Raw genomic sequence first — 137,438 nt, 5'->3', positions numbered from 1 at the left:
GTTTCGAAGAATTTTTTTTTTTTTTTTTTTTCATTTCATATGGTGTGGATGTGTCTTTTTATAATGTAGAGTATGAGATAATGAATAATAACTGATAAGAATCATTTTTATTTGTCTATATTAATGTCACACATATTTTGTAATGTGAATTAATTATTTATGGTGCTTAGGAAAAAAAAAATGATGAAATTCATGCTAAATCAGCCTCAACAGTAATAACGAATAATTATTATTTGTTTATTAAAACGGGACAACGTCTAGGGATTGCAGATGAATGAGAATCTATAAATATAAAATATACAAAGAGGAGCATATGACCGAAAATCTGCATCCAATTCAACCATGCATGTGATGCAGATCACTATCATCACGAGGAAATGGAAAACAACATGTGACGGTGATTGATTATCATTTTTGTCCTTTTTTTAGGAGAAAAAAAAATAAACAAGCCCTCCCTTTCAAGGTGTCGAGATAATAAAGGAAGATGACAAATTTATTTTTTGTTTTATTCTAGTTAAATAAATTTTTTTATTCATTATCTATACGCTATATATTTAATAAAAAAATATATATATATGATTTATATATAGTGTATGAATATTGATGAGTATACTTTTTTTTTCAAAAATTTTATGTGTAGTTATTTTTACGTATTTTTTATACATTTTATTAATGTAATTAACTGTATTATTTTTTTAATATTACATCAATGAAATGTGTAAAGAATACCAAAAAATGATTTATGTAACAGAAATATTTTTCTTGTCAATCGGTACAAAAATTTGGATCTTTGAAGGGAGATTTGCGCCCTAGAGAGAGAAGAAAAACTAGGATGAAACTAACAATATTAATTTAGACGGCTTAGCTTGCTAGTTGAGGCAGGCAAAATGTTAATTTCAATCAAATCCGGAATATGATATCAAGGAAATTAAGTTGATATTTATGAAATTATTAATGATCCAAATCAGATATGTGACAATAATTCAAAGTCACATGTGTAACAGATCGAGTCTAGCTAGATATATATATATATATATATATATATATATATATTAGCGGTGAAGTTATGTGCGATGTATGTTTGTCCTGTATTAAATTATTCTAAAAGATAAACATTTAGTATAGAATAAGAGAATTTAATGATAAGGTCTGTGAGGATAATATAGATTATTCTAATTAGAAACTACTAATTCAAATAATAATAAGTTTAAACAAACTATAAGTTCAAACAAGTTTGGAAAGTAAAAGATTATGTTTAGAATTCATATTACAGTTTGTTTTTGAAACTACTAAATATTACATAATTATTTTTTTCGTTATTCACAGCATTTATATATTGAGAGAATATTGAAATTTTTGTGGCGTTGTTTTTGGAGTTGATCTAAATCTGTATCCAATTATATGATCTATTTTTTACAATATTTTAAATATACGGTAAATGTTCCTGCATGAAATGAATTTAGAGTTTAAGCATGGTTATCAAAGATTTAGAAACATGTTAATATAAAATATATAAAATATGGTAAATAAATATATATGTAGTGTTTGTATCTAATAATAATCTTGCTAATATATAAAATGGACCAATTTATAATTTGAAAGAGTAATAGTTTACGTAAAACACATTATTATGAGTATATAATTTTAAATTTCTAATTGATCAGATAAATGTAATATCAAAACCAGAAGTTATTAACATATTAAAATTAGCACTCGTTACATATATACGGAGACAATTTGCATATATATATATATATATATATATATACTAGCAGTGAATTCACGTGCGATGCACGTTTGCCCTGTATTAGATTATTCTAAAATATAAACATCTAGTGTAAAAGAAGAGAATTTAATGATGAGGTCTATGAAGATAATATAACTAATTGTTTAAGCAAACTATAATTGTTTAAGGTCTCTGATAATAAATTTAAACAAACTATACGTTTAAACAAGTCTAGAAAGTAAATATTACATAATTGTTTCTTTCGTTACTGAAAGTAAAGTCTGAAACGACTAAATATTACATAAGTGTTTATTTTGTTACTGAAAGTAAAGTTTGCAGGTTATCGATTCAAAGTGGTGTGTTCTCCTCATTCACAGCATTTATGGAGAGAACATTTAAGTTTTTGTGACGTTGTTTTTTGAGTTGATTTAAATCTGCACCCAATTGTATGATCCATTTTTTAGTTAAACATAATTTTACAATATTTTGGATATACGATAAATGTTCCTGTATGGTAAATAAATATAATGTAAAAGATATTTTTAATAACTTCCTATTTGAATATCTAAGATTTAAATGTTTTTAAAATTCAACATATAAATAATTTTTTGTATTATTAATTGATGATATATATGTCATATAATTTGATTCATAAGATTTAAATTTTAAAAATTTATTTTTTAAATTAAATTATGTCACGTAAATAATATATAGTGTAAAGACCTTCAAATAAAATTATTCAAATTTTTTATAAAAGAAGCAAACTTATAGTTTAAAGTCAATTAAGATAGGTGGAAGTAATTGAATAAAATATTATTAGTGAATGTTTTAAACAATTTTATTTCATTAAATAAAATATAGTATTATTTTTATATGATTTATTTTAGCATATGTTTGGATGTAAATATGAGATGAGATCTTTTTTTTTTTTTGGGAAGATAAATGTAGTAGATTCTCTTTTATATAAAAGTTGCTACATTTGCAAAAGATTCTAGATGATCTACAGTGGAAGATTTCAGGAAAAATCTTCTTAAAACGTAGTATTATTTTTAAACTAATTCGAAATTATAATTTAAACCAGCTCAAAGTCCATGTAGAATAATTATTGAATAAATGACATTAAATAATTGACTTAAAAAATTCTAAAATCAGAGAAGCAAAATAAATTATTTCAGTTATTAATTCACAGTATGAAACTAAAAAGTTAAAGGATCCATACTTTTGATACTTTTATAAGTAGCTAGTTGTTGGGATATCTTGTTTCCACTTTCAACTTCACGGAGCTCAACCTATGTAAAAAATTCAACAATGTAATATTCTAGTAAGGACAAAAGTAAAGTTGTAAAGAAAAAAAAAATTTACTATTATTTAATATTTTCAGATGGGAAATTGTAGAATAATGGAACATATAAATATTTTTTTAAGTGATTTTGTAGGAAAAAAATTTTCTTCCTAAACTTTCTCTCTCTCCTAAGCGATTCGGGAGCACAGCTAGTTCTCCTCCAGCGTAGCCCGGCGCCGCCGAGCCCCGGCCATGATCACCGCCACCACCGGCATGTTCCCCTCACGCCGACGAGCATCCCTGGCACCACCAATATTCCCCACGCGCAGCCATGGCTCTCCTCCGTGAAAAGAGAACCGAAATGGGTTTCTCCCATTTATGTGATTTTGCGCCGCCGTACGCGGCCACCGAAGGTCACGACCACCACTGAGGAGTCCCCCTCAAGGCGGCGACCATCCCACCCACCTTCGAAGTCCCCCACGCGCAACGCTCCATCTCCCCCACGGACACCGAACCGAAATGGGTTTCACCCATTTGTGGCATGTTACGCCGCCGTACGCGGCCACCGAACCTCACGACCACCACCGAGGAGTCCCCCTCAAGGCGGCGACCATCGCACCCACGTTCGAAGTCCCCCACGCGCAGCCCTCCGTCTCCCCCACGGAAACCGAACGGAAATGGGTTTCACCCATTTGTTTCACCGAATATGCGGCCGTAGGCAGCCCCCCAAGCCACCACACCTCCACCAGTTGACACCGACGACAACCTCTAGGAGACCCAGCCACCACGAGGTTCCGTTTGCCTCTCCGTCGCACACGGAGAAACAGAAAAAAAAAAAAACAAGATGCAGAAGTTAGAGGTGAAATTAGAAGAGAACTGCGTACCAACGGCGAGAAGAAATCTCAAGAGCACGGGAAATTTTTTTCTTCCTTGAGTTGAGTTTGAGAATTGTTCTTTAAATCTGAATTTTGAGTGTGTAGATCAGATATTTCATCTGTTGTATGTAAAGATCAGATATTTTACATGCATCTGTTGTATGTAAAGATTAGATATTTTAAGTGTGTAAATCATGCTAACTGAACGAAGAAGAAGAGTAAAATTGTAACTGAATTTCAGAAGGCAATGAGAAAAAGCAACGAGAAAAAAAAAAGGTGCTGGACGAAAGTACTATTCACTACTATTGATCTTATACATGCTTTTAAGTATTAGGAAGATATATCTTCCTATATGCATGGTGCGTGCGTCATATGCATGCATGAGTTTATATCCTAAATATTCTTAGCTATATATATAAGAAGATATTCAAATTTACCAAAAAAAAAAAAGAATTTACTATTATTTTTTTTCAATATATAATATTTTTTTTAGTGATTATATATTGATTTTATTAAAAAAAAAAAGTTCTTCATTTTGTCTCTCTCCTTTGGCCTGATTTATCACCACGGCCCGTTCTCCTTCCGCCCAGCCCGATGCTGCCGTGCACCGGACAGCCTTACCATCACCATCGGCGAGTCTCCCTCACACCGACGACCAATTGAGGCACCACCGATGCCCCCTACGCACAGCCTTATCTCTACCCCGTAGAAATCCATCCAAAATGGGTTTCTCCCATTTCTCTCAAATCGCGCCGCCGTACGCGGCCACCTACTGTCACGACCACCAAAGGTGACTCCCCCTCACGCTGGTAATCAAGCCAGCCACCACTGATGTCTTCCACGTGCAGCCCTATCTCTCTCCTGCGGAAATCCATCTGAAATGAGTTTCTCCCGTTTCTCTCAACCCGCGCAGCCGTACGTGGCCACTCAAGCCACCGCACCTCTACCACTTCACACCGGCAACAACCTCTACCAAACCCAACCACCACGAACCTCCTTTTTCCTCTTCGTCACACATTGTCACTCGCACACACGATAACTTTCTCTCTTCCTCTCTTCAAATAAAAAAAAAACGAAGTATAAAGATAACAAAAATATCAAAATAAATTTGAAATGAAGAGAAATTATACGGATATTAGTCATTGTTTTACTGTTTATTACTATTGATGTTACAGAGACTTTTAGATATTGGAAGATATTAATAATTAATCAGGATTAGAGGTAAATAAAGGGCGAGCTAAGGAGGATCAGGAAATCTTTGAATTTGTTACGCACGAAGCGACAAACCTGGCCTGATCTAATTAATTTCCTGAAGCTGACCTCATCAAAATGATAAAGGGTTTTGTCTCTTAATTAAATTAACGATATATCATATATAGCGTGGGTGCATGAACGTACGTAGCTAGCTAGATAGCTAGCCCCGGCCTGATGGTCAGTCATGATCAGTGGATCAGTAGCACTGCAAAGAACATGGCGTGATCAGTGTAACTTTGCAATCACGGATATATATATATACACGAGTCCTCTATTTTCAAACATTGCGTCTAATTCAGTTCTCTATTTTCAGCAATATTGCATGCACGTGATTAATTAATTAATATATCAGGTCATGGCTGCACAGTACCAATAAAACTCGATCATTTAGAAAAATAATGTCCCAGCTTGTGCACAGGAGTACACATGACATGATGATATATAGATATTATATAATTACATATATATATATATAATATATAGTGGAATTAATTTCACTGGAACTTTGAACACCTGATCTCTCTCTGATCTCTCAATCTAATATATAGAAATTTGCCGTGAAAGGTGAGTGAATTGAAAACCCCAAAAAAAAAGTGATCTTTGCACGTACGTACACGACAAGATAAGGTTAGAGAAAAGAAAAAGAAGCAAAGAATTATTGCATGCATTTTGTATTAATACTACTGTATGGAGGCCAATCCCTGAAGGCATGGCACGATATTGGGGCAACCGATTTAACGGTTTTCTTTTATAAATTAGAATGAATGATAAGATCAGGCCGTTCACATGCAACTGTCACTTTCACAAATTCGTCAATTTTCTATATACTAAGCATCCCCACCTTCTAGATCGTTAATTACTTTTATTTTATGTCCACACACATATATATATATTAAAAAAAAAACATGTTTATTTATAGTAAGTTATTTTCTATAAAAATAATTATTTTTTATAAAAATAAATATATATTCATCACAAATAATCCGTCACATTTTTATTTTATTTTATAGTACTGTATCATGTGTGTCATGTATTGGTTATCTAGCTTGTTTCTAATTTGCCGGTTTTAATGGCTTTTCAAGCATACTTTTGATCAATTTATTGGGACATTCGTAGGTATACTTTTTGTTTCTTCCATTTTCTTTATTCTTCTCGTAGGCCATGATCATGATCATGAGAACATTTGAGATCAGTCGACGCAATGACCTAGAAAGATGGCCGTTGTCAATTCAGCAATGTTGGGCTGCATGATTTTAGGATTATTTGTCGAGCTTTAATTTAGGACCTATCCGGAGATAGATGGATGACTCATGGTTGTGTATGCATGACGTGGTAATTAGAACACTACTTAATTGGTTAAATTAATAATTAATGGCTCAACAATCATTAATTAATTAAGCAAGCAAGTTGCAGCCAACCCGAATCTATCATGCATAAAGTAGTACTGCATGTATGATCATGATACGAACAAGCGGGTCATGCATTATATTTCAAGTCAAATTTATTGTATAAAAAAATAAAGAATAACCTTTTTAATATATTTATATTTAAATGATTATTTATTTTCAAAATTAGGTTAATTAATTAGGAATTATCAATTTTCTCAATATTATACGTACGCATTTAATTTTTTTAATCTATGTAATATACAACATTAATTAATAGATCAATCAGTCGTGCTAATATATATACATATGGTCACTTTTTTTACTCAATTATATGTACTCATATTTTGAATGCAACAAGATGGTACACATGATTATGTGTTATGAAAATGATACATGATATTATAATAGATCATGCATACACCCTCATGATGCGATATTTGATGCATGGGGGCCTGCAAAGTCAAATTCAGTGCGGATGAGATGTTCTCGTGACAATACGAGCAATCATACAAACACTAATGCATCAGATCTTCATGTGATCAAGATTTTCTAATTAAAACGTCGTGTTTAGACTTCAATATTATTAGTAATTAACCTTAAAACAAACACACATGATCAACAGTGAGTGCCACGATGATAGATTATTGATCATAAGAATGTTTTATATATTTTTTAAGTGCAATGTTAAATCCACATGATATCATGAGTACGTACTGTTCTAACTTGTAATTTGCCGTTTACAAGTTATATTTATTTATATTTTCGACATAATGTATCAACCGCGTGTACGTGGGCTAATAAATAAAAGAATATATATAGGAGAAATCAGAATGATTGTGCTTTCAACTTGTATTGTCAACTTGTATGTGCAGTAGTATGCATACATACATATATATATATATATATATAGTACTGCATGTCATGTGCATAGTGCATGCCACAAGCATTCTACCTATAAGTACAGCCCCAACTTAATTGTCAAACTACTTCATTAACCATATAAACTTTATTCAAGTATTTGCATCCCCTGATCCCTCTCTCTCTCTCTCTCTCTCTCTGGAAAATGATCATGAGTAGTTTGAATCTAAAAGATCTTACATTGATAATTTTTATTGCCTTTTGTGTCTGGTCTTCAAGCCATGAAACTTGCTGCGCCAGAGAAGGCAAGCAATGGAGGCGAAGCAAAACAGTCCCAGCCACTGTGCTTGTAAAGAAACCAAAATTAGGTCATGGCCGCAACCAGCACGGCGCAGCTGGTCGTAGTCTCTTGAGCTCTGCCATCTTCAATGTCTTGGACTATGGTGCTAAAGGCGATGGACGTGTCGATGACACAAAGGTGACCTTATCTTATAATAATTAATAACGCTTTCTCATTTTGCTTCATGCATGGTTCAATATTAACAATAATAATATCGTATATATTGCTAATTATTTCTTATAATGTTAACGTACTGAGGCAGGCATTTGGAGAAGCGTGGGCAGCAGCTTGCAAGGTGGAGGCATCAACACTGGTTGTTCCAGCTGGGTCTGTTTTCCTCGTTGCACCAATCTCTTTTTCTGGAGCTACTTGTCAATCAAACATTGTATTTCAGGTGAATTGCATATTATCAACCCCACGTTAAATTAATTTCACATGAGATATTGGATCATATGACTCTTCTAAGCGTAATGCTATATAGTCATAGTTATAGTTAGAGTGTGCAAACGTCGTATAATCATTTTGAAAAAAAATAATATCTATTATTAAAAATAATTTTTTTCATGTAATTGTTATATCTATTCAATTTTTTTTAAAAAATTATGCATTCTACGACTATAAATTTCATTACTCATTTTCTCATTACACTCCAACGAATAATATAAACAGTATGGATCCCACATATATGTTATAAGTCGCCTGCAAAGCGCAAAGGTCGCAACCAAAAGTCAGTGCATGCACATAATAATTAATTAAATAATAATAATTAAAAAGACAAAAAATCCACCTAGAAAGTTACTTTAATTAGCAGCCTCTACAATGCCGGAGGGTGTAGTCCCGAAAATATGCGCAAACATTTGTTGACACGTTCATATATATATATATATATATATTATATTATATTATATTATATTATATTATATTGTGCGTACGTGTGCCAGCTAGCTAGGCTGATTTATCAAATATATACAAATATTTATCATGCAGTTGGATGGAAAAATCATAGCCCCCACAAGCTCTAAACATTGGGGATCAGGTCTCCTACAATGGCTAGAATTTACAAAGCTGAAAGGGATTACCATCAAAGGTAAAGGTATCATTGACGGACAAGGTTCAGTCTGGTGGGATGACTCGGTAAGTCCATCGCTCGTAACTTTATGTCAAGTCAAACAATTAAGGCCATTGGCTTTTTCCAAGTTATAAGAAGTCATAATTGCCACTTGATCTAAATTCTAATATTCCATGCATTCAAATCTTGTGTAGGGGAAAATGCCTAGCACCAAGCCCACGGTAATTAATATTAATCTTGTATATAAATATATATATATATATATATATATATATGACAACGATTTCTCATGAAATGATCGAAGAATCTTTATAATTTGTTTTGGTATTTTGGTATATAATATATACGCAGGCCCTGAGGTTTTATGGAAGCACCGGAGTTACGGTCACCGGCATAACAATTCAAAACAGTCCTCAGACCCACCTCAAATTCGACAGCTGCACGACCGTTCAGGTTTCCGACATAAATGTGTCATCGCCCGGTGACAGCCCCAATACAGATGGAATCCACCTGCAAAACTCCCAAGATGTGGTCATTTACAGCACCAATCTTGCATGCGGTAATTCCAAAAATCCATGTAGCTCTAGGCCTACCAAGTTTTATCTTTTCTCAATGTCATGGACACTATAAATGCGCAGATTCTGGCTCTACAATGATCGGGCCGGAACAACAAGGCTTGGTTAGGAACCAAAAGAAAGTTCTGCATTCAAACAGGAGATTAAACTTGACCTAGTCCAGCTCTGACCTAATTAATTATAAAGAAGGAAACAAGAGAGAGAACTTGAATTCATATAAAGTAATTAATTAAGAGCCATATCATGTCAAAGTACAGTACGTATCAGACTTGGATATGATATATAATTATGTGTTTGCATGAGTCGGACCTAGCTATATACTAAGGCCATGGCCATGGCGTTATCCGTGTGACGGTGAGATCAGTTTTACAAAAACGAGCTTGAAACTCGATCGTATATCATGCATGTTATTTGAGACTCATGTAAAAGCTAGCTAGACTTGTTAATGATCGATCATATTCTATTACAGGAGATGACTGTGTGTCCATCCAAACTGGATGCTCAAATGTATACATACACAATGTCAATTGTGGACCAGGACATGGAATCAGCCTAGGAGGGCTTGGAAAGGACAATACTAAAGCTTGTGTGTCAAATGTCACTGTTCGAGACGTCAAAATACATGATACGTTGACCGGGGTTAGAATAAAGACTTGGCAGGTATATATTATATATATATATATAATATTCATGCGCTGCATCATGTCTAGCTATATGTATAGTGGGTTAAACACCCTTTTTCCATACATTGCAAAAGCTAAAACTAGCTAGATCTGGTACGTATGTACGTAGCACTAGGCTAAGAGTCATCATAATTTTGCCAATAATGATATCGCAGGGAGGATCGGGCTCAGTACGAGGAATCATGTTCTCCAACATTCAAGTTTCTGAAGTCAAAACTCCTATAATGATTGACCAGTTTTACTGTGATAAGGGCAAATGCAAGAACGAGACATCGGCTGTGGCAGTATCGGGCATTGACTACGTAAATATAAGAGGAACCTTCACCGCAAAACCGGTGCATTTTGCATGCAGTGACAGCGTGCCGTGCACTGGAGTCTCTCTCACTACCATTGAGCTCGAAGCTGCCCAAGGAAGCGGTTTTTATGAACCTTTCTGCTGGGAAACATATGGAGAGCTAAAAACTGCAACTGTTCCTCCAATTGACTGTTTGCGGTCAGGCAAGCCATCGAGCAAGAGTGTTCAGTCTAACCATGATTCTTGCTGAGATTAGCCTAATAATTATTATTATTATAAGGACAGACTCTGTAATATATATTATCTTCTCTAGTGATAATGCATGCATGGTGGTTTCTGATCATGATACCTCATTATGTACACTTTTTCTTTTCTTTTTTTAATTTTCCCCCAAATCATCAAAAGGGTATAATAGTAGGCCAGCCACTACAGAGCGATGGGACGTGGGTCATGGTGATCCACTCCGCCCAATTAAGAGCAAGCTATGAAAATATATATGAATGAGACATTGAGAATACGACAAAGTTATTGTCATCAATTACCAATTACTTCTTGAATGATTAGATCGAGTGCAAAATCACATAATTAAGAACTGAATGACTATGACTGCACTGCTTTTTTTTTTTCTTTTTTTAAATGTATCAATGTGGAGGATTTGACCCTTTCCTCCCGGAAACTGATGCATCCACCGATCGAGATGCATTCCGATAAAATCATTCATTCTTCTTTTATTTTTTTATTTAATTATTAAAAAAGTATTTTTAAATGAGTTTATAATTTTTTTTTTAAAAAATATTTAGAATAATTTAAAAAATACTTGAAAAAAAAACACAAACTGTTGAGACCTAATATCGATGGCCCCAGTAGTACCCTTTCCTCCCTCGCAAAGTTTTATGGGCAGTGCTAGGTCGACATGTCCCGAGACTGCCCACCAATAAGTATATTTTGTACTTTTTTTTTTTTTTTTAATTTTGCTTATTTTTTTCAAATATTTTTTAAATCACTTTAATCATTTTTAAAAATTAAAAAAATTCATAAATTCATTTAAATAAATATATATATATATATATATAAAGTCAGAATTGATAGAAATCATCGTGAGAATGTTTAGATAAGTTTAGAGTTCGTTTATTTTCAGAGATGAGATGAGATGAGATTAAAGTTAAAAAGTTGAATAAAATATTGTTAGAATATATTTTTTAATATTATTTTTATTTTAAAATTTAAAAAAGTTGAATTGTTTATTTTATTTTGTGTGGGGATTTGAAAAAGTTGTAATAATAAAGTGAGATGAAATAAGATGTTTCCTGAAAATAAACGAGGCCGTGTTTTCCAAGTTTTATTGGCTATCTTGATCTCTGTAATCAACGAGTGCAAATCAACAGTTTGCAGGACGCTGATAGAGGAACCGATGAGGGACATATTTAAACCTGACCGATAAGTGTAAATTTTTTTTTCTCTTTTATTTTAATAATTTTTATATATATTTAAATATTTTTAAAAAATAAAAAAAATCAATTCATTAATAATCACTTACTTAATCATTAGATAAAAAAATAAATCAATTACTTTTATCGATCAAATTATCATTTCAAATATTATTTTCCTTATTTGTATATATGCTCTTATATGAAATAGTGTCTGTCCTATAATATATATTTAAAGATCGATGATTCTTATAGCTAGGCTGAACCATAAAGTGGAAAATCTTATATAAATGTTAATTTTCATACAGCTTCCCAAGTCACAAAGACTTGGTCGTTCTTGATCGTTCATTAACCAATTACGTACCACAACATGGTCATGATCGTGAGATGTTCTATTATATATAGGCCAAAATTGACGCCACAAATAATCATGCTCGGAAATTCAACTGAATAAAGTAAATCAGTTGGGCCGTGCGTGCTCAAAAGTGCTCTCCTGACAAGAGTCGGCAGATTATAAGGTTGGTAGCTAGCGAGGTCCCCATGATTTAATTAATTAAAAAAAATACGAGCAAGAACAAATGATAAAGATATTGAACGTACAGACTCGGTAAATTCGAAGATGAGGAACACAGAGCCAGTAATTTCTCACTTGCAGGTCTAGAGCCCAGATGGGGATCGTTAAGATATATAGTTAACAGTCGAGCGAGAGATAACGGGTTCAAGTTCAACCAAAATCTTCATTTGCAATAAGGTCACATCCAAAATAATATTTGACCCAAAACATTGTAACGAACACTTTTTTTTAGTCGGGCTTGCCCGCTCAATTTTTTAGATTTTTTTTTCATTTTTCATTTTTAATATATTTAAATATTTAAAAAAAATAAAAAAAATCTAATACATTTAAAATCACTTTTTTAATCATTAAGTAAAAAAAATATATATATTGTTAAGCGATCAAATTGAATATTACAACTTAGGAGGCAAAATAATTTTTTCCTTTTTTTTCCTTTTTTTTTTAAAAATTTTTTTACCTCTTGTTCCTTTTCCTTTCTCTTTCATGGTATCTTCTCTCTCTAAATCCTAAAACAGTGAAGGGGATGAAATAGCAATTGAATTGTTGAAGAAATAAGAAAATCCTAAAATTTGAAACATACATCTTTGGAGGACTCGGAACATAGGAACCCCAAGAATTAATTTTACAAGAAAATTACTTATTTATAATCAGTTTTTTTCTAAAGAAAATAATTATTTCTTATCAAAATGAGTCTATTTTTATTACAAATAGTCGTTATCGTCACAAATACTTATTTTTCTTATAACGAAATCATGAATGTCTATTTATCCATATGCAATGCGAACCGCATTATGTAGGAGATCTCGTTTATCCATACAAACTGGATGCTCCCAACATAAATATACATGCATAACGTCAGTTGTGCATCTGGGCATGGGAGCAGCATCAACGATTCAGCTCGCTGGGAATGGATAACACCAGAGCTTGTGTTTCAAGTGTCAGTCTGATTCAGAATCAAATATGAAACTATTTGTATAATTACACAACCATTTACTTATAAATCAAAAATGAAACTACTTTTTGAATTTTATCATTTTTACTCACATAAATTAATATGAAATATTTTAAGTCGCTCAACACATTAGTTGATGTGATCGGGGACAGCAAAATTCAGAATAAAGAACAGCATTTGTTTAAATGTCATAGTTTCCCACTGCAGGGAGGCTCAGGTTCAGTAGGAATCATGATCTCAAACATTCAAGTTTCTGAAGTTGATGATCCAATCATAATCAACCAATTCTACAGTACTATATTAAAAACATACGAGGAACATATTAGAGCAAACAAACTTGTATATTTTTGCATGCAGCGACAGCCTGCCCTGCACTGGTTTATCTCTCGCTAACTTGTGTATAATTCATCCACCATCATGACTAATACACAGCTATCCTAAATGAAAAACAAGTAAAATAACAATAAAATGAACTAAAACAGAAGGAAAAAAAAAACCAAGTTATCAGTTTCCGTTGTAACTACGCAAACCTGAAGTAATCTGGCATGTTCATGATTTTCCAAAACCAGCAGCAACCTTCTTCCTTTTGTAGGTTTCAATTTTTTCAGGGCTTGCCAATCCTGTCCTACCCTCATACTTCTTTTCTAGGGCCTGTCATTACCACATGAACCAATTAACATAAGAAATCAAATTTCATTAAAAAGTGTAAAGACACAACCCAAGTACATATATATATATATATATATTTTTTTTTTACAAGTAATAAGAGATTTTATTCCCAAGAAAAGGCACAAGTCCAAATACACAGGACGTATAGAAAAAAAATACCTACTACTTTCTAATACCAAAAGGAAATCTAAAACAAATTCTGGAAATTATCAACCATTACAAAATTTTTAGCACACAAACTCAAAGTACTGAAGACAAAATCCCTAAGGTCTCCTGATGAACGCTCTCTCTTCGAAGCATCTTTCATTCCTTTCAAGCCATAGACACCACATGAGATATGAAGGAATCATCTTCCAAATATCAACAGCATTCTTGCTACCCTTTAATCCCTTCCACCCTACCAATAAATCCACCACTTCCTTAGGCATTACCCAAAGAAGACCAAACCGATTCAAAACCTCATTCCACAAGAACCTGGCCACTTCACAATGAAGAAAGAGGTGATAAACAAATTTCTCATTCTTCTTGCACATGACATACCAATCAGCAATGTATATACCTCTCCTTCTAAGATTTCCAGTTGTCAACAGTTTGCCCAGGGATACCACCCAACAAAAAAAAAAATGACCTTGGAATGAACTTTCACTTTCCATATGTTTTTTCAAGAGAATTCACAACTCCTGTGACCAGTTAATATGATGTAAAAAGAGGAAACTGAGAACTTAGAATTTCCTGTAGGAACCCATAGCATGCTGTCCTCCCTACCTAGCATCAACTAGGGGGTGTAAGGAGTTCGGTCTGGATTGGAAAAACTGACCAGACCGAACCGAACTGCAAACCGGTCGGTCTCGGTCCCATAAATTATGGACTGAAAAATTCAATCCGGTCCCGGGGTCTATAAATTTTGGACCAGACCGGACCGAACTCCTTTATATATTTCAAAAATATTTTAAAAAATTTAATATATTATTTTTATATAGTAATTATATAAGTTAATGATATAATTTTCATCTACTTTATTATTATTGACCATATAAAATATTTTTTTAATGAGTTAATTACATAATACACATTAATAATTCATTTAATTTTAATTTCATAATTTTAATTTTTTTTTGCTAATTTATTTGAAAAAAAAAGAAGAAAAAAAATAAAAAATAATTGGGCCGGACCGAGCGGACCCATAGCTACTAGTCCGGTCCAGTCCCGTCCCTATAGATGTTTGGTCTGGTCCGATCCGGGAAAAATGATTGATCAAAAATTTCGGTCCATCACCCCCCCGAACTGTACCGACTAATTTACACCCCTAGCATAAACTTTGAACTGTAAAGTCTTTCCAGAAAAGCCTTAACATCATCCACTTTCCAGTCATTAACATCCCTAAAAAAGTTAACATTCCACTTAATATTATTGTCAATGCAAAAGAAAGAATATCCCATAGCTGCATTTTGATCCCTTGCAATTTTGAAAAGAGACAGAAAATCCAATTTAAGTGTAGACTCCCCACACCACAAGTCATGCCAGAAAAGTATAATCTTCCCTCCCATCTTCCCACCTTTAATCTAATATGATTAGAAAATTCCCCCATCCTTTCCTAATGAACTTCCACAAACTCACCCCATATGCACCTCTTGCATTTTTTGAGCACCAACCTCCCCACAAACTACCATATTTTACATCAATAACATTTCTCCATAAGGCATTTCTTTCCAAGTGGTATCTCCAAAGCCATTTCCCAAGTAATGCTGCTCTATTAAACAATCTCAAATTTTTTATCCCCAACCCACCACAATCAATTGGTTGACATACCTCTTCCAACTAACCAAATGAAACCTTTTTTCTTCTCCTTTACCAACCCATAAAAAATTCCGAAATAAACTCTCAATTCTTCTTTCTACCCTGTCGGCAACGGAAAAGGAGATAAGAAATAAGTGGGAAGATTAGACAAAGTATTTTTATTAGAGTTAATCTTCCCCCTTTAGACAAGTTGATCATCTTCCAACCAGCTAACCTCCTTCAATTTTTTCAATCACCCCATCCCAAATATTAATAGATTTATAAGAAGCCCCCAAAGGAAGCCCAAGGTACCTCAAAGGGAGTGAAGAAATTCTGCACCCCAGAATACTTGCCAAGTCTAAAATAATCTAAACAGAACCCATAGGAACGACTTCAGATTTTGATAAGTTAACTCTTAACCCCGATACGGCTTCAAAACACAACAAAAGTGCTCTTAAAGCATGAAGATTGTCAGAATTTGGGTTCACTAAAAATCAATATATCATCAGCAAACAATAAGTGTGAAACACTTAAACACTCCGGTCCTCATCACCCACCACAAAGCTGGACAGAAACTTACCATCCACCGCCTTCTCAATCATTCTACTCAAGTCATCCATGATCATAACAAAAAGAAAGGGAGAGATGTGATCACCTTGCCTCAAACCACCCGAGCTACTAAAGAATCCTACTGGTTCTCTCCATTCACCAAAATTGAAAATCTCGAAGTTGACACACAATGCTTTATCCACCAATACCATTTATCTCCAAAACCATATCTCCTCAGCATATAAACAAGAAAATCCTAGCACACATTGTCATAAGCCTTTTCCATGTCCAATTTGATAATAATACCAACTTTCTTCATTTTAATTCTACTCTCCAAACATTCATTAGCAATTAAAATAGTCTAAAATTTGACTTACCCTTACAAAAACATTTTGCGATTTTAAAATAATCATCTCCATCACCCTGCTCAAACGGTTGGCCAGCACATTAGAAATGATTTTATACACTACATTCACCAAACTAGCCCCTACCTTTTTCGGAATAAGTGCAATGAAAGTCGCATTAAAACTCTTCTCAAACCTCAAATACGAATGAAATTCAGCGAACCTTCATAATATCTTCTCTAACAATGTCCCATGATGCTTGATAAAACGCCAAAGAGAATCCATCCGGATCCGGAGCTTTATCCCTATCCATACCCTTAACCACATTAAGTACTTCATCTTCTTCAAACTCTCTCTCTAGCCAATCAGCTTCGACCTGATCTATAGAATCGAAACAAAGTCTATCCAGTTTTGGTCTCCAAGAAAAATCTTCTGAAAAGTTCGATTTAAACCCTAGCTAGGTGTTGTCTCATGTATACTACTTGTGTACCTGGGCTTTGCCTTTTTCTATTAATAAAACATCTATGATTACCTATAAAAAAAATCTTCTGAAAACAATTGCTCATAAAAATTCACTATGTGAGCCTTAATATCTTCTTGATCTGTAATAAGTCTGTCCCCATCTCGAAGAACCTTAATCACATTATTTCTTCTATGAGAGTTCACCATTTGATGAAAGAATTTAGTGCACCTATCTCCTTCCTTCAACCATAGCACCCTAGATTTTTGCCTCCACAAAATTTCTTCCATTAACGCTTTATTTTCCAGTTCAAAAGCCAACCCTAATTTTCTTTTCCTGTCCTCCCCCGAAATAACCCTTTGCACCTCCTTCTCATCCAAACCTCCCAACTCTTCCATAAGAAGCTTCCTCTTGCGTCCAAATTCCCAAACTCCTATTTATTCCATCTCTTTATATCTTTCTTAAGAGATTTCAATTTTCCAGCCAGAACAAAACTAGGAGTAGCTGAAAAATTATAAGAATTCCACCAACTTCCGACCCTGTCCACAAAGCCCCCATCCTTCAGCCACATGTTTTCAAATTTAAAATACCTTCTCCCACCCTCAATTCCACCACAATCTAACATGATACGATAATGATCAAAACACAATCTCGGCAAAATTTCTGACTCAAACCAGAAACCTATCCAGCCTTGAATATGTCCTACCATTTCTCCAAGTATAGTCTCCTCCCACCAAAGGTAAATCAATCAGATTTAATTCAAAAATTAAAAATCTGAAAAAGTAGACATTGCATGTGAAAAATATGATTCCCCCAATCTCTCACTAGGGAAACGGGTGAGATTAAAATCCCCATTAAAACACCAAGGTAAATTCCACCAACCACATACGCCTGACATTTCATCCCATATGAAACTCCTTCTACTATCCACATTAGAGCCATACACACCAGCAAATGCCCATTCAAACCCATCCTCAATACTCTTAAAATGACACGCCACCAAGAATTCGCCCACAAAACGATCCCTCAAATCCACCACCCTCCTATTCCACATTACAATAATACCACCCAAAGCCCCATTTGACACCAACTCAACCCAACCCACACTACTACAATTCCACAAACTCTAAACAATAGCTTGATTCACATATTTCAGTTTTGTTTCTTTAAGGCAAATCACATCCACCCTCCATTTTCTAAACCAATTTTTCACCCGAAGATGCTTACGAAGGTCATTAAGACCCCTTACATTTCAAGAAATAATATTTGGCTTCATCTGGAATCTATCACAGCCCTTTCCTTTCCCTTATTTCTAACTACACTTCCTCCCTTCCCATCATAGTTTACCAAGCACGACAACCTCTTCAATTCTCTCTCCTTCTTTAATACAGATCTGGCCAACAAACGCTAACCAACCTCAATAGCAATTAAAAGAGCTCTAAATTGTTCCTCAAATTCATCACAAGACCCACCCACACAATCCTTAATCTCATCTACCTTTCTCATCACCCAATCAGAGGATTTACAATTCCACTCAATACCAGGGAAAATAGAACAAAGGAACAGGAGAAAAATCCTCTGCTGGTTCACATGATCTCCAATTTCACCATCCCCTTCCTTTGTACAAACAAATAGGACCCATTTGCAACTCAAAAATATTATTTTTAGAAGAAATAGCTCCATTCTCCAGCATCCCAACTACATCAAAAACCTGATTCTCCACCCCCTCATTCTCAACTACCTCATCCACCATCTTTACACATTCCTCCCTTACTTCCCCTTCCTTACTCACCTGATAATGATGAACAGACAGAACTTCTTCATTCCTGCCCTACTCCTTACTCAACCCTTCCTGATCCCTATCTAAGATTGAGGATGAATGCACAATCTTAGTCTCCAAATGGCTTCCCACTCTCAAAGGCCCACCAAAACACGTTTCCTCCACCATCGAACCACTTTGTGATAAAGAAACCACACAGATCATCGATTTCATTCTTTCTTGCAAACTGTCGGAATCCAAACTCTTCAATATACCCGGGGAACACCCATACTGCTCGCCTCCCACCGTCGCTCCATTTTGTGCAGACAAATCCACCAATGGCGCCGTCGAGCAGCTGGATCAAGCTTCCTTCTCCTCTATTGGGCCAATAGATCTCGGTAACACCCTTTCCTCCGAGCCCAACCTTGGACATACCACTATCAGCATGATATGTCGCAGTGAAAGAGGACACAACCATTTCTCGTAAGAATCTCACAAAACTAGCCCATCCACATCCACTCCTCCTTTCAAGGATGACTGAAATTCCTTTACCCGAACCTATGCCATGTTCTAACATCTTCAGAAACCTACCAGACTGATTATGGCCCCCCTGCAACACAAAAACTTTGTCTCCCCTCCCTTCTAGTCTAATAATCAACCATCTTACCAAGATTCTTCCAACAAACCTCTATCTCCTTAGCAAACCAAACCACCATTCCGCCATATAGATATAAAGACATAGTATGTTTCCTTCCCTTTTCTATAATACATAACACATCACCTCCTTTTCTCCTAAATTCAAATACCTTGGATTCTATACGCAAACTCCCATCCATCTCTAAAATAACAACTGACAAACAACAGAATACAACCAAACTAAAGAAGATGATAAACAACAGAACGATTAGACATCATTACCAGTGAATACCTCTACAAAGAGAGGTTACTAAGGGAAGAGAGTGAGAGGGGAGGGGGGGGACACTAAAGCTGCGTTTGGAAGTTAAGCTGAGCTTAATTATTTATGAATAGTAGTAAGTTGAATAATGTAGGGAGTTATGTGGGGCCCATCTAAATTGAATTTAAAGTGTATTTGTATGTTAAGATGAGTTTAATATTTTTTATGAGAATTTGAAAAAGGTTATGGGTTCCACGTATAAAGATGTGTTAAATTGAAAAAAGTTGTGGGTTCCATGTGTAAGGAGGTTTTGAGTTGAGATGAGTTTAGTAATTTGAGAGTTGAGTGTTTAGATGTTAGACTCAGTTTAAAATTAGACTGAGTTCAGCTGAGTCTTACAACCAAACGCAGCCTAAAACTAAGACAAACATCAAAATTAACTGGTGAGAATACAAAGAGTTCAAAGTAGAATAAAAGATTTTATTAAAAACACAAATGTTGGAAGAAAGCCCAAACCACATCTAGGTCTATACTCATAAAAGACTATATCTAGGTCCCTTAACTTCATATCTTGTATGCATATGAAGTATACAAGATAGACACCTATGTGGGACACCATTCTGTTAAGACTCATGTCACTGATTAACTTTTTTTTATTATTGGTAACTCATGTTACTCACTATTATCAATCAGAAATGAGCATGCCGCCCAAAAAAAAAAAAAACCTTCTGTATTTTTCCTTACACAATTAATCACCATAAAGAATGGCTGATAATGCCCAGGGTGCTTGAGATCCAAAAATATATTGTTTTTGTCTAAATAGAAGGATGGTATATGAGATTGAGATGAAAAATTTACAACTAGCAGTAGCCATTGCTTATTGCTTGTTCGCTTTTATCAATAAATAGACTTCCCAATGAAAACAAAAGTTCCAGGTATCATCATGTTCTACAATTTTTAGGGGAGCAGGTAAATTATTCTTGTGACTTCAGGAAACATGAGAAAGTTGAGCATGCTTGCTCACCTGTAACTCTGCCCGAATGCTCTCGAGAACTTCATCAGTCATTCTATCAAAGAATAGAACACCCTACAGAGTCCACAGTTATCTTAGAAGAATGACTTACAAGTGAACAAAAAACCTGAGGACCAAAAAAATCAAACAGTATTCAAATGCATTAACATAAACGAATGATCCAATGGAAGCTTCAGCCGAACATGTTTCACTGTATGCAGCACACAGTATTGCTCCATAAAGAATGGGGATACAAGGAAATGTGTTTGTAAATGCATAAACCTAGATAAAACTGCTTTTCCGCATGGACATCTGCTCTTTTACATTGCATTACCTTGAATTTTTTAGAGCCTTAACCAAAGCATCTGCTTCAAGATCAGGTGAACCATAATATTCCTTCTCTTGTCATATTCACGGTGACAGATCAAAGCCTAAAAAGTATGAAGTTTTTTTGGCAAAAACATTGGAATTACAATTTCAGAAATGAGACCGAATCAATAGTTCCATGCCCTCTTCTTTTTATTCATATTACTCAAAAAGGGGAAGAATATTCCCACTTCCACGCATTATTTTTTTCTCTCTCTCTCTTGCATTAATTTGCACTTTATCACATTCTAACTTCTAATTGAATAAATTCAAACATAGGCAAATCCAATTCTTTTTAAGTTCTAGGGTAGGTCCCGAATGGAAAATTATAAAACCAACTTACTCTAGATACCCCAACAATCCACATTCCATGTTGATGTTTAATTATCAAGACCATAACGTTTTAGTTTCTTCGATGGTTAATTACGTCAAACTAAAAAGGACAGGAATTTTTTTTTTTGTATTAAGAGATACTAAATTTGAATTAGAATGAAAGATGGACCTGCAAATGGTCATACTCATGCTGGAAAACCCGTGCAGGAAGACCCGACAAGTTGACTGAAAACTTTGCACCTTTAATGTTCTGTGCATCAATCTTTACAGATTCTGGTCTCTGCATGTACAAACATGATGCAAATTGTAACATCGGAAACAAACGAGCCGTAGAAGACCAAATACATAATTAGATAACAATACTTGTGATAAATATTCATAAGATGCATATATTTTTCTTTTTATACTTTTTTTAGCAGTGTAAAAAACTTGTATAAGGAGCCTTAACGACATATTCTCTTTTGATCCAAGCTCACGACAAGATCAAGTGTTACTGATGACCTCAAGAAAATAAAACAGAAACTTTAAGCAGGCATCAAGAGGAAACATAAACAATATCAGAAGGTCCAGCTTGCCTTTAATGGAGGAAAGCCCAATGATATTTATATATTTTACAGTCAGCAACAATGTTAAGATTAATGGGAAGATCATGAATGCATCATCAATGAATTCGGAACAAAGTATTGGTGTGCGCTAAAGAAAATTGCAAACTCAAGGCAGCCATGTCCTAAAGACTATTTGGAATAGAAAAGAAACCAAAGAGGAGATCATGTAAAGAACAACTCAGCTTATTCGAATACCTTGACATCAGCAAAAATCCCTGGGAAGGATAGGCAAGCTTCATTAAAAAGCACCACTTTCTTTGAATATTTATTTACTCTTGGATTTACAAGAACAATTTCCTCCCCCTCACCACGTTCCCCGACAGGATTAAACACCATGAGTCGAACATTAATTCCTACTTGGGGCGCTGCGAGCCCAATACCATCAGTTCTGCAGAAAAGGAAGCCAACAAGTATTGTTCACACTCTTGTAAATAGCAAGGATTTTCAATAAGCATCTAAATCTAAAACATCTAATCATAGAAAGCATTCAATTTGAAAACAGGAAACATAAGTAAATGAGTTTAGAGAAACTCATAACCTGCATGGCAAGACCAGAATAAATCTCGTTCTCTTCCTGGTTTGGTTACACAAACCAAATCATCTCATCTCATATAATCATTACAACTTTCTCAAATACCCACACAAAATATAATAAACAATTCAATTTTTTCAAATTCTAAAATAAAAATAATATTAAAAAATAATATTCTAACAATATTTTGCTCAATTTTTAATTTTATCTCATCTCGTCTCATCTCATATGTGTAACCAAATGAGGCCTGGTCTCTCTCTCTCTCTCTCACACACACACACATCTATAATCAAAACTCCCAAATAAGGGTTAAATTCAAAGCTCTAAGTTAAATATTATTCTGTAACTCATTTTCTTAATACAGAAAATGTTTGTAACACACACATATCTATAATCAAAACTCCCAGAGAAGAGTTAAATTCAAAAGCTTAAGGAACTGTATTTGGACCAATAATATCATGACAACTCACTCTTATCATCATTAGTCCAGGTTGGATTCCATCTCACGCTAAGCCTCCAAACAGTACAAATAACTAAGAGCCCGTTTGTTTTTAGAGATGAGATGAGATGAGTTGAGATTAAAGTTAAAAAGTTGAATAAAATATTATTAAAATATATTTTTTAATATTATTGTTGTTTTGAGATTTGAAAAATTTGAATTGTTTATTTTATTTTGTGTGGAGATTTGAGAAAGTTGTAATGATGATGTGAGATGAGATGAGATGTTTTTAGAAAACAAACAAGGCCTAAATAACACGTAATGAGAGTAAACGGGTGAGGAAGACTTACTTGTACATTACGTCGAACATTTCGTCGACAAGCTTCTTCAAATTATCATCGAAAGAATCGATTCGCTTGTTCTTCGCTCTCAGTACAGGGTCTGGATATTCCACTATTTTGAGCGGCGCTTCAAAGCGAAGATTATCGCCTAAAAACAACAAGCAGAGAGTATCGCAAAATTAGAGCTCTCAGTTCTTTCGCTCAAAATATCGAGCCAAGTTCAAAAACTCGAGATTAAAAAGGTACGCGAAGGTTGAGAGAAGCGCTGAGGCGTGTGCTTACTAGAAGCTACGTCCTCGTCTTTCAATGCAGAGCCTCGCTTGGCTTGCACGTGGACCGGACCTAGTGGACGCAAGGAGGATCCGTACGCGTAGGAGAACGTGGATCGGGGACGGAGAGCGTGACGTAAAGAAAATGTGTGGAGCCACGTCGCACTAGCCATGGCCAGAAACAGCGGGGTTGAGCCTACTGGAATGTCGAATGTGTGAGGTTGCGCCGCAGAGGCCCAATTTTATTTGTTTATTCGGATTTTCTTCCGATCGACGGAGGCAAAATCATACCAATCGCACGGTAAATTAATCTCTTCTCGTATAATCATTGTATTTTTTTTAATTTTTTGCATAAGGTAAAATAAATTTTTTAAAATTTTAAAATAAAAATAATATCAAAAAATCTATTTTAACAATATTTTATTCAACTTTTAATTTTAATTCTCATTTATTTTCACAATCATTCTTATATTATTTCATCTAATCATTACAATTTTATTAAATTTTCACACAAAATAAGATAAACAGTTCAATTTTTTCAAATCTCAAAACAAAAATAATATTAAAAAATATATTTTAACAATATTTTATTTAATTTTTAACTTTTATCTCATTTCATCTTATCTCATTTGCAAAAACAAATGAGACTTATATTTACAAATTAATTTATGTCATTTGGATAATAAATTTGTTTTATCTCATCTCATTTTATAATTATAACTTTTTCAAATTCTCGTATTTAATATTATAAACAATTTAATTTTTTTAAATTTCAAAATAATAATAATATTAAAAAATATTATTATTTTATTCAACTTCTAACTTTTATTTAAAACAATCTCATCTTATCTCATATCTAAACTGTACATTAGAGATGATTTTACACTGTTATATCATATAATTGAAATAATTACATTTGTTAAATTTTTTTTTATCTCATTTTATAATTAACTAATATAATCATATAATCATACACTTCAATAAAAAAATGTTAATTAATTAATGTGTATATATTAAGGTCTCATTTAGAATTGAGTTCAGTTTAATTTTAAGCTGAATCTAATATCTAAACATCTAATTTTTAAATTATTAAACTCATATTAACTCAAATTTTTTTTACACGTGAGACTTATAATTTTTTTTAACTCAACACCTATTTATAAAAAATTTAATTCATCTCAATTCAACTCAACCCAATATCCAAACGTACTCTGAAACTTGAAAAAAAGGCTTACGAAAACTTACTATGCTAAATAAAATTGTTTTTAAACTGTTTATAATCTTAAATATAACACAATTTATTCTGTTCATAACAAAAATTAAAATATCAGAATTTTTTTAATATATAAGATAATGTCATAGTGTTTCCAACTAATAATATGTTTGGTCATTGGTGTGCAGTGAAAATGCTTATAAATAAATTTATTGAAGGAAAAATAAAGTTCTATTTTTTTTCTAAATATTAATTAATGCCGCAAGTTTATGCATATAGGACGTGTGTAGCCATTGTAGTGGATTACCAGAGGTCCAGAGATGCGATTCATATCATAATTTATTAATTTTTTCCCACAAACCCCAAGCGACTCAACAAACGACGCCGTCCACGTTTCACAGTTTACCATGGTAATTCACCGAGTACTTAAATAGCGAAGAGAGAGAATCCATTCAGTCTCTCAAAAAATCGCGGCTTGCCAATCGTCTCCGCTCCGCTCATCCCTTTAGATCCTTCGTCGAAAGGTCAGTCTCTCTCTCTCTCTCTCTCTCATACCATATTTCCCCCTCTACATCTGTTGCAGATCTTTGCTTATCTTGACCGGCAGATCCCTCGATTCAAGTTCATTGATTCTATGTAAAAGATTCGCAACGATTTATCCATTATTTTCATTTGACGATCTGTTGGCGAGATCTTGTTTACTTGTTTCATAGACTTTCCTTTCAATTTGGGGTTCATTTCCATGATTTGGGATTCTGGCCGTGAATTTAAAATTCGATGGATCTATTTGAATTTTTAGGAATTCGTGATCAGGAACACGCTTTACCGTACTTTGATTCAGCACGTTGTTTAATCGGTCTATTTTTTGGATCCGAAATTATTAGGGCTTCATATTTGTTTTCCTCCTGATAATTATGCCTCTTTATTATGGATTTATTTGGTTTGCTGCCTAAGGTTTCCTTATTCTTTCACTTAGATTTATTGTGCCTTTAAATGCTTTGGAAATCTTTTTTTGTTTTTTCAACTTTGATGATTTCTCTCATTTTTTTTTTCTCTCATAAATAAATTAGAGCCGACTGATCGATAGGCAGCTAGGACTAGAACTAGAAGTAAGAATGGGGCTTACATTCGCGAAGTTGTTCAGCAAGCTTTTTGCCAAGAGAGAAATGCGTATTTTGATGGTAGGTCTTGATGCGGCCGGTAAGACCACTATCTTGTACAAGCTCAAGCTCGGTGAAATTGTCACCACGATCCCTACTATCGGTGAGTGCCCATCTTCGGTACTAACTACATTCCGGTTCATACTTCCAAGTCGTTGGGTTTTATTTACTCTGACTGATTACTTTATTCACGTCATCTTGAATGTCTTACTGGCTAAAGAAGATTAAAAAAAAAAAGTAAAATGGAAAAAAAGTTTGCCTTATTTCGTTTTTCAAATATTGCTGTTTGCTTGCAAGGTTTTTGTGATCTCGTCCTCATCATGATAGGTAAAATAATTGGCCTCTAGGGTTATGGATAAAATATTGTGTCAGATAGAAGGAATACTGCTTGTTTGATGATGCATGGGACTAGTACTATCATCGAGTTTACTGAAGCTTTTGAATATATTGATCATATATATTTCTCATGGATACTTTGAGCACAATCCAATTTTATTTGATGTGTTGTGACTTGGAATCTGTTTATGTGTTTTTCTTCTGATGAGTTATTGTCACTTGGTAATCTTATTTTGGTTGATTGGGTGTTCCTTGTTTAGCTTCATGAATTAGCATCGAAGTGGTATTAGTTACTAATGAATAATGGAGTGAGTTGTATTTGCAGGGTTTAATGTGGAGACGGTGGAGTATAAAAACATCAGCTTCACTGTTTGGGATGTTGGTGGTCAGGACAAGGTACAACCCTTCTAAGTCAAGTGTGTGTGGAAAAGGCACCATGTGCCTGTGTGTGTGTTTGGTTATTAAACTGTATGCATATCTTTGATATTTTGAGTTGTATTTATGTTTTCGATTATTTTTCTATTAATAATGCAGGACAAGTTCCGAATGTATCTGCTTGATAACCAAAAAAAAAGGTTGATTATTGTCTGAAATTTGGTAGTTATTCAGGTATTTTACAATGTGTGAACTACAGAACATAATAAGTCACTTGAATTGAGACATTGGGGCGCATACATTTTGAATTTTACAACATGAGCTTTAGCACCTGTATGCAATAGTGTCATTAAACAAAGGAGCAACATCGTAAATGTGTCCTTTGATGTTGCATAAATGGGTCATGTGTCATGTCAGCAAGTTTGCCACACAATACGTTAGAGGGGGAGTGTTATTATAGCAGTGCATCTTAATTTTTTAGGGAAATTATTTAGTTGGATATGTTACACAACTCTCTGAAGATATTTATTTTTCCGTAATGAAATGGTTGATTAACTGATATAATTTCTTAAAACAGATCCGTCCACTGTGGAGGCACTACTTCCAAAACACTCAGGGTCTAATTTTTGTGGTTGATAGTAATGACAGGGATCGAGTTGTTGAGGCTAGGGATGAGTTGCACAGGATGTTAAACGAGGTATATGCCACTTTTCCTGTCTCTGTCTTGTTCCTGCTTCTTGTGCTATGGTATTTGGATTTCTTTTCATTCATACAGCATCCAAATTAGATTTATATAGCTGAGGTTGCATGCCTTCTTAAATCTGTATTGATTTTTTAATTGTATTTTATACACATTTGGGAAATTTGAAATATGTTTTCTTGCATTTTAATTGTTATTTAACTGGGTTCCACTTTTTATAATTTCGTATGCAACATATTTTGTGATTGGAGAACTATCAATGTTCCATCTTTTATATACCAATTTTCCTTTACATGAATCTGTTAAGTTTTTTGAATGCTAACTTATGTGGTTTCCTTACTTCTATACATGCTTTGTTGAAGTTACACAAAATCTTTATGCAGTCATCAGAATAATCTTAATTAGGACTCTCACTAAGTTCTAAGTTCTGTGGTAATAGTGGGAGACTTGTAAGTTAAATATGGGGTTAGTGATTGCTTTAATTGCTTGTATTTGCAAGTCAACTAGGGCTGTGGCAGCTGTTTGATGATGACCTATTTATTGATTCTTGCATCAGTAGGATAGGATCAGTGTTTATCTGTCTATCCTGTTACTGGCTCCTATTGGTTGCTTGGCCAAATATCGGGTTTATGCTGTACAGTTTATTTAAGCTTGCAATTCTGATAAAGCTACATCTATTTTCTGTTTGATATGGGCACCAAGTTTTTTAATACAAAATATTTTTTCTTGGTTTCAGGATGAACTGAGGGAGGCTGTTCTTCTTGTATTTGCCAACAAACAAGATCTTCCAAATGCGATGAATGCTGCGGAGATAACTGACAAGCTTGGTCTCCATTCTCTACGCCAACGCCACTGGTACTATTTTTCCCCTCATTTCTGCCTCAAGTTGTGTCAGTTCAACTTGTTGGTCAGCCAAGTTGGATATGGTTGAAACTGAAATTAAAGATTTGAAACCCCACCCCCCCCCTAAAAAAAAAATAAATAAATAAATAAAAACCATGTTGCAGTAGGGACCATCATGTCATTCTTTTTTTCTTCTTATATTTGAATCGTGCTACTCATAAAAAAATGAATGAAGCTAAAGGAGCGGGCTTCAGCATTCCTCTGTTAAGGCAAACTAAGAACAATAAAACATGTTTTTGTTGAATTCATATCAACGCTCAGGGACAAAAAAGAGAAAAAGATCAACTCTTGCTGATGCAGTATGTCAATTAATTTCAGGTACATCCAGAGCACGTGTGCCACTTCTGGTGAGGGCCTGTACGAGGGGTTGGATTGGCTTTCCAACAACATTGCTAGCAAGGCAAGTACATGAACAAAGCTTAAAAGCTAACACAAAATTTATACGTAGGACAGACGGGAATGATACCATAAAATTATAAAAGGTCTAAGCTTCCATCTGATTCGGCTAATACATTGTGAATTCTAACTTTGAAAGATCATTCTGAAAGCACGTTCATCATATCACTTCATTGTAGGGGTTCCACGTTTGCTATATCTGCACTATTCCGTTCATTATACTTTAGTTACAATCCTATTCCCCTTCTTTTCAGGCATGAGACATCAAAGAAATCTGGTTTCTGGCGATCTGGGAGTATGAATGCACTTTTCCCGTGGCTGTTGTAATGGCTGAATGTTTGTCTAGGCCGTTTATATATATGGGTTTGTGTGGTTGCTACTTTAGCTAAATACTTTTAGCTTCTAAACAAAGCTTTTATGTTGTTACCATCTTTTTTGGTCACGACCGCACTTAATGGTAATGCTTGTTCGCCTTATTATTGACGGTCGGAATTTTACATTGGATGAAAGAATGAAGGCAATGTCACTGTCATGGCCATTTTGTAGTTTCAGAAAAGTAAAAAAAAAAAAAAACGGGGATCCTGGTGTGTGGCTTGCAGAAGGTTCTCTCTGGCCGTCTTTGACCCCTTGCTGTACTAAGATCTTTGAATCTTCGAGACGGGGTGTAACTTCCCTTGTGCCTAGGCATGCCATTTAAGTGAACTTACAGCGGTCTAAAACAATTATTTCTCCATTGTTCTAACTTACCCCCCAGAATAAAAATAAAATCAAAATCTACAGTGGCCTCTTGATCCGTTATCGGTTTTTTTTTTTTGGGGTCAGAGATCGTGGGGGTAATTATAATTTCAGATGCAGTTATGCTCGTGTTTGTAAATCAAGATGTGGTTCCTAATTTACGGTTCAAACTGACGAGCGAAAATTCATGTGATTAGACATGGTTTGGGTAAAATGTTAAGTATGCGTGCGTACTAATAAAGATGTCCTTTTCGCCACACGACGTGCTGAATGATCATTTATTTTTCTCGCAAAATGTTGCATGCAGTACTGCCTAGCCCTAGTACTAGTGGATCCAAATTGAGGTTGCATGTTGACTGTGCTCACATGCCAACATAGCTTAATATCTCTCGATAATGCTATAGCCACTAATCCCCGGCTACCACTAGTTGCGCGCTTGCAAGAAGTAGTAGTTGCTTTCCCATTTTCTCCAATTCAGAAAGATAACAAAGATGTTTCTCACTAAGGTAAGGCCTCTCGCTCTATACATGTATTTGGACCTAATGGCTCCATCATACACAGACATACACACCATATATAGGAAGAGTTGCATGGGGCGGGCGGCAGTACTTATCGAATATAAGCTGGGAAGAGAATGAGATGGTACTTTATATTCGGTAAGTAACCCCCCAACAAATTTGCAACAATAGACTAGCATGCAATAGATAATCAAAAGCCAAAATGAATAGGAATTGGGAAAAAGGATGATCGATATTCAACATGATTACGTATGCACCGCTTGCATGCGCCATTCAATGAGAGCCACAAAGCTAGCTAGCTAGCTGCCTGCATGAGGTAGGTCTCTTGGATTGGTACTGCATTCATTCAACTTTTGCACAGGTGTAAAATATGACTACTGTTATGGGAAAGCTTTTCGATCGGGTCTAACCGGTGCATGATGACAGATTTTTTTTTTTTTTAAATAACGGTGATGACAGATCATACTTACACTAAAAGGAGAATAAAAAACCATATATATAAATATATATATATATATATATATATATTCTACTCATGAGCAACACCCTACACTACCACACACCTGCTAAGTAAAATAATTCCTTTTTTTTTTTTTTCTCAATAGTTGCTTTATGTAGGCAGTTGAGTAGAGTTTTTCATATATATAATTAAATTTAATTAATTAAATATATGTGGCTCACGCTTATAATTAATTTTTCATTTGCCATGCTAGCTATAGCCAGCAAGCTAGGACCCTTGTTAATTAGTCTCTCCTTTTTTTTTAGCAAGAGTTATAAGGCAGATTAATCCAAGCTGCCAATTGAATTGGGATCTATTTATATATAATTTTATTAATTCGTCTTTTCTTGTCTATCCCAGCTTGTGTGGACCAGAACCCTTCAGACCTAACTCTATCCTCCATCTCTCAAAAAATTATTTTCTAATGTTGCATGGATCGTTGAATAACAGTAGTAGTACGTACTACTGATCTATAGAGGACCGTCATGATCAGTCAATTATATATAATTAACTCTTGGACCCACATTTTTTACTATTTTAGAAACTCCAAAAAAAAAAAAAATGTTTTCTAGTTTTTTTGCTTTGAAATAGCTTTAATTAAGCGCTCATCAAAATTATAGGCAGCTCACGTAGTTGTTAACTTACACTGTTACACAGAGTACCAATATCGATAAGAATTCATGACTCGATCGATCAAAACCCAATAACATGTACAAAACCCCGTCCCTATTCATTTCCTTTCTCGGAAAGGAACTATTCATGGATTTTATATATATATGTTCATTTCCTCAGTTTGTTAGCTTCTAAAAAAGTACTGTGTATTTTTCAAAGTTATTGGCCGAGGCTATAATTATTTAAGTACCTACTTATATATATATATATATATATATATATATATGTTTGTGTGTGTGTGTTTGACAGAAGATAAGTCTTTTTGTTCTACATTAATTTGCTAATTATGGAGTTAAATGGCTTTTGGTTCAACCGTTCAAGTGACACCCACATGCATCCACCATCCATGCATGAATGTTGCCTAGCTAAGAGCATCACAATTGCAATCATTTGATCTCATTTGGCTATGTATATATGCAAATCTAACTTTAAATTCATATATATATATGTTGCATGGAGAATCATTTTCTATACTTCCTCTTGGATCGATAAGTGTGGAAGATAACAAATGGATGGTAGCATATTTTTTCGAATGCAAGAGTTATTGTTTAAGAGGGAAGATTCCAATGAGTCTGACGAAGAACTGGTACTCCAGACCTACACCTCCTGATTTACAGTTTGAAGAAAAAGTTTTCAAAACCAATCTTCTTACTCTGCTGACAAAGTTTACGAATGGAATATTGATGGATTCTCTGAACAAGAAATCATCAATACCATGAGTAAAATGTCAATGGTTGCTAATGCTTATATCAACAATAACATTAGACAACCAGATATTGTTATAATTTTAACACAAGGTTTTACTGGTGTTTTAAGGAATTGGTGGGATAAGTACCTAACCAATGATACTAGGGAAACCATCCAACATGCAGTAAAATGCAATAAGGAAGGTTTACCTATTTTTGATGAATCTATTGGGATGGCAAATCCTGATGGTATTAATACTTTGATTTATACTATTTTGAAACACTTTATTGGTACACCATCTAATATAACCAGCCGTGTAAGCGACCAGTTGAATAATCTCAGATGTCATCAGATGTCAGATTATAGATGGTATCAAGATGTTTTTATTTTTCGAGTAATGCTTCGTGACGACAGTCAAAAGCCTTACTGGAAGGAGAAAAATTGGAGCGAAAACATCTTTGTAAGATTTCTACTTAGTAAGCTCTCTGCCTATTTCTCTTACTACCAAAGAGCAAATACTGCTCTACCTTGTGCCATAAACTTTGTAACCTTTGTAAAGTTTATGAATATGTTTATACTATCTGTTTTATTTTGCATCGCATATATGCATATGGTCGGTTCTACAGCCTGCCTTTAATTGTGCATATTTATCTGCTTTGCTTTATTTTTCATGTTGACATCATCCAGCAATATCTCAATGGAGATGTTAAAATTTCTTTTGATAAATCTGAAACCTCAAGTAGTAAAAGAAGAAATTCTTTTGCAGGTTCCAGATCTAGTTTAGTTGATCCTGTTCAGAACAATCCCAAAAAGGATATTAATTTCCATAAATTTCTTGAGGATTCAGTAAGAACAGCTCAGCCTGTTAAACCTATTTATTTATCTGATTACTGATAATATTGTACGTTCACATGTTGCTCCAATAAATGATTTTGTTTTCTTCTTTGGGGGCTTTCTTTTTCATGAAGAATACAATATATAGCGAGTACTAGATCTACATGATCGGTCTTACCATGCACGTGATTTTGTAATGCTCATTATATCCATTTCATTTTTTCATATATATATATATATATATATTATGCATGCTTACTCTCGATCGAGTGCATTTTTTCCTAATTTATTTATATGGACACACAGATTAAAATATATTATGAGCTAGGAAGTATAAATAAATAATAGACTAATTAATTACCCTAGCTAGCTAGCTTGGAAATTAATAAGATGTAGTCATGCATGTGCCGGGTTTGATCATTGATCAGTACGGATATATGTAATTCGAATTCATTATCATATTAGGTTAAAATTAAGCTCTCCTCTAAATAACTGATTAATGGCTGAATTACCGATAAAAAGCCTCTCGTACGCACGCCTCCTCTATAAAAACCTGGCAAGCTACATACCTAGGTATATCATCTGATCAGTAGTTATCTAGCTTTCTACACAAATCTCTCTATCTCTATCTCTTTCTCTCTTCTCTTCTCTGATCTCTGATCCACAAAAATGGATAAGAAACCATGCAACTCATCCCAAGATGCTGAAGTGAGAAAAGGGCCATGGACCATGGAAGAAGACATGATTCTGGTCAATTATATTGCAAATCACGGTGAAGGAGTATGGAACACCCTAGCCAAATCTGCCGGTAATTAAACCTCTAGCTAATTGATCACTATATACAAATATCTTTGGGAATTTGAAATTAATTTCGTTTTAGCAGCAGTATTAACCCAGCTAGCTAGTGATCCTTACTATGGAGTAAGAGTTTGATTTTAGCAATTATCCTGCATGCTGATCATCTAGGTCTCAAACGTACCGGAAAGAGTTGCCGGCTCCGTTGGCTAAACTATCTTCGACCTGACGTTCGAAGAGGTAATATTACACCCGAAGAAGAGCTCTTGATTGTGGAGCTGCACGCTAAGTGGGGAAACAGGTGCGTTCTGTTGCAAATAATCACAAGTATGTATTTGGTCTGTTATATTTATATATATATATATATATATATATATATATATATATGTATGTATGTATGTATATATGTATCTATGCATGTTAAATTTTACAACAGTAAGCCTCCAACCCTAGCTAGCTAGCTTTCTTTATTATTTCTGAACTACAAAGGTCAAAGCTGGAGATCAACTTCGATCGATTTCTTCTACAGTACTTGTTTTGACTAATCATACGTACAACTCGGTGGCCAAGATAGAGAGAGACCAGGTACTGTCCGTCAGATCAGAGAGATTTTTGCAGTGCCTTTGCAAGATCTTTTCCTAAATTTCCTATATGCCAAGTATCTGGTTTTCTTGATTTTAGTATCTTAATAATTATATACTATATTTTATTACCAAGCTAAGTAAGCTTACGATTTAATCCGTATGGAAGCTAGCTGGACACGATCGAGAGGTTTTTTCTTAAAATAGTTTGTGCCTTTCCCTTCGATCGATCTGCAATTTTCACTTTAGGTGTTATAATATCATGTATATGATGGAGTAATTGAGGCATATCATCTGATCAAGTATATATGCAGTAGCTAGACATGCATATATATAAGAGATTCTCCTTAATTAGATCTATCAGTACCTTTTGTTTTCTTCACTTTTAGAGTCTTTTTTTCTTAATTAATTATCGGCCGGCCAATCTTTTTCTTAAAAAAACCCTATATCTACAATATCTAAGACGACATCTTTTTAAAGAAAAATTATATTCTTAAAAGTTAAAAGTTTATATTATATAATTTGATTTGAAAGATAAATTTTAAATTTGAATCTTATAAATCAAATCAGCTTGCCATTTAGGTGATGATATGGATGTGCTCTACACACTGGTTTAAAAATAGAATAATATAAATCAAGCATGCGCGCAGTTGACAATTAGTACTATATATTTAACTAATTATATATAGATTAATTAATTAGGGTGCATAGAGGATATATATATATAGATATATAGATATCTCCATCCCCATTCCATTCCAAAAGTTTACAAATTCTTGAAAAATATAAAAGACAAAATTAACCAAATGTGTACAACCTAAAAAGCTAATAAATGATTAGTTTAGTTATCTAAAATTATATACTAAAAGGTAATCAAAGATATGGAAATACTTGCAATATTACAGGTGTGAATCAGTAATTATATATATATAGGATGTTGATCAGAACCCAGGCCAAATAGATTGATCAGCAATATAATTTGTTTCCTCTTTAAGCCGAACCCATATCAATTGGTCCCATGTTACCGACGGTCGCTTTCAGAAGAAAAAGAAATTCTCTGAGGTAGACAGCCATGACATATTCTTAATTTTCTATTCTTCCTCATGACTACGTATAATATTGGCATGCATGGGCCCCAGTGATTCAAGGCGAAAGGATGTGATCTTCGACGCTCTCATAACTCAGTGGATGGGTAAAGAGATCTAGAAGAGAACTTGCTGTTCTATAATTACCACATGCAGCCATGCTTCCCCAAAAAGTGCTAGAGATCTGGTTCAAAGAAAAAGATATATATACATATATATATAGATATATTCCCTAGAACTGTTTTCCTTGTTTTATGATATTTCACCAAAATCTTTTCATTAATTTGTTCAAATTTTCCTGACCCAACCATGCACATGCACACCCGATCGAAAATGACGAAAAAAATTCATTTTTTTCTAAACTGTTTTGGAGAAAATGAAGATCGCTATATACGTACCTTAAAGAAGTAATATTCTAGCTTTGATACATGTCCTGCATCCTTAATGTCTGTATACTGGACAGATCAGGTGGTGCATAATCAAGATCATAGGCATGAACAGTTTCATAACTAAATACTAAAACTTCAAAAGAAAAACAGGGAGAACAAATAAAAGGGAAGAAGAAGAAGAACAACAACAACAAGAGAAAGAAGTTGGACATAGTTTCTCTATCGTGCACGAGCCATTCAGAAATTACTCGGTTCATGAGTGGTGAGCCCTAGCTGCAAAGCAAGGGCCGGGACAGCTCCATCCGATAGAGCTGGAAATTAATTCTAGTTTTCCTTATATAAAGTCTAACAAATGCACGAATGAATTAGGTTCTGAACCGTACAAATATATATGAATCGGAACATATGGTTTGGAATAAGTCTCTTTAATAAATCAGTAGGTTGCATTGCTATCTATAACATTTGTTTCTAGAATCAACAAGAGGATCATTTTTGTTTGCTCGATTATGTATATTCGTACATGTTAATTATGGAGTTATAATTTCTATAAGTCCCGCATGCATTATCACCAAAATCAAGTGATCATGATCTGATGAATCTTGGATCACATTATCTCCAAAAAGCTATATATAATATTATAGCCAGCAACTTTCTCATGATCATCGAGTACCATACTTTCGGCAGCTTTCTAGCTATTACATGCATGCATGATGATTTTGCTAATTCAAGATTTTAAGATGTTTTTGTCGAATCATATATATATGCTAGCTAACTGCATGCTTTTCTGTACTGAAATCCTGACAGATTAATCTCATGATTAGATAATTAATTAAGATAATCATCAAATGGCTGTATAACTATTATATATGTCCCTTATAAGTTATAGCTGTCTTTTGCGAGTTACTTGCTAAATTAAAGCAGGTGGTCAAAAATTGCAAAGCATCTTCCTGGAAGAACTGACAATGAAATAAAGAATTACTGGAGGACCAGAATCCAAAAGCATATCAAGCAAGCGGAGAATTTATATGGGCAGAGTAGTTCTTCTGTAGTCATGAATGACCAAACTGGAAGCTCAATTAGCCAAGTGTCTGCAATAGGCCGCATGGACGTTGACCCGCTGGAAACCTACTCTGCGCCATCATTCCAAACAAATATGGATCAGGCTATTCCAGCACCTCATTTACCCGCTCCTGAATCCATTAATGACAACTACTATTGGAGCATGGAGGACATCTGGTCCATGCAACTATTTGGTGGGGATTAAATAGTACAAGTATAACATATTTATTATACATTGTGACCCAAATTCTTATTTAAACTTCGATCAATCGGTATTTTACGTACGTACGTATATGCAAATATATATATATATATATATATATTATGGTTTGTAATATATATAGGATCCTATATATACTTCTCGATCCTCTCTTATGACATGAGTATCTTGCTCTGATCGTAATCTCTTTATAAACATAGGTGAAGGATCACAGTCGATCGACCAATGACAATGACTTGATCTTTTTGTGTTTACTTTTTGAGGTAACACAGACAAAGAGTACTTGATTCCCATATCTTAGTAGACATCGATGTGATGTCCCTTTCGCAAATCTTCTCTCCATGAGGTTATACCCTAGAAAGTCATATATACCTAACCATAATATTATGTGTGTAATTACGTATATACCACCTTGTATTAGTCTATGATCGATCGGTTCATTATCAACGACCCCTTGTATTTACATAACTAATCTATATTTTTCTGGCCTAGCTAGATAGTACGTAGTAGTACTATAAGATCACCGTATGTAATTTCTTACTGATGAGTTTAAATTATATATATTGATCAGCTATATATATATATATATGTACATATATAATTGCTTATAAAGTTCATGATCAGACACACAGATCAATCGACATGCATAAACACTTCACAAACTATATATCTAGCTTATTTGGGTTTGAATAGGAAGTACTAGATATATAATATATGACATGATTTCACTGTTTAATTAATATTTGGAAATTAACATTAAAGTACTCCAAAATCTAATTGATGAACTACATATAAACTGGTGGAGTAATGGCTAGTGGAGTAGGCGGTGTAATATCGATCGATCTTATTGCTTCAGACATCGTATCAAAACAGAAGTGATTTTTCATGCAAGTAGTACTAGGATATATGATCATGATCTGCAGTACTTTGCTTGCCACGTACGTAGACATGAACACATGCAAAAAAAATATATATATCGATATATATATATATATATATATAGTAGTACTTAATATATACTGAAGCCATAGGGAATTTGACACGTAAGAAAGCTAGAAAACTATGCTTGGACGTACGTCATATTATATATTCCGTCTATTCTTTCCATGAATATCCATTTTTGTGCATAGCCATCCATATATGATGTGTGTATATGCAAAATATATGAAGGCCTAACACTAACCAAAGTCTAGCTAGCGAAAGCAGTGATCGAGCAAGTAGTGCTACCACTGATCTCGAATCTCGATCCCGTGCTCGCTCATATCTATGTAATTCGCACATTGATCGATACAGCATGCATTACTCCTCCGATTACATGCATGCAGGCTGTCAACGACTCGTTTATTTTGAGAAGAGTAATCTTATTACCACGATACAATTCATAACACATATTTTAAAATAAGAGTATTTTTAGAAAGTAATGTTATTTTTATAAAGTATTTTAATAAAATATCATTCATTTTAAAATATAATTGTATAATATATTATAAAAAGTAATGTGTTTATTATTTTTTTTAAAAATATATCTCATTTCATTTAATTATTATAAATTTTTTAAAATTTTAGATAAAATAAAATAAATAATTCAATTTTTTTAAATTTAAAATAATAATAATATTAAAAAAATTATTTTAATAATATTTTGTTTAATTTTTAATTTTTATTCCATCCAAAATATAGGAAATATTGATTACTAAATTTGACCATAACGCTAGCTAGCCTAGCTAGGGTGCCCCTTCAACATGCATGCAGCTACATGCATTTAATATTAAAGTACTGGCTAGCTTGCTAGCTTTGACCTCGTATATACGTACCGACAGCCTCAAGTACTTTTGTTCCAAAATTAATTACCTTACTCTCGAAGTTTGAAACAAATATTTAAGAGTTTGCGATCGTGCTAGCTAGCTAGGATCCTCGATCAAGCTGATCCACTTCCTCGGATTCTGTGGTACCGCTAATTTTGTATGGAAAAAAGTACACGATCATGGACAAAGTCTCAAGTCTTTCATTAATGTCATATGTTTTCAGCCACATGTTTCGCGAAACAAAAAAAAAAAAAAAGTCATTTCAATAGATATAACCTCCATGTGCAATATAAGGAAAACACATGACGGGTCGGCCAATATTGAGTACTCATGGAAGCGTGCATGAAAATCAGTGCCAATTTTCAGATAATTTTCTGCTATGATCGATCAGAGATACTTAGGCCGCACGCAATATATGGTTGGTTGAAAAATGTAATTAATTAATTTCTACCTATAATATTTAATTTTAAGAGAAAAAAATGTATTTATATATAAAAAATTAATTATAAGCGATTATACGTATTAATATATATATTTATTCAATATGTATGATTAATTAAAAAATAAATTTTATTAAAAATAATACTAATTTAAATTTAAAATATAAAGATATAATATTAATATATAAATTGATACGCAAATTTATTTATATATAACAAAACTATATATATATGATATTACGGATTGAAGTTACCAATTATTGTGATATGTCCACTTCGATGTTGATACATACAACGTTGCTTATGGGTATCGAAGAGTAGTGTTAATTTTAGCTTCTAGTCATGATCATGACAAGCCAGCCAGCCAGCTCTCTCTCCATCTCATGAGTTCCGTGCCAAGATATATCGACTTTGAGCAGCAATATTTGTGATCGATGACCGTCCACTTTTTTGGATGCTGAGTTATTACCTAAATCATATACACGCAAATGTACTGAGATCGAAGTGATGAAGGAAACTTTGAGACTACGATATCTACCTAATCTATTTGGTCCAAACGTAAAACATCTTCCGAAATATTATATCCCTTTCTATATTAATTAGTTCTCCTGTGCTTATTTGGTATATATATGTATGATAAAATATATTATTAATAGAAAAAAAAAAATTGCTCTACATATATTGCTAAAGCTTAAGTAAATTTTCAAATAAAGCCAATGCATGCCCCCTCTCCCTTCTTTTTCCTTCCCCCACTCTTTTGTGTTGCCAATATTTTTGGAGGGAATATTTGGATCCTCTTGCTGCCAAGCCCAAGGCTGATAGGCAGGCCCAGCTCACCATTTTGACCTACTAGGCTCGCAGCCTAAGGGCCCATGGGAGCATGATATCAACAAGGGAGCAACACTATTTGCAAGGAGACAACGCCTTGAGATGAAGACAGTTATCCTGATATGGATAATCCCTATAAATTAGAATTGTTATCTCCTCCTCCTTTGTTAAGGGATAATTAGAGATAAATGTAGGGACCGGATGGTTATTGACTCCCTTGACACGTTCCTGTGTCTCTACAAATGGTACTTAATGTAACAAATGTTTTACTGAACTTCTTGACATATTATATATTGAGACCACTTCTCTAACTTAGACATCGAAAGTTATCTTGGGTACCCAGTGTCGTCGGGTTGTTCATTGCAAGTCATTCAAGTGGCTGGTAGTATGAAATACGTCCTTTACAACTACGCCTAAAGTTTTCCACAAAAAGAAAAGGCGCTTTCTCTCTCTCTCTCTCTCTCACACACACACACACACTAGATTTTGGTCTCTTCTTTATAGGTTATCAGCAATAAATCCAACAAAAAAACTTATAGTTCCAGCAAAATAATTTCTCCTTTCATTACTTACTAGAGATTGATTAAAACTAATTTTAATAGTACCGTTCAAATATTGTTGAATATAATCAAGGTTAAGTTTATCATAAATAACCTTAGCAGGAGGAACTTTATATTCCAAAGTCCATTCATCAGGAAGAGTAATATATTTTCGATGAATCATTTTTGGAACTTGAATATTAGCATCAGGAGTATAACTCTGAATTAAGAAAATTTCATTTCCTGAAGTTTTTAAAATAACTTTAGAATTTAAATTAGTTTTTAATGTCCGATAATAATACGGTAACCTATGGCAAGAGGCTTACTACCTTCTTCCATATCATACCCATATGTCAAAATATTTAAAGTCAAAACTTTAAAAATGTTAGGATCATCTAAAACAAGAGTTAAATCAAGAAAACAATCAAAGTGGACAGAATCACTAAACAAAGAAGATTGAATCGTACCAGGTATGTTGGTTTCAAATTTCTTGAACTTAAACATCGCTCAAATAAATAAGTACTGAAACATTGACGCCTTTCCTTGTGAGAGGTTTAATAGCAATTTGAACATAACCAATATGTAGAAATTTGTAACCTTTTACCATAAAATCTTGAATCGATTTTTTGTTAAACAGACAACATTTCTCATGGGTTTTAGAAATAACATAGGTTTTTTCAACATTTTTAATTAACATTGAACTCAGTCTTAAAAACAGACTGAACTCAACTGGTTTTGTAAATAGATTTAGCATCAATCTTTGAGATACTCCATTTATTAAAATCAACATTATCCATTATCAGTTATATATGTGTGTGTCTCTATATATATATATATATATATAATATGATGCCACCTCCCTCGATCAGCATTGTCCACCATGATGATAGGCAAACCAGTAGCATTACTCTCAGAAATTATTTTTATAAGCTCTTACTCAAACAATGGAGATCGTTAATTACTTTAAAAAAAATTGTAGTGAAAATACTAATTGTTTGATAGAAACATTTTACGCGGAAACTAATAAATTGAAGAATGTAATATTTATATATATATATATATATATATATATATATGTATATATACGGCCAGTTGTAGTTGGCCTAGCAATTAATTAATTGTCTTGCATGTACTTATAAGTTCTACATGCATATGAAAATCCATTATTAATGTTCCCTTTGCTTCATAAATATCTTTGATTTTCCCAACTCTTTTGTACGTACGTACGTACGTGAAGGATGGTAAGATATATAGAACCTTCATTAACCCATCATGTATTTACGAAAATTAAATAATCACTAGATCAGACTAGGCTTAATTAAACCATGCATAATTTAAATAGTCATTGATTTGAAATGAGCTTGTGTTTGAACATTATAATAATTAAAATCATTAATGTTAATTCAAAATATTAAAGCTCTCCATGCCTAAACCCTGTAGTACGTAGTAGTAGTAATACTGCTACTATTAATTTGAGATACCATGAATGCAAATTAAGTAGCTAGATCTTCGATCCGATCATGCATGCACGCGTTGACATGCACGAATAGATCATGGCATCTAATTAGCCTTTTATCTGATCATTGATTCATTGGTCTTCCAAATGACTTTTGTAACACACGAAATTCGTGTGTGGCAGGCACTTCTAATTGGCAGACCTGGCCGGCCCAGGAAGAAAGAAGAAGACGACGCAGGAGAAGAAGACCAGGAAGAGGAGGAGGGGATTAATGGGCTCTGGATCAGTAATACTTTTACTACTTCTTTAACCCAACTAAAACTCCGTGCTATTTTATGGTACTGTGTACTGAGCCCAACTTTTCACGTTTTGGGGTATCATACTGGACCCAGATCGATCATTGGGACTCAATAACTACGAAGGGGATGAAAGAATTATACCAATTAAATTAAATTATAATTAAATTAATTAGTGATCAAAATAGATGATTATCGATTGATTTTTTTTTTTAATATCAGAAACCTCTATAAGGCAGGGGCTCTTCGGACCCACCTCTGAAGAGTAAATCCTGATCTCGTACATTGCATTCTCAAAATTTTTTTTATATAAAACTGGTTAAATCGTTGATTTTTTTATTAAGAATATGACTTTAAAGGATTGTTTGCACTTATGAAGTGTTGAATATTAGACTTTGAAATTGAAACATAAGTTAAAATAAAATAAATACTTCCTTAAATTATTATTATTTCTTATTTTTTAATTACTTGTTAATTGTAGTGGAAAAATGCACAATGGGAAAATAAGATGAATACGTAATATATGATATTTTAAAAAAGCAAAATAAAAGATAAATAGAAAAAGATAAGGAAAAGGAGGAGTGGTTTGTAGCAAAGGTGGAAACCGTAAGCCTCATCCACATTTTCAGTTGCACGAGGAGAAGGTATAGCTTTGATGATCACATCATCTATCACAGTTTCCAACCATATCCGCCCTCTCACTATCCACCGCTCACATACCATATTTCTCTTAAACGTGGCAGCGTATGACTGGCTGCATCCTCATCTTCATTTACTTCCACATAATAGGATTTTAGGATGATAAATGATATTTGTAATTGAGTATAAATTTAAAAAAATAATAATAAGAAATATGAAATTTATATAAAAAAAATGAATTTATTTTAACAGTTCATTTTACTTTTTTTAAAAAAGAGTACACCACATAACAGGGTATTTAAATTGAGGGAAAAAAAAAAAGTCATAAGGGTATTACGGTAACTACGAGATTGCCACAATCGACAACACCAGTCACCACGTTTCATCGGATGGGGCCGTGGAATATCGGATTTAAAATTAATGACGTTCATTTTTCTCTCCGTGAGTATTATTTTAATATTTTATGTGTATCTGTGTTCAAACTTCAAAGCAAGCGCTTGCCCATAAGAAATTGTTAGAAATTTCAATCCCACCCGAACGCATAAGAAACTGCGAGAGTGAGAGATGGGAAGGGCGTTTGTCTATGTGATTCTTGGAGGAGGGGTGGCAGCTGGGTATGCAGCTCTTGAATTCACAAGGAGGGGGGTCTCTCATGGTGAACTCTGCATAATCTCCGAAGAATCAGTAACCTCTCTCTTTCTCTCTCTAATATTTTTCCTCTTTGAAAGTTCACTTCTGTAATGGGTATGATATACAGTTGGGTAATCATTCTATTTTTTGTAATTTAATTAGTAAAATTCTTTAACGTATTCTTATCTAGGTCCGGAATCTGGTTTATAATTTGCATCTTCCAAACTTGGTTTGCGTGTGATATGAATGCGGCTGATTGATAAATCTAGCTTATGAATTTAAGAAAGGGCGTTGGTTCTCACTTCTCTCCGTCTAAAGATTGTTTAGTATTCTGAACTGTGTTACAAGTCCAACACATGCTTGAACACGCACAGGCCTTTATATTTGTAGTTAAGTATAGATTCTTCCTTTCTTTGTTTCTTCGACCAAGAGTGCTAATATTTCGATTAAATCTCAAGTTTCTTGTTGAGAATGGTGTAGTATAATTAACCCAATAATGATCAGTTCCGTCTAATTTTATATGCTACACTATCATCTCATTTTCAACCTGGGTATATTAACCTTTGAATTTCTTTTTTGGAAAAGCAAGAACTGATCTAATAGATGATAAGCAATGCCATGGTGGGATAAGAGGAATAGGGGTGCAACATATAGCATAACTCGTATGATAACTGTTAGGTAATGACTCCACAGACATGAACCGGAGACCTCATTCATGGGTGCAGGGGTGGAATCACACGTGTTGAGCCCCCTCACCCCAAAAAAAAAAAAAAAATTTTAGTTTTTATGTGAGAAATTATATATATTTTTTATAAGTAAGAATAATTTACTAATCCACATAATTAGGTATGGCTAGGTACACAGGAAGTATACAAGAGATGAATCTAATTACAAGCTAAGCACTGTGAAAATCAGCATAAAAGTCATGAAAACTAATCTCATTCAATACAATCGCCGAAGCCCAAAGTAACAATGTATGAAAGAAAAAGTCCTTGAACCTTCCCATCGAATGTTCCCTATTATCAAAACAGCGACCATTCATTTCGTTCCAAGTACACCACAATAAGCAGGGAGGCACCATCTTCCAAACAGCAGCGATTTGAAGATTGCCCTGAATTCCTCTCCAATATGACAGTAAGTTGACCACCCTCCTAGGCATGACCCAGGCAATACCAAGCCTAGTAAAGATTTCATCCCATAAAGCCTTAACCACCTCACAGTGAAGAAGAAGATGATCTGCTATTTCTCCATTTCTTTCACATAAAGCACCAATTCATTATAAAAAAACCACTTTCTCGGCTTATCAATAGTCAAATTTTTCCCATGAGAGTCCAGCCAACCAAAGAAAGCAACCTTAAGCGGAACATTACTCCTCCAAATGCCCTTCCAAATATGGCTTGTTCAAACTTTTTGATTCCGTTACACATTCTGATTCCACTTCTACATAGGGGTGGAAGTGCCATTTGACCCAAAGGCCATTGAACACTTGCTCAAGTGTGCGTGCACATATATATTATGTGGCTGACAGCTGTCATGAGATGGGCCAGCAATGATAATAAAATATATGACTCTCTCATTGGTAAACATGCTCTTAAATTACCACTCTCTGTTTCCCTGTTGGAAGGCCATTGAGTTCTAGATAATGGGCAACTCAGTCTAACTGAAGGTACAGAGTTTTGCACACACAAAGATTAGTTAAAAGTTCTTGTGGCAAGACCATTTATGTTGTGTATTTTAACATCACCGAAAAATTTAGCAGGTTATTTGATCCTACATTGCACCATCATATATTACTTTGCAGTGATGTGGGTTTAATGTGATTGGATTGAGAGATTGTTGAGAACGATATTTATGCCCTACAAACTGGGGCGGAAGTGTATTTTGGGATTGCTAGAGACTGAGCATGATTTGGAACCTTAGAAGCCCTTCATACTCTTTAAAATGATTCTTAAATAATACAAAGATTGGATTTATCATGTATTGCATTTCTTTTGATTTGTTCTAAGATATGAGTTAAGTTTGTTAAGAAGAGCATGCCTATTTATATGAAAGAACTTAATTTTATGCCACATTTATTTCAGGTTGCACCTTATGAGAGACCTGCATTAAGCAAAGGTTTTTTACTTCCTGAAGGTATGCATTCTCATCATAAATATTTGTGAAGTGACTCTTATTAAGCATTTTGAGTGGGTGTTGTGTCAGGGTTTAGAGATTCATGATCTTTGTCCCTTTGAATTTCTGTATCCATTTTGCTCATGAAACTGAAAGATTATGTCAAGCAAAGAAAAATATTTTGCGTAATCCACATGTGAAATGTTATTAATTACGTAAGGGAATCATTCAAGAATCTATGAAAACCCTGAGGCATCCTCGATCTCTGAACTGTTTGTTATTGTGTATGCCACACATAAGTTCTTGAAAAGGTCTTCAATTGTGTGTTAATTATCCTTGTATAATCTTTAAAATGGTTTATAGATGAAATGGAAAGCAAAGATCTTTATTCCTTATTTTTTAATTTTGGGTTGTATGTCGGTTTCTTATTAAGAAATCACAGAACTTCATAGCTACAGTTCTGTTCATGAAGGTTTTCCCAGAAAAAAAAAAAATTCTTATAAAGAAAAGGAAGGTTTTTTGGAAAAATGAAAAGACAATGGCATGCTGTGGTGCTTATTCAATTATATCATGGAATCTAAATCACCAAAAACAGAGTGGGATTAACCTAGCGAATAAGCTGATCATTTAAATGGAAGCTCTTGCTTCATTGGTATCTAGACTCTGCTATGACAACCTCAAGGGTGATGATCCTGGAGTTTTAGGCTAGCACTTTTGGGTGAAGTGGGATTAAATTTTTTCCTGATGTTCTTAATTGATAGGCAAATGCTGATTAGTTTTTCATTTTGTTCTTTCGTTCATCTTTCTTGCTCAGGTTATATCTGAATTGGTTACTGAAATAAGTGCTAACATGCAGATCGTGCAAGCCTTCCATCATTTCATACATGTGTTGGTGCTAATGAGGAAAGGCTAACCCCAAAGTGGTATAAGGAACATGGTAATCACATTCTCTCGCTATTATATTTTTAATTAAATAGGCTAATAAGAAATTTACTCAGCAGAATACCTTTCTGTTGATACATGTTCTTGATATGTGTTGTCTGTTGATTGGAGCCATGTAAATATTGGTGCATGTTTCTCTCAATGTGGGTATTTATTTTGGGATCTCGGTCTCTGTAGGGATTGAATTGGTTCTTGGAACTCGAGTCAAGTCAGCTGATGTAAGGCGGAAGACATTATTGACAGCAGCTGGGGAGACTATTAGTTACAAGATTCTCATTGTTGCTACAGGTGCTCGGGTATTGGAACTAATCTTTCATTGGCTAATACATATTTTGCTTTTAGTAGTAAGCTCATCTTATTAACAATGGCCAGATGCATGCTATGTATAAAAAGAGGAAGCATTCTGCCTTTCGAGTGACAGATTTACCAAGCATGTTTTTTCCCCATTTTATTTGGTGACTGTTGCATTGGCAAAGCCACTTCCTTGGAAATGTAAGAATTGGAATTAGAAGATAGGGTAAAGGCCAAGACCTTAACAAACACGAACTTGAGTTGTTTGTTTGATTTGTTATGTTAGTTTTTGCTCTGTATTACCTATAAAGAATGTTTTTAGTTCTCTGGTGTGCTTTTGACTTTATTTTTTATTTTGGTCCTTATTATAAATAAGAAAAAAAAATAATGTTGAAAGAACACTAATGAACTTACCAAAATAGCAAATGTTGTGTAAATATGTTTGGCATATCAAAATCGTCTGAGTTTTCTCAATATAAAAATAGGAGTGGCTCTTTGGCTTTAATTGATTTACCTGGGTCAAATGTAGGCTTTGAAGCTTGAAGAATTTGGAGTGAGTGGATCAGATGCTGAAAATGTGTGCTATTTGCGAGATTTGGCCGATGCAAATAGGCTTGTTGATGTCATGCAATCCTGTCCTGGTGGTGATGCGGTTGTCATTGGTGGTGGCTACATTGGAATGGAGTGTGCCGCATCTTTGGTGATCAATAAAATAAATGTGACCATGGTTTTTCCGGAAGAACATTGCAGTAAGTACTGTACTGATTTTTTTTTTCTAGTTTAGATCTGCCCATTGTACTCACACACACGCACAGTAGCCCGTTAAATGCATGGACAGTATATAGGCAGATATATCTATGGATCCATACTATTATACTGTTCCTTTTTATTGGGTGATGCAGTGGCTCGTTTATTTACTCCCAAGATTGCAAGTTATTATGAAGATTATTATCAGTCCAAAGGAGTAAAGTTCATTAAAGGGACTGTTTTGTCATCATTCAATATTGACTCCAGTGGGAAGGTATAGCTTACATTAATTTGAGAGGATATTTTCTGGATTCTTTAGTTGTATGGAAAGGTGGACCAGAACTCCCTATGAATGGAATGTGAGAAGATTGATGGATTTGATGAGATTATCTCTTTTTTATGGGTTTCTTTTTTTCTTTAATGAGCATGAGGTTTTTTATCTCAAATCTTGGAAAATTGTCTAAATTTATCAGATAATAGTCTATGGCCATTTCTTAAAAAAATGATGATGATGATAAAATAATAATACTATTTTCCTTTTAAGACATTGTTATTCTTGCAAATTTATATTCTGCCCCCCTCCCCCCGCAGTTTGATCTCTAAAGTTGCCTATCAACCTCTTTTTCAGGTAACTGCTGTTAATCTTAGAGATGGAAGTGAGCTGCCTGCTGACATGGTGGTTGTGGGAATAGGTATCCGTCCAAACACGAGCTTGTTTGAAGGCCAACTAACTTTGGAGAAGGGTGGGATCAAAGTGAATGGAAAGTTACAGTCAAGCAACAGCTATGTCTATGCAGTTGGTGATGTTGCAGCATTTCCAGTTAAACTATTTGGTGAAACTCGCAGGCTTGAGCACGTGGACTCAGCTCGAAAATCTGCAAGACATGCTGTTGATGCTATAATGGAACCAGAAAAAACTGGCGAATTTGACTACTTACCTTTCTTTTACTCCAGAGTCTTCACAATGTCTTGGCAGTTTTATGGGGATGCTGCGGGGGAAGTAGTCCACTATGGGGATTTCTCAGGAGGTAGGTTTGGGGCTTACTGGGTAAGCAAGGGTCACCTAATCGGATCATTCCTTGAAGGTGGAACCAAAGAAGAGTACGAAGCTATAGCCAAGGCTACTAGACTCAAGCCAGCAATTGAAGACGTGGGTGAGTTGGAAAGACAGGGTTTGAGCTTTGCATTGACAGTTAGTCAGAAACCGCCACCATCATCGCCTGTCATTGTTAGTGGTTCTAGTCTTATTGTGGAAAAACCACTTTATGCTTTTCATGCAATTGCTGGTGTTCTTGTGGCTTCTTCAATAGCTGCATTTGCATACTGGTATGGGAGGAGGCGCAGAAGGTGGTAAGACACCGTTTTGGTGGTGGGCCAGTGGCGGCAGCTGAAGACTATTGTTGTTGCTGATTTAAATGTGTAACCATGCTGTGGCATTGATAGGGATAGGAGATTTTGAATACTTGATCATAGGATCATTCTTGTTCCATGTAAGAATAGATTCAAGATATTATATCTTTATACAAAAATTTGTAACTTCTCTCTTGTCTTTGCCTTCTCTATTAGTTTTGGGAATTTAGTGTGTCCAAAGAATCATCTATTGATCCAACCATTTCCACCTGTTATTAATTTTTTTTTGTTTTTGTTTTTTTGTTATCTTTTCCCGAGCACACCACTTACTGGATGAGCCGAAGAGAACATTCAGATACCTGGATAATTTAATAAACTTAATTTATCAAAGAAGCACGGATCAATATGAAAAAAAATTGTTTTTTTCATTCTGGATTATGTCATATCTAATAACACTAGCTGATATGTTTTATCTTAAATGGTTGAGAATGATAAAAGATAGATCGAACGATATTATTGTTTGGCAATAATATTGTTTTGTATTAATATATTTATTATCAGTAAATAAACTTTATAAGAGGGCATTTGGTCTAGTGGTATGATTCTCGCTTTGGGTGCGAGAGGTCCCGAGTTCGATTCTCGGAATGCCCCTCTATTTTTACCTTTTTCCCATAATGACAAGCTCTCCCGTACCTGGTATTTTACGTTTTTAGAAGGGCAGTATTGCCAAAGAAAAAGAAGAACACAAGTTCTAGCCTTATATATGTATTATCCAGGCCCGCATCTTCCCCTATCCTATCCTCTTTTTTCCTCTCTACTCCCACTCTCTCTTTCTGAGACAGGAAATGGCGAGTACTCTCTCCACATTCACGCTCCGGTGCCCCTCTTATTCTACCACCTCGCCATCTCCTTATCCTACACACAACCCCAAGCCCAACCTCCTCCACTTCCCCTCTACCTCTACTTCTAGCCTCACCCACCGTTGCACCCATGTTCGTCCTGTCTCCGCCGTGTCCGCCCCCGAGAAGATTGAGAAGCTCGGCGCCGACATTTCCAGCCTCACCCTTGAAGAGGCCAGAACCCTAGTCGACTACCTCCAGGACAAGCTCGGCGTCTCCGCCGCTTCCTTCGCCCCAGTCGCCGGCGTCGCAGCCGCACCAGGAGTTGCTGCCGGAGATGCCCCAGCGGCCGTAGAGGAGAAGACCGAGTTCGACGTGGTGATCGAGGAAGTACCCAGCAACGCCAGGATTGCGGTGATCAAGGCTGTGAGGGCACTGACTAGCCTGGCGTTGAAAGAGGCTAAGGAGCTCATCGAGGGTTTGCCCAAGAAGTTCAAGGAGGGAGTGTCCAAGGACGAGGCAGATGAGGCCAAGAAGCAGCTTGAGGAGGCTGGGGCTAAGATAGCCATTGTTTAAAGTTTACTTTTGTTTTTCGACTGGTAATTCGAGGTTAGTTGGTAGACATGTTGTTCATTGGGCAGTATAGTGAAATGTGATTGATTTTGTTCTCAACTGAATGGGTATTTGACACTGTAATGAAACTGGGTTCCGCTTCTTGAATGGCAGTGTTTTCCCAACTCTCTACGTCTTGTCGATCTTTCTATGTTTGTTGAATTGCACAAGAGAAAGAAGCTGAGAAACTTGTGACATAAACCGTATTTCATGAGTATGCCTGTTTTTGCTGCAATTCTTTCAACTGGATAAGATCCGAAAAAAAATAACTATGCATGAAACATGGGTAAGATTCACGATTTGCTCTGTATTGTAACTTGCAGCTGGAATTAAATTTCGGGTATTATGTGGTTTTTGAGGGCCTTTATTGTTTAAGGAAAAATGTAACCGCGATCAATCCTTTTGAATGCTTGATGATTAACGAGTTAACTGGTGATGATGAGTTTATAGCAATATAAGCAAATTGTTCATCGTCTTAAGTCGTGAAAAGAGGATAAGTCAGTCCTTGATTTTGTGCCCTACTGAACCCCCCCTCCCTAGTAAAAATTGTGCTGTCGATTCTTTTGGGATCAAATTGATTGTATTGATCAAGGATTTGATGTTGGGAGCCAACAGCCATGTAAATTCCAATGTAGTGGAGAGTTTAAGGTGGTTTTATCTCGTTAGCAGCATGTCTGACACACATGCATACACTTGGAATGGCACAACCACAGAGTTCTGAACGGATTTGCAGCAGCCCACCCACCTAATTGGATTCGGCCTATGTATATGTGTGCGTAGAGAATAGATATTAAGCTTTTGAACGGCATCCATGGAGTAGGCTCAAATGTTGGGTTTCCTTTTCCCCCAGCAAAATGAAGATAGGGTGATGTCAAACCGAGTTACCTCGGAAACCAACGGATCCACTATTTAGCAATGCTTCGCTTTCCAGAGGAAGAAAATCAATGTTCAAGCCGAGTGGTTATTATGAGTTGGGCTTATAAGAGTAATCAATTTCTTTAAAAATGCAAAGGTTTTCTTTTTTTTAATTATTCTTAAATCTCGAAAGGCAAAAGCATTCACCCAACACCGTGAATCCAAAACCTAATCCTGGAAATTTTGACAAGGGTCTCTTCCCTTTTATTCTTGCCGAACCTCCCCACAAAAAAATTTAATCAACATTTTCCTCTCCCCCTTCCCCGATGCTTTTAAATTCTCATGTTTGTTTTTATTTTTATTAATATATTCTTCTTCAACTGTGGCCTAATCTTCTTCCTTTGGACAGCCCTATACTCACACGAGTCACTCCATGCCACTTCCCATGTTTGTTTCTATGCGATTAAAATTGAAAATTAAATAAAATATTATTAAAATATGTATTTATAATTTTTTTTTAATTTAAAAAAAAATTAAATACACAAATGATCAAAATGAGTGGACAAAATAAATAGGCAAACTAACATTTTCCTTATACAATATTTGCCATTGAAGGTAGCTGAACGGATGGAAAATATTTTATTGGTCCCATATTTTTTAGTTTTTATTTTTTTAATTTCCAAGCTTTATTAGGTGATTATTAGTTTTTTTCACCCCCTAGTATATGTCTTACATCCAGTAATTAGGAGAGTTTGGATACTGAATTGAAATGAAATGAGTTGAGATGAAAGTTAAAAATTAAATAAAATATTATTATAGTATTATTTTTTAATATTATTATTATTTTGAAATTTGAAAAAGTTTGATTGTTTATTATATTTTGTGTGAAAATTTAAAAAATTATAATGATTATGTGAGATAAATTGAGATAAGTTGGGAGCCTTTTCAAGCCTGAGCTCAGTTTGGATTAAGAAATACTCTCAACCCATCTTATATTATCTAATCTCATCGTTACAATTGTTACAAATTTTTATATAAAATATAATAAAAAATTTAATTTTTTCAAATTCTAAATTAATAATAATATTAAAAAATAATTTCTTACCAATATTTTATTTAATTTTTATCTTTTATATCAACTTACCTCGTCTCAACTCATTTAGCCAAACCTAATCTTAATGTAATGCTTTTGCTCGGTAAATAATCCATTCTTTTCATTTTTTTAGAGACGAAAGGATTGTTTTCATTTTCGTTTAGGCCGACGGTGGCTGAGATTTGCCGTGAAACAGTAACCAATATTGTTTTGTACTGGATAAAATTTCAGCTGTTCCTAGAGGTGTAATTTTAAATTGGGAAATCAGACCGAATTGGACAAGTTGGCCCGGTTTTGAAATGGTTTGGTCTGGGACCGGTTTTTGTATTATGCAAACAGGCTGGAACCAGTCTAGTTCCCATTCTACGATTTTCCGAACCGGACCAGTTGAAAAAATAATATATACAAATTAATATTTGATATATATTATACAAAATTAATATTACACAACATTTTTTTTATATATAAGTTTTATATATAATATATAATTATATGTGAAATTTTTATATATAATTATATATCATATGTAAAATAATTTCATATTATAATTTATAAATTATAACATAAAATATTAATCTTTATGTAATTTGTTTGATCATATGTTATTAATATAATTATATATAAGATATTATTATTATAATTTATAAAATAAGAGTTTAATCTTAAAGATGAAAATTTAATTGATAATAATATAATTTATATATTAGTTATACTTATACTAATATAGTTATACTAAATCACTATAACTTTATAACTAATACTAATATATAGCTCTACTAATAGTCTAATATTAATACTATTATATAGTCTAATATATTATATAGCTATACTAATATATGACTAATACTAATAGTCTAATATACACTATAGTTATATTTATAGTTATATTTATACTAATATAGTTATACTAAATCACTATAACTAATATTAGAGTTATAGCATAATATATGTATAATAGACTAATAGTATTAAGTTCACTACAAGTTCACTATATATAATATGGATGTCACTATTAATATTGGTATAGTCTATAGTTATTTAGTATAAAGCAATTACAAATATTAATGTAATTAACTAAATGTAATCATATACAAAATGTGGAAACTAAAAAGCTTAATATATTGACAATTAATATAGATTCATAATATTAATACATTGACATACTCTAACTCTAAGTTAATAACAAATTAAAATTTAACATCGTAAATATAATTATAATTAATTATTTTTTAATTTCTTAATTAAATAATTCACATTGAATAGTTTACTTAATTTTAATTTTAGTAATTTAAAAAAAATTTTGATTTTTTTTATTAAATTATGTGCCAAAAAGATAAAAGAATAACACTATACGGCGCCATTTCAACGTTAGTTTTCAGCCCCAAAAGGCTAAACCTTAGCCTCCTTCCCTCCCAGCCGTATCCCCCCCCCCCTCCTCCAACCTCCCTCTGACGCCTCCTCGCGGATTCCATCGTTCTTCTCTTCATCCCCCCGCCAAGGTTTTTTCGCTTACTCTTTCGCGGCCTCTCCCCTGAAGCGAAAATCCCAGCTCCTCTCTCCGATGATCCTCTCTCCAGCTCTCCGATGTTCGCGGATCATTAAAGTTCTTTCATCCCTCCGCCGTGATATTTTCGGCCGATTCGACAGGCTTCTATCTCTCTCTCTGGTTTTTAGTCTTTTGATAGTGTTGATTCTGGTTTTGAATCGCTGTTGTTTGTTGGTCCTTTTGTGGTTACTGATTTATTTTGGAATTGGGATGTTGGTATGCTCCTGCCTCCTATAGATTTAATTGATTTTCTTGATTTTATTGATCAGAAATTTCGTGTGTATCCCGCACAAAGTTTGTACTATCATTGATTTTATTGATCTGTAATGCTCCTGTAAATGAATGTATGTACTGCCATCTTTTGTTAATCTCACAAGGAACCTATCATGTGTCCAAATTCATCATCAGGCTGCACAAAGTATTGGGGTAAAATACCCATATACATCTATCGGCACATAGTACAATTACAAAATTGCATAAAGGGGAAATAAATAGCCTTACAAGTGAAGAGTACTAGAAAGTTAGACAAATCCAAATGTATTTTCACTGCAACCAAACAAAAGTATTCCATGTCTTGCATGCATGATGTCACTTGTTTTCTGTGCTTGCAAAAAATATAGACGTTAGCCTTGAAAACATCTTAGATGATTGAGGAACAAAAAATCCATATGAGACCTAATTTATCACCTGTTAGACTGTTATTGTGAAGCTCTTACTCTCTAATACATATAATCTCTGTTATTGCAAAGGTGTTAGATTTTTAGAACATATAAGAAGATCAATAGTCTATTGTAGACTTGGGGCATTATTTTCCACTTATAGAATTTGTTGGTCATCTAAGCCATTATATGACATCTTACTTGACTTATAGAATCTGTTAGGGCATGCACTAACATCTTCCATTTTGTTCTATTTTTTATAAAACAGATTTTTTATCGCAGATTTTTTTTTAATAAAAAAAATATTTTTGTAAATAGTAACTGATTTTTAATAAAACAGTAAATCAGTAACTGGTACATACCAATTCAGTCTTAAATTTTGTCCAAAGCCGGATTGGACCAGACCGGTTACACCCTTAGTTGTTCCGGTTTGTTGTGTCCATTCTGGTATTCAGGCATGGCATTTTCGTAAATGTTTTGAACAAAGAGGGACACATTCGTAATTCACCCGTTTCCTTCTTCCCATTCCTGCGAAATCAGAAATCCCTAGTTCTAAAACCCTCTTCGCATTTTGCTCTATCTCCACTCTCTCCACTCTGACGATCAACGCCGACGCCACCTCCACGCCGTCGTAGATCGTGTTCATCCGCCGCAGGTAGACGTCCACCTCCACACTCACCGCCCACTCCACGCCGCAGGTATAAGCACACTCCACCCTTGTGTTGCTTGTCTGCTCGTATTGCTCGATCAGAGCTGCGACAGAGCAAAACTTCAAAGCTTTTGCAGCTTATTTATCTGCAACAGAGCAAAGCTTCAAGGCTTTTGCCGCTTATTTATCTACGACAGAGTTGGTCTGTTTCCTGCTTTAAAAATGTTTTTAACATGGAAGGGTTTTCAAATCAGAAAATGAAGGAAAGGAAATAATAGGACAGCAAGCTTTAACCATGTTGAAAACATTGTTAAAGCAGAGAAATAATAGGACATCGTTGAGATTTGACAACGCGAAGATGATCTTTTAACATTAAGGAATGATGAGATTTTTATTTTTATTTTAAAAAAACTAGGTTGGCGTTTTTCTTGCTCTGTTTGAATGTTGGCTTGCATTTTGTTCTGTATGGCTTTCAATTTTGCTCTGTTTGGCTTGCATTTTGTTTTATTCAACTTGCTCTATCCGCAACTGAATTTGATAATTTGATCTTCATATCTTGATTGTTGGCTAATGGAAAGTTGGAAACAGCAATTTGAATTACCATTGACCATCGAGATTTTAGATGTATGAAAGTTCCAGTACCTCAACTTGACCCAACTTTTTCTTTGACTTTATGTTTTGGAATTCCTAATTCTGCAGTCAAAAATCGAGATTTTGATGAATTGGGTTGAAATAGGCACTAAGGAGCTGCTGTTCCATTCCTAACAATAGCTTCTGCAAGATCTGTAGGGCTTGCTTCACATAATGATGCTATTGTTTTTCGTGCGACCAGCCTTTCATTTTGTACAAATGCCTTTAATTTGTTCACCATATTGTATGATCGATGAAGTACCATTAACTCTTCAAGAAATTAGCAATTCCAAAAATAAAATTATCCATCGGATTTTGGTGTATTGAGTATTAACAGATGAAAACACTGGAAGATTTTCAACCAATCATTTAAGTAGATTGGTGCCTTGAACTCGTTAGTTGACAACTTGGCAATACACTGGTATTCCAGCGGCGGGTGCATTCCACAAGTTTATTTAGACTTGTGAAGTGTTTTATCTTGAAGGTACTTATCTAGTTATTCATTACTTTTAAATAGATTTGAGATATTGACTTTCAGTTCCATAACCTAACTGGTTGGCTATTAAATTTTGTCTGAATTACAAGCTTAGTCATAGTGGTGCACAAAACTGTTTGAGTAACTTTCCTTCAGATTAAAGGATTCACATACTGTATTGGAATATTATTCAATTACTATAACATTTAAGTCTTTTTTAAATTAGACTACTTAAACCCTATCAATTCGTTTGAACACAAGTGCATAGTACACTCATTCTCTTTGATTATGCGGCGCAGAGAGATGTCAAATGGTCTTATATGGGCAACAGCTGAGGATATGGCGAGGAATAGAGGACGAGTTCTTTCTCTTTATCGCCAGATATTGCGGAGCCTCAACTCCCCGAGTTTGCCAATCAATTTAGCAGCAAGACTGGCTAAGAAGGCACAGGTTCGTGCTATTTTCTTGTTGGGTTCTGAGGAGAGATCCCTGCACAACATTGATGACCTTATTGACACTGCTGAGTACTCTCTTTCCCTTCTACGAAAAGGTGAAATTCCCAAATACATACAATGAGTAAGTTATCTCCCTCTGGACATTTCGTGCTTGGGAATCTATCTTTGTTATGCACACACGGAACAAACTCACGTTGGTGAACCAATTCGAGCGGGTGACTGAAAGATTTGGTCCAATGTTTGTGATGCATGAATCTGTTGTTTTTCTTATGCACCCACCTACAATCATAATTAGCTAAATAATCCTCAAGACCTTTACTTTAAATTTATAATTATTAGGGTGTATTCATTATATATCTTTAGAAATACAATAATTTTGTACTTCTCTTTAGAGTCTATCTGCGTGTGGGGAACATTGTTTATATAATTTGTAATATGTTGACCGTTTGTTTGGGATAATAAATTACCATGGGGAAAGTTGATCACCATTACTTATAGGTTGTTTGTGGGGGACAATGAATACAGAGAAGGAATCAATGCATTGCACAGTTAAGATCCTTGCCTTTTTAGTAATGCTAACATATGTGCATATCAATGCACAATGAAGCGTGTGAGTGACAACATCATGCAGAACTTTTAATATAAGAGTGGGAATGCGATAGGAAAAAATATTAAGGAATTATCTTCTCCATTCCAGGTTTTCATCTTTTTTTATCTGGAGGCAACTAGAATTAGTTTGAGACGTGAGTAGGAATACACATATACGATATTAGGCCAGCCAAACAACTTGTGATGATGAAATCTCCAAAATAGTCACTTTCCAATTTTTCCATGCTTGTTACTTTAGGAAGATTTGATCGATAATGAATAACCTCTTGCAGTCATTAGGATGCTAGTGTCGCAGTCATTAGGATGCTAGTGACACTCTGAATTCATACCAAACATTCTGCATGCAATCCTTGGTTTCCCCATTTTTCCACATCATTTGGAATAAGTAATCAGATTGGAAGGTTTACCTTTTACTGTTTAGTATCACTTATGTTTAATTTATGGTCAAGATAATTGAGATCTCCTTTTCTTTCCAATCCTCAAGTTCTTTTTAATCTTTCCTACAGATAATCTTTCTTTGTGACTTGTTGCTGAGTGCTCCCTGAGGAGCAGGAGCTTCTGGTTTGTTTCGTTGGAGTCAGATCATACCTCGAGAAGTGATGGTTGAGCAAAACTTGCTTCGTAAGGTGTGAAGACAATATAAGGGAGCTGGTACTTTAACTAGAAACTAGTAAGGCAAGCGAAGACATAGATGCAAGTAAAGAACAAATTTAAAAAAAAAGAGAGATATTGTTAGTAATAAGTCTGGTCATTGGACGAATTGGATGGAATCGGGCTGCATGTCTTCATGCTGTGATTAGAATGCAGGCCTAAGCTTGGGTTGAACTGTCGTAGCAATTTCTTTCGCAACTAGTCGAAGTACAGAGGTCCATTTTCTACTGAACCTTTAGGACCTATGGCTCTTCCACATTCTTTTCCTGCAATTGGAGGAAGGCAACAAAGGTTTATTGAAAAAAAAAAAACTTCAAATGGGTTTGTCTTTACATACTCTGCACCAATAAAAATTCTCTTTTTTATTACGAGGCAAAAGCAGCATCGCATGTTAGTCCCAAGTTTGGGTCGGTAGGTAAATACATAAACGCGATTTTTTATAAAAAGATTCAATTAATCTTTGGATCAGCTACTGTTTGGCAGCAGCAGGAGCACACCAGAAATTTATTTTTCCCCCTCTTATATATGTAGACAACCCATTTCAAATTCTTTTTTTATTCTCTTGCCTTTAACAAAACTTGAGGAGAGAGAGACCGAGGAGTGCTTGAGGAGAGAGAGAGAGAGAGAGAGGGGCCAAGGAGAGCTTGAGAGAGAGAGGCCGAGGAGACTTGAGGAGAGAGAGAGAGGCCGGGGATACTTGAGGGGAGAGAGAGTTGAAGGTGATTGTGATGTTGATGGGTCTGACATAAAGTTGAAAAAGACAAAAAGTGTGGAGTGTGTGGTAAAACAGTGACTGATCTATAGCAGGACTCAAAAAGATTTTAGCTACTACATAAAACATGATTATCAAAGTATAACCTACTAGTCCCTGGAGAGACTCCTTAAAGAGAGTATTGGCGGACCGCAAGGGGCCCTAGTGAATAGGATTATAGGTTCTTCATATGTAAATGATTGTGTTGATGGTGAGATTCAAGATGGAGTACGACCGATGGCAGGGCGGGATGAAGCAAGCAGTAAGGGATTGGCTGAATAGAACATATGCGACGAGAATGTGATATTGAATGGAAAGAACGAGAGCGCTATAGATTGGTGAATGGTCGGATGGTGGTGCCGCTGGATGACTTCCATTTGGTTGAAGTAGTTAATACTCGGGTGGCTAAGAGTGAGGGATTGTTTGGGAATATGTTTCATCTCAACTCATTTCCTTCCCAAACATTATTTAAAGATAAATACTTTTCAATTTTTAATTTTTAACTTTTTCATCTAATAATTACAACATTTTCAAACTTTAAAATAAAACACAAAATAATTCAACTTTTTTAAAACTCAAATAAAAATTATTTTATAACAATAATAAGAATCACTCATGGTGATTGGGGTGCTCCATAGATCTTTTGGATGCTTCGAATTATGCAGCTAAGTTAAAAGTAGAAGACCGGCTACTTGTGGTATACTTTGCAGATGGCACCTTTGCTTGGTGCTAACCCTCTCAGTTGAAGCCCTTTGAGGAGAATTTCGAAGAGATGTTGAGTAGAGTAACTCGAAGAGCTTTGTTTATGCTTTGCAGAGGGCTACGGAAATTGCTAGGCTTTTAGAGGTAGAGATGACTTGTTATTGTGTGACAAAATAGAATCGATATGGACTTGATAGACCATTGGTAGCGATTGCTAGAATCCAGAATGGAGTTCTTGTACCTAAATGCATAATTGGGAAGCCATTATCAAGTTTCGAAAATGATGGCAGTGAGAGCAAGAAAGAAACTAGGAAGAGCCCCTCTTTTGGAAGGAAGAAAAGTGAAGGCGTCACCATTGAAGTTGATTGTAGTCGAAGTAAAGAACTAACTGACGATAAACCTGTGTCAACAAAAAGGGTTGGTAAAGTTCGGAGAGGTGATGGCGAGGCCAAATGACAAAGTGAAAAGCTCGCTTTATCAAGGGAAATGAAGAACAACAAGTACTTGTCCGGGTTGTCCCCTCCCTTCTCTAGTCTAAGTTGGGGACACAAAAAGAAAGCAATAGCATAGTGTCCCTTGAAGTTCCTAGTGAAGCTTGATTAAGGGAGCGGCTGATCGGGGCTGCAGGCCAACTTGCTAGGTCCCCTCCAATTCGGAAGTGCGATGATAAGACATTTTGTAAGAAACTCCCCCAAGAACTTGATTTGGGGCGAGAGCCATTTGATATCTCCAGTCCTGAAACGCCAAAACAAGAGCGGATCCCAATCATTGATCCCTTGAAAAGTTCAATCTATCGCGATGGACCGCGTACAAAAAGTATCAACCTGGTAGAAAGAGAGAGAATCTAGACTATCATTGAGTAAAGACCAAAATAATACTAACCACAAAAAAACTGGACATGGATCAAGACAGAGTATATGGAACATGATAAAAGAAGTAGATTCACATGAAGTTAAGACGAAGAGAATTGCTGAGAAAGAAAGGACGGGGAAAAAGAATAAAGAAGTAGAGACACATGAAACCAAACCTAGAGGGTTGCTGGAAAACCAGATGCGAGGAAAAAGAACAAAGTAGGGTTTCACAAAGCTAAACCCAAGAGAACTGCCGAAAAACCAGACGTAAAGTTAGATAAATCAAAACAAGCTGCTGGAACACACATGATAACACTGAGGGAAAAGGTTCTCCCACAGTGCTATTGGTGGCATTTGGCCGGATCCTCTTTGCCCTCTAAAGCTGATATTATCAAAATTTATTGCAAGTTTGGGGTGTTGAACGAAGCGGAAACATATATTTTCTCTAATAATTTATGTGCTAGGGTTGCCCTTATAAGGAGCTCTGATGCAGAGGAAGCCTTCAATCACTCACTACAAACCAGTCCTTTTGAAGCGGCCAGTGTCACCTGCTTCACAGCAATCACAAGTTGACTTCATAAGGCAGAAACTTGAAATGAACTCAATGATGGGGAACGCAGATGGGAAAATGTCACTGGAGTTGAAATGCAAATTAGAGAGTGAGATGATGAAAGGTCTTGTGGACAGTGCGAGCACCATTGTTGGATCTTCATCGTCATAGATGAGACAACAATGCGAGAAACTGAACATTTTGGTTCTGACACCGGCACACTTTACTGCAGTGATCGATGGTAGTTAATTCTCGCACTTGTTTCTTGTGGGAAGGTAGGTATTCCGTCACTTGTTATAGATGGGTCATTTTGGTTGGTCTTGTTCCAGACCTATGTGAACTGTTGCATATACCCTTATCCTATCACTATATGGTTTATTCTCACTTGTCAGGGCCTAGAGTTGGCCAGTTCTGGGGAAACTACTACTTCAGAGGCTACAAGCAGCCATTTTCACCTCCTACCAAAAAGGTGTTTTTTTTTAGCGTAATTAACCTATCCAGATCACAAAGAACAAAGCTTCTCCATATGACTATTTTGGAAAAAACAACTCATACAAGTATTTAACAAGAGATGCTCATGCAGCCATGCTAGTGTCACAAGCCTATTAACAGAATGAAACAAAATCAAAAACATTTCAGAGGGCAATCAGTCATCAACAGGGTCCTGAGGAGCCTCATCTGCACTGCGTTTGATTGTGAGCACCGGGCATTCAGCATGCTTCACGCAAAATTCGCTCACAGTTCCCACAAAAACCCTGCAAAGCAGTGCAGAAATTATTTTAATTTTCAAAATATCATTTAGTATGTCAAGATATAGCAGGAAACCCTTCCAAGACGACAAACATATCCAGGACTAGAGAGTATGTACTACAGTGTCATGTTTTCATGAATTTGGTAGGGGGGGAACTTGGGTCTCCAACCAGCCACTAAAAGTATACCTCTGGAACGGGCCAAGACCGCGGCTTCCCACAACCAGAAAATCGGGCTGGACTCGCTTCACCTCATGGCAGATTACTTCCTTTGGATCACCTTGCTTGATCCATGCCTCACATGAAACCTACAAGTATGTCAATATAAACATTGTTAATAGGACAATGATTTATACAGTGCTGGAGTGAGTAACACACTCATTTCAAAAAAAAAAAAAAAAAAAAGGAAAAACCTGGGCCTGCATAAAAAACTAACTTTTTTTTAGTGGATCACACTTTTTAAAAAATGGGTGTGTGTGAGAGAGAGAGAGAGATCCAAAACAGAAGTACATCAGTACCCCAATTTCATGACATCTAGTGACAAAGTACTCCAGTAGATGAAGCCCTCTTGCCCTGTCCTTGCGCTCCATGATTTTAAAATCATCAGGTGAGGCATAAATGCTATCAGTGTCATCAAAACCTAGCAGAAACAAGTTATAACATACCATCATTACCTGGTAATTTTGTTCACACAAGATGCAGTAGAGATTTGCAGACATGGATCAGCACATGGAATAAAATAAGCAGGATTTGCATGCCAGGCAAAAACGTTAGACAAGAAAACAGTATTGAATAATTGATTTCGTATTATACAAGTTGACCGTGGAAGCTATTTTGTCACTGAGGCTTTTAAAGAAGAAATGCAGAGAAACGAGTAAAGATCTACATTGGTCTCTACCGACTTACATAAAGCATATGATCGGTACTTAAAGAGATGATGAGGAAGATTTTGGGATAGAAAGGAATTCCTCTAAATTATATTAATATGATTAAGAATAGGTACAATAAAGTCGTAACTGGTAGAGGTTTTGCGAGTGAGTTTCCTATAACAATAGGTTTATATTAAGTCCTTTTATCTTTTCATTGGCAATGGATGAGCTTCCCAGATCAATTTAGGATAAGCTCCTATAGCTTAACTGATGAAAATCCATAATCAATCATGGGCGTAACACTACTGCAGCTCAAGTTTCTTGACTCACCCTGCGTCTCTGATATGGGCACCTCCAAATTCAGTTAAATGAACCCTCAACTATGGTGCATTCACCATTGATCACGACCAAACCATCAGTCTACCCAGTTTACGCACCTTCCCTCCACACCTTCCCCAATTAGAGGCACCTTTGTTATCTCTAATAGAAATTCGGTTACTTTAACTGAATTTCCAAATCATCCCAAAGCAATTTCTTCAGTATGTACATATATATATATGTATATATATTATAGATACGCAAATTGATAAGCTGGCGCGTTTCCTTCATCACGTATATAAATAAATAATTCAGCAGAATGGCGAATTTTCCTCACTTCTTCCAAACAAAACAGAAAATCAACATTTATGAATGCAAAGGTTAGAAAATGATCGAATTAGTGTATAGAAATACCACAACAAGTTCATCGACACTATCAAAACACGAATTAGATGCAGAAGACCTTAATACCGCTGGAAATAGTTTGGTTTCAAATTTTAGAGATTTCAAACAAAATACAAATCCTTTTGTCGGCGTTTAGGAGAATAATTAGGTTTCAATTTCCCCTTTCCTTTAACATTTATCCGGTTTCTCGGCAACCAAACAGAGTATATAAAGCAAACAATCAGAGAGAGAGAGAGAACCGTCTTCGTCAGGGACTTGGACGTGAAGGAAGATCAGCTTGAAGCCAGAAGTATTGGAGCGAACGATCTTCTGGAGAGTCCACTCGAATGCTCCTCTGCTGCTTATCGACGCGTTTGGATATCCTTTGATCGTCGACTCGTTCACTGCAACCATTATCCGAGTTGGCTCGCGCTCCATCTTCTTCTTGTTCCACCAACTCAACGAGTCACTCACTCAGCCGAACTCGCTCTTCTCCGCTTCCCGAAGTCTCTGGTGGAAAAGCTGCACGGTCTCACTCGTTTTGGAAAGGACGGGGGGCCCTTCTGTGCGCCTTAAGGGCGCATTGTGCACCACGGCTCAAGTTATTGCCAACAAATATCTAATTGCTAAAATGTACCTCGCTTTGTTTATCTGCCACCCGGCAACTTTATTTAAATGAGGTGTCCTTGTTTGCCAGCGGAAATGGCGGGACGTCTGTCATTTTCTGTCCGATTGTGAGCCGTGAAATAATTTTAATTATATAATATATTATAAAAAATAATTATATATATCAATTATTATTTATTCTTATATTTTATATTTATAATTTTTTCATAAAATTTGAGATATTTTTTATAGATATTTTTTTATAAAATATAAAATGATAAATAATAATTAATGAATTTTTTTTTTCTATTATAAAAACGTCATACTATCATCCCATTCATAGAGAATATTTAATAATTTTTTATATAATTACAATTTTAACTTTTATATTAATACAAACAAAATGAAACTTAAATAATCAAGTTTTAATTTTTCTTTTTATGAGGTGATTGTTAAATGCCAAATGGACATTCGATTTCCGACATCTAAAACAATAAATATTTACAATTTTTTAACACTCCATTTTTCATATTATTTTTAATTTTTATTATTTTTTTATCAAATATTTATTATATAAATGATGAATAAAAAATTTGAAATAATTTAAAAAAATAAACCAAAAGAAATATAAAAAAAAATTAAAAACTTTAAAAATTAAAAAAATATGGAGTGTGAAATGTGATAGAAGTTGTATAACAAAACTCCATCTAAAGTAGCATAACCTCTTGTTTTCTTTTTCATTTTTTTAAAAGAAAATAATAAGGATTTCGGGGTTCCGCTTATGCTCTCGTTTATATATATATATATATATATATTATTTAATAATTAAAAAAATATTGTTTAATAATATTATAATTTTTTTAAATATTTAAAAATGTTAAAAAAATGATGTGAAAAAAGAAGTTTTAAATATTTTTTGTTTTTTTTCACATCATTTTTTAATACTTTTAAATATTTAAAAAAATTCACAATATTATTAAAAAATATTTTTTTAATCACTAAATAAAAAAAACTTAAAAAAAAAAAAAAATTTTGAGAACGGGAGCATGAACGTTACCCTTTTTTAAAAGGAAATGGCCAAGTTTTGTTTAGCTTTATAAGTTCTATTAAAATTGGAGAAGTTACACTTACAAATAGATCTCTTAAAATTAAACTTACGAATTAATTAACACGATTTCATATGATATATTATATTTAATATTTTAATAAAAATAATTTTAGAATTTAATATAACACATCAAATTACGTCGGTTTGTAAATTTATTTTTATAGAATCATTTTGTAGTGAAAGCATTTCTCTTAAAATTGACTCCTTAAAAATGAGATCGACATTGAAAAATAAATTTTCTTTTAAGTGGATCTTACTTATTTGTACACCCTTATGTTATACAAATAATTTTTATGTTGAATCCCCACGTCATAAACCAACTAAATTCTTGATCTCTTATTTGTTCAATCTACCCGAGCAATATCTAAATGCCAAAACCTGTGTTGGCAAATGATCTCAATAAGACCCTACTTTGTTTGGACTGTATTTTATATGGTTTTGATTTGATTAAAAATAAAAGATAATACGAGGTTAATTAGATCATGATGAGATGGCTTTTCTTTTTGATCTTCCGTTCCTCTAAATTGAATTCAACCCTTAAATCATCTTTGAGTCAAATGTAAGACCCTATTATATGAGAAGAAACACCTCACAACGGGACATGATTAAGATGATCTGCATTCTTTCTTTTCGCCCTCATTGTTTGAGAGAGGGCGAAAAGAAACTGAAAAAATATTTGAACTTTTCATCACACACTCTCCAACTCTTATCCATTAAGGTTAATGGAGTTGTTCTTTTACTCTCCAAACTTTTTTCCCAACCAAACAAAGAAAAAGAAACTAAATAGCAAAGCAACCACTTGCCCCAACTCTCGATCTTGGCAGCCTGCATGCTGCCTGCTGTTATATTGGTTATAATGGATTGTCCTCCTGCATTTGTAATCTTGAATCTTGCTATATTGCCCCTGTGACTCGTTAAAAGAAAAAAGGCCAACAAATTGGGTTTTGCACCCACGAAATAATCACACGGATATATACTACCTAATACAATGCTACCTTTGTCTAAAGTTTTTGTTTTCTGGTGCATGCTTATAGTTTTGTTGACTTAAGAAAAACATACGGGAGGTTGGGTTTTTGTTTTCATGTCTGAAGGACAACTAAAACTTCACTGTTCTAAACAAATTGGGATTAGTGATCAAAGGAGAAAAGGAGATCAAAACACTAATAAAGTTTTCTGAGCCAACAAATACTTGCAGAATCATAGAAAATCACTTCATTTTCATTAGCAAGGCCAAGCTTAATCTTGAGCTCATGTAACACTTATAATAACCCCAAAGTCGTGGGGGTAATGCTTCAAAGACTTATAAATAATAATGTATTTACCATGCATATTGGTTTCCTTCCCTTATTGCCTTACCCAGAGATTTGAATGCCGGTGAAGGAAACTCTCCCAAAACCCAAATGACCAACCTGGTACAGCTCCAGCCAAACCCTCTCAGCTTCAAACCTGGCACTACCACTGTCCATTCTCTCTTCTTCATCAAACCCAGATGCAATTTCTGGCATTCCCTCCACTTCCCTCCTCTTTCTCACATTCCCATCCCTCTCCACCACGCAGTCACCCTCACTTCTCCTGCATTTCCTCTTCATCTCCGGCCTCTGACCCTTCTTCCTCCCCAATCCCAGGCATCTCCTCCCCACCATCCACGGGACTTTCACAAGCGCAAGAGCAAGAAATTCCACCACGGCGAACGGGCAGCAACAGAGGGCCACGCAGTCTGCTACCAACCCGGCAGTGCATGCTCTGCAATGCTTGCCAGAACACTTGATCTGATCTCCATCATCATCGGTGGTGTACCTGCCCTTCCTCGTGGGTCCGGCCCTGGGGGCCTCGTGGGTCCCATTTTTACGTGAAACTGGAGGTGGGTTCTCATCGTCCATTTGATTTTCTTGATCAAGTTTCAAGCCTGCAAAAGATGAAAAAGACTCTGAATTCTCTCTCTCTTCCCTCCTTGTTTCTCTCGTTCTCCGTAGCTGCTAGCCTGTAAGCTGTAACCTTACTACCTTAGCACTATAAAGAATTCCAAGGAGCTTCTGCTTTTGATGTCATACGTACAAGAAATCAAATACTTCTTCATGCATTTTTATCCGAGTAATTCTGAAAAGGGTAAAAGGGTCAATGTAATTTTAGAGAGAGAGAGAGAGAGAGAGAGAGAGAGATGTAATTTTCTGGGACTGGGTCACTGACTCGCTTAAAGCGATTTTGGCACTTGTAGTTGAGTGTAGTTACCTTGAGAGGCATTCTACTTTTACAGCTTTGGGACTCGGTGATTGACCATAAACAGGCTCCAAGATTCCCACACTCCATTATAGAAAAAAAGCATTATTTTAAACTCTGGGAGAGAGAGATTCACTAAAACCATGCTGCTTTGGCGGATAAACAACCAATTAAAGGGGGCTTTATGCTGATATAAACGCCTTTGTCAGCTCCACCTCTGAATGATGGACAAGTTGGGGCTTAGGAATTGGTGTGAGTGAAGGGGCAAAATGGTAACATAAACTGCTATAAAAGATTTTAATTGTGGTGACAAGTGTGTTTGTATGTATGCATGTTTTTCCTAGAATTAAAAAAAAAAAAAAAAGAAAACAAGAAGAAGGTAAGATTGATAAGTGGAATGTGAATGAGACGACAACACCAAGCAGAGGCCAAGTTGGTGAAAAACTTTCCCTCACTCATAAGCTGAATGATCATTTCGTGCTTCATGCCTAATTTAGCTTTGCAACAATGCTTGGCCTGTCTTTATGTGCATGTTCTTCCATCTTCACCACTGAATTGTCAAAGAACAACATCAACCTTTTTTTTTTTTTTTTTTTGTTTCCCTCAACTGTTGTCAAAGAACATCAATCTTATATTCTCAACCACCCTTTTTTTTTTGATAAAACAGATGTTACCCTTCATTAAGAGAGGACTTACAAAATTGACTTGAAAAACAAGTCAATTATAATCGTTAGTATCTTTCCAGTACACTTTCGTAACTGACATGGTCTAGTCCAGATTGTAAATCTCTAAAAACCTAGATCTTAAAGAAAATATCACCTCTATTTACGACAGAGATTATAAAGTCCCATACTCCGACTAAACGGGATAGGGTATATCAAACCCCACCAAACCCTGTCAACTCAACGCACGGGGGACTCACCCAACCACCCTTTTAAAAAGTTGTTTTTGTGGGTCTTTAACTTAGGTAATGAATTGAAAATTGCAATACCTGTTCTAATTGTCATAGTCTCCAGAGTACTTTTCATTCCTATAGGGTTAATTGGTTTATTATTAGCCAGTCAATCAATATTTAACTGTCCAACGTTTATTCTTGGTATGGCATTTTTTTCTATGATTTTTTTCACTTTATTTTCATATAATTGTTAGTGTCATCTCAATTTCAGTGCATCTTTATTAATTATTCTTTCAAATCTAAATCATAATGGTACACTCAATTGTACCTCTATATAATAATAACAATTTTCTTTTTCTTTTGTTCGTGAGAGTGAAGATAAATGACCCCATTTAGGGTGTGAAAAAGTAAAAGTCAGGACCCTATCAATTTCCTAAGTTTCTGAAATATCTAGAGTTTTGTTTCCATTAAAAAAATCAAAAAGTACTCTTGAATGTGCTGTCAAAATCAAAGTGAGATCCAAATCCGGAAAAAATATTAAAATAACTTCACCATACAATTTCGAAGATCAGAGTAGGGATGCTATTAAATATTATAACTAGATTTAATAATAAAATAAAATGAGATAGTTTTAAATAAATTAAATAAAATATTATTAAAATATTATTTTATATTATTATTAATATTTTAAAATTTTAAAAAATTGAATAATTTATTATATTTTATATAAAAATTTTAAAAAATTATAATAATGTGAAGTGATGAGATGAGATAAAATAAAATGATTTAAATATTCAAATGAGATCTCAAAATATTCGTCATCGATGATGAAGCCCATTGGGCTGCCTAGTAAAATGGTAGAAACTATTGAAAATGATATTGGTGCACATGGGACACGAAATTAGCCCAATAGAATGGGTCAACTTAGAAGGAAGGATCGAAAACAATCCACTTAAAAATAAAAAAATATATTCATCATTCACACACATTATATATATATATATATATATATATTTTTTTTTTTTTAATTTTAATAAATGTGTAATATATGAATGATGAGTAAAAAAAATTAATAAATTTAAGATGAATAAAATTAAAAAAAAAATGATGTGTTGAGATGATGAATAATAAATATGATTTTAATGCAGTAGTGGGTGGCAATGTTTTGAATACCGTACTAGACGTCGTACCGGTCAAGGCACTGGAACGAAATATTTCCGTACCGGTACCATTTCGGGATAGCGTTTCGGGATAATATTTCGGGATAATAGATATATAAATAAATTATATATATAAATATATATAAATTATATTCTAAAATAATAGTCTATATATAAATAAATTATATATAAATACATATATATAAAAATTATAAATAGTCTAGTCTGAATTAGGGGTTAAAAAATAAGTTTGTAGTTTGAAAAAACGAAAAAAAAAAAAAAAACACCTAGGCCGAAATATCGGCCGGTACCGGCCGAAATATAGGCCGGTACAGGCCCAAATTTAGTCCGGTATGGCCAGTATTTTAGCCGGTACGGGACAGATATAGTACCTGTACCGGCCGGACGGCCGAAACGAAAAATTTCGGCCGTACCGGCCGGTACGGTACGAAATTTAAAACACTGGTGGGTGGACCCACAAAAAGAAAGCAGGGTATAAAACAACTTAATTGATCTATCAAAGTTGACTTGATTTTACTGCCACCTCTAGCTAGGATGATGCTTATGCCAAAACCCCAGACCCCTTGGGAACTTTGCCAGCCACTCGATCAAAAAGGTGGCTAGTTCCAAGACCAAGATTTTTATAAGGAAGACTAAAAAACAATTGGTTTTAGTTTAACTCATATATTAGAATACACACAACATTATTATGGTCTGTAAAATAGTCATGGAATCTGACTCTATCATCATCAAATTAGCTAGAGATTATGAGTTCATAATAATCTTAGACCATTCCCATTTTGGTTGGAACAGATGGGCTAGCTCGGTCACAATCCCAAAGTTAAACTGCGAAGGGTCAACTTAAAAAGTTTTCTGGTAGTATCAGTTCAGTTCAACCAAAAAATTAAGATATTCTTCATCTAAAGACAGTCTTAGTTTCCTATATTAATTCCTTGTAAGCTGGTTTCGATTCATTCTTGGCTTGAAATATTATGCCTACTACAAGCACCTGACATGGATTTAATCAAAGTGAACATAGGTCACTTGCATATATACAAGGTAACTGATCAATGAGTACCAGAAAACAACGAATTGAGAATATCAGGCAGATCCATGCTCAAATATTGGGTCATTTTTCATTGAAATGAACGTGACAGTTAGAGGAAAAGAGGGAGAGTTTCACTTTGAAGAAGCTGACAGTACTGAACCTCCTTATACACAAGCCCGCAATAGTACTACCACTTGTAAGCATTAGTTAGATCCAGCAGCAGTTAATGCAGCAATCATGGTAAAGATGTAGTTTCAGAAGTCAATTAACGTGCTCAAACCGATGCTTCCCACCAGTGAAAATGGTTTAGAACTTTATAGTTAATTGCATGCAAATGGATAGAGAACTGCCTAGCTAGATAGCATTTCAAGCAGAGATCACAAAGTTGCATGTAAATGTCAACAATGAATATAATGATTCATCCGTAATGAAGAATTTAATTACCTGGGCACAAGGTTAATTGGTGGAGAGGCCAATGCAGATGGTCACTGCCTCTAGTTGTCTTTGCCCAGCGAGACTCTGCTAGCTAGAAATATTTATTACATGTGATCAAGGACGACTTCACAATCGATTTTGGTGAGTGGTCTCTGATCTATATAGGAGTAACAGAACTTCGATCTGATCTGAAGTGCCTAGATGATTTAACTCTTGTTTATCCAGCATTTCTGCAATCGGAATCTCTCTCTCTCTCTCTCTCTCTCTGATCTATGTGTGAGTGTGTGTGTGTTTGTGAATATATATTATATCCATGTACGGTTTTTAACCTATTTTAGTTACTTCCAAACCTTTCTTAATTAAAGCAAAAGATTTTCTTATATAATACTCAGGGGAATCAAAATATAAAAATAGAGAGAGAGAGAGAGAGAGAGAGAGAGAGAGAGAGAGAGAGGACATCTAAGTAGTAAGTACTGTATCAGATGGGCATTGGTTTCATGAGTACCGATGACAGGGAATATAGGGAAGTGTTCCTCTTCTACCATGCTCTTTTTCCACTTCCTGCTGTTTGGTTTGTTGCGCGATCTGCAAGAGTCATTCACGTGCATCCACATTCAACTTCATCTAAACTAATCAGAAATCACCGAGACAATGCGGTCATGGTTCCACCAGATCATCTTGGCCGGTGACATTGTAGATTGTAATAACTTTGTATGCAATCTTATCTGTTAATTCATATCCTGACTACTACGTACAAGACTGATGTAGCCTTAAAAAATAGCAGACGGGAAACAGTAACTAATAGAATTATAGAAGCCATCAACATATATAAATCCAATTAGCAAAAATTTCTACCAACATGTAGTTCCAAATTAGGAGATGAAAAAAAATGAAGATATACAACTTCAAGAATCATAATAACATTTATAAGAGTGTTCATCAAGGAGCTCTCCGACTGATTTAGCAGCCCCGGCCTCAGCCTTGAGGAAATCTCTACATGCCATAGGTGTTTGCGTATTTCCCCCATTTCAAGCAGAGAGCCTTTGAATGATGTGGTAGATCCAATCCAGAGAAGTTCCTGTCATTATTATCAAATTCATTCCCTTTCCTAGAGTGGATTGCTAGAGCTGTCATTGCTCACGTTTGGTCTTTAATAGTTCTAACTATCGTATCTATGTTTCTCTCCTGAATATAAGACTTTATTCAAGCCAATGCAATTACCCCGAAGGAGGAAAGCTGCCGAGACAAAGAAACTAAAAGGCAAGAAAGGGGGAGGGGAGGATGGACAGTATCACCGTTCTATGACAGATTGAGCAACAGAAGAAAGGTAATAGACGGTCAAATTTGTGTAAAACATCAAAGTCTTGTCAGTCATGACCCATGTGTTGGTGTGAGAAGGCATATTCTGCAAATTTAAGTTTTTTCCCCTCAAACTATAACCTATTTTGTAATATACCCACTAGATTATCAAAGTTGTCATTTCATCTCCCAATTTAAATTATAAGTTATCATTTATCCCCTCTTTTAAGACCAACTGTTGAATAATATTATATTATATTATCTATTTTTCATTCATATTAACTATCAAAACTTAAAATGAGTATTGATTTATAAATTATGTTTTAAATTCAGTGGTTAAATTAATATTTAGATAATTTGATAGTCAAATTGGCCATAATAGTTAATAAGATACTAAGAGTCTAGGATCGGAAGGTGCTTTGAAATTATTAAAGGAATTATGGTAATTGATAATACCCAAAAATTGCACAATAGGCTGGAATTGAAGAAAGAGTCATTCCTGACCCACTAAAGCTCTTATCACTAGGTTGAAGAAGCTAAAAGAGAAGTCGAGGTAGCAGTCTAAATTTGATCTCTCTAAAGTCGTCTCGTCCTTTCCCTTTATCCTCTATTCCTTTTTTTCTTTACGTCATATCTCATTTCCTTTATGTCACATCTCCTCTTTTCTTCCCGACATCCTTTCTTTTTCTTAGCCTTTTGTCCTCTCCTTTACTCCTTTCTTCATTTTACCAGGAACCCTACCCTTGAGCTGGGGTTGGAATGTCATATTGGGCTTGGAATATTTTATTCCCTCTAATATTAGAAGTTTAATTATAAAAAGGAAAGACAATTTTTCATGCCTCATTTTATTTTATTTTGTGTACATGTTTAATTTTGGTTCTTTTTAATTGGGGCCATTGGGCTTTTATCAAATTACGGTGCCCTCGGAATCTACTTCGGTCTGGGCTCGATAGAGATTGATTGGTTTTAAATGCCAGAAAAGCCCAAAAACAATCTATAAATTCTACAAGCATCCTCTCTCCCGTACACATTCGAAACCCTAGGTCGCTAGTCGTCTCTCTGTCTGTGGTTTTCTTCTTCATCTTCTCTTACCAGTCTCAGATTTAACTTTTGATCGAATTTTAAAAACTTTTTCTCTGTAACGGGGCAAAGATGAAGAGTGCATAGATTTCTGACACCTCTTGTATGAGAAGAGCCTTCAACAAGCTCTTCCTTGAGCAGAGACAGCAACTCTCTGAGCCCCGAAGCATCTTTTTTCAACTTCTTTCTCTGCTATTTGTTTTTATCGATTCATTTTCTCGTGCCCGCGTTTTTTTTATTTCCTCGTAAGGATCTTGTATGAGTGGAACTGGTTTTGGTTAGAGCTATAAAGCAAATGTTCACTTGATTCTTGTTGGCTAATCATTGCTTTGGTAGCTCACAGTAGATTAATGCTTTCCTCTTCCCAATTTGTTTTAATATCTCATGTGAGTTTTGGGTTTCTTGCAATGAAAATAAACGCTTATTCTTGTGTTGGAAGCATCATTAGTATGTTGTAGTTTCGTCAGTTTTGGGGACAAAACTTAGGCACGGTTTGCATAAAAAAATTTTTGATTGAGAAATGATAGATATAGTCTATAAGCGTCTCGTAATTATTTAAAAAATAAATAAATAAGAGATTTATATGATAATAAATAAATTTTTTAATAGTAAATTTTATTTGTTTTTAGTGATTGCATCGTATCTGTGTACTTTATGATTATATGTAATATTATTCGTTTAAATTTATCTATGAATTGAATAAAATATTGTTAGAATATTATTTTTTAATATTATTATTCTTTTAAGATTTAAAAAAATTGAATTGTTTATTATATTTAGTGTGAGAATTTTAAAAAAATTATAATAAGTAGATGAAATGGTATGATTTAACTCTTTTTATCATATTTATGGGTGCTATCAACCTCCTACAGGACGGGGGTGGAGTTTTTACCCTCGCCCCCAGGATGCATCTCGGGGCAGGATGGATTCTCAATCTATCTTGTGTCTATTTATTTAAAAAAATAATATTACATTTTATTTGGTTTAAAAATTATTTTTAAGTATAAAAGTAATTAAAAATATATTTTTACATCTAAATTAAAAATTTAAATTTTGTTAATATGATTATAATTTAATATTTTTTAAATCTGTTAGTGTATATTTTGTACAAATTATAGTGTATTAACTTTTAACTTATGTAATTTTTAAATTTTTTATTATATATTTTGTGAATAAGTCTAATAAATTATAATATATATTTATTTATTTATAATTTATAAAATATAAATATATACATATATAAATGTAAGCTAAGAAATGCATGACAAGGTTAGACTCTCCCTGCCACCCGCCCCCACTAGAGGCCCTAGATGGATGCGGAGTGGGGCGGACAGGGCGGATCAGCCCGCACCCGCTGCCCACCCCTGAGAATTCATAATCGGTGAAAACTACTGAAAAACAACTTTTTACTTGGAAAGAGAATAGTTGAGAGCAACTGCAAATGTGCGAAAAACTATGTTGGACTGTCATTCTCTCCCAAAGATGTGCCCGTCTAATTAATTTGTATAAAGTGAGTAAGCGGGTGACTTGAAAAGGGACGTAATTCGATCTCTTAGCATTCACCATAACAGCATCGGAGTGTTCTTGACATGAGAGTAGAAAGCTTCTCATTCGACAACCGAAACCGAGCCTGAACATCTTCGGAATCTGAATTCCCGCAGATCTTGTTTGTTGGCACCCCCGCTTCCCGTGCTAACTTTTCTGCTGTGTCTCTGTCAACAACATCATCGAAGCAAATGTATCTGCCGCCTGCATTCTTGTCCATTGCCTCATAAACGCATGCTTCTGCTGCTGCCAATTTGCTTACACCCACAGTTGCCAGCGTGCCGTTTGCGTACATCTCTTGTGCGCCTACATTTTTATACAACCTTTGTTTATTTATTTGATTAGATTTAAATATGTTTCCAGCAGTCTCCATAAAAAACTCAATCTTCAACCAGGCAAATTCTTCATTTTTTTTGGGACAAAAAGTGGTCTTGAGGATAAAGACGATACCTTTAAGATAAGCAATTGTTGCCGTTGGATTTCTAGGACAAAATTCGGGACCAGTAACGAGAGCTGGGCATATGGTGGCCAGTTTTAGCCCGGTTTCCTTGGCTACTCTCCATGCAGCCTTCTCTGCCCTCAGCTTACCCAAGGAATACCACAGCTGCCATGTTTTAGAAAATCAAAATCAAGGATACAAACACCTTTTGGGTTAAGCGAGTTTTGCTTCGATCACCAATAAATCATGGCTTGGATGCGCGAACGTAGTACCTTTTTTTCTGTGCAGAATGATACATCACTCCAGCAGTCATCGTTAACCACAGGGGAGAGATCACACTGGTTGTTTCCCCGCCAGACGCAAGCTAAGAGCGAGGATGTCAGAACGCACTTTCTTACCGATGGTGTTCTTGCGCATGCTCTCATCACATTCTCGCAGGCCTTTACTTCTATCTCGGCCATTGATTTCTGCATTTCATAAGTAAATAATTTCATAAGCTGATCAAATTACTTATTTTAGTTTTATAACAAGTGGGAATGGTTAATTCTCGTATTGGACCGTAACATACTTGGACTCAAATTTAAAGGATTAGTGAGAGATTTGAACAAAATTAGTGAGAGATATGTCATTGTCTCAACAGACTTTGAACAAAATCAATTGAAAGTTCTAGGTTGACCCGCTTGTGCAACCTCCAACTTGTGCTTATGATTTATCTTTTTTATTCCGTAGAGACCGGTCAGCAGAGTCTGCTCTGGCACTCTTTGAGTTGGCTTTGTCGCCAGTGTAATAATGGAAATTTTATGTCGATGACGTTGACTGAATTGGGCACCATTTGTTTTTCGTGTTGCCATCTGTTTGCGAGCTAGCTATGAAAACTGGTCGATGATTCCAAAGAATGTAGTACAACTCAAGAGAGAAAAGCAAAGAGAGATCACGAGGGGGAGTTGGAAAATTTGGTTGGTACCGGAGGCTGTTGGCAAGTTGAGTCAGGTGGACCAATTTTTATTCAACTTTTGCCATCTGCATACATCTATGCATTTATACAAAGGGACCAAAAAGACATGATCAATATTTAGAAAATTCTATGTAATGTGTGAGGTAGGTGCCGACGTTTAGAGACCAAGACATTAAAGTTGTTTAGTTGACAACTTGGTATAGGTAGGTAGGATCTGCGTGAACTTTGAATTGTGAAATGGCAGACTAAAAGGGCAAGAAAAAAAAAAAAAAAAAAGGTGTTAAAGAGAAAGCTCACTGTATAGCCGGAAAGTCCAGCAGGGTCGGTGAATGCAGAGGTGTGAAGGACGCCACGACACCCCTGGAATGCTTCTGTTAAGCTTTCAATCTCAGTTAACTTCGCCATAACTGCTGATAGGTTATTGTTACCTGTCATCATCTCTCCTGAGCTTTCCATCTCCCTCAACTTATTTATGTCCTCTGCATGTTCATGAACGAAAATTATACACGTAATTTAATTTCTTTGCTAATCTGGGAAAAAAAAAGGTAATGATAGTGCATATCAAATTATTACTTCGGAAAAGAGCAACTAAAAACACCTAAAAAAATAACACAGTCGACTAAATAGATTAAACAGGACACCTGCTAAATGCAAGTGATTGGAAATCCAATGATTAAGTCGAACTTTCATTGGATTGTTAGATTAAACAGGACACGAGCTGAAACAAGAATGAAGCAAATTTGAACCTCATCGGGGGTTTTCTTTGATTTGTCATCAAATTTTGCAAAAAAAAAATAATAATAATAACCAAGCAGTGCTCAAAGAAACCAGAACCTTGAAACTGAACTGAACTCAGTACATGCTGTATCATTGTGCTGGGACTGGGATAGTTCCGATCGATCTAACAATCAAACATAGTATTATCAGAAAATTACCTTGATTTTCAACAATAATCCGGACGGAGTAGCCACCAACCAAAAGCTTGTTTACAATAGCGAGACCTAAATAAGAGACGCCACTGGTGACACAGACCAACTTGTCTGCATCATCGATGCCCATACCCATGGAGGAAACACGTACTCCTTTGAATTGTTCCTCATCTTTCCTCCTTTGCAGGCCTGCACAAGCCACCAACATCCGCCGGAGTTCCTCCAACTCCACCCTCATGCTCTCCTCTGACCCCAAAATCCCCATATCTTAATGAAAGATGCAATCAGTAAGTATCTGCTCCAAACAATATGACAAGCTTTATGGGATAGACTCGAGAGGTTACAGCAACAACAGAGAATGAGAGAATCTACCCAGAGTCATGCAAACGGCACCGTTATTAATAACTCAGCTTGATCTATATTTTCAAGAGCGTGGAATTGGCTGGGGTTAGCTGCTCAATCTTGGCTAGCTTAGCCAGCCAAATTACTATTTCTCTCTCTTATATTCATACTTCTTATAAATAAAAATGAAGAGGCCAGGAATTCCAACTTCCAGAAGCTATCCCGATCGTGCTTATAGAACTTTGACTATCAACAGTGAAAGATATCGTAATAAAGAAGTGATTGACAGATACGTGCTGTCTAGAACTTCATTTTTGCAGTGGTTGGTTTGTCCTACACATCGCGCAATTAGGAAACGTCCCAGATCACCAGATCAAGGAGCCTTTTTTTTTTTTTTTTTTTTTTTTTTCCTTTCCTGGCGCAGAAGAAAATCCGAAGCAATATGTTGACTACTCTCCCCCTTTAGTAGTGGTAGGTTAATGCAATACGCCAGTTCAAAATTAATGGAGGGGCATTCGCTATCAGTACCTATAATATATGTACCATTATCTGAGGAAAGATGTTGGTAGTTCAATCTAAGTCAAAAGTGGTGGTTAATTAGTTGGTTGTGTTCTATTGATTTTTAACAAATGAAAAGTGTTGTACCCACAAAATGATTTTATAAAAGTAAATATATAAATTAATATAATTTTATATAATATATATTAAATTTCTTTTATAATAAAAATAATTTTATAATTTAATATATCACGTCAAATCATATTAATTTATAAATTTATTTTTATTATATTCTTTCCATGGGTAAAACATTCCTCTTGACAGATTTTATTGTTTCGTGTTTAGAGAAGTGAATAATGTATAGTTGACTCTTGGGTTATAAAGTGAAAAATGTTGGATGGGCAGCTCGGCTCGGCTCGGCTAGAAAGAACGGCTAAGTGGGTAAGTGGGTAAGTAGGGCCCGTCACGTGTTGAATGGCCAGTATGCACGGGATGGCTTGCTGTGTTTGTTGAGAGAAGGATGTCCACTGGGAACTTACCCCAAAACTATGCTCCCCATCCACATTCCATTGTCAACTAACGAACCACCTTTCGCCTTCTTTTTATTTTTCTATTTTTTCTTCTCATTTTCTGTATTTTCCATTTAGTTCCTAATCTTTTCTTAAAAATTAAATTTTTTTTTTTTTTTTTGTTAATATATTTAGAGAAGTAGTCAGATTTTTAGACAGGATGTCGGGAGCTACCCATAATAAGTAATGGACCGTTCTTGGCACACCCATAAAGGGTTTTTATTGGATCTGACACAACTGGGCTCGGCCCTGTTTTTACTTCTCTAAGCAAATGGGCTGGGCTTTTGTAAATTTAGTTGCGTGGTCTTAATTGCATGGCCCAGACTTACCCGTGGAATGGCTCTCAGTTCGCTAAATCTCTTTTTTGTTCCTCAAACCTTCTCTCTCTCTCTCTCTCTCTCTCTCTCCGTCCTTTCGTGTGTTGGTGTTATGGGCAGCTCGGTCCCGCGCTTTCCGGTCACCTGCAAGAACCTCTCGTTGGATATCAAGGTAAAAGTCTTCACCTTTTTTATTTTTTGAACTAAGAGGGCCTGAAAACTAAAGCAACCTTATTGCCCATCGCCTGTTTGCTTCAGCGCCCAAATGTGGATTCTAGTTTCATTGTCATGCGTCCCTGCTACCAATTGGCTATTCATATTCCTCGTAATTCTCTTTTTGGACAATAAGCTTAGGTGATTTGAAGTATGGGGGTTACCGGTTATGGAATTTAAGACGCGATTAAGGGGGCCGATAAGCTTAGGTGATTTGAAGTACGGGGCTATGGAATTTAAGACACGATTATGGAGTGAAATGCCCGTTATGGTACTTAATACCTCGGTTGTTTTTTAAAATATTTGGCTAAGAATTCCTTGATGTAGTGACAGTTATGTGTGATTTCAACCATAATAAAGGAGAACTTTGTTTTGACTTGATTGCTTATCTTGAAATATTGCCTCCCATATGTCATGGCATCTAATGTCGTTCTTTTTTATATAAGCATGTATTTTTGGAGCATGGGAGGGGAAAAAAAAAAAAAACACGCGAGACTTCATTTTGTTAAATTTCCACTCTTATTGTCTTGATGATGATGATGTTTTTGTTCAAGGTATTGTCTGTATGCGTATGTATATTAGGAAAAAGAAATACAATAAAACTGCAAATGTATAGTCCTTGCTATGCATGATTGGGGATCTTTTTGTGATTCATGAAGGTAACTAAATCCAAAGGTTAGCCTTGCTAAAGTAAGCGAGACAGGTAATGATAGGTGCTTTGAAGACTGGGAGCGTTCCTTGGACGAGCTGAAGAGATTTTTCTGTAACACACCATTTTCCTGGACTTCGGTCATTGCTTGTAATGGAGACAACTTTCATAATTTGCTTGTATCCATCACTAGTGCTTAGTGGATATTAGGTGTATTCTGTGTATACATCCTGTGCTTGGGCTATGCCTTTTACTTTCAATTAAGTTTTACTTTTACTTATCAAAAGAAAATGTAGGCGAGACAGGTGGCATTTAACCTTCCTGATCTAACAAAGAGTGTGCGACATTATATAAGCTTCTTTCACATATATAAAGGTTCTCTATATTGTTATGTGTTTCGGTTTCAACTACCCAAATCTATTTCCCAACAGAAAGTATGGTAATTTTGTTTATCATTAATTATCCCAGTTGCCTGCTTGCTTTCTTGCAGGGGAACAAAACAGACGTTGTCCTTTGCAGTTACGATGACCATTTTCTTGTAAGTTTGAGGTTCATTTTCCCATTGGAATTTTTTCCTAGAAAAGAAGAAAAGGAGGAGGGGTTTGATGCCTTCATGTATGTGTTCAAAACTTCAATCCTAATGCTCGAAAAACTTTTAGGTCATTGCAACTCAAATAGGAGCTATGGGAACAATACTGCATGCCAGGTGTGCTTATTCTTTTCATTTATGTTCTAGAGCAATCGTGTGAAGTGGAGTTTCCTTTTGATTTAGATTTGCATTCATCATGCTAGTAATTCGTACATTCCATTATTGCTGGGTCCAAGACCTTGCCAGTTATTGACTCCGAGGCTCACAATGGAAACTCTTGTTATTTATACTATAAAATAGAAATTTCCTGTATAATGGAGAAGTACATCGAACATACATTATATCTATATCATGTCCTCCAGTTATTGGCCTAGAAGAAGTGACAGAAACAAGTTCTTTTACATTAGATATGTGCTTGTTCACCTAAGGAATTCTCTCTCCTAAAATTCTCTCCGTACACTTTTCATTCTTTGGTTTTCATATTCTTGTTTCTGGAGTTCTTTGGGCTGTTTATGGTGGTTTTCCTTGTGGTGATTTGTATGTAGTCCAGTTTAGAGTGCCATGATAACTGGTTTTTGAGTTATTGGGGTGTTTTAAAGATGGTTTATCCTGTAGAGGTGGTGATCGAATCTAAATGTTTTATCTTGTCTAAGACTGGGGGTGGCATGCTGAGGGTCATCGAAAGAAACTGGAAGTCAGAACATGTGGTTCTGTTTGGCCCATCTTCAGTGCAGTGGCTTGGGAAGGTGTTTGAGGAGAGTTTGGAAGGTGGAAGAAAGGAGGTTTATTCAGCAACTAGAGAAGGATACTGTAGTTTAACTGCCCAGCGATGCTCTAATCATCGAGGCAGATATATTGAAGTTGCTGAGTATAACCAGGGGGGGAGAAGAAATGTCTTGTGCATTCCAGAAGGGGAGAATGGTTGGGGGTGGAGGAAGATGCGAGAGATGCTACTTGAGCCGAGAATGGTGCTTCGGGGTGGAGGACAGTGGGATGCTGTCAAGGGGGGGATGAGACACCAAGCTAGGACGTACAAGGAGGTGCTGGCTTCAACGTTGCCGAAAGGGGGGAGGAAGGGAGACGGTGATGGGAGGGGTTCTGTCAGGGTAGGTGGGCGACGTGAAGCTCTGTCGAAGCAGTATGGCGTGATGAGCAACTCACATGGCAGTAGTTGTGCGACATGTCAGGAGGTAAGGGATGTACGTAGGACGTTGCAGGAGGTGCAAGGACAGCTACGCATGCTGCAGAAGGACATGTCCGACGTTCTAGAGGCTGTCGTTCTGTTTAAGGAAAGGGATGAAATGGTGAATTTAAAAGGCAAAGGGAAGGTTTCGGGTGATGGTTTTCAAGTGGGTAAGGGCCGGGGCTTGTGGAGGCAGAAGGGTGGGTTTCCTAAGGCAAGTCCTAAGGTTTTGTCGGGCTTCATACCTGATGGGGCTGGGTCATCTAAGGCCAAGGAGAAGGCCTCGTCGTGTTCGCGCCCAAGTGATGGGGTTGGGCCTGGGCCGGTAGGCCCATGTGTTGGATCTGGGTTCGGGGCGAACCCAAAGTCCACGGAAGGTTCACGAGTCTTCGGGAGCCCCAAACCCGTAAGCTCCAAACCCGTCGAGCTCCAGAGTCTTGGTTTCGTGCCGGAAAGTGTGCCGGCGACGGAAGATCAGGTGGAGGTGACACAGACGGCGTCGACAGAGGAGACGGGGGTCGCCGGTGATGGGCCACCGTCGTGTTGTGCGCAAAATGCGCTGGTGAAGTTCGGATCGAGTTTCTCTCCCCTAAAGGAAGCTCAGACGACGCCGATGGTTGGAGGGGATGAAGGCCTTGCTCCGGCGAACGTTTCTGTCAAAGGGTATGATGATTTTGAGGTGGCTGAGGAGGAGGATGACTCGGTTGATCTCATGCACTCGGTGGAGAACGAGCTGTTTCTCCCTGAGTCGTGCGACCAGATTCTGAGTTCGGTGGAGGATGATTTTTTCTTCTCTCAGGTGTGTGATCAGGTGGCGTTGGAAGGGATTCCGGTGGGTGAAGAGTTCCAGAATTTTCAGATTGAAAGGAGGGGCATTCCTACGCCATTAAACTACTGCTATCCAACCCAAGCCTCAGATTGGGTCATTAATAAGGTGAAAGAGATTCAACATTACGTGGGGATTAATTGTGAAGGGTATGAAGAGCAGTTCATAGCATTGTTAGCGGCTTTGGAAGCGGGACATCAACAAAAAAGGAAAGGGGATTCGAAGAAGAATCGGGAACTGAAAAAATTGGCGTGGTCGATGAATTCAGAGGGAAGTTCCAGTAGGAATAGGGTAAAAGGGAAGGGGCTGGCTGTTCCCAAATGAAGCCTAAGATTGTGTCTTGGAATGTGCGTGGGCTTAACGAGGTAGATAAGCGCCACCGGGTTCGACACTTGCTTCGTGAGTGGAAAGCAGACATTGTGTGTTTACAGGAGACGAAGCTAAAAATGATTGATAGAAAGATGGTGCGAAGTTTATGGAGTGGGGCTCATGTGGATTGGGTTTACTTGGCCTCTATAGGGGCATCTGGAGGAATTGTAGTAATGTGGGATAGGAGGGTGGTGGAAAAAGTGGAGGAATATATAGGGATTTATACGGTAGCGTGCTCCTTTAAAAGTGTGTTCGATAATTTCTTATGGGCTTTTGCAGGTGTCTATGGTCCAAATCTAGATGCTGACAGAGGTTTTTTGTAGGATGAACTAGTAGGGGTACATAGTTGGTGGGATCTTCCGTGGTGTATTGGGGGAGATTTCAATGTTGTGAGATTTCCAAGTGAAAGCTTCAGAAGAAGAAGAGTGAGGCCTGCAAGTGTGGAGTTCTTAGAGTGTATTTTTTATTTGAATTTGATAGACCTTCCTCTCGCAGGGGGCCATGCCACATGGTCAAACAACCGGACTTGGTCTAGCTTGGATCGCTTTCTTATTTCCCCTGAGTGGGAAAGTCATTTTCCTGAGGTGTGTCAAAAGCGGTTGGTACGTTTAAATTCTGATCATTGGCCTATTTTGCTAGACTGTGGTGGTATTCATAGTGGGAGACGATACTTCAAGTTCGAGAACATGTGGTTGAAATCAGAGGGTTTTGTGGAGAGGGTTAAACAATGGTGGATTTCTTATCAGTTCAATGGAACGCCTAGTTTCATTTTTGCGAACAAGCTGAAGGCATTAAAGAGAGACCTGAAGGAGTGGAATAAACAATCGTTTGGAGACATAAGGGAGAACAAGAATATCAAGTGGTTGGAGATTCAGGAGTTAGATAGACTTCAAGAGGTGAGGCCACTTTCTGAGGAGGAACAATTACAAAAAACTGTGTTGGTCGCAGATCTTGAGAGAATTATTTTGCAAGAAGAAATGTCTTGGCGTCAAAAGTCAAGAGCATTATGGTTAAGGGAAGGGGATCGGAGTACGAAGTTTTTCCATAGCATTGCAAACTCACATAGAAGAAACAATAATATAGAGGTTTTGAAAATTGAGGGGATGGAGTGTAGGGATGAGGAAGTTATCAAAGAACATGTTACTGATGTCTTTGAGAAGCTCCTTACCGAGCCAGTGGGATGGAGGCCTACTCTTGATGGGTTGGTTTTTGACACCATTGAGAGGGGGGATGTAGCTAGGATGGAGAGGGTTTTTGAAGAGGTTGAGGTGTTTGAGGTGGTAAGGATGATGGTGAAAGACAAGGCCCCCGGACCAGATGGTTTCTCTATGGGGTTTTTTTCAAGATTGTTGGGAGGTGATAAAAGATGATCTTATGAAGGTGTTTCAGGAGTTGTACTCGGTTGGAAAATTTGAGAAAAGCCTTAACACCACTCTCCTTGCTTTAATACCTAAAAAGGTGGGGGCAAGTGAGATTGCAGATTATCGACCTATTAGTCTAGTGAATGGAGTTTATAAGATTATTTCTAAAGTACTAGCTAATCGGTTGAGTGTGGTGTTGGGGAAGATTGTTACCAAGCCTCAAAATGCTTTTGTAAAGGGTAGACAGATTCTGGATGCAGTTCTTATTGCTAATGAATGTTTAGACAGTAAATTGAAGGATAGTATTTCAGGGATTCTGTGTAAGTTAGATATGGAGAAGGCGTATGATCATGTTAATTGGGATTTTCTTCTATATCTACTGGATAGGTGTGGTTTTGGGGAGAGGTGGAGGTCATGGATTAGTTGGTGTATTTCCACAGCAAGATTCTCTGTATTGATCAATGGCAGCCCAGAAGGTTTTTTTGCGAGCTCTCGGGGCTTGAGACAAGGGGATCCACTTTCTCCCCTACTTTTTGTCCTTGTGATGGAGGCACTAAGCAGGATGATCTCGGCTTTGGTAAATAACGGTTTTGTAAGTGGTTTTCAGGTTGGATCCTTGAGTAGGGGTATTACTACTATCTCTCATTTATTGTTTGCAGACGATACGCTTATTATGTGTGACGTCAATTCTGACCAGTTGAGGGCTGTGAAGGCGTTGCTTCTTTGTTTCGAAGCAGTATCTGGCTTAAAAGTGAACTATGATAAATCCGAGGTGGTGCCGATTGGGGAAGTCCAGAATGTCCAAGAGTTAGCAGGGATATTGGGTTGTAAGATAGCGTCTCTTCCTATGATGTACTTGGGGCTACCGTTGGGTATAAACTCGAGGTCTTGTTCGATATGGGATACGGTGATTGAAAAAATAGAAAGGAGATTGGCAGGTTGGAAGAGAATGTACTTGTCAAAAGGGGGCCGGATCACGTTGATTAAGAGTACACTTTCTAACCTACCCACATACTTCTTATCCTTATTCCCTATACCGGCTAGTGTGGCTAGTAGAATTGAGAAGCTACAAAGAGATTTTCTGTGGGGTGGTTTAGGAGAGGAATTTAAATTTTATTTAGTCAAGTGGGAAAAAGTCTGCCGTCCTATTTCTAGTGGCGGATTGGGTATCAGAAACTTGAGATTGTTCAATCGGGCGCTGCTTGGGAAATGGTTGTGGCGTTATACTAAAGAACCGGATGCCTTATGGAAAGTAGTGATTGAGATGAAGTATGGTGGATTAGGGGAGGGTTGGTGTACTAGAGAAGTTAGAGGCACCTATGGAGTGGGGCTATGGAAACATATAAGAAGAGGGAGGGAGGCATTTCATCATCACACTCGGCTTCAGCTGGGTACGGGGTCCAGGATCAGATTTTGGAAGGATGTTTGGTGTGGTAACAACGCCCTTCAAGATTTGTTTCCTCTACTTTTCCTAATTGCAAGTGATAAAGATGCTACAGTGGCAGAGCTTATGGGAAGGGTGGATAGGAGTACACACTGGAATATCAACTTCATCCGGGCGGCACAAGACTGGGAGGTGGAGAGTTTTGTAGACTTGTATAGTCTGTTGTATTCTTGTCGTCCGAATATCCAGCAGGAAGATGGGTTGTGGTGGACTCCAGTGGGGAGAGGGGTATTCACAGTTAGATTCTTTTATAAGGTTCTCACACAAGAACCCGAGTCACAATTTCCTTGGAGAAGGCTTTGGAAGAACAAGACTCCACCCAAAGCTTCCTTTTTTGTATGGACAGCATCCTTAGGTAAGATTCTCACTACAGATAATCTGAGAAAGAGGAGGATAATCATTATAGATTGGTGCTGCATGTGTAAAAGCGAGGGTGAGTCGGTGAATCATTTACTCTTACATTGTGAGGTTGCTAGGTCTCTCTGGTATGAGGTGCTGAATAGAATGGATCTAGCGTGGGTGATTCCAGAATCTGTGGCGGAAATGTTGGCAAGCTGGACCTCTATTAGAGGTGGGCAACAGATCAAAGCGGTTTGGAAAATGATTCCGAATTGTATCATGTGGTGCTTGTGGAAGGAACGCAATGAGCGGACATTTGAAGACAAAGAGAGATCTTTGGCGGAGCTTAAAAGTTTTCTTTTTTAGGACTCTTTGTACTTGGGCTATTGCTGTAGACTTCAATGGCATGAACTTTCATGATTTCTTAGTTTCTAACATGCCTTCGTAGATAAGGCTTATAGGCATTTGTAACTGGCACTTTGTGGCCTTTAATGAAATAATAATTCTTGTTTACTTATCAAAAAAAAAGATATGTGCTTGTTGACCTGGGAGCATTTCGTAGTTTTCACTCCAAAGAACTCTGCTTCTCTATCTTTCATCTTTGTGAAGTAGAATAAGGATATGATCTTATCTACACCTTTTTAATGAAATATAAATTCGAAAAATAACAAGTGGAGAGGGGAAAAAAATTGTCAGTTGAAAACTTGGCCATTCCAGAAGTTCTACAGTATAGTATGGCCCAAGGTCAACAAGGCTGAGGAGGGGACAGCTTAATTCTTTTAAGATTCTGGATTTAACAAGTGAAAAATGCGAGAGATTGATCAACAGCTCAGTAACTTCCTTTGCTCATCTGTGGCTACCAGAGTCACATTAAACTATTAAAATGATTGCTCTTGCCAAAGGAGCTTCTGAGATCTATTTCTTCATTCCTAGGAAGGAGGAAGGAGTGTCAATCGAGCCAACATTCAACGTGTCTTCAATATTTGGAAAACGAGATGAGGTGAGATAACCTGCATTCTAGCCTGTGTTTGATAACTTGTTGCCAACTTTTTCTGATTTTGATCCGCCGCGATAAATGCAGCCAATGCTACTGGCATGTGCTCGTCAATTAATTGAACACATCAGGTATGTTTTAGTTCACCATGTTAGATAAGTTCATTCGGGTAAAATTCTCATAGCTAAAATCTACAACAAACCAGACTTTCCTTTGAGGACGCTTTTTAAAAAAAAAAAAAACAATCCTTTTGAGGACTTCCCGCAAAAAGTTGTAAAACTATGTTTGTGAATCTCTATAATAAGGTATACATCTCTCTTTTCACCTACAAGGAGCACTGGTGGCATTAATAGAATCTCAATAGGCTGGCTGTAAGTGACATCCAAATGTAATATTAATTTGTGGCCTGGATGCTTGTTTCCTTAGAATCTTACCTGAATCATTAATAAATGGATTGCGTCCTGTTCTGTGTGCAGCACCTCTGGCTCCTCCAAATCGTTGGTGCTTTCTCTTGGACTCAAGGACCATTCTGTGGTACCATTCAAAGACATATTTACATCTTCTTCTGGATAAATGATATGGTATATAACTCATTATTCCACGATTTTATGCAGGAGACACTCAGAGGAATTGTTTCTGCTGTGATTGACAACTGCCTCTGGTAGCATATCGTAGCTGAACTCAAAACTATTTTGCTTAAACCCTTAGATTTTGTTTTTATGATCCAGGAGTGAAACTTCCAGCATTTTGCAGATTGATGATTGCTCTTTTGTTACATTTTAATTCTGAATTAGCAACGTACAACTGCCCAATGTGTAACTTAACAGTTACTCGTAATTTCGATTATTGTTTAATGAGTTTTTTTTTTTTAAATTTTTGGATCGGTTATTGTTTAATGAGTTGGACTTTGACCCCTTAGGCTACATTTGGATGCTGAGAACATCTTAGATGATTTGAGGCGATATGTAAATAGTAATATTTTATAGATCCCATTGAGATGTGTTTGAATGTAAATATGTTGAGATATGTGTTTAAATGTATGAAGTAGGTTGAGATAAGTTTAATTTTTTTATGGAAAATTGAAAAAGTAATTGGTTCTATCAATGATTGGTCTGAGATGGTTGATATGAGTTTGTGTTTCAAACAAAGCCTTACTCTTGAAAACAATTATCGATTTGGGAAACACGCTTGTCCCCAAACTCAGTGCGATTTTTAGGTCTCTCTCTCTGAGGTTCATTGGACTTCAATTTTATACGGATTTGACCAGCCGAGCTAAATAACTGTGTTGATACATCATTTTTTTATTGGCACCAAGTGTTTGAGAATTAAGTTTACAAGCTTTTGACGCCAAATAACTTTAGGTAATTCAAAGAGAAGTTTTTTCAATTCGATGTCCCTAAAAATTGTTTGCACCCAAGGGTCAACATGGTTCAAACCTTAGATTTTTAACTCGTTTGTTTTTACAACTTTTCTTTTCTCTTCTCTTCTCTTCTCAACTCATCTAATTTAATTATTACAATTTTCTTAAATTTACAGAAAATAAAATAAATAATTTAATTTTTTAAAATTTCAAAACAAAAATAATATTTAAAAAATATATTCTATCAATATTTTATTCCACTTTTAATTTTAATTTCAACTCATCTCATTTGTAAAAATAAATGAGGCCTTAAAAGAGAGCATACCACCAAGACTAAGACCTTTTACCACTTAAGACGACTCGGTTACTGTGTTGATACAACATTGAGACAACTCGATTACTGTGTTGATACAACATTGAGCTCAATAAGTTTAGCATTTAAGGCTCATGTTATAAGCAAAGTTTTAAATACTGTTTCGGTTAAGACACTGAAACTAAATATTTTGGTACCGGTACCGTTTTGGAATAGTCTATATATAGATAAATTAATTATATATGTATAAATTATATTTCAAAATAATATCATTGCAAGTCTTAAAAAATTAAGACATATTTATAAACTCAATAATACTTATAAGTTCTCAATCTAACTATTAAAAAAAATAATCACTCATTCACCATGAAAATGAGAGTATGAATTTGATTTTCAGTTCTCGTGCAAAGGAGATTAAAAAAAGTTAAAAAAAATAACCTTCAAATGTGAGAATTGAAGTGAAAATTATGAAAATACACTGAAAATATAAAAATATAAAATTTCGGCTGGCGCACTAAAAACTAGTCGATATTGATCGAAACGCACCGATATGATCAGTATTTGACCCGATACGAAACACATACCTTCCCTATACCGGTCACTATTCTGGCACAATAAATACCGACCGTACCAGCCGATACGGTATTTAAAACTTTGGATATAAGCTCGATTTAGCTTATAAAAAGAAGTAGATGAACAAATAAATAGACTGGTTTACAACTTGCACGGGCTGCCCTATCGTAATTGAACCCGAACTTGAATAGATTTGGATGCTGGTTCGGCAGCAGATATTGATAAGAAACGAAAGCATCCTAGTGAGAAAATGACAATGCTGCTATCCTTAACGATAAGATGACATGGGAACTAGGAAGCTTTACACGCCTATGCCAAAAATATAAAAAATCTTGCTGGCCGATAAACCTTGGCTCCCATAATATTCATGAAGAATCCAGCAAACTCATCCAAACAAAGCTCTATTGTGGGATACATGGAGTTGATGCGTTAGGAAAGGATTGACCCAACCCATCGAATTGGAGAGAGAGAGAGAGAGAGAGAGAGAGAGAGAGAATGAAACTGTAATATAATTACATTATGCAGTAAATAGATTTTACATGTTACACAGTTTGAATCGAGAAGCAAGATTTCAAAATTGCGTCTCTGGCTTAACACATCTTCACACGTATGATACACTAGAATACAATAAAAAAATGCCCTATACCTCTCTCAGAAGTATCTTAGAGACCCTCACTAGCCATTGAAGAAAATAATCAGGTGTTGGAAATTATGCCTTCTCATCACTCACCTACTCATAAGTTTGTGCTTCTTTTTGGTCACAAGGTGGCGGTGATATGAAAAACATCATTCCGCTTCTTTCTGGGCACAAGGTGGCGGTGATTTGAAAAACAACGCTGCGCTTCATCCACTTTTCAAAACTTTTCTTCTTTGTTGACCAATGCATTTAATTGTCTTTCTAACTGCACACCCCCCCATTAGAAAACGGACTGATCAGTGGAAAATTGAAGACCAAGTCAAATTCAGTCCACCATTCCCATAGCATGGTGACAAATTGGGATGAGAGGCACGTTACAAGAGACAACACAATATCAACAATAAATTAGATAATTAAAGCATCAAGACACGCAGGGGCATACATGTAATCATGGCATTATTTAGAATTCAGAAGTAGGGAAGTAAAGCGAAAATAACTTCTTTTTTTTTAATTTTTTTATATGTGAGTAAAGCGTAAATAACTGCCACCAGGTAAGAACATTTGCCTCCTGTTGAACATTCCATCATGTCTCGACTATCAAAAACCAACTTCGGCAGCCATGCTGCTTTTTATGTCAAATGAAAAAAACTGTGTGCTTGTTGCATGCATTACCTGTGATAGAGTGGCTTTTAGGGTGCAAGTGTAGGTTGGTTACTTTGTTATAATGGTTTGCACAGGAAGAAATGTCTGTAGTGGCTTCTAGGCACTATTATTTTATAAAACATCGTTTCAACGCATTGTTCTGAAACAGTTGAGTGAAATTCAAATGCAACATTGGCAAAATTTGGCAGGAATGAGTGAAACTACTATTTCTTTTTGTTAAAATAAAATTTTGGTCACTGAAGTGCTTATCAAATTTCAATTTCATATTTGAACTAATGCTTGTTTATGATTGATCGTGTTTTAAGAACATCTCAACATCAACCTTGTTCTACCTTACGGTCATAGTACAAATAACTGTGACATGACTAGTGTTTTTATACATGTCTGTTCTAGTGCAGATGTATCACATTTAGCCACATGCAGATCTCACAAGATCAGAACAAAGAGACATGTCGGCAGCAAACACAAAAATGGGTACAAGTATGTCATAGGTCTCAATTTGTTCTGATATTTTGATGCCTGCATGTGGCCTAATGTGTTCCGACAATGATACAAGGTGTGAAGAAGAGGAGAAAAATCACAGCAGTTATTGTCATTCGCAATTGATAACTTCATGATAAAATTGGAGTCTGACGGACCAACAAAGCAAACTTAATCCAGCTTATGCATACATACCTGGTCATTTTTCATCTTATGTCTCCGCAATTCCTCAACAAGGTTCTCAAGACTGACATTGAAGATGAGATTGAGTCAGAGTTAAGAGATTACATAGTGAAAATATGTAGTTAGAAGTCATTAGAGATTCATCTAGTACCTTTGTTGCAGATGATTCACTTGATATTGCAGCTCTTTCTCCCTAGAGGTGGCAGGGGACATCTGCATGGTGCTCAAATTTAAGATCAATTAACCAAACGGCATGCAACTGTTGTCTAAAATACTGGCTACTTTTTAACAAGTAAAATACTGGACTACGTCTTCCCTCATAATAAGTTAAATGATGAAACCATTTTACAAGAGAAATTATATGTGCATAAGCGAATCATCCTATTAGTCCCACCTATTCTCGAATCCTAGGATAGAGATAATCAAGAAGTTTTATTCATAAAAGTGGGCAAAGGCCAAGTACACAGGAAGTATACATGAGAAGTACCCAACTGGGTTTACCACCGAAAGTAAAAAGTCATGGACATTTAGCCCATTAAAAACAAGAACCCCATTAATTTAATCTCCCACTAAAAGAACGATCAGTATGAGGCCATGAGGATGCCAGCTGGCCACATCTAAACCAAATTCTCAATCTCATTTCGACTAGATAGTTTCAGGTGATAACATATATTCTCGCTCTATATATGCCATTGGTGATAATTTCATCTAAACCAAATTCTTGGACATTTTATTGCATTTAGCAAGAGATCATGTTCCATCAAAAGAAAATACCTGCAGCAGGTCACTTGTGACAGCAACTAGTGGCTCTGGTTCTGGTTGCTTGCCTGTATCAAGCAAAAGGGGTTAAATCCAACAAATTCAGTGCTCGTAGGATAAAGCAGAAAAGATGTGAATGATCAAGGTGAGAGACATACCAGAGGTTTGTTCCACATACTTGATCAATTTAATAAGTTCTTCCTGTCAAGATTTAAAAAGAAAATAATGGACTATTTTCAGACATAGTATCTCTACAATGTAGGGAAGTTTATATATAGATATAAACATACCCTTTGCATGGTGTTCTGCTGCAGAATACATTGCAGAGATGGGAGAAATGAGGCAGATTTAAGGTTAATCTTTGTTGGACTGGTTGAACCTCCAGAAACTGGGCAATTTATGCAGTTTGTAGGACCCTGCATGCAGAAAAAATGGCAATGGTTATAAAGCCATTGCCTAAAGGATAAAAATTCAAGCATCATGACAATTTAATCAAAATAGTCACAATTATATATCATTCGCAAAGTTCATAAGGAAAGTTTTTGAGAAAATTCACAATGATAGACGTTAAAACCTCAAGGATGCTAAGCAAGAAAGAGATGGTCAATAAATTCAAACCAAAAGAAAAACCTTGCATCCGAAGCAGTGCTTCACATTGAGATGAGCGTGTAAGTTGCACCCAAAATATAACACAAGCTTAAAACTGAGACAGCCACCAAAAAAATAGACACCATATGCTGATGCCTATCCACAAGATGACGATACACTAAGTAGCAGTGCCACTGAAAACAATAATCATACAATGTAACGATCTCTGCTATGCAGACTATATATGCTAATTTCACTCGTATTCCTTTCAGATCTCAGCATAGTTTCACATAAAGGCCAGTCCCAACCCAAAGCTCCCCAAGTGACAACTATGATCAATTTGTTTTCTGCATATGGATAAAGATAATTTCAAAAGTGTGAAAAGATAAGCAACCCAAGTGTAAGGGAATAGATCAATTACATATGACCAGTCCGAGAAGGTCAAAGAGTTCCAAAAGCCATTCCCACACATACTCATCAGTCCACAGATTAAAAACTTAAATACAATAGGCTGCTTTTGAGATATGATATTAGATTGATGGAATCCATATGCTGACCAGAGGCTGAGTTGGGTTGATTCGTGATGTAGCCTATGAATGCATATATACCTTTGGGCTGAGGTCAGCTGAAGTGACTTTAAAGCGCCCTCTACGCTGTACAACCGATCCTTCTGATGTATCCTCAACTGCATAAGCATATGCAGTAAGACCGGATGAGTAATGGAGTATTGAAAGCTTGATAGCATCTTTGATTGCATATAGGACTGAGTTAAAAGCAAGAAAATTGCAATAGACATACCAGATGAAATCTTATTGGCATCTTTTTTCTGACGATACAATATCGAACCACTGTAGTTTTGCTCGGCTTGAAATTTTGTTTGTAGATAATCCCTTTATAACAGTTTCAAGACAGGAGTCATTTACACTGAACAGAATCCAAAGCTTTTAACTCGCATGCATAAGAATGGTTAATCCCTTTATAACAGTTTCAAGACAGGAGTCATTTACACTGAACGAAATCCAAAGCTTTTAACTCGCATGCATAAGAATGGTTAAAAAAAGTATAGGATCGACAACAGATATTTTTTTTTAATAAACTACAAGATGACATAATGTTGCACATCCAAACAGCAAGCACACTTTTAATGAAAAGATAATGCTGACAATGTAAAATTCCTGTCACAACAGCGCCTCCAACCAGTTAAGTTCCAATCAAGTCAAGACTTAATTCACCATGGTTTCTCGGTTACCACCCAGTGGGTGTCCAAACAGACACTTCAAGATGAGGCCTCAAGAGTTCTAGCAAAATGAGTGAAGGGTGTAGGTGTATTTGCAATCGCTGCTAATGTTATAACCATTTTTCAATGTGCTTAAAAAAGTCTTGACATAAACTGCAATAGTAGTTTATGATTATAATTTTTACACCACCCTCGGATTAGTCGGGACTTTGTCCCGGACACCCGGTGCCAATAAAGAAATATTATTATAGTTTTTACACAGTTGTGGTATATTGTAGGACCAAGCAACCCCACCGCATACTTTTTATTGGGCTAGCTTTAACGCAAATGATCACTTCATTATTTACAGCTTATGCTCACCTACGCTACAATGCCACATGAATGTTGCAATGCAGTTTCTAAAAATACATATTCACTAAGGATATATCACGTGTTTGACATGTCACATCACACACAGAACTGAAAAAGAGCTACGTCCAAAGGAGGACATTTATATGTAACAATTGGTTAAGGCAATACATACTGAGTGCATGTTACCACGAAATTCACAACTTATGTTTCATGACCTAGCATTTCAGTAAGACAAAGCTCCAAGCAAGAAACCATATTTCTGAATTAGTACTTTCAACTTTGAACGGAACCCTATAAATACTAGAGTAATTGAAAACATATACAGCTCCATACAACCCATCTATCAAGTAAGAGTTTGACAAAAAACGTAATTCATATAGCAACAATACAAAACCATACACAGAAAGATTGTAGTACCACTGCAGGTATATATTATGAGCATCAACAGAAGAAGAAGAAGAAGAAGAAGAAGAAGAGCAACAACAATAATATCAAAGTTCAAATATTTAAAAGTGGCTCACCTGTCCCCGTCACCAGCAAACTTTTTAGGAGAGACAGCATTCTCTGCTAGTACTGAACTGCTCATAACTTTTTTATGCTCAGAAATTACATGCTGTGGTAAAATACAACTCTGTCCTGAACTCTCACCCTCATTTCTTCCATTTTCTTGATCCACAGCTCTTGGACTACTCACAATAACATCATCCTCACAAACATCAAAACAACCTCTGCATTAAAAGAAACAGTTGCTTCAATGAAGTATGAATTGCAGCACTGACAAAAATCAGACTGCTAAATTTATTATCCTCTAATTTAGTGCAAATGATGCAAAAAATAAAATAAAAATAGAGGCAGATAATATCTGGAAATATTAAAAAACATTTTATGCAACGAACTATTTGTTAGCATAATAAAGCACTTCTCTATCACCAAGTGCAAATAAGATATTTTTAATATGCTTTGTTCCAGGAGAAGATTATTTAGTTGGCCAAGAGATCAACTTTGAATAGTCAGGACTGTGACTTCTGAGGGCACAAGTAGAAGACTGCCATGCATTGTTTTCTTGACCAGATGCTAGGGTGGCTTGGAAAAAATTTAGCCCCTAAAATGATTTTGATTCTCATTGTCATTCAAGTTTCAGTGTGTTAGTATGGCAACTGCATAAAAACAATCTGCAGGGGGAATGGCTGTGTTTCTTACTGCTGCTTTGGGAACTGGCAGCCCCCACCAAAAGCAGTGTTAAAGTTAAATGTGGATGGTGCAACCTTTTCTAACATCTAAAAATCAGTGGGAAAATTTCAAGAGATGAGAAGCTTAGTGTGGTTATGGCTTTAAGTAAGATCAAGTATGGGATGGATGAAGTTAAAGATATTGAAACTGTAGCAATTTTGAGGGGCTTGTTTTTTTTTTTTTTTTTTGATAAGTAATCAAGAAGTTTTATTCATAATAATAGGCAGTTTTATTCATAATAATAGGCAAAGCCCAAGTACACAGGAAGTGAGGGGCTTGTAGTCCATTTATCATCATGGTATACCCTTATTCTTATTGAGAGAAATTCTTTATTAACTATTGAAGTCCTGAAATCTTCTTCCACAAATCTTTCTCGTCAGGGACCCCTAATTGAAGACATTAAGGGGCGGCTCAAGGTTTTTAACAGTTTTGAAGCCGTCCATGTATGCAGAGAAGCAACTGATGTCGCCCATAAGCTTGCCCAATGTGCTAAATGTGTAAAGGATATGGTGATATGGTGGCAAGATGTCCCTGAGGTAGTAAGACAACAAGTACTGGTTGAATCCAGATTGTAGTGATTTCATTAATGGTAATATAATTAAATTTTCCAAAAGAAATACGACACAATAGGCGGGCCAAAAAGAAGTCATACTTAAGTGCTTGCAGAGGTTTCACAGGAAAGGAAGGGAGTGAACTGTTCAAATCACGAATATCATTGAACCCATCCTGAAAAAGGTATATGTCAAAACATTTGTAAGAATGAACTATAATTCAAATATTCAAGGGAATTTTGGAACTTAAATGCAATTAACTGAGAGAAAAATGAGTGTATTTCAGCAATGGTCATAATACCTCATCATTATGGTGAGCATTTGGATGGTTGACCCTTTCCTGGGACAGTCTCTCAGCTGGGAACCCAACACCATCATACCCATCTTTCAGCTTCTTACTAGCATCCAGATCTTCAGAATTTGGCATGCCATCATCCCGAATCTGTGAGCAATAAAGTGCTAAAATAAGGTAAAATATAGCCCCAGTATACTTTTCACCAAAGAAACCCTTTTCAAAGGAATCATGAAATTACATGATTAAATAAAACAGTCATTGACACTACTTACAAGGGCAGCCTGAGATTTTAAATCTTCAAGGTTGAAATTCCAGGCACTTATGCCTCGAATGTACTCTTGCTGCAAAGTAACAAGTATTTACATTTATGGTGTCACTCAAATTTTTTCTACAAATAATCAAATATTAAAAAGCACAGAGAACGTAGACCAAGTACACAAGATGTATACAAGAGGAACACCTTATTAGAAATAGGAAAATATACAAGAAAATCATGAAAGCTCAGGATAAATAAGCTTCTATATTTGAAAAAACCTTCTTTATGATAGTAATTATGAATATAAACATCAGTTCTCAAAGCAATCAGTAAAGAATGAGGGAACACAATAAACACAATAAATGAGGTAGGTAGAACAAATTCTAGGATAAGTACAATCATCCAGTAAACCTAAGCTTGACCCGGTGTTGTCAAAGGCGAAAAGTAACCTTAAGGCACAAGGCGCTCACCCAAGTGAAGGGGCCAATCCCTAAACATAGTTAAAATACATGTTATGAACTCAAATAGTTACCTAAAGTAAAAAAGTCCGATTTGATTCAGTTTTTCCTCCAACTGATATTTAATAATAACATAAAAAATATTTTATCAAATGAAATTAAGATAAGATTGAGTATTTGTTCCAAAGAAAAATATAGATCTCAAGAAATGTATATTTTTCTTTTATAGGGAAGAAATGAGCTTTTAAAAATAAATAAAATAATAAACAAAACTTGATCAAGCTAAACTAATTTATAATCTATGTGAGTTTTATAGAGTGGGAATGTATTCTATGACCTATGCTAAGCTAATTTCTGACATTTACAATAGAGTCTCCAAACATTTTCTTTCAAATATGCAAAAGTGCAGAATTTTGTGTTTTTGCCTCAAGTTATCCTCAAGATCACATCTTGTTTACTATCCTCTTTTGGAGGTCCTCCCACGAGCTCATAAAGTGGGTAAGCAGAGAGAGAGAGAGAGAGAGAGAGCAATCGGGAAAACAACATGGAGAATTCTACTATGACTTCGTCAGGTTTTCTTTCCTTCGTAATGATTTGAACCCCTAGTTTGTTGAGGGCAGGAGATGCCACTAGGTCCAAAGACTACCGTCCAAAGAAGAAGCTCATTTTAGAAAGGATGAATTACATGCCCATTCCACATCATAAAGCCTCAAATAATGGGAAAGAGAAGAAAGGAAGGAATATGTGAGAGTTGAATGAAATGCTATTTGTTGTGGACAATGATTTTGAAGAATTTTCACCTGTGATAACTGCTCCTTATCCCCATATAGAGCTTTGTTCTGCACAAGAAGATCAGCCTCTTTTGCCTGAAACAGAAATTCCAATTCAAGCAATTATATCAAAGGTAATGCCGCGCCTGCGACAGCTTACATAAGAGAGTGGTTTGGCAAGATACCTTCAGCATTCTAAAACGATCACCTAAAAGAGCAAGGCCATCAAGAATTCCACGAGCAAGATATTCATTTGCGCGTGCATGTTTAAAGAAAGGGTGCTTTAATAGCTTTTCTGCAGTTGGACGTTTCTTTGGATCCTTCACTAAGCAAGTGGCTACCATCTCTTTGAAAGACTGGAAAAATTAAAACCCTTCAATAACAATATTCAAGAGCACTAGCTGTCAGAAAGATTCTAGTAAAAAGTACATACCTTAGAAAATCTCTTGTCTCTTTCATAGTCCAAACCTGGAGGTGCATTTTGTAAAGTCATCAGCAAAACCTGCAATAATAAATAAAGAAGACCAAAAGATTAAATTGTGAACTTATCCAGCAAAAATACGCAAAATATATGCAGTATACAAAAGCATTGTAAGTCGGAAGAACTCAGAAATATACTTTCATTGGTGGGTACTTGGAAAATGGGGCATGGCCATGAGCAAGCTCAAGTGCTGTTATTCCAAATGACCATATATCCGCTCTATTTACAAAGATTGAAACAAAAATAAGATTGAGCAACTGGGAAAAAAGGGACGAAAAACATAGATCAGAGAAGCAAACCACTGACTTGAAGTCATAACCATGCAATTGCTGCATAACTTCAGGAGCCATCCTGACCAAGGAAAACAAAACAAAAACAGTTTCAAACCATGATATAAAAATTCAACCAACTCTGGTGGGATCTCAAAAAGTGGAAAATCATGGAAGGCCCAAGGGCAGCAAAATCAAAAGAAATCTACCAGCATGGAGTCCCAACAAAAGTATTTCTGGAACGTTGCCTATCTCCAGTATCAAACATGCCAGCTGATACCCCAAAATCACCTAACTTGATTGCACCATTAGAATCAAGTAAGATATTCCCAGCCTGCAAACCAGAGTTAAGGATATTAATAAGAAAAACACATAGGAATCTATGGGAAAATATAAAAAAGAGTTTTTTTATCAGAAAAAAATGGAAGTAAATATGATATATATATATATCAACTGTCATACAGACGATAAAACAGATATCTCGATTTTCATCTACTGCATACTGCACCACAGAGATTTAACACAATACCAAGAAGTATAGCTCACCTCGTCTCAAAAGGAAGTCTCCTGAGTATCACATGATGTCAAGAACTCTTGGCTTTAGGAAAGTATTTTCATATATTTGTTACAAGACATGGCATTAACAGTCAACTACTTGTAGTGGAAACAACAAGATATTAAGGTGTTGTACTGCATAAATAAGGCACAAACATTATTGATTATTAGGAGGAGAATGACAGAACCAGGTGCAGTGTTAACTTCACATCTCTTTTCAAAGAAAAGACAATTCTCCCAAGCATTAATGACAGAACCAGGTGCAGTGTTAACTTCACATCTCTTCTGAAAGAGAAAAGACAATTCTCCCAAGCATTATATGATGTCATGAACTCTAGTTGTTAGGACACTACTTTTGTATCTTTTTTTCTTGTAAGACACGGCATTTGTTGATTACTACTTGTAGTGGAAACAATAGCATACTAAATTGTGCTGTGCTGCAGAAATAAGGCAAAAACATTTCTTGGCATAAGAATGATATAAGCGGATGCGGTTCGTTACCTTCACATCTCTATGGATGTAACCATGGGCATGAAGATAAACAAGAGCTTTCAGAACCTCGCGCAATAAAGTAGCTATAACAGGCTCCTCAAAACCTTCAGGAAAAGCAGATTTCATTATATGAAGGCAGGACCCACCAGCCATGTATGGCATCACAACCCAAAGGCTGTGGGCAGAAGTGAAAGAGCAATGTGCCCGTAGCACATTTGGATGATCAATCAAGGTCATTGTCTGTACCTCTCGCCGGATACCATCCTGCATAATTAAAAAAATATAAGTAAAATACATCTCAATGTGACAGTAACTTTCAAATAATTATTGATCAGGTTAAGCAGTTAAAAATTTTAAGATAAGAATCAGTATAGAAAGCGTGACTTAAAAAGAGATGTTAAAAGAAGTTCCATTAATAATGTTTCCACCTATCAGATAGGCCTTTCAAACATGAGCAACTGATTCAACAATGTTTCAGTCAATTCTCTAAGAAAAGTCTAAACTAGACATAGATGTGCTCATGTATATGTCCTGTATACTTGGGCTCTTTTTGTCTCCCTTTTGATCAATAAAATTTTTTTACCGATCAAAAAAAAAAAAAATCTCTAAGAAAATGCTCCAAAATGTAAGCGCTCTACAAGATATTTGCTACATCACATCACATTGCAAGCATAACAAGTGCAAACCAAATACAAATGTGTGCCAAATATCAGATATCAACTAAATATAAAGACAATTTATATGATAACGTACATAAATAGGCACATACCATGTCATTACTGCACTTTTCCAGATCAAGAACCTTGATTGCAACTATCTGATTGCGTGGAATACAGAGAGCCCTGTACACAGTGGCACTGACTCCTTCACCAACTTCTTCATATAACTTATAATCCTTTGCATTGACAGGAAATCTTTTCTCCGATACATGCTCCATGGTTTCTTCTTACATGGAACCATTAACACCCTCTTTAATCCTAAATGTTCCAGAGAACATGAATAAAATGTACGCCGAGGAGGTAGGTGTCGTCAACTCGATGTGGGGTTTCTTCCAATTTGGCAGCATTTTCCCTTTATTCAACACAAAATAGTAAGTGTATCCAGTGATTTCATCAAAAATTTTGTATACAAGATCTCCCAAAGTCAGAATGGCCAATATTTACAACAACTCTCACGCAACACTGACTAATAACAGTGCATACAGGATTTGATGATTCAAATATGTCAAAGACAACACACTGCAGTCTATTTAATGATTAGTCAACCCCATCCCTAATGTCCTCAGCAGAACAGCATGCTAATACTATCCAATCCTGAACTATAAACAATGCTCCCAACACTAACTCAAACGTTAGTGTACAATTTCCAAGAAGAATATGACAAATTAATATTTCTAACTCCTACAAAATTATAAAGGCAGTCACTAGAGTGGTACAGAAGTACTTATGGGAAAAAAATGGTATGGAAGCTGAAGCAGAAACAATTGGCCATTTAAGGGTTTAAAATAATTATTTCGGCATAATTTTGAAATAAACATAATAGACGCATTCAACACCAGAATGGACAAACAATATACAGAAGGATGACATTGCCTACGGCCCTACACTAGTTTGTGACTCAGATCGGGAACAGTATAAGGAACTGATTGAACTCCACAATCTCATGGTTTCAGGGAAAAAAAAAGTGCATGAACCAGGAGTGATTTCAATAAATATGCAAAAATTTCTACCTTTTGTGTGTGTGTGTTTTTGAGATTCTGTCCCTCGTTCCCGGTTTTCCAGATATTGAATTCTCATGAGAAAATCTTAATTCATCAACAAAGAAAAGGAATTGGGAACTTTCTCTAATTAAAAAATACTTCTTCAAAGAAGGGACTTGATCAAAGTATGGCGCCATTGCGCCTTCCATGCATTAAAGGGATGCTGACATAAAAAATGCATTATAGAATTGCAACCAAAACGGTTTCAAGGACAATCAATCAAACTCTAAAATGAAATTGACCCCAAAACACTATTTTCGTGCACATGGGAAAAACATATTTTACCCAGACAATTTCCGTTAAACTTTCATTATAGCTAAATTTCTAAATTCCAGATTGCACTGGCACAACGGTAACCAAAGGGTACTGCCCAAAGAGCCACATCACCAGCAAAATCAACAGGCACCGGCTTACTCTTAGGCAATTAATCTGATTTTAAATCATAAAATCTCCCTCTAAGAACAAATGCCAAACACTCCCTGATTTCTATCTAAAGACAGATAAGCAAAACCAGTATCTAAAGCAGCCGTTGTTAGCATAACCCCGAATTTGATTTCCAATGCAATGCTTACAGCAATGATCAACAAAAAATAGCACTTTACATTCCGATTTCCTAAAGCAAAATAATCGCAAATAGATAGATAGCAAAGACCAAAAAATTCAACTCCAGGCCCATCCCAAATCCCCAACTTAAAGTTGCAATCACTCAATTTCCAATTTCACCTAATTCAATAGAAGCATTTCATTTAGAAACATTGAATTGATTCCAAAAGTAGAACATAACTTTCACGCTCAACGAATCAACAAAGCAATGAATTGATTGAAATATTTCCTTATTATTATTATTACTACTGCTTTTTGAAAAATCAAATCGACAGAATAAAAGTAAGTAAATAACTAAACAAATAAAAGCAGTAGAATTAATCGGGCCGGATTACGGACGGACCTAGGGTTTCAGTAGCAAGTACATCGAATCAGAACTGAATCGGACGGGTCTAGGAGAATAGTAACCCGAGCTCTGACAAGACGACGTCGATTCAGCTGTAGTTCGACCTGAACTCTTGATGGTCATGAAGACGGGACGACGATGAAGGTTTTCAGTTTTCAGGGTCTCTCTCTCTCTCTGTCCAATGTGTCTCTGCGTCTATCTGTATCCAACTGTACGAGTCTAAGGTCCAGCGATCGAATCTCTCCCAGTTTTCTTATACGGAAAATTAATAAATAAATAAAATATATTACAAAAATTGAGACTAGAAGCCTAGAACCGTTACAAAAGTAGTACAGAATCTGTTGAGACAAAGCTGGTTGACTCAGTAACGCAATTGTCGCCTCTATAAGAAAATACTCCTTATCTCAAAACCAATGGCAGCAAAAAGTCTCGAACTATTTGTATATTTTTTGTACTTATAGAGTCGATGACATTTGATACTATAAATTTGAGTCAAAATGCAAATGAAATCTTTATTGACCCAACAAATTACATAGTTTAATTAATTTAGTAAATAATGCCCCGACTATTTTTTTTCCCAAAAAAATAGATCAGTGAAGAATTTGATCTCCCGTTTCTAAGCAACAATCATGATCAAGTGAATGGATGCAAAAATTAAAAAACCTAAATTCGGGATAAAAAAAAAAAATTATGACTGTATTAATATAGGATTAGGCTCTTCCATTAATATCCAAATGTGCGCATAGTTATGACCCGATTGGATAGTGAGATGTGATGAGACGTTTTTAAGTAAAAGTTAAAAGTTGAATAAAATATTGTTAGAATATTATTTTTTAATATTATTATTGTTTTAAAATTTGAAAAAGTTGAATGGTTTATTATATTTTATGTAAAAATTTAAAAAAATTGTAATAATAATATAAGATGATATGAAACCATTTTTGCATCCAAACAAAAACTCTATAAACCCTAAAAAAGCGGATTCATTAATCCTTCTTTGAATAAAAATACGTACTCAAAGTTGAAAGCTTCTAAAAGAAAGTTTGAAAAAAAAAATACGCATGTTTCGAATCGACAATAAAATTCTAGCGGTACTGACTTTTTAAGTATATATATATAGAGCAATATATTTTGAGTGGTATTATATAACTATTGGCTAGCCAGCCAGGTACCAAGGTTGCAGTTCATGAAGCTGGCATGCATTAAGGCCAGGCACATGCCAAAACTTGAAGCCATGCAATTTAGGGAAAATGCCCTCCTGGCTTGATCTTGTCGAGGTCCTGAAGCTCATACTTGCTTGAGAGAGAGAGAGAGAGAGAGATACACACACATGACAAGAATCATGAAATGCGATACGAAGCAAATTAACCTGGCCTCCCTCTTGTTTTAAACGGTGATCTGCATCCAGCTTCCAGCTTCATTATATATATTAAATTATGGCATTATATAATATGCCATATAGAATTTAATATCACGATGATCATGTGTGTACGTAGCTAATTCAGGTTATATATTTATGTGAGCATGATAATAATTTCCATATGGATCACTTTGAGCTATATGGAATATATATATTTAACCTTTTGTTTGTTTGAAGATCCATCTTTAGATCGATGTGAGTACAGCTTCCAGTTCGAGTACGTCTTATATATAAGTGTTGTTCTAGTTTCCTATTTTCTTTCATTATTAACTATGTATGGCTTTTTATTTCCAGCTGAATGTTGAAATGGTTTCAGGATATAGAGGAAAACATACATTCTATGAGACCCAATGTAAGAAACCTTCGAGTCGCTGATGATCTCCATCGTAAAGGTCTGATCATCTGTAAAGGTGAATATATACTTAATTCCCTGCTGATCTATGGTTCTGCTAATTTCATCACGCTGTGAAGATGATATTTGTACTTATGTGGAGATCATCATGAACCAGCTTGATGCAGAGACTATAATCTAAAATTCATGAAGCATGCATCCAGCTTGGAGGCCGTGACTCCCCGAATCCTTACTACAGTAACTCGGGGAGGTGATCAACTCATGCATGTGAGGGCCTTACATTAATGAAAATTTTATATATATATTTCATCATTAGCAAGCACTCATGTGTCCTGTGATATTGGCAAACATTAATACCGCATTTCCATAGAACAGTTGGCTTTAAGAGATTCCAAGTTCAAAAACTATATCAATATATGGATCGTGAAGGCTTTACAAAGAGTGTGTATATATATATATATATATATATATATATCTTGATCAGTGACTAAGATCGATCGGGAGATGAATGATGAAGAAATCGATAGGTCATGCATGCCATCATATGGATCAGGCCGTACGCAGATGCGTACAATACTCGTGTCCGACAAGAAAGGCACTTCGATCGACAATGTAATTTTATGGAGTTTGTTAAATCTTCAGTAGCAGGCAATGATATTCGACCGGCCGTGTGATGACAGAAGCGGAGAGGACAATAATAATGAGGATGCATGGATGAGGGATGCAGTACTATATATACTATCTGAACCTAGTGATATAAAAAATGGTACGTGATGCTCGAGGCCATCATGCATGGTCCTGCTATATATGGACTGAGCCGGTAAGTAGATCATTCGCTAGGGTTTTCATCTAACTTAGAGGTGAACGCGCATTGAATGGGTATATAGAAACTCATTCTGATCATGTATATCATGCAGATATATAGGAACTCTTTTAGTTCTTGACAGCATATAATGCAAAAGTAGTGATCCGGCCAGAATTAATCTGTGATCACTGATATGAAATGAATGGTACTATATATATATATGCGCTTAGTAATATTTGGTGGTATATATATATGGTCCAAGACTATGAAATAGTACCATGAAATGTTATAGACAGCACAAAGGATTAATTTAATATCCGCATCAAACCAAAAGGGGCCAGCTGCCGGCGGCTCCAGTATTTTCGATCACGGCCTCATGGATTTCATGGGAAGACTGGTTCGGAGCTGTGTAATATTAATATTCTGTGATCACTTCATTTAGCATATATTATATCCAGCTATGGAAATATGAAAACGTACTTATTAAACATCTTTTTTTGGCACGAGTTAAAGGCCAAAATATGGAAGTGGTAGCATAGACTATATATATATAAGAAACATTAGTTTCAATCCTTTCGTTTAGGTGACAATGCAACGTCGATGCGAGATATTTTTGCGTACGTCGAACTTGCATTATAATGGAAAGCAGTGACAATGGGGCCCCTTTTTGGTTGATAATTTCCCCGCTTCAAGGGACAGCTCTCACACTTGCCGGAAGCTTGAAAATGACTTTGTACTTGTACGTGGAATCTCAACCACAGGGTTTAGGCCACCTAGCGTACGTTGCTCATGTACAATCTATTATTATTAATCCTATGTAGATGCGAGAAAATCTTTATTCCGGCAGTTAAATTCCCACTAAGAAAAAGTTCTGATCATCCTCTATAGAGGGTCAAAAAATAAGAAGAAAACATTTTTTCCAAGCCAGCCAGCTTTAAATTAAAACGATGTAGTACCATTATAAAAGGAATATTATAGTCCGTAAACGATTTTATTTTATTTTATTATTATAATTTTTTAAAATTTTTATATAAAATATAATAAATAATTTAATTTTTTTAATTATTAAAAATTAATATTTTTTTTATTTAACTTTTAATTTTTATTTAAAATTAATTCATCTCACCTTATTCTCCAAACAATTCTATTGATTTGGTTCAAGAGGAGTAGGAAGCTGCTGACCTCTTGCGATTCCTGTAATTAATATTCGTCTGTCATCCCTTTTTTTTTTTTCATGGCGCCTTGCAATGACTCCAACCCGGCCATTGCTTAGAATAATAATAATACTGATATTAATTTAAATCTATTTAATTATATTTAGTTCTATGATAATTCGTGTAGAATCAATCTTAGCACATATATATAAATATGTGTGTATATCTTAATTACAGTCAAAATTATTATGAAATAGTTTATAATATATATATATATTTTGGATTAATTAAACGGTATCATTTTCATTCCTTTTGTTTAAAATAAGGCACGTAAAAATCGGCCTTCTTTTTCTTTTTTCAAAATAGACAAGCTGGGATAGGCTCATGAGTCATGAATCTATATATATATATATACTTCGATGTTAACAGATCAGACAGAGTTATCTAGCTAATTATTATATAAATTAGTACAGTGAAATTTCGAAAGATAGAAGACATCGTAGTACGTTTGACGTACGTTGGAGTATTCTAGTACTCTAATTAAAATATATCTACAGTCCCTTTAATTAGATCATGCAGTACCCTTATATTATAATATAGTACATACTGCTAGCTGTTCATATTTTTGTAAGTGGTGGTTATATATTAATTATAATATTAGAGGATAAAAAGGACATGATCGCATGAATATTCAACTTAATTTAAAACTATATAAATGAATTAATTATGACATACATGTCGCGCCACGTATACAATTTTTAGGATCATATAAAATTAAGGGCAATTTAGTTGTGAAGCTAGCATGAGAGTACTTGAAAAGTTTGAAATTTAATTCCCACTCTTAAAATGAATGTAAAAGTCCTTAATTTAGAAAGCATCATGTTGATCAGCATCCCTTTTACCAGCAGTTTTAGGTACGTACGTACGTAGGACCTTTTAGCTCATGTATGTACCATCTTTGACATTTGCAGAACTCGCGCGCGCACAAACATATACATACATACATATATATATATATATATATATATATGAGAACTATTGTAGACACACAAAAATTATACAAACATAAACCTATAGATTGATGTGATTTTATAAAATCTATTAGATCTACTTTATAATAAAAGTAACTTTACAATCTGACATATCACATCAAAACACATCAGTTTGTAACTTTACTTTTGTGTAACTCCTTTGTGGCTAAAGTATTTTCCTATAAATATATACTAGGTAGGAATAACGTGCAGTGAAACATCGATATTTATAAAACATTAGTTTATAATATAACATAATCAAATACATATTTATAACATTGATAGTTTTAGCAAAGTTGTCTCCGATAAGTTTAATATAAAACCAACAAAAATATCAGTTCAAAATATGAGTCATTTGATATTTTTACTATGATGCATCATTTTGTGTCATCTTGTACTACATCAATAGAGACGACGTTGAAATTCTTGTGTTACTGTTGGTTGAGTCGATTGAGGTCTACTAAAAGTTCAATCATCCATTCTTTCTGCGAAACTTCTGCTACGAGATTTTATATATATGGTAGATGCTCCTGCAAAGGAAATTTTTAATAGGCTTCCATGATTAATAAAAATTTAAAGAACAGATATATTGAAAATTAATATAAAGCTCAATGTGCTCATAGATAATGTAGTAGACATGTCAAAAATTATAAGATGGATTTTTTTACTCACAATGATAAAGGCAATGGAAAATAAGAAAACATATATCACAAGTGTGATTCATAAGTTCAACTGCCGAACAACCGAATGCTCACTCTACAATTTCACCAAACATAATAGCAGATAGTCTTTCTGTACCATCATCGAGTTCAATATATGCTCGACAACTATAAATTTGATGGAAATGTCATTTTAAGTTATAATCAACAAAAATTACATATTAAATCTATCACATAAATTATCAAACAAAACAAAAATTTTGAAAGATACATACCGTGGTTAGGAATTGCTTTGGTGTTTGCAATGGTGACAAACGAATGTATCATTGTAATCATACACAGTTCCTTTATTGCAGCCAATACATGACATGTAAAAAAATATCTGGTGCAAGTCAATCACAATTATCTTCGTCTTTATCCAAAATCTTGTTTCTACATTACATTAGAAACGATTTTTTAGGTGAATTGATTGTATAAATATTTGAATTTGTTACAAAGAATATGATTTTACCTGCATGGATTGTAAACTTTTGATGAACTCAGCAACATCACAATTATTAATTATTTCTCGAATACCAACAGAAGATAGAGATGTTGACGAGTATGTCAAGAATTTTGCAATAATACTCTCAAGTAATAAGTCATTAATCACCGCCCTTAAAATTCATAAAAACAAATGCAACATAAGAAATAAAAATATGGAGATTTCAATATTCAAGTGGCATGAAACAAATAATAACTTATTTGTGATAATTACCACTCTTGCAATGAAGTTGCCTCATGAAGAATAAGATTGATCACAAATTTACTTTTTGGACACAATGAAATAGACAATCATTCATTAGAAATAGAGATCATAATTAATACAAGCATATACAATATAAAAGAAAATATAATATTGTTAATTATTAAAAATATCATTATAAGAACCAATTTTTATTCTGTTCCAAGTAACTGGCTTTATCCTTATTATTTTCGAGATTTTTTTGCATTTATCTTGCACAAATTGACCCCACATAGTAAAACATATGGGGTTTAAGTTACGAAATTGGAATAAAAAAAAAGAATTAACAAAATATGTAAGAAATAAAGAATGAAACATAATTCTAAAAGAGTCACTTATCCAAAAAATATTTTTACCTTTGATCAATGTGACAATGACATAGATTTCCTGAATAGTTGTCGGTCCTTGTGCTGAAGTTTTCTCTCTACATGCCTTGATGTGGATTGCAACAGCCAAAACATCTGAGAAATAATATTTAAATTTTTAATATATTGATAATCAAATATTATAAAATAAAGAGTCAATTACCTATTTATGCAATTGAGTTTTTGTAAGCGTCTAATTCGTTGAACGGAATAAGTTGATATTTCGGTGGCTTCAATTGTTCTTCATCATTCGGAACTTCCTCAATTATCGTTCTAGAATTTAGGATCCATTGGTATTCATGTTTTTCAATTATATACTTTGGATCCAGTGGCTTCACATATGCATTACTGATGTAATATGACCGAAAAATATGTAAAGTATCATCTCGCGAGTCAATATATTTATCAAACATTGTCGCTTGCACTCGATTTTCCTGTATGGTACGAGAAATTGAAGCGAACAAAAAATTGTTATGAATAATTGAGCATAATAATTTTGTTTAATTTTAAATTATTTTTGGGTTTTAAAAAAATAATATTTTTTTAAATATGTTACAAGAAAAGAACTAAATGAACGAAACATTATCAACATTTATATAATATGAAAAGATTTAAAAAATGAAACATAAAAAAAACTCAACAAATCAGTAGTAAAAAAATAAATAAACAAAGTTTAATAAATAGGATGAAAAATAACAAAATCATTTACAAGTTTTTAGTACACAAAAACAAATAAAAAAAAATAGATAGAAATAAATACTATACATCTCGATCAATCAATGTTAGGTCTTGGTACTTTACTGGCGAGCATTGCCCTATTCGTTTGGGTGACTTGTCAGCCACGATCATTTTTATTTTTCAATTCCTTGTATTTGGAGTGATATCTTTGATCAATATATAAATCGTCATCATCTTCAAAGTTGTTTATATACAAAAATATTAAACATGTAAGTATAATAAACTCAATACGAAATTTAAAAAGAAAATTGCAAAGAAAATTATAGAAAACAATAAATATTTCAAGAACACAATATTAAACATACAGAAAAGAAAATTCCATTAAATGTGTAATTTTGTTTAAATAGTTAAACTCAAATTATACAATTGAATCATTACACATATACTATTAATTTGAACATGCTAATCTTAATAATTTAATATATACAATATTTTTTGTGCAGTTCTTTTCTAATTGTTCAGTTGACACTGGCCGTATTAAAACCCTTATTATAAATGCAGTCTTAACCCTTGATAAAGCCACATATAATTGACCATGTGAGAAAACAGGTTGAGGTAAATATATCCCAACAAAATCCAACGTTTGACCTTGTGACTTATTTATAGTCATTGCAAAGCTTAATCTGATAGAGAACTGGATTCGTTTGAAAGGAAAACCATTATTTTCATCAACATTTGGTAAGAATGGATCCTTGGAATAAAGACTCTTTTTCCGCTATGGTGTTCAACTGCGATTTCTGCATCAATGACATTTCGGTCAAAAGCTCGACAAATTAGGCATGTTTCGTTGCATAGTCTTTCTAAAGAATTAATGTTTCTAAGCAGCATGATGGGACAATTTATCTTCAGTAAAATTTCATGAGGAGGAACTCCATTTGGAGTTAGAGTATTCAAAAAATCCTCCATAATTAATTGTTCAAAAGCATATATTGTTTTATCAAAACTATAATATCGCCTAAGCTCACCAGGAAATCTATGAATTAGCGATGCATTTATTTCATCAACATAACTGTTCTTTGGTGTTAATATGGCCCTATTTATCATAGCTGAAATATTTATTGAATATTCATGAATATCATGGAAACAGTATCTATTTAATGATCCAAAGAAATGCAGTTATCTTCATACGAAATAAGCATGCCATCAGGAATTTTTATAGTTTCATCAATTGTGATTGGTGGCATTCTGTTGTCCAATTCTAACACATATTTTGAAAAAATTGGATCCAATCTTGTTCACATATTTTCAGTTAAATAAAACTTGATGAATGTAAGCCATAAATAGGAAGAAACCAAACTGGCATTGATCTGCTTTTGTATTGTTCCTTTACGAACCACGGGTAAAACCTGACAAAAATCTCAACAAAAACCAATAACTTTTCCACCGAATGTTAACTCTAAAGCATTAATGTCTCGTAGCATTTTATCTAATGCTTCGATGTGTTGTTTTTTTTTTACATAAGGGCCTCATCCCTTATAATTAACTTTACTACACGCAATAGCTTTACAATGACACTTTGTTTACAGACACAACATATGTTATGTTCATCAATATCCAATGGAATCTTAAAGCCAACAGTGATACCACGCACAGACCATCGGTTTCATCTCACCCTTTGTATTCGATTCCCCATGGTAAATTCTTTTTGTATTTTTAAAATTACTTTGAAATCTCAAATCTGCTTGATGATATTATGTAATTGTTTAATTCGGGTTTTTGAATCCGAAATTTAAGATTTTTGTGGTTGTGTTTGTGTTATTAAGGTTTTGTATTTAGGCTTGTGCTGTTAAAATTACTTTGAAATCTCAAATCTCAAATATGTAAAGATTTAAAAACGGGAAAAAAACCAACAGATTCGAAGAACGTCCATTAATTTATCTACAGATTCACAATAGAAAAAACAAAATAAAGATCAAACAAAAAAATAAAAAAAAATAAATCTAGAGACAATATATTCAAAGATATAAACATCTGTTGAGGTTTATTCTTCTTTATTTTTCTATTTTTTTTGTTTGATGTGTCTTGCCTTTTATTCTTCTCAAATATGTGAAGAGATTTTTTGTGTTGCCTTTTTTTTTTTGTTATTCGTTGTCTCAAAAATAACATTATATTTATCTATTGTTGCCTTTTATTTGTTGAGGTTTATCCTTCTCAAATATGTGAAGAGATTTTTTGTTTTGACTTTTTTTTTGTTATTCATTAATGTTTCTTTAAAGATATAATATTATTTTACTGTAATCAATCTACTTTTTGAAACATGTTTTATATATCTTGGGTGCTCATGTCTGCGGGCATTTTATATATAAAATTGTTTGCATGGGCCAACACTTGCACATGCACCATTTTAGATTAATGAAAGTGTTGAATCATATCTGGCAACCGAAAAAAATAAAGTCAAAAAATGTTGTTTTTTTTTATTTAAATGTTATTGTTGTTTCTTTTTTTGTTGATTTACTGCTGGTTGTTTAGTGGGTTTTAATATTTATTGTTGATTTTGATCATCTCATGTTCTTATGGATGCATTTTCTTTGTCTCTATCTAACTGACAAACTACTACTTTAAGAACAGATATCTATAACAATACAATATTCTTATAAATACTTCTCTCATATCTGGCAACGAAAAAAAATAAAAGAAGTCAAAAAATGTTTTTTTTTTTAATTTAAATGTTATTGTTGTTTCTTTTTTCGTTGATTTACTGTTGGTTGTTTAGTGATTTTTAATATTTATTGTTGATTTTGATCATCTTGTGTTCTTATAGATGCCTTTTCTTTGTCTCTATCTAACTGGCAAACTACTACTCTAAGAACAGACATCTATAACAACACAAGATTCTTTTAAATACTTCTTTTAAATACTTGCAGAACACTTTCCATTTAGAATTTCGTATATATTGTATATTCTGTTTGATTACAGTGATGTTCTTAAACACAGTATCAACCAAGCCAAAAAGATAATAGAAAATAGAATAACAAATAGTATAAAAAATTGAAAAAAAATATGTTATAACAAAAGACATGATGAAATAAACACACACTTACAAATATAAGAAGCATAAACGTCCAGTTCTAAAAGCTCTCAACTAACAAGATTTGAAAACAAACTACTAAAAATAACTCACGGATAATACTAAGCAATAATCAATGAACCAAAAAAAAAAGTAAGTCAGAAAGCACTGTATTAAACAACCATCAGAAAATATTACACTAAACAATCATGCACTCACGGTGGTTAAACAATAGAAAGTTTCAGCTTTTTAAATCTCCGGCTAAGAACACTTTAGAAGAACTAGAAAAGAAGCTAAAAAGAAATCACCTGTAAAAATCAAAAGTAAATATTATAAAAAATAAATTATATAACAAACATTGGGACAAAATAAATAATACCATACATTTACAAAGATAAGAACCAGAAATGTCTAGTTGATCCTCACCCAAGAACACATTACAGAATTGGGAAATCAGCTGAAAACAAATCACCGTAAAAACCAGTAGTAAACATAAAAAACCAGTAATAGAAAAAAATGGAAGAGAATGGAAGAGTTTTGCCAAAGATGAACACCTAACCAGTAAAAGAAAAAAATGGAAGAAAATAAGAGCTTTGCCAAAGATGAACACCGAACACTTTAATCAATTATTCACCTATGACAATTTGCTTGATCCTTAGCAAAAACCAGAATTTGTTTAGGTGAAAGTGAAGTTATATGAGGAGCAAAGACCATAATTTGTTTAGTTGGAAGTTACTGCATAGATGTGGTTTGGTTTGGTTAGGTTTGGCCTCTCAAAACATATTATGTTTATAAAGTATAATGTTCCCTCTCCTCCCAGGCGACCACTATAAAACCATGTAAAAACTGTAAAACCAACCAAGCCAAACATGAGAAAATGAAAACTTCCAAATCAGATATGAAAAAAAACTCGTCAAATATGCATGCATGTGTTTTTTTGTGTTCAATGATGGGAACATTTTTTTTTTATCCACTTAAATGTATTCTCCTTAAAAATCTTTCTGACATAAATTTTATTTTATTTTTGTAGAAAGTGCAATAATAGGACGATGTAAACTAACATTGGAGTGATGCCCTGACAACCGCATGCATGCACTGGTTTTCTTTGTTTTTACTTTTTTTTAATGTTTTACGTCTTTTTTTATTTTTTGTATTTTTTATTCCTTCTTTTTCAGTGAGGACGTTTTTTTTTTTCCCCGTGGGTTTTGTTTTCAAACATACACAATTGCCTATATGCATGCACTGATTCAACCTGCAGAGTAGAAAAAGTAGACAGAAAATATAGAAATGTTGTACTGACACATCTGGCAAAATATAAAGGATAAAAATAATAAACCCAAAAAAAAAAGCATACAACGAAAAAGTATGAAAGTGGTGAACTGACATAACTGTCAAAACTTATAGAAGAAAAATAATAAATCCAAAATAACCTAATACTCAATGGAAGAAGATGTGAAAAACTGTAAAATTGACTAAATGATAAGAAAAAGTAGACGTACAACCTGACTGATTAAAAGCTTATGAATCATACAACCTGTAGAGCAGAAAAAGTATATAGCAAAAAAGTATGAAAGTAGTAGAACATAACTGTCAAAACTTAAAAGAGAAAAATAATAAACCCAGAATAACCTAATACTCAATGGATAAAGACGTGAAAAACTGAAAACCAACTAAAATAACTGCTCTGAAAACTGTCGCGATGACTTAACGATGATTTAACAGAGAACTAATAGAAAACAAAAATTTCCGTTTGATGGCGTTAAATAGCCACTTATATAATAGAAGAGATATATAATAAATTCAATTTTATAAAATCTTTTTCGATCCTCTTGATCTTTTTTATATATATGCTTAATTTAGGCAACGGAATTGTTTTAATTAATTTCTTTTTGTGCGTGCAGGTAATGACATTTATATATGCAATATCCAACCATCAAGAAAGTAAACATGAAACTGGGGCTAAAATATGTAACTTTTAAGTAAAGTTAAAAAAAATAATTATATATATATATATATATATCCTATAACTTTATTATTGAAAAGAGTTGTACGCATATAGGTCAGCACTTACGTGTATATACGTACAATACATGATTAAATTCATGACAGCAAAACACCCATATATATGTATGCATATACTTGAACTAAGAATCATAAGTGGTACTAACAGATCATATATAATTTATTTGGATGGTAATTAATTAAATCATTCTGTTTATAATCTAAAAAAAAAAAAAAAGCTCTCCATTTAAGCGAAAGAGATATATATGGTATCTATTCCATATAAAACATGTGATATTTTGATAATTTCACTTATCAATATATATAATAAAAAAATGATTTAAATACTCCTCATTTTACACTATTTTGATAAGTCCCTCTCTGGTCTGATCTATGGCAAGTTGTCTATACCTGCAAAACACTTTTCTATCTAGTTGGTTTTTAATATATATATATATATATATATATATATATATTCTGTATCCTCCATCGAGTAATTAAGTCATGGTAATTGGTATGCGTATGTACGTGCTGTTATTTATAATTATTTGTGGTGTATGCATTGATCTGCAGGATTTTCTTTCTAGAAGTCTGCGGTTTGGCTGGCAATAATCTTTAACCTCCATCTGTTTAATTAGAATTAATGATCCAACCTGTGCTAACTCGATCGATCGGCTTGTTCTTGATAACTTTATCTTTGTCCCCATGCCATCATGATCATGTAAATTATTATAATTTCTATCTTCCTCGGAAAGTGGCTGTCGAATTCAATTGGAAAGTTTAATGTTCTCGAACATCATCCCTCAACCGTCGATGCAGATAATCCATATATATATATATATACACTTTGCCTTTAATGGTGACATTTTAAGGGGAAAAAAAAACATTTTTTTTAAAAAAAATGTAAAGTTTGACCTTCAAAACAAATGAATTAGTTGGCACATGCGGCACGAAAACCATTACACGGTCTTCACATGCAGCCGATTAATATATATACACACACACATTATAGGATTGATGAGGTTATTAAATTAACGGAAATAAGAAGCTTAAATATTAAAAATGAGTTAATAATTTTAAGGATAATGCTACTTGTCCATTTGAAACATATTGCTCAAATGGTTTTCTTGACTTGGCACCACCTTGTCAAGTCAAGAGCATCAATTTAGAGTTTCATTTTTCATGTTTTTATATTTTTGGACCCTATTTTAGTTTGAATATAATCTTTTTATATTTTTTTTAATAAGTCACGTGACACTGCATGGTGGTACCATGTCAAGAGCATCAATTTATTACTTCGTCTCTACTAATAATGCCTACACCTTCAACGCGTTCTAAAAAAATAGGATTTTGTGTAATAAGTTTTTGATATTCGATAACTCCTGTTAAAAAAATAATCGCAAAAATTCAAACATTTATCCATCCACCCATGAGGTAGATCAACTGCTACCCTTCCGATGCGAAAATAATTATGCATCATTCTCATATCATGTATGAACGGTAAATTTCAAATGATCTAACAAAAGTACTCATACTTTATTAATGATAATGTTATATATAATTTTTCTCTTTTTGAGTATACAATCTTCTCATACTCGTTTCAAAAAAATAGGATCATCTTTAAAAGAAATTTAATATAAATATAAATTTTTATTTCAAAATTTTCAAAAGAATACCGGAAACCACACACTACAATAATACTATATATATCATTTTCTATTTAATTCGTAAACCCAAAAACCGAAATAGATTCATAAGACACGTGAACTCACCACGTTTAACGTAAGAACGACGGAAAGAAGTAAGGCGCGCGAGGAGAAAATGTCAAACCATTTTTATATCTTCTGGATTCACGCGCCAACACTTGGGCTACCCTTTTTTTTTTTTTTTGTTCATATATCATTATTTTGTTTAACATCATTAATTAATCACGCACTACCCACCCACCTTGATGGCTTGATATATATAGGGACCCGTTAACCAAATCTTCTTAATTATTTTCCTTCATTTCCCAAACACAACACAGAGGTCAAGAAGAATCAACCCCCAGAGATTTACAGACACGAGAAGCAGAAGACGACGAAGAAGAAAAGGAGTTCGAGAGACGAAGCAAGCGGTGTAAAAATTACGCTCCAAATGCAAGGAGAAAGTTCCGAACTTTCGGCATGTCCCAGCTTTAACAGCTACTCTTCGGATAGACTGGCAGCCATAGCAGCTGAAGTAACCCGCGAGTTTGACGGTGTTGGGGACCGGCAGCGACAACTTGGTGATGATTATCGGGGCGAAGAACCAGAGGACAACGATGACGACTTCGAATTCGTTTCGGTTCGTAGGGCCGACGATGTGGCCGTCATCGACGGCCACGTCGGTCCGGTTTTCCCTATATTCAATCGCGACCTCTTCGCGGAGAAGAGTAAACAGAAAATCAATGAAACGTGCGATCCAGAGGAGGCAGAGGGTCACGATGTGCTGTCCGTCCGGGTTCCGCTAAAGCAGCTGTTCGTAGAGGAACGCGATCAAACGTCGTCGACGTTTTCGACGTCTTCGGAGGAAGAGGTGGAGGACGGGCTGGATGGGGTCCCTCCAGGAACGTACTGTATTTGGACTCCGAATAGTAGTAACAACAGCTCGGCCAAAGCCTCCCCCAGCAAATGCAAGAAAAGCAGTTCCACCGGAACTGGACCCGCGTCGGCATCAAAACGGTGGAGGCTCTCGAGTTTTCTTCGCAGATGCAACAGCGAAGGCAAGGAATCGTTGGTATTCTTGACGCCGAAGAAGGAAGCTGAGATCAGAGCCGAGAAGGCCGCCGAACTGGATTATTCGAAGCTGGAAAAGAAGGTCCTGAAGAAGGCCGTGTCGAAGGAAACCATGTCGTCGGCGCACGAAGCTTTCTATGTGAGGAACAGGGCGATGAGGGAGGGGGACAAGAGGCGGACATACTTGCCATACAGGCAAGACTTGGTTGGTTTCTGGACTAGCGTGGGTGCGTTAGGCAAGACCTTCCCTCCTTTCTGATGAGGTTTTCCAGATTCCAGCTCTCGAATTTTGTTTGACCTACTTTTTTTTTCATTAATTTATTGTTTAATTAGCTTATAATTTGTTTTCTCTTTTAAATAAATATGGATTGTGGAGAAGTTGGGTGGGTACGTAGTCCATGAAATGCGATTGCTTGCTTACTTGGTGCTTACGACCCAGAAAAAAAGGAGGCCATGGCGGGGGGGGGGGGGGGTTGGGGGGGAAAGACTCGTCATGAAAAAAGCTTAGGAAATTAATTAATGATGATAGAGTTTTTACGTGATTGTGTAAATTACTTTGGTTCTTACCAAATTTTCACGAGATATTTCATGTACAGTGTTATCTTTTCATGATATGATCATATTATTCATTCGTCCGTTTCTTGTTTTTTTTATTCCCCTTTTTTAAATCTTTTATAATTTGATCTGCTGAATTCCACTCAATTTTAATATATATACATTGAAATTTCGTTAATTAATTTCTCGAAGGCTCGAAGGCATGGTATATAGCTAAAACAGGTCATTGTCACGCAAGTTTCCCAAGTCATGAGTATGTGTGTATATATATATATATAAATAAAGCATATTAAGTATTGAATTTGTCTTTGGTGAAGGGTTAGTGGGCTGCAATGTAAAATTATACTTGAATGCACGACAGTACTACTAGTAGTGAAGCAAGCTTATTTAATGATCGATCTCAAAATGAATGGTGGAAGAAAAATTAAGCGCATGCAATTAAAAATATATACATCTATAGTTGATCTGTACGTACGTTCTGATCATGACTATGAACCTGCACCTGATTGAGCCAATGTTCTGGCCCACATTCAGTGGAGACTGCCACGTATATTAAGTAAATTGGCTAAAAAATATTCGACGGGTGGAGAAGCACCGGCCGGTAGCCTGTAATTGTAATGAGAAATTAATTAATAGACATAATTATTGCAGCAGTTCAGGGTCTAGCTAGGACTGGTGGGATTGCGCCCGATTTTCTCTGGAAGCCACTGAGTACTCTGAGTGAAAGGGCATGCATGCAGGGCAAAGAAAATCGAATCATGTAAACCTCTAATGTCAAAAGATATTGCTTGATGGCCTCGATCGAACAGCGAAAGGGAATGTGAAAACTGGAAAGAAAATGATCCATATCGCGTACGTACGTTAATGTTAATGATCTAGAATTAATTATGAGCTAGCGAGCCTTTTGAAAACCAAGCTGGCTCCAACGTACGTCATGTAACGTGTTTTATAAATGCTAGCTATATATCCATCGGACTTGAGATATTATACAATTTTTAATAGAAATTGTATTCGGCAGCTGGTAAGAAAGTTAATATATAGTACTTTAGGTTCATTGTGCCAACTTTTACATCTTATGGGTTTATAACTATATATTAATGTGTCTGCAGGAGAATGCCCCACACACACACACACATATATATATATATATATATATATATACACACATATGATGTGGCAGAACGGGGGCCACTAATTTCCTATGATCAGCCGAGTACTTCAAAAGAAAGTTGAAGCAAATGGTGGGTCCGGTACTATTGTCCTGATCTTATCTCCTTCGACAATATAGACAAGTTGTCCAAGTACTTCATAAATATCATCATGATCATGATGTTACCCTTCGTCAATGTGTATCAATATTATAAGAAAATGTCATGCTCCAATATTCTATTAATTTCATCTCCTAATTCGAGTACTGTATATAGCAACTGATCAAGGGTTTAATTCAAGCCAAAAATCGTCCTTAGTTGAATGCATCATGCGGATCATGTTGTTGGAAAGTTGGTGACATAGTTAATACAATTGTCAAGTGAGATTTTAAGATCGATAACTAAACTTACTGCATGACGAGACAGACACGACGACCTAATTAATTAACATTAAAAAGGAAAGCGTGTATATGCATGAGGAACAGACGAAGGCGTGTATATGCGGGCCGGGTGTTTTTGATCATCGGCAAAAGTAAAACCAAACTCATTCATTGAAATCTTTATGCGGCATTTTCACGCTAATGAATTACTATTTGCTGCCGAATTGTATGACATTGACACCTTTTAATTTGGTCTACGATACGAGCTAGAGGTTCTCGATCGGTGTTAGGTAGTTGATTATTATATTAATATATAAATACGCTTCTAGAGAACGGCCAGACACACGTACGACTAATCCACGGTAATCCAAAAGCACTCATAAAACTCAGCTAGCTAGATGCTGGCTGAAATGCTTAATTCAACGCGTACGTTCAGCGTGTGTGTGTGCATGAAAATAAAAGAGAGCCTGAATTTTGAAGATTAATGCACAACTATCAACTTTAATTAAGTAATTAAGCTTGTAAAAATAAATTTGAGTTGGACGGTCAAATCTTATCCTGGCCCAGATATGGGCCTCATTAAGGCCCAAATGTCAGTTGCTATATATATATATGTTCGTTGTTAGTTGGAGTGTCAAACCAGCAAATTAATGCATCGGATTTGGACCGCAACCTCATAAATTTATTTGCTCCCTATGTATTCCCGAAGCAAGCAAAATGCGTTAAATGCCATAAATGCCCATGTGGATTAAGGCAGTCTCCCCGGATTGTCATTTGATGATCTGGACCGTTGATTAACTTATGGGTAGGCATTGATGAGTTATTTTCTTCGTCATAGTTGTCAGGAAATTAACATGCATGCATCCAGTACTTGAAGTATAGCATCATGTTGCTTTTAATCCGAGAAGTTAGGATCTTGCTTCTTTAAAGAAAGCTTAATTAAACAATGGTTCGACCTGTCCTTTATTCTACTAGCTAGTTGGTCAACGTGTTGGAACTCGACTATATATATATATATATATATATACACATATATTTCCATTTCACCATTGCCAATAATAGTTTGACACGAGGCATCTATCTCAATGGAATCTACCAACTTTAAGTAAATCTCAAGGAAAATTCTAGTACGTAGTTGTTGCATGCTTAACGTGATACCTCATGTATATATATAAATTCATTGATCACAAGGCACACAATAAGTTTATCGTACGTTTTTTAATAAGTAATATGCATAGGAGACGTATCAATTACTGCTAGCTACATTGATATATAGTATCTATTTAGTGAGTGTGTGTATGTATGTATGTATATATATATATATATATATATAGATATATAATATTCAAGATGTAATGATGAGTGGTCTTTGCAGGCGATCGAGGTCCATTCTGCATTAAGTAATTACTTTTAACACATAAAATTGCCGAATAACATTTATGCAAGAGAAGTGTTAGATTTATACACAAATCCTACTCAAGAAAGTTTACATTCTGATGTGGACATATATTTACTTTACTATATAAAAAAAAAAAAAATTTACATTTTGATAGATAGACCACATATTAATGATTAAGAGAAAATCTATTTAGCACACATTTGTTTTAATACACCCAACGCACTACTACTAATGTGAAAGTCTTCCAAGTTAATATTTATGCTAAAAAATGATTTATCTTTTTTTTTTATTAGAATTATATTAATGGATCTCACTAAAAGTGGTACGTTGCACACCAGACTTCTTTGAAGTAAAACACAATGATAAAACCATGCATGACAGTATATAAGCTTTCCTGTATAAAATTTGCATGTATATATATACTCGTTTGGATAATAATATAAGATGAGATGATCTTATGTGAATAGTAATAAAATTATTTGTGAATAATAATAAAATTATTTGAGTTAAGATGTTTTATGCGATTTTAGAAAATGAGAGAGAATAAATTGAATATAATTTTTGTTTTGAGATTTGAAATCGTTGAATTGTTTTTTTGTGTTTTGTTTACAAGTTTGAAAAAAATTGTAATAATTAGATAATATTTATATGAAAAAAGTTAAAAATTTAAAATTGAAATATGTTTGTATTTTAATATTTAAATATTAATGAGATGAGATCGTGATGTTTTTGTAAAGAATAAATATAGATAGAAGTCATTATTGGTAGCATCCATTTTACACACATGATGTGTCATCATCTAGACCACACGTCTCTCTAAGTGAGTGTTGGGAATAATCAACTAGAAGCAGTCACGCAGTGAACGTAAAATGTGCACTACTATAATGGCTTCTCTCTAACCTTACTCAATTAAAAAGAAAACTTATGTGTTTTTATAACATATTTTACATATATATTTTTATAGTGGATTTACAATTATTAATTATTTGTTGTGAATGTATGCATGATATCCAACCACCTATTTTTTTCATCTATTTTTTATTCAATAATCTATTTACCTTTTCACGTTTAAGATTACAAGACTTCTCTATCTAAGACACTCTCTTAATTATCAACCACGACTCTCAAGTTCGACCTATATATTAATATTTAGGCATGTTAGCATGCTTGAAGTATCTCAAAATCTTATGAATCAGAATAACAACAAAATGATTTAAGTAAAAATATTATATTGAGTATTAGAAAATAAGAGAGCAAAAATTGATTAAAACTTTATTTTAAAATAAGTATTTTATCTAAGTTTATAAAAGTAAATAGATATAATTAAATAAATGTTTGAATATAATTTTTTAATTGAATTTTTTGTTAATATTAGTTTTTTTTTAAGTTTGTAAAAATTGTATTAAATTTTGTGTTTGAATAATGATTAGAGGAAAAAATTAAAAATTAAAAATTAAAAAAAATATTTTATATTCGAATAATGTATGATAATAAAATTATAAAAAAAATTTAAGAATTTTGGGAAGAGAAAATCATCGTTGTTAAAAAAGTTTTCATTTTCTTGATCAGCTGCTCGGCATCCCTTCGTTAAATCTACAACCGACAATTGCCTCCTATGATCCTATCAAACGTCGCCACGTCAAATAGGAATGGCCTAGAAATCTAGTGTTTTCTTTCGAGAAAAATCTATTCATTTTTTCAAACTTTTCTACGTGTCAGTGCATGAAAAGTGTTTGAAAAGCGTATGGAACTATACCTCGTTTGATATCATTCAATTTACTCCTAAAACATAATTTAAATATAAATTTTTAAACTAATCATTATATCCTTTTTAAATTTTAAATAAAAAATAAAAAAATTAATTTATTTTTTCAAAATTTTAAATAAAATTATATTACAAATTATATTATAACAATATTTTAATTTTATAATAATTTTTATTTAATTTCTTTATTTAATTTCTCAAAATTCAAAAAATATTAAATTAAAACTATCTCATTATTATTTTTAAATTACCTTATTATACATCAAATTTTCATGTCTTCCCACTCTCCGTACGAGCCAGAAAAGTGGGGCCTCTCCATAGAGCCACGTGGACCTTGAATTTCTTAGCCCCACTCTGTGGCTTCTCTTCCTGATCTCTCCCAACTTCCCAAGAACCAGCTCGAGTAGAGTAACCTCTCTCTAATTCAGTCATACTAGAGCTTCGAAGTGCAGAGAAAACCTATAAAAATTTCTTTTTACAAGATGCCCTCTCTGCAAGCTTCTAGTTGCAGAACTTTCCATCGTCCTCCAATGTTCTCCTCGTTTTGGGGCAAGGATCTGTGCTCCTCGTACAGTGGAGCTATCGGGATGCTTGGTGCTAGAAAAGAGAAGCTTCGTTTCAATGGTGGAACCGTCAGGTTGACGGTTATCGCAATGTCCAGTGGCTCTTCTTCTTCCCTCAAGATGAACCTGAACGAGTACATGGTCACTCTTGAAAAACCACTCGGTATTCGATTCGCTCTCTCCGTCGACGGCAAAGTCTTCGTTCACTCTCTCAAGAGAGGGGTATTTCAGTCTCTTTTCCAATTTTCGAGCTCTAAGATTCTCCAAAATTATGATAACGACCTTTTTTGTTTTTGTTTTGAGACTGTAGAGTAATGCAGAGAAGTCGAGGATAATCATGGTGGGTGACACTTTGAAAAAGGCTAGTGATTCGTCTGGCGGTAGGCTTATGGAGATCAAGGACTTCGGCGATACACAGTATGAAAAGGATTTATTTGTTTTCAATAAATAAATTTGTGAATTCATTTGTTTTGGTTGAATCATACACAAAATGGCATCTATATTAGAATTAGTTTCTCTCTTCTTCAATTTGATCGTTTCGTTAGATTTTAAGTTGGGGTAGTATTCGATACTTAGTTTAATTCCTCTGTTTTTTATGGGACTGCCTTACCCGCTTTCTTTGTTGCGTAGATAGCACTATGCTAAGGAGTGATAATCTAATAGAAGTGGATAATGACAGAGCTGGAACCTGCAGTAAGGGTTTGGTCGTTGGGACTTTGGTTACTCTATTAACTCATTGTACTGAGATGACTGCTTTGAGATTGTGCCGTGGTTAATTACGTTCAATGCCTGCTGAGGCCAATATACCTCAACTGTACAGTATTGCCCATCGTTGTTGTACTGTTCTTGGATTAGCTTTCTATCAATGTGGAGAACATATATGGACTCCCCTTAACAGAGCCTTGTCCTAATATGTGGTGTTTGTTGATTGGATTTCAAATCTTCAATGTGGAGAACTTCTATGGACTCCACTTAACAGTTAACATTGCATTTATTTCAGGGGCTAAGCTAGCCTTTATATAATGCGAAGTTACTTAATGAAATAATTGTTAAAGATATGTTCATTATTTTGTTTGTTTTTATTTTTTCAGTCTTTGGTGTCTTCAGGAAGATGCTGAAGGCGAATACAGGATCATTTAGCCTAATTCTTGAGAGGCCCTACTCTCCATTTCCGATTCAACAATTACATCTGGGTGATCTTGATATACTATTCAATAGAGGTCGAGTTTCTGTTGCCAGCTGGAACAAGAGTATATTGGCATCAAATTTGCAAACATCTTCTGACAGTAATGGGAATTCTGGATTTGTCATGTTTTCTTCGAAGTTTCTTACATCCCAAGGATGGAAACTTTTGAGTGGTCAAAATGGACAAATTCAATCACAACTGCAGAAAAATATTCTTTCTCAATCCCTAAGTGAACTTGTCTGTATATTTTCTGAAGAAGAGTCGGGAGATGGAGAATGGGCTCATGGGAATTTTCCTCTCGAGGAATATGTTAAGGCACTGGAACGTTCTAAAGGGGAGCTATATTATAATCACTCACTTGGCATGCGCTATAGCAAGGTGTGATGTCCATCAATTTTTAAATTCTATACTTTTGGTATATTCAAGGACTGGATGGTGCACTCTGGAAAAAAAAAAAAGGAAACAGGACTGGATGGTGTCCAGTTTTGACTAATTTGTGGATCTCGCTTCAATGTTATGCTTTTGATGATAACTTTTAGTTTGTTAGCATATCACTTATGTTACATTCACTTTTTTTTTATTTTTAGGTTACGGAGCAAATATATGTGGGATCATGTATTCAAACAGAATCTGACATAGAGACTTTGTCAGATGTTGCTGTAAGTAGCACCTTTGTCTGTTGCACTTGTTGCTTTTCATGGCATATTGCTTCTCTTTCTGTACATCTTTTTAAATTTCTGTTTGAATGGGCAAGTGTTTTTTGGATATTGCCTGCAATTAATTTGCATCTGCAGATCATTATCATGTTCAACGAATGCTCCTTGCAAGGCCTTTTTTTTTCCTAATCCATTTTTCTCTTATAGGAGCTTTCAAATTTCTGTTTCAGGGTGTGACTGCCGTCGTGAATTTCCAAAGTGGAATTGAAGCTGAAAATTGGGGGATTAATTCCACTTCAATCAATGAATCATGCCAAAGATCCAATATTCTCCTGATTAACTATCCTATAAGGTAACCAAGGGGTTCCATGTTAGTCTGTAAATATATATCCCCATGCATATACAATAATATGTATTTATTAGCCATGGCATTTTCTGTGTGCGTGTACTTGTTAATAAAAGAAGTTTCCCAAATTATCAGGATGCTGCTTCTGCTAACGGTATCCTTATGCTGAGTAGTGAGTGTGTGTACTTATGGTTTTCTGTGAGATCTCACTGATGCTTAATCAGAAAGAAATTTAGGCTTTGCGGATTGACTTTTTGAGAGTATTCTACACTTGGCTTGTTTCTGTACATTTTCTTCTTATCTGTGAATGATGCCTGAAATTTGATGTCTTCATGCTTTTGGAAATGGAAATGGGAACTTTGAGTAGGTCATACTTAAATTTTTACCACTCTTGAGGCTTCCTAGCTGATTGCTGTACGAATTTGCCTTGGTTTTCTTTTGCAGGGATGGAGACTCCTTTGATATGAGGAAGAAGTTACCGTTTTGCGTGGGGCTTCTATTACGTTTGTTAAAAAAGAACCATCGTGTTTTTGTTACTTGTACAACTGGTTTTGATCGATCGCCAGCTTGTGTGATTGCATACCTGCATTGGATGACAGACACTTCCCTTCATGCAGCTTATAATTTTGTCACCGGGTTGCATTCTTGCAGACCTGACAGGTTATTCTTGCCAACCTTCCTGCATGTTTGTGCTGTATTGTTGGCAATGCCTAGGAGCATTTCGTCATGGTTTGCATGTCAGCTTTAAAGAACCTAAGAGATAACAATCGAAGTATTCTGGCTCCTTTCAGCTATGACTTAAAAACTCCTATGGGAGATATAATTGACTTGTAGCTGAGGTTCTTTATCATCTGTCATTAATTTTATTTTTATTATTTTCGAGAGCTCGTATATGCATATGCGAACTATAGGCTGTTTTAGCTTCTAGAATTTATTTCTTAGTTAGATAATTTTTTTATTAACTGGTTTGGTGGATTTTTCACCCAAAATGGTAATGGCAAACAAAAAAGAACAAAGATTTGATTATCGCTATCAGGACCCTTTAACTTGACAAAGCATCTAAATAAAATCTTTATACAGACCAGCAATTGCTTGGGCAACATGGGATCTTATAGCTATGGTGGAAAAAGGCAGTCATGATGGTCCCGCTACACATGCTGTGACCTTTGTGTGGAATGGGCAAGAGGTAAGGGAAAATCTCATTTTCATCTTCATTGTGCTTTTAAACAATCTTGATTGCCTGAAATGAAGGGACAATGTTCCTCTTTCTTGTTGCTCTCTTGGCTAGAAGTAATTCTTTGAATGAAGTTTTTTTTTTGATCGGTAATTCTTTGAACAAAGTTTAGAGCATGGAGGTTTTAAACTGTCATATCTGCTATAATTGTTTTTGTTATGGAACATTAGGTCTTGATGGTGCTTCTTGTATGTGTTCTTTATAGGGAGAAGATGTAAATTTGGTTGGAGATTTTACTGGAAATTGGAAAGAACCAATTAAAGCAATCCATAAAGGTGGACCTAGATATGAAGTGGAAGTTAGACTCCCGCAAGGAAAGTAAGTGTCAAGCTTTTTGTCCTTTCTCTTAATTGCTGTTGTTGATTTAAAATGTAGAATCTTTCTAATTAATCTGTCTCATGGCATCTTTGTTGAATTTACTGCTTGAAAGACTTTCGAAGATCATGCAACTGTAGTTTCTGATTCTCGTAACTGCAGTAGTTATCTATGGAAGAAGCCCTAATATATGGTTGAATGGGAGTTAAGTTTTCAAATTGAAGCCCAAGGGGTTGGCCTAAGTGGTGAAGGCCTTGGTCTTGGGGTATCATTCCCTTCAAGGTCCAAGGTTCAACACCTCATGTGTGCAAATAATCCTTTGGGGCCACATCCCCTAGTGAAAAGCCAGTGATTTAACCAGTTCTATGTAGAGAAACTTCCAAGGGTGCGGTGCATGAGACCGGAGTTTACTCTACAGGGGTGGGTCCGAAGGGCCCTTCCTTGGAGAGGTTCCCCGACATAAAAAAAAAAAAAAAGTTTTCAAATTGTATATTGTTAAACGTAATATTAAAATATAGTCATCTAGTCCAAAATGGAGAGCTTGGCTTCTGGCCTGTCGCTGTGTTCTGTGCATATCTGCTTTTGATAATTCTCAACAAATTGAAGTTCTCAATCACGATCTTTAAGAACACTCGCAATTCATTAGTGGACATCCTAACCGTTTACAACATGCATAATTTAAGTTGTATACCATGGTCTGGAATATTTTTTGAAGCTAAACTTCTTTCTAAATATAATTGTGCCTGAAGGTACTACTACAAATTTATCACTAATGGGCAATGGAGACATTCAACATCTTCACCATCGGAAAGGGATGAAAGGGGGAATGTTAACAATGTAATTGTGATTGGCGATACTGCCAGTGTTAGACCTTCTATCCAACCACAAAAGAAGGTTAGTGCTTTGTCTTGTCATACTTTGCACGAATGAACTTGAAATGTATGCAACCCTCACTTTTAGTATTTTGGCAGACGATTAATGCCACAGGTTCATCGTAGTAATAGTAACCTCATATCCATATTTTGGCATTGTGCATAATTTACTAATGGTGACATCTTTCAAGAAACAGCAAATGTCATTGCTATTAATATTTGGGAAAGTTATTATTTCTTTATTTTCTTTATTAATGCTTGCCACATTCTGATGGTGGCTTTCCTCTAATGTTTAAGGATGCAAATGTAGTGAAGGTGATTGAGAGGCCTCTGACAGAAAATGAGCGCTTTATGTTGGCAAAAGCAGCTCGTTGTGTTGCATTCTCCGTCTGTCCAATCAGACTAGCTCCCAAGTAGTCGAGGGCCCACAATAACCCCAAACGTTGTTGGGTCCTTGATACTACGGCATTTTCAAGCAGCCCTTGTCGAGACATTAGTTGTCATCTATTGTTGTACATTCTCAAGTCAATCCCTTTAAGCTCGGTTCTGAAGGTATTCTTTTCCGGACTTGAAATGATCATGTTCATTACTTTGTGGAAATTTAGCATATACCAAATAAAGATGCATCTTCATAGATGTCAAACCTATTGAATCTGTTGATGCTACCTTTCTCGTTTTTTTGACTAGCCTGAAATTTGAATGATGATAGAAATGAATTGTCATGCCATATCCACAGATAACTTGTTTTAGCATACCACTTAAGAGCTGGCCCGTATCTTTGAACCATCTGTATATAAGAAAAGAAAATGTTTTAAAAAGAATTGTCACTCACTGTATGGGTGAATGAAATCTGAATGATGAGGCCAGAAATTATAGTCTAGACGTGGTTCTGTTTGCTGGTCATTCTATGAGATATGTTGTTATAGGCTTGTTTAGGCAGGTCTCAATCTATTTTTTCGAAGTGCTTGTGTTTTGTGAGACATATTTGAGAGATTTCTGGCCCATTCCTGTAAAGATGAGGCTCTTCCTCAGGTTATATATGATGGCTGGGCTATGTGGATAAGTCTCTTTTATTGAATTGAGTAGCGTACTGCGCCTGAATTTCATTTTTCTTCCCAATTTCTTTGATATATTTCTTGTTTAATTCTCAAGTATATCGGACCAGCCTAATTCAATCATATACCAATTCATTTCCGTTACAAAATAAGATAAAAGATTATATTAAGATGTATAAAGATCACAAGTCTGATTCTAATAACAAAAATGCTACAGCCACCGATTCTTTCTCCCAATGGTGTATCCCGATTGACGTGGCATGCCAGGTGGCAACCACTTTTAAATATTAAAAAAAGAAAAATTCTATTTATAATCTTGAGCAGGAAATTGCATGTACAGTCCCATTAATAAATGAGAGTAAAAGAAAAAAATCATTAAAAATGATATTATTGTAATTTTTATTTTTTTTAAATATAACAGTATGGATTTATATGATAGAGAATGTATGTAGACTAACTCTTAAATAAAATAATAAAAAAAAAACAAATCAGATCGATCTCCTTCTTCAATCTTCTCTCCCAAATAACGAAACCCTAACTCCTGACCTGTTATTACCTTCTTCTCTCCCAAATGGATTAGAACCTTTCGTCTCTCATGGCTGTAATGGGTGGCAATTGCAGGAACATCGACATAGAACCACTGATAGGAGCTTCTGTCACTATCCTGGACAGAGGGGTTTGCCAAAGGCTGCCTTGTATATCTGTGCAGAATTTCTTTGCTTTACTTGTGTGTCTGTGCAGAATTTCTTTGCTTGTGTATGTTTTTTTTTTTTCCTTGGGTTTTTGTAAACCAGCATAAGCAAGTATTAATGTTTGTGCGTGATTATTCCCCGCCCACTTTGATTTTCTTCCTCTCCTTCTCCTTCTCCTTCCCCTTTTCTTTTTTTAATTTTTAATTTTTCGTTTAAATACTTTTTGCTGCATTTAAACGTTATGGTCCCCTGCTGGAAGGAAATCGATGTGGAAGAGAATAGGGATGGAGGCGACCTTCAGGCTAATTCTTTGAAACTGATAATGATCCAGAGCCTTGCAACTTTAATTTGTAGTGATTCTGTTTTGTATTACTTTTTTCTTCCTCTCCGAACCACCACTTGCTTGCTTGCTTGCAAATCTTCACGCAAATCTTCACTCAGATCTTGTGCGTGCGTCGGTACAAATTAGAATGACTTTAGAACGATTTCCTATGTTTTTGTTCCTTTTATGTTTTTGTTTTTGTGTTTTTTTTTAAATAAAATAAAATCACGTGGCATGACACGTCAGTCGAGCAGCAGAAGAACTATTTTCTTCAGTTTTTCATGCCACCTCCCATCATTCATGGGGGTCATGGTCATAGAGATACATATATATGTAACAATTCCTAGCTTATTTTATCTCTCCAAATTAAGTCTATTTATAACATTTTTTTTAAGGTTTCCTTGTAGCATATAACCTAACCCTATGTTTTTCTATTTGAATAAAACAAGTTATTATTAATAAAAAAAATTGTTTATTGGATTTTTTTTTTTAATTTTTTTTATTTTTATAAATTGAAGAAAAGATGAAAGGTAAAAATTACAATTTTGACAACAGCAGTTCCTGATCCGTCTGCACAAAAATGATAAGATAACAGGACTAGAATGACAACAAGATGTTGAACAATGTCGACATTATTTTTGGTCAAGTAATATCAAAACATATATATATAATGTCGACATTATTGCTTGGTCATAGCTTAGAAAACCAAATCGTTCCCAAATAAAACCACGTACCCATATATATATATACATACATACAAACATATATATAGGCGGCCTCCTCCTCCCTCTCTTGGATCTTTTTGTGAGCTTCTGATCAATATTCCACACTGTTTCTCCAGAGAAGTATGAAGATAAAAAAGCAATGCATATGGGAAATCGAAAATGGCTGTGAGATTTTGGCAGTACTGCTGCGCCTTTCTCCAGATTGTATACCCGGTTTGAATCATGCACCTTCTCTCTCTCTCTCTCTCTCTCTCTCTCTCTCTCTCTCTCACACACACACACACACACACACACAGCAGACATACCTCCCCACACACACGCACGTGCATCCTTGTTCATGCTAATTTATTAAACTGTACGTGTTGTTGGTTTGTTTGGTAAGTAGTATTTGATTGCGTTGCGCCTGCATGTGGTTTATAACGATCTAGCTAGATCAAGACCATGCAAGGTGCGCGCCATCAAATCGTATTGGTAACGATATCATGCATGTACTCGCATGCAATTTAATATACGACAAATTGAAAGCAGCTGCATGGATCGATACAACATTTATAAGATCATGTACAATGCCACAAGAACCATGTTTTAAGGATAGGGCCTTATCTCTACAATCCATCACTCATCGAGTCTGTCCCTTTTAAGCCATTAGAATTCGGTACCCAAGGATAACGAAGGCCAGACGTTTGTCTTGTTGTAAACAGACAGTTATGAAATGGAGATACAGACTGTTAGCTAGCTAGGTAGCATCCGAGGAATTAATTACAAGCATCTTCTACCTTCTAAAAGCTAAACTTGGTTTCGGAATTAAGAGATTCATGAGCATATGAATGATGGCTCTACTACCGATCATTTAGACTTGATCAATGGCTTAGCGCGATGGCGTATTAATACTGATCAAATTGTGCGCAAGCTCTCCTAGCTATCAAAAGAACCAAACCTGGCCCCGTGTTCTATATATTCAAGCTGGCATCACAAATTCTTAAAAATCAACTTACAAATTCCAAAATTATATACACACGTACATTATATTTATTAAAATATAAAATAAATAATAAAATCTATTTTTTTTTGTCAGTTTAAATTTTTGAGATAAGTGATGATTATATATAGTATCAAAACAGAAGTTCTGAGTTCGAATTCTGACCCTACACTCAATTCTAATTAATTAAATATTTTACGTGCTAAACCATCCACTGAGAAATACTCATTGAGAGAGAATTTGACCCACACGTGATGATGAGTATTAAAATATAAAATAAATAATAAAATTTATACTTTTTTATCCACTTAAAATTTTGAAATAAGTGATTATTAGACAAAATTACTAAACTAATTTTTCCTTTAAATGGGAAAATTACAGTTTGGTATCGTTGTCAGAAAATAAAGTGGAGTTTTATGAAACACATGATCTTCTCATGAGAGGATCGGAGCCGATAACCTTTGGCAGCAAGACCACAATGTTATCGACAAGTGGCTAAAAGCTATCGCATGCATGTGCTTACAGCAAGCTAGTCTGCATCGATATTCATTGTGCAAGGAGTGACATGCATATATGCATGCATGAGAGCTAGGAATAAATTAAGGCCCAACGGGCCATGATCTGACGTGGGAATGCTGTTCCATCTCCAGCATTCAAACCTGATCTACAAGGGAAGAAGCTCTCGTTTAGTGGGCTTTCGCTTTCGTTATCTGGGGATAGCTGACTATTTAGGGGGATAAATCTAGCCAACAAGCTGAGGGGTACTGCGCAATGTCGACAGCTTCCATCAACAGCTGGTGTCTTTCATCTACTTCCTCGGCCCAATCTTCTCTCAATAAAGCTACACTACGTCCTTCTGTTTTCGCTAGGCTTAGCTCTTCTTCTCCTCCTCCCCCTCCTCTCATCCAGAACAAGCCTGTTTTCGCTGCCCCTGCTCCCATCATCACCCCTACTTGGCCGGTACCTCTCTCTCTCTCTCTCTCTGAGTGTTTGCATTGTCCATGCATGATGCGTATTTTAAAGTATAATCTTACTTTCTGTGTGCGTCGCGTACGTGCAAGCCTGCTGTAGAAAAATAATACTAGTAAGATCGATCGTGTAATATATACATTCTGAACTTAATCGATAAATCCATATATCGAAAGTTGTCTGAAATGAATTCGATCGTGTCTGAAATGAATGCGTATCAGTTTCTTAAGTCTCAGCAAGAAAGAATTGGGTCAGTCGGTCGGTGTATGCGTACGTAGGGCGAACAGCTAGCAAAACGTAGGACTTAACTCACTGGACACATTGCTTGATTAATCCATGAATGGCTGCATGCTGCATTATTGATCTCTCAATTCTACTCCCTGACCTCCCGGCTGAAAGGGAACGGCCTATATATATATATACTGTGCCATTTAAACTGATCATGAGAAGCAAGGCAATATAACTTATCTTCTTGAGTGATATTAATTCTAATTAAATTTTATAATTTATAATTATATATACATGATATTTTAGATGGTTTTATATTTTTTAACAAAAATTATTGAACACCCTTTACAAAAATATGTTGGAAAGTATATCAAAATTTAATTAGGATAATAATAACATTAATATTGATCTGATCTGTTCATACATGCATGGTCCAGTACTACTAATACTTGACCTGGTCGCTGATCTCCTTTGGTTCTCCTAGGCTAGCTAGGCTTATGTGTCAATATCTGAAAAATGTGCGGTACCAATTATTCATACGAGAGTCGAAGATGTCGGCTCCGAGTAAATAGGCGTGCGCGCTACCTTCTGATCTGTCTTTCTGATTCTAATAAAATATATATGTAATAATAAAAGATGAGGATCAGGGCGTGAAGGTGGGAGGCGTTAGTTAATTGGCGGGGAAGCCGGCCGGATAGAAAGCAAACATTCTTAAAAGAAAAGGTCCATTCAAATCACATAATTAAGACACTACCGCAAAAAACTCCTCTCCGTTTCATTGCTACCATTTCCTCCAGCTGAGAATAGTATTTTACACGCGTGCATGGCACTCTCTCTCTCTCTCTCTCTCTGTCCTCTTCTTTGGGAAATGTGTGTGCACTTTATATAGCAGTATTTGTCACTTTCTGAATGAGGTTACTTCAATACACACTATTTCCATAATTTCATAATACTCTTTCTGGCCTTTTGGTTGGACTGAATTTGCAGAGAGAAGACATGGGGAAGGACTCTTACGAGGAAGCTGTTGAGGGTCTGAAGAAGCTCCTCAGGTGACTATGTCGATCGATCGATCAATCTATTTTTTTCCGGATCTAATCGATCTAATAATGATATCAAATTATGTTACGATCCTTTCGATCTCTGCATTTATATATATGCTTTGATTTGGTGGCAGTGAGAAGGGGGAATTGAAAGCTGTAGCGGCTGCAAAAGTGGAGCAGATAACCGCAGAGTTACAGACCCCAACTTCTGATGGCAACCCTTTTAACCCAATTGAGAGGATAAAAAACGGTTACATCCACTTCAAGAACGAGAAATTCGAGTCAGTAAATCTACATCTAATATTTCACATTTTCCAACGTTAAATATTGTGAACTAGCTAGCCAGTTAGGACTTCTCTCTCTCTCTCTCTCTCTCTCTCTCTCTGTACACACACACACACACGTACAGACACTTAAGAATCTCATGTTTGCTTGTAATTTTATCAAAACAACAAACTTGTTTAAGGCTTTTCTTTATCTTCTGATTTGGTACTTTCTCCAGCAAAAACCCGGATTTGTATGGAGAACTTGCTAAAGGCCAAAGCCCCAAGGTACTCGATCAGCATGCTATAGATCACTGTTTTCTTCTTTTTAGATTTTGGTATATTTGTTCTCTTTTCTTCTTCCATGGGAACTTGTAATCATTATTAATTTTCTTGGTTGTTTAGTTTATGGTGTTTGCATGCTCCGACTCCCGGGTCTGCCCATCACATGTGCTACATTTCCAACCAGGAGAGGCTTTTGTGGTCCGAAATGTTGCCAACTTGGTTCCACCATTTGATAAGGTCCCAGAAGAGTCTCCACTTTATTGCTTATTGTCTTGTCGATGTTTATTTCTGTAATTCTTCTCTGTGTTTTGAGCCACTTTTTCCCCCTTTACTGGGTAGTTTTTTACACTATCTTATATATATGGGTTGTTCGATTTTTACTGCTGCAACAGACTAGATACTCTGGAGTTGGGGCTGCCGTTGAATACGCGGTTTTGCATCTCAAGGTATCCATCCAAGACTGCACTTTTTCTCGAGAGGAATGTCAGCTGAGTTCAACTTAATTGATAATAAATAGTTCATAAGGGGTTAGTTGAATAATTGAAAATAAATAGTTCATAAGGGGTTAGTTGAATAATTGAATCCCAACTCTTAGTAATCATTTGGTTATGCAATTATGAGATGATATATTTTGTTAAAAATTAAATAAAATATTATATTTTAATATTATATTTATTTTAAAATTAAAAAAATTAAATTATTTATTATATTTTATATGTGAGTTTAAAAAAATTATAATAATGAGATGAAATGAGATATTTTGTGTATCTAAATTGAGTCAAAATTATCAAAAAGAACGAGAGAATAAAAAAAAACTATGCCGTCCAAATGATACCGCTTAGTGTATTTTTTTTTATTTTTTATTACCGAATGATGAAAAAATAAATTTAAATGTATTGATGTATTTTTTTAATTTTTAAAAATATTTAAATACATTAAAAAATATAAATAAATAAATAACTAATTTTATAACTAAGCATCAAACGGAGCGGTGCTACTCTTGAAAAAAGGAAAAAGGAAAAAGACAAAAAGTTGTTACCTTTTGATTTAACAGTGCATTTGCTTATCATCCGCAGGTGGAAAACATTGTGGTGATTGGACACAGTGCCTGTGGTGGAATTAAGGGGCTCCTGTCTTTTCCAGACGAAGGACCCCCCTCTACGTAAGGCCTTCGCTTTATTTATTCACCATATTCGCCTTTTATTCATCCTCATCAGTCATCAATATCAAAACCTAATTTCCATGCTATTTGCTCAAAAAAAAACAGAGCAGATATGTGGAACGAGATTTTGGCAGAGTAATCCTGCTCCTTATTCTAGTCTAATTTGGAATGGTTGAGTTTGATTGCTATCTGAACTTGGAACTCGGATTGGGGAATTAAGTGGGTCGTCCATGTAATTTAAAGTCAGAAAGATTTAGGGCTCAAGCATAGGAAATAGTCAGTCCTTACTATAGAACACATTAGTCACATATTTCTTTGTTTTCTAGTAAAAAGTACAACTTTTAAGATCAAGCAATTAAAACAAGAGATGTTGATTACTAACTATGAGTGGGATGTGCAGTGACTTCATAGAAGATTGGGTAAGAATCGCTTTGCCTGCCAAGTCCAAGGTGAAAGCAGAATTTGGCGATGCACCTTTCCCAGAACTCTGTGGACATTGTGAAAAGGTTAGAACAAGATAAAAAAAAAGTTACATGAAAAGACTGCAATACAGACTATTTACTCTCCATGAATGTTCCAATATTGTGATGCAGGAGGCAGTAAATGTATCCCTTGGAAACCTACTAACCTACCCATTTGTGAGGGATGGTTTGGTGAAGAAAACACTAGCATTGAAGGGTGGCTATTACGACTTTGTTAAAGGAAGCTTTGAGCTGTGGGGGCTAGAGTTTGGTCTTTCTCCCTCTCTATCCGTATGAACATCAACCATTATGAGTCACCTCGTCTTGATGCCCTAGCTCTATATAGCTTGTTTTTCTACCTACCATGTGTACTCTTGTAATTGGCTTGATGAGTTAAAAACACCTGTGCTCATTCAATTAGAAGTGCACCAGATAAACTACTTCCCCTTTTCTGCAATAAAGAAATAAGCACCTTCTAATTTAATTTTTCTTCATTACTGCATTTTTCTTCTTTGTTTCTTTGTTAGGTAAAGGATGTGGCCACGATACTGCATTGGAAGCTCTAGGACACGCTTTAGAGGCCATTCTTCCTGGCAAAGATGAGGCTCTTCTGCATATATATATTTATTATATGATAACTTATGTAGAACAACGCCTCTTTTATTTAGTACTTCGAGTGTCCTCAGACTGAATTTCAATTTTCCTCCCAATTTCCTTGACAGATTCCCAGCATCTTAACTATCCTGCCTGGCCTCATTCGATTATTACAAACAAATACATAGGGATATGTTCATCAAAATGCTCCATGAAAAAAATAATGAACACTTCGATTCTTCAAGAACGATTCAGTTTTCCTGTGCAAAAAGTTTCCCCGGGGGGGGAGTTGTTAGGAATAATTCTGCACGAGTTTTTGTATTGGACCGACAGAACCAAGTTAGATATGAAAATAATGAAATGGGTCCCTTGGGCTTAGTAGTGGACTCAACGAAACTATATTTGGGTCAAAGTTTACTAACTTGTATAAAAATTTATTATAGTATGCTCAATAAAGTCACAATATTTTTAACTTTGATAATTTTATCTGGTCAAATTTGTTGAATCCAAGTTGCTGGCCAAATATTATTTTGGCGAAAAAAATTCTTCTTTCTCGCTCCCAAATCCCAAATCGTCGTCTTCCACGATCCATTTTGCAACTTCTCTGCAATATCTCCCACGACTTCGACGAAGTTTTCAAATCAACCTTCTTTGCAATTGCAAGTTCTTGATATGAAACATAAATGCCCTTTAGTACAACTGAAGACATCATTGGAATATTCAACTCAAAGGCAATAGTCTATAATCTCTTCACCATCTTTGCATAGAGCTCTCTAAAATTCCACTTCCAGATACTTTCAAAATTTTTGAGGGCAAAGTCAAAAATTTCCAGTCAGAACCCTAGCTTCCTATCAGTAGAGAGAGAGAGACAGAGAGAATAGTTTTTATAGATAATTTGGTGTATTTGTCAAAGTTAGAATATTCAAATTATAATTAGAACTAAAATAAATGAAAAATGTCAAAATTAATATTTTAATATAATAATGATAGATTTGGAGAGCACTAATAGTGAGCTCAACAAACTTTAGCCAAAATTTGATTAAAAAATTCACTTTTACAAATTTAGCTAAACACTTTTCAATCACCAAATAACAAACTCCAAATCTATCACTATTATATTAAAATATTAGTGTTGACATTTTAATTTATTTTAATTTTAATTATAATTTAAATATTTATTCATTATTAAAAAGTTACACATTAATATTCGTTATTCTAATTCATATTATTACACTTTTTATTTTACATTTAAGTCAAAAATTTGAATATTGGCGTATTGGTGGGAAGGTTGGGGCCAAGATTGGCATGTATTATTTCACTTTTTATTTCACTTTTTATTTCACTGTGGCCAAGTGAGGCGAGAAGCAAGTAGCGATTTTTTATTTCACTTTTACTTTCATGCGCGGGAAAAAAGCAGTAACGGGAAAA

At 35.1% G+C, this 137,438-nt stretch overlaps 15 protein-coding genes and 2 non-coding genes across 30 annotated transcripts; 12 read left to right on the top strand and 5 right to left on the bottom strand.

Moving 5' to 3' along the window:
- Positions 1-7,510: 7,510 nt before the first annotated feature.
- LOC108992799 (polygalacturonase At1g48100) lies at positions 7,511-10,886 on the top strand. Its single transcript, XM_035693508.1, has 7 exons — positions 7,511-7,861; positions 7,986-8,117; positions 8,711-8,857; positions 8,987-9,013; positions 9,144-9,351; positions 9,837-10,027; positions 10,206-10,886. The coding sequence occupies exons 1-7, from the start codon at positions 7,589-7,591 to the stop codon at positions 10,593-10,595; spliced, it is 1,368 nt and encodes a 455-aa protein (XP_035549401.1). The 5' UTR covers positions 7,511-7,588; the 3' UTR covers positions 10,596-10,886.
- Positions 10,887-12,997: 2,111 nt separating this feature from the next.
- On the bottom strand, positions 12,998-23,938 carry LOC108992837 (peptide deformylase 1B, chloroplastic). 5 transcript variants are annotated; one of them, XM_035693493.1, is made up of 7 exons: positions 23,661-23,935; positions 23,388-23,526; positions 22,262-22,454; positions 21,631-21,741; positions 20,775-20,837; positions 13,829-13,949; positions 12,998-13,289 (listed from the first exon to the last, which is right to left on the bottom strand). In XM_035693493.1, the coding sequence occupies exons 1-6, from the start codon at positions 23,818-23,820 to the stop codon at positions 13,848-13,850; spliced, it is 768 nt and encodes a 255-aa protein (XP_035549386.1). In that variant the 5' UTR covers positions 23,821-23,935; the 3' UTR covers positions 12,998-13,289; positions 13,829-13,847. The 5 variants fall into 5 exon arrangements, with proteins under 5 accessions (XP_035549386.1, XP_035549384.1, XP_035549388.1 ...); XM_035693491.1 differs by lacking the exon at positions 12,998-13,289 and adding an exon at positions 13,380-13,735; XM_035693495.1 differs by lacking the exon at positions 12,998-13,289 and adding an exon at positions 13,380-13,730.
- A 1,304-nt stretch (positions 23,939-25,242) lies between these two features.
- Positions 25,243-29,268, top strand: LOC108992839 (ADP-ribosylation factor 1-like). 2 transcript variants are annotated; one of them, XM_018967514.2, is made up of 7 exons: positions 25,243-25,384; positions 25,931-26,123; positions 26,682-26,752; positions 27,309-27,428; positions 28,168-28,286; positions 28,653-28,734; positions 28,985-29,268. In XM_018967514.2, exons 2-7 carry the CDS (start codon positions 25,976-25,978, stop codon positions 28,988-28,990), a joined length of 546 nt encoding a protein of 181 aa, XP_018823059.1. In that variant the 5' UTR covers positions 25,243-25,384; positions 25,931-25,975; the 3' UTR covers positions 28,991-29,268. The 2 variants fall into 2 exon arrangements, with proteins under 2 accessions (XP_018823059.1, XP_018823057.1); XM_018967512.2 differs by lacking the exon at positions 28,985-29,268 and having other exon boundaries at positions 25,279-25,384; positions 28,653-28,761.
- Positions 29,269-33,273: 4,005 nt separating this feature from the next.
- LOC108992780 (myb-related protein 305-like) lies at positions 33,274-36,859 on the top strand. 2 transcript variants are annotated; one of them, XM_018967425.2, is made up of 3 exons: positions 33,274-33,483; positions 33,642-33,771; positions 36,447-36,859. In XM_018967425.2, the coding sequence occupies exons 1-3, from the start codon at positions 33,345-33,347 to the stop codon at positions 36,787-36,789; spliced, it is 612 nt and encodes a 203-aa protein (XP_018822970.2). In that variant the 5' UTR covers positions 33,274-33,344; the 3' UTR covers positions 36,790-36,859. The 2 variants fall into 2 exon arrangements, with proteins under 2 accessions (XP_018822970.2, XP_018822969.2); XM_018967424.2 differs by having other exon boundaries at positions 36,444-36,859.
- Positions 36,860-43,245: 6,386 nt separating this feature from the next.
- On the top strand, positions 43,246-49,078 carry LOC108992868 (monodehydroascorbate reductase 4, peroxisomal). Its single transcript, XM_018967572.2, has 7 exons — positions 43,246-43,491; positions 45,519-45,570; positions 46,406-46,486; positions 46,669-46,787; positions 47,312-47,531; positions 47,685-47,803; positions 48,158-49,078. The coding sequence occupies exons 1-7, from the start codon at positions 43,372-43,374 to the stop codon at positions 48,881-48,883; spliced, it is 1,437 nt and encodes a 478-aa protein (XP_018823117.1). The 5' UTR covers positions 43,246-43,371; the 3' UTR covers positions 48,884-49,078.
- A 380-nt stretch (positions 49,079-49,458) lies between these two features.
- TRNAP-UGG lies at positions 49,459-49,530 on the top strand. Its single transcript has one exon. It is a non-coding gene; the product is annotated as a tRNA-Pro (tRNA).
- Positions 49,531-49,659: 129 nt separating this feature from the next.
- LOC108999747 (50S ribosomal protein L12, chloroplastic-like) lies at positions 49,660-50,465 on the top strand. Its single transcript, XM_018976648.2, has one exon. The coding sequence runs from the start codon at positions 49,725-49,727 to the stop codon at positions 50,292-50,294; it is 570 nt and encodes a 189-aa protein (XP_018832193.1). The 5' UTR covers positions 49,660-49,724; the 3' UTR covers positions 50,295-50,465.
- Positions 50,466-55,019: 4,554 nt separating this feature from the next.
- On the top strand, positions 55,020-58,022 carry LOC108992891. 2 transcript variants are annotated; one of them, XM_018967609.2, is made up of 4 exons: positions 55,020-55,181; positions 56,100-56,246; positions 56,537-56,813; positions 57,808-58,022. In XM_018967609.2, exon 3 carries the CDS (start codon positions 56,541-56,543, stop codon positions 56,811-56,813), a length of 273 nt encoding a protein of 90 aa, XP_018823154.1. In that variant the 5' UTR covers positions 55,020-55,181; positions 56,100-56,246; positions 56,537-56,540; the 3' UTR covers positions 57,808-58,022. The 2 variants fall into 2 exon arrangements, with proteins under 2 accessions (XP_018823154.1, XP_018823151.1); XM_018967606.2 differs by lacking the exon at positions 56,100-56,246.
- A 3,285-nt stretch (positions 58,023-61,307) lies between these two features.
- Positions 61,308-63,759, bottom strand: LOC108992818 (universal stress protein A-like protein). The gene is made up of 4 exons (XM_018967472.2): positions 63,387-63,759; positions 62,074-62,195; positions 61,745-61,863; positions 61,308-61,561 (listed from the first exon to the last, which is right to left on the bottom strand). The coding sequence occupies exons 1-4, from the start codon at positions 63,562-63,564 to the stop codon at positions 61,453-61,455; spliced, it is 528 nt and encodes a 175-aa protein (XP_018823017.2). The 5' UTR covers positions 63,565-63,759; the 3' UTR covers positions 61,308-61,452.
- Positions 63,760-66,034: 2,275 nt separating this feature from the next.
- On the bottom strand, positions 66,035-70,843 carry LOC108992819. 3 transcript variants are annotated; one of them, XM_018967473.2, is made up of 2 exons: positions 70,605-70,843; positions 66,035-66,828 (listed from the first exon to the last, which is right to left on the bottom strand). In XM_018967473.2, the coding sequence occupies exon 2, from the start codon at positions 66,718-66,720 to the stop codon at positions 66,193-66,195; it is 528 nt and encodes a 175-aa protein (XP_018823018.2). In that variant the 5' UTR covers positions 66,721-66,828; positions 70,605-70,843; the 3' UTR covers positions 66,035-66,192. The 3 variants fall into 3 exon arrangements, with proteins under 3 accessions (XP_018823018.2, XP_018823019.2, XP_035549357.1); XM_018967474.2 differs by having other exon boundaries at positions 66,035-66,746; XM_035693464.1 differs by lacking the exon at positions 70,605-70,843 and adding an exon at positions 67,070-67,388 and having other exon boundaries at positions 66,035-66,937.
- A 2,196-nt stretch (positions 70,844-73,039) lies between these two features.
- On the top strand, positions 73,040-73,135 carry LOC118344318. The gene has a single exon (XR_004798093.1). It is a non-coding gene; the product is annotated as a small nucleolar RNA snoR1 (small nucleolar RNA).
- Positions 73,136-74,363: 1,228 nt separating this feature from the next.
- LOC108992817 (cinnamoyl-CoA reductase-like SNL6) lies at positions 74,364-77,306 on the bottom strand. Its single transcript, XM_018967471.2, has 5 exons — positions 76,849-77,306; positions 76,211-76,392; positions 75,231-75,425; positions 74,970-75,123; positions 74,364-74,825 (listed from the first exon to the last, which is right to left on the bottom strand). The coding sequence occupies exons 1-5, from the start codon at positions 77,105-77,107 to the stop codon at positions 74,527-74,529; spliced, it is 1,089 nt and encodes a 362-aa protein (XP_018823016.1). The 5' UTR covers positions 77,108-77,306; the 3' UTR covers positions 74,364-74,526.
- Positions 77,307-78,606: 1,300 nt separating this feature from the next.
- On the top strand, positions 78,607-87,392 carry LOC108992820 (proteasome assembly chaperone 3). 2 transcript variants are annotated; one of them, XM_018967477.2, is made up of 8 exons: positions 78,648-78,740; positions 79,441-79,609; positions 79,899-79,968; positions 80,090-80,136; positions 86,475-86,541; positions 86,623-86,666; positions 87,012-87,069; positions 87,150-87,392. In XM_018967477.2, the coding sequence occupies exons 2-8, from the start codon at positions 79,584-79,586 to the stop codon at positions 87,198-87,200; spliced, it is 363 nt and encodes a 120-aa protein (XP_018823022.1). In that variant the 5' UTR covers positions 78,648-78,740; positions 79,441-79,583; the 3' UTR covers positions 87,201-87,392. The 2 variants fall into 2 exon arrangements, with proteins under 2 accessions (XP_018823021.1, XP_018823022.1); XM_018967476.2 differs by lacking the exon at positions 79,441-79,609 and having other exon boundaries at positions 78,607-78,740; positions 79,921-79,968.
- Positions 87,393-89,272: 1,880 nt separating this feature from the next.
- LOC108992816 (serine/threonine-protein kinase BLUS1-like) lies at positions 89,273-101,979 on the bottom strand. Of its 2 annotated transcripts, none has more exons than XM_018967470.2 (21): positions 101,742-101,979; positions 99,806-100,107; positions 99,046-99,300; positions 98,199-98,323; positions 98,027-98,071; positions 97,858-97,939; positions 97,673-97,741; positions 97,425-97,595; positions 97,270-97,335; positions 96,028-96,096; positions 95,762-95,902; positions 95,562-95,635; positions 94,201-94,407; positions 92,890-92,981; positions 92,700-92,776; positions 91,794-91,919; positions 91,662-91,704; positions 91,519-91,571; positions 90,896-90,957; positions 90,757-90,808; positions 89,273-89,710 (listed from the first exon to the last, which is right to left on the bottom strand). In XM_018967470.2, the coding sequence occupies exons 2-21, from the start codon at positions 99,971-99,973 to the stop codon at positions 89,699-89,701; spliced, it is 1,989 nt and encodes a 662-aa protein (XP_018823015.1). In that variant the 5' UTR covers positions 99,974-100,107; positions 101,742-101,979; the 3' UTR covers positions 89,273-89,698. The 2 variants fall into 2 exon arrangements, with proteins under 2 accessions (XP_018823015.1, XP_018823014.1); XM_018967469.2 differs by having other exon boundaries at positions 89,273-89,683.
- Positions 101,980-116,013: 14,034 nt separating this feature from the next.
- On the top strand, positions 116,014-117,189 carry LOC108992775. The gene has a single exon (XM_035693450.1). The coding sequence runs from the start codon at positions 116,197-116,199 to the stop codon at positions 117,073-117,075; it is 879 nt and encodes a 292-aa protein (XP_035549343.1). The 5' UTR covers positions 116,014-116,196; the 3' UTR covers positions 117,076-117,189.
- Positions 117,190-122,434: 5,245 nt separating this feature from the next.
- Positions 122,435-129,128, top strand: LOC108992878 (phosphoglucan phosphatase LSF1, chloroplastic). 3 transcript variants are annotated; one of them, XR_001996402.2, is made up of 11 exons: positions 122,435-122,848; positions 122,937-123,043; positions 123,734-124,190; positions 124,400-124,471; positions 124,699-124,820; positions 125,259-125,474; positions 125,895-126,000; positions 126,254-126,366; positions 127,113-127,257; positions 127,533-127,787; positions 128,912-129,128. XR_001996402.2 is itself a non-coding variant. In XM_018967584.2 (10 exons), the coding sequence occupies exons 1-10, from the start codon at positions 122,546-122,548 to the stop codon at positions 127,650-127,652; spliced, it is 1,761 nt and encodes a 586-aa protein (XP_018823129.2). In that variant the 5' UTR covers positions 122,435-122,545; the 3' UTR covers positions 127,653-127,962. The 3 variants fall into 3 exon arrangements, 2 of the variants coding, with proteins under 2 accessions (XP_018823129.2, XP_018823130.2); XM_018967584.2 differs by lacking the exon at positions 128,912-129,128 and having other exon boundaries at positions 127,533-127,962; XM_018967585.2 differs by lacking the exons at positions 122,435-122,848; positions 128,912-129,128 and having other exon boundaries at positions 122,976-123,043; positions 123,718-124,190; positions 127,533-127,962.
- Positions 129,129-131,746: 2,618 nt separating this feature from the next.
- LOC108992857 (carbonic anhydrase 2-like) lies at positions 131,747-136,257 on the top strand. Its single transcript, XM_018967548.2, has 10 exons — positions 131,747-131,968; positions 133,193-133,254; positions 133,380-133,526; positions 133,748-133,796; positions 133,914-134,030; positions 134,186-134,239; positions 134,870-134,955; positions 135,356-135,461; positions 135,549-135,707; positions 135,944-136,257. Exons 1-10 carry the CDS (start codon positions 131,780-131,782, stop codon positions 135,980-135,982), a joined length of 1,008 nt encoding a protein of 335 aa, XP_018823093.1. The 5' UTR covers positions 131,747-131,779; the 3' UTR covers positions 135,983-136,257.
- The last annotated feature ends 1,181 nt before the right edge of the window (positions 136,258-137,438 follow it).

The sequence above is a fragment of the Juglans regia genome, chromosome 1 (assembly GCF_001411555.2).
Source record: "Juglans regia cultivar Chandler chromosome 1, Walnut 2.0, whole genome shotgun sequence".
In the NCBI taxonomy this organism is placed as follows: domain Eukaryota; kingdom Viridiplantae; phylum Streptophyta; class Magnoliopsida; order Fagales; family Juglandaceae; genus Juglans; species Juglans regia.
Note: the sequence above shows the minus strand (reverse complement) of the source record. Positions and strands in the feature narration are given on the sequence as shown.

Coding starts and splice junctions, on each gene's coding strand:
- LOC108992780 (XM_018967424.2), top strand. CDS start 33,345: ATGGATAAGAAACCATGCAACTCATCCCAAGATGCTGAAGTGAGAAAA. Junction 33,484..33,641: donor CACCCTAGCCAAATCTGCCG/GTAATTAAACCT, acceptor CTGATCATCTAG/GTCTCAAACGTACCGGAAAG. Junction 33,772..36,443: donor CACGCTAAGTGGGGAAACAG/GTGCGTTCTGTT, acceptor GCTAAATTAAAG/CAGGTGGTCAAAAATTGCAA.
- LOC108992837 (XM_035693493.1), bottom strand. CDS start 23,820: ATGGCTAGTGCGACGTGGCTCCACACATTTTCTTTACGTCACGCTCTC. Junction 23,527..23,660: donor AGACGAGGACGTAGCTTCTA/GTAAGCACACGC, acceptor TGTTGTTTTTAG/GCGATAATCTTCGCTTTGAA. Junction 20,838..21,630: donor ATGAGTATGACCATTTGCAG/GTCCATCTTTCA, acceptor TGGACTCTGTAG/GGTGTTCTATTCTTTGATAG.
- LOC108992775 (XM_035693450.1), top strand. CDS start 116,197: ATGCAAGGAGAAAGTTCCGAACTTTCGGCATGTCCCAGCTTTAACAGC.
- LOC108992819 (XM_018967473.2), bottom strand. CDS start 66,720: ATGGACGATGAGAACCCACCTCCAGTTTCACGTAAAAATGGGACCCAC.
- LOC108992868 (XM_018967572.2), top strand. CDS start 43,372: ATGGGAAGGGCGTTTGTCTATGTGATTCTTGGAGGAGGGGTGGCAGCT. Junction 46,788..47,311: donor TTGTTGCTACAGGTGCTCGG/GTATTGGAACTA, acceptor GGTCAAATGTAG/GCTTTGAAGCTTGAAGAATT. Junction 47,804..48,157: donor ATATTGACTCCAGTGGGAAG/GTATAGCTTACA, acceptor CCTCTTTTTCAG/GTAACTGCTGTTAATCTTAG.
- LOC108999747 (XM_018976648.2), top strand. CDS start 49,725: ATGGCGAGTACTCTCTCCACATTCACGCTCCGGTGCCCCTCTTATTCT.
- LOC108992878 (XM_018967584.2), top strand. CDS start 122,546: ATGCCCTCTCTGCAAGCTTCTAGTTGCAGAACTTTCCATCGTCCTCCA. Junction 123,044..123,733: donor AAGGACTTCGGCGATACACA/GTATGAAAAGGA, acceptor TGGTGTCTTCAG/GAAGATGCTGAAGGCGAATA. Junction 127,258..127,532: donor CTATCCAACCACAAAAGAAG/GTTAGTGCTTTG, acceptor CTAATGTTTAAG/GATGCAAATGTAGTGAAGGT.
- LOC108992818 (XM_018967472.2), bottom strand. CDS start 63,564: ATGGAGCGCGAGCCAACTCGGATAATGGTTGCAGTGAACGAGTCGACG. Junction 61,864..62,073: donor CTAGATGTCATGAAATTGGG/GTACTGATGTAC, acceptor ACATACTTGTAG/GTTTCATGTGAGGCATGGAT. Junction 61,562..61,744: donor GGTCTTGGCCCGTTCCAGAG/GTATACTTTTAG, acceptor ACTGCTTTGCAG/GGTTTTTGTGGGAACTGTGA.
- LOC108992816 (XM_018967469.2), bottom strand. CDS start 99,973: ATGGAGCATGTATCGGAGAAAAGATTTCCTGTCAATGCAAAGGATTAT. Junction 98,072..98,198: donor TTTGTTGGGACTCCATGCTG/GTAGATTTCTTT, acceptor TTCCTTGGTCAG/GATGGCTCCTGAAGTTATGC. Junction 95,636..95,761: donor ATGCTCACCATAATGATGAG/GTATTATGACCA, acceptor TACCTTTTTCAG/GATGGGTTCAATGATATTCG.
- LOC108992820 (XM_018967476.2), top strand. CDS start 78,681: ATGGGCAGCTCGGTCCCGCGCTTTCCGGTCACCTGCAAGAACCTCTCG. Junction 78,741..79,920: donor ACCTCTCGTTGGATATCAAG/GTAAAAGTCTTC, acceptor GCTTTCTTGCAG/GGGAACAAAACAGACGTTGT. Junction 86,667..87,011: donor CAATTAATTGAACACATCAG/GTATGTTTTAGT, acceptor TTCTGTGTGCAG/CACCTCTGGCTCCTCCAAAT.
- LOC108992891 (XM_018967606.2), top strand. CDS start 56,541: ATGTCAAATGGTCTTATATGGGCAACAGCTGAGGATATGGCGAGGAAT.
- LOC108992799 (XM_035693508.1), top strand. CDS start 7,589: ATGATCATGAGTAGTTTGAATCTAAAAGATCTTACATTGATAATTTTT. Junction 8,118..8,710: donor AATCAAACATTGTATTTCAG/GTGAATTGCATA, acceptor TTTATCATGCAG/TTGGATGGAAAAATCATAGC. Junction 8,858..8,986: donor CAGTCTGGTGGGATGACTCG/GTAAGTCCATCG, acceptor AATCTTGTGTAG/GGGAAAATGCCTAGCACCAA.
- LOC108992857 (XM_018967548.2), top strand. CDS start 131,780: ATGTCGACAGCTTCCATCAACAGCTGGTGTCTTTCATCTACTTCCTCG. Junction 133,527..133,747: donor TTCAAGAACGAGAAATTCGA/GTCAGTAAATCT, acceptor TACTTTCTCCAG/CAAAAACCCGGATTTGTATG. Junction 135,708..135,943: donor GTCTTTCTCCCTCTCTATCC/GTATGAACATCA, acceptor TTTCTTTGTTAG/GTAAAGGATGTGGCCACGAT.
- LOC108992839 (XM_018967512.2), top strand. CDS start 25,976: ATGGGGCTTACATTCGCGAAGTTGTTCAGCAAGCTTTTTGCCAAGAGA. Junction 26,124..26,681: donor CACCACGATCCCTACTATCG/GTGAGTGCCCAT, acceptor TTGTATTTGCAG/GGTTTAATGTGGAGACGGTG. Junction 27,429..28,167: donor TGCACAGGATGTTAAACGAG/GTATATGCCACT, acceptor TCTTGGTTTCAG/GATGAACTGAGGGAGGCTGT.
- LOC108992817 (XM_018967471.2), bottom strand. CDS start 77,107: ATGGGGATTTTGGGGTCAGAGGAGAGCATGAGGGTGGAGTTGGAGGAA. Junction 75,426..76,210: donor CTGGACTTTCCGGCTATACA/GTGAGCTTTCTC, acceptor TATGAAATGCAG/AAATCAATGGCCGAGATAGA. Junction 75,124..75,230: donor CATTCTGCACAGAAAAAAAG/GTACTACGTTCG, acceptor AAAACATGGCAG/CTGTGGTATTCCTTGGGTAA.